Here is a 109907-nt window from a genome sequence, read left to right on the forward strand (position 1 = left end):
AGTCACTCTCTTGCCATTTATCATTTTCACCGGGTTCCCAAAATGCTGTCAAACAAACGATGTGAAAGTGGCGGGGGCATCTTCAATAGTAATTGTAACGCTGCACACGCAGCGGAGCGGAGCGAGGGGACGGACACAATTGCTGAGAAGAGCTAGATTTATTAAAGGATAATCCATAACCGTTGTCAGAGAAGCAGTCCGGGTTCAAAATGGGAGGGCAGTCCGAATAACACAAATACACTGGCATGATGAAAACACAACGGGGAAACACAGAGCAACTTACGATTCAGGTGAACAGCACAGTACAAACTAACAGCATGAACGATAGAGCAAAAGAGACAACATAGACAAATGAACAAAGGAGATAAAATAACCAATGACTAGACTCTGGAAGTGCAGAGACTATAAGGACACGGACTAACAAGGGGCAGGTGACGGCAATGACACAGGGGCGTGGTAACTAACAAGGAATACTCAAAACAAACGAGCAGGGCGGGACAAACGGGCCAGGAACACAGACACGAGGGAACCCAGAGTGACAGCTAGGAGAGGGGGCGTAGCCCCACGTGACAGTAATACCTGTATTTTCACACGTCATTCTGGTTGCTTGCTGGATCACTCCATCTCGCGAGATCTCGTGTCTCGAGATCTTGTCACACCCCTAATAATCACTAATTTGGTTGCTATTTTCTTTATATGCAGATCTTTCATATATATGGTGTGTTAGAAATTCCGAAACCCTTAAATGGTGAATACAATAACAAGTCAGAAGCCGTTGGGTTAGATAATAAAGTACAATGATTTATTTTAACAAAGCATGGATTAACCCCTGAGATCTCAGTTACAAACACACATGGTGTCTGTCGCAGAGAGAGCTAATTCCCCATTCCGAACTCTCATCTTTTATACTTTTAATCATCAATACACACGGTGTCCACGAGGTGAACACGAGGTGATCAACCAAATGTGATTGGACAATACATGAAATAATTAACACTCATTTGACAGATGCATATGACGCATGCCCCCTCCACGCTCAGCATCCTCGTGATGGCGTGACAGACTGAGTGTCGCCGTAGTCCCTTCCAAGTAGAGATTAGGCGTCTCCAGCGAGGTCAGTTTAGGAACACCAGAGGAACATCAGATTAGGCCTCAGCCGAGGCCAGAGAACACACACACACAGGGTTCCCGCGGGGTCTTAAAAAGTCTTAAAATGTCTGAAATTCAAAACTTTAAATTTAAGGCCTTAAAAGACTTAAAAAACAGCCAGATTTTCATCCAAGGTCTTAAATTTAATTTAGTCAGGTCTTAAAATTTTACCTTAGTTAATTTTAGAAAAGTGTAGTTTAATCGAAACGTCCGGAAGTCAGTTCTGTGTTGTCTGTGTTTGTGCGGGGCTACAGGTGTTGGTACGTGTTAATTAATTAAACTACAAAACCCATAATAACCGCAGGCAGGAAACGGCCCTTGTCGCGAAAAGCCTTCACGCAATTTTGTGCCTCATCCCCGCCGTCTTCGCTGTCGTCAGTGCCGGGTCCCGCCGGACTCCACCGCAGTATCACTAGTGCTTCGGCTAATGATATTCGGGCTACATTAGGATAGAGTGACGGCAATGTTCCCTGGTTCGAATATCGCGAAAAAGTTTTCGTGTGGGCTAAACAAATCGCATATATAGCTAGATTTGGCTTGGCAGACTTCATCAAGAGAGAGTTGATACGCTCTTACCGGGCCGTATGTGTTAATGTTCGATGAAAGCTTTAATTCAACCACAAAATCCAAACAGCTGGATCTTCATGTTCGGTTCTGGAGCAATGGATATGTGCAATCGAGGTACATGGGCTCTCATTTCATGGGCCATGAAACAGCGCAGGATCTACCAAAATTTATCAAAGTAAGTGATCCTTACTTATGCTCCAGTCTTCTTTTCAATGTGTTAACCATTTATTATACAATTAGGCTACAATACAAAAACATCTCAGAACCATGTACTGTCCATGGCATTGAGTTAGAGAAATGTTTCAATGCATGCTAAATCCCAGCTAGAGGAAATAAAAATATATTTACTGTGTTAAATCATGTAAAATGTAAAAAAAAAAAACAACTATGCCCTGTAGATGGGTTATGTCATGTTTTGAAACATGTTCCACTGTCCCATGCTCTGTTTCATGGATTGCACATGGTTTTATTTACATTGTACTGATGTATTGCCTTTTAGTGGGCATATATACATAGGGTAAAAACAGGTAGTGTCCCAACGTTTTCAATGTTAACATTCAAATTCATATTCAGCATGGCTAGACAAAGTAAGTTGGTTTCATCGGGATAATAAATAGAAAAGAAGGTAGGGGGTTAAAGTTTTGTGTGTTTTAAGATACAGATGGCCTGGGGAAAGAAAATTCTGAGCCTTTATTTAATTAGTTAATTTTATAATTTCATTTATTTCAGTAATTTAACCAAAATGTAACATTTAATAAATTTTATCAGCTGCAGGGTGTGAGGATTTTGGTCAAACCATGCCTTAGACATACTTGAAGATAGGCTGAGTCTACATGTTGTTAAATGTATAATGTGTGTATGATTATTTAATTTGATGGTGTACGTCTATCTTTTTATTTCTTATTTTCCAACAAGGAGGTGGAGGCAGAAAACATGCAAGAGGACACAACTGGCACACACAGACTCATATGTGACTGTCACAATGCATGGAGGTGTCACAGGTTCCCCTCACCAAGGAACTATTAGCATCTGTGGGTGCAGCACGGTCAAAATACTGACTCTTTCTGGATCAGGAATGAATCAGGAAAGAAAAGGAATCCCAGAGCCAGAAAAGAGAGCTGACTGAGCAGTCTTTAGAGGACCTTAAGAAAAGGAAGAAAAGCTTGGAAGACGTATCCACTTGTCTTGCTAGAGTGGCAGATTCTCTTGCAGAAGAAGCTGAGGGCAAGGCTGGATCCAAGATGGCTCAGCTCCTTTCCAAGTCAAATGCTGAGATTGGTACTGAAAAGGAAGAACTCAGAGATATGTAGGGTGAGGTTGTATGTAGATATGCTAGTGTTGTGTTGGTAAGGTTGCTTGGGTTGAGAATGTTACTATTTTGATTATCTGTTTTAATATTGAATTAATGTAATCCTGTAACTAAATTAATCAAAATAAAATGTTTTAAGAGTATCTGGGATCATTGGATTGTTTGTGGTAATATGTTGTGTTGGTCTTAAATTTCACTGAGAATGGTCTTAAAAGGTCTTAAAAAAGTCTTAAATTTAACTCACTGAAACCTGCAAGAACCCTGACACATCTGAGGCATGAACACACACACGAAGTCACTAGAATGGCTTCAGTGCCATGATCAACACACGTATATGTAAAAAGATCTCTAACACCTACCTCTAATGTGTTTAATGTATACTAAGAAAGCCTGACATAAATGGAAATCATCCAATTTCCACCACAATGGTTTAAAAAATGTGATTGTTAGAAAGATTTCGATTTTTTTATTTCACAGCCCTCCTTTATCTTTTAGAACAAAATATAGCATATTCTACTGAAAGAAGAGAATATTGTAACCAGAAAAATGTTTTGTAAGAAAAATAATTTTTGGAGAAAAATACAGATATAAACTTTATCTGGAAAACATTTGTGTGTGTACGTGCTTTTTAAAATATATATTTTTTGTATTTTTAAGCTATTATACATCAGAAGTGTCATAATAGACCATTACAACTATAAGGTGATTTGCGACTGCAGTGTCACTCAAATATTCGGAACTTGACTTGGACTTGAGAACAAAGACTTGAGACTTGACTTGGACTTGCAAAAAATGACTTGTGAGCATCTCTGGTAAGAACATTAGGTAGTGTACAAGTCATACCATTTTGGACTATGTTTTTATATTTCATCTTAACTTGCTGCCATGTGCGCTTAATCCCACTTGGATTACACCTAGGTTAATAAAAAAAACAAAAGTGTGCAAATCAAGACAAATAAAAATGTTTAAATAATAATAATAACAATTAAACAATTAACTTAAACAACTATTAAAATATTTTTCCATGTCCTTTCACCAAGTGTATTGTAGGTTTTTAATTTTTATTTTAACTCACGCATTGACTCTGCTGACACCCTTTGCTTTGCTGCTGCAGCTGAATTGCTTTTATGCCTGAATATGATTTTATGCTTTTCATATGCAGACATTAATATTTCCTGCTCAGTGGAGGTGAAATATGATGCCTTGTGCTTTCCCTCGTTCCTTTCCATGGTCAATCTCTGTTTCAGCACTCCATTGAGAATGCCTGTTTATAGGTAACCGTGAACGTGTTTCAGCTGGCTTTAACCTACTCAGAGTTGAGTAACCTAACTCTGATCAGCAGCTGTTGAACTGAAAACTCTGAGTATGACGCGGTGAGGTAAGTCAATTCGGAGTTCAGGGTTAGGTTTGGAGTTTGTTAAACCCACTTCCTGGAATAACCCCCAGGTGTGGTCTTTGGGAGGGCTGTGGTGTGTAATATATTTCTATGAGACCTCTAGCATAATTGATCAGAAGGGTCTAATGAATTTATCTGATACACCACAGGAGTGACCTTTAATCAGGAGAGTGTAATGTATTTATCTGAGCGTGACACTACAGGAGTGACCTTTGATCTCAGTGTGTTTCCTCTCACACAGGTACAGGATTATTATGTGCTTGAGGAGTTTACCAGTGCAGATCTGTATGAGTTAAGGTGAAGTATTATTTCCCTTCTAAGTTATACTGCTCAGTTAAACATCAGCTGATAACCCAGTAAACACTTCAACAGTGGAGCAGTGAGAGACGTCCTGCGTCTGGAAACCTGTGAAGTAAAACAATACAGCTCCGTTCTTTAAGGTGAGTGTATGATGGGGTATGTGGTGATGTACAGGTTTTTAGAGTAGATTAAGACAGTACTGCTCTGTTATTTAAGGTGAGAGTGTGATGGGGTATATAGTGATGTATTTATAGTAGATTAAGACATTACAGCTCCGTTCTGAGTGTCTGAAAACATCATTAACTGAATTAGCTGTAGGCTACTACTGCTCATAACAGAGGGATATACGGACTTATATTGTACACTAATGTGAACAAACATCATTATCTGAATTAGGGGTGGCATGATGGTGTGGTGGTTAGCACTGTTGCCTCACAGCAAGGCAGTCTGAGTTCGATTCTCGGTCTGGGCTGCTCTGTGTGGAGTTTGCATGTTCTCCCTGTGCCTGTGTGGGTTTTCTCCAGGTACTCTGGTTTCCTCCCACGGTCCAAAGACATGCATGTTAGTTTGATTGATCACTCTAAATTGGCTGTGTTGGCCATGGGGTGGACTGGTGACCTGCCCATGGTGTACCTGCCTTTGCCCAGAGATGCTGGGATTTTCTCCAGCCCCCTGTGACCCCAACTAGTGGGATTAAGCAGTACAGATAATGGATGGATGGTCATAATCATCAATGATCATAACAGAACAGACATGTTTGCATGTCTGGGTTTATTGTATTGATGTGTGTAGTGTACAAATACCTGGTCCCAACATCCACCACAGCATAAGGGATACACAGACATACATCCACTCATTCACACGCATGCTCCCTCTCTCTCTCTTCCTGCTCCCAATCACCATCTTAATGCATTTCACCTGCACCTCATTTACACTCCATTGTTTCAACCACTATTCAAGCCAACAGGTCCAGGCCTCCTATGCTGGGTGTTACTCAGCCCTCCCTGATCAGAGAAGCCTGTACCTGTGTCTGTACCTGTGCTGCTCCAGCCTTGTTTACACTGAGCTGCTGTCTCAGCGCTCTGAGCTGTTCTTATCTCTATTGTGATATCGCTGCTGTCTCAGCGCTCTGAGCTGTTCTTATCTCTATTATGACATCGCTGCTGTCTCAGTGCTCTGAACTGTTCTTATCTCTATTGTGACATCGCTGCTGTCTCAGTGCTCTGATCTGTTCTTATCTCTATTGTGACATCGCTGCTGTCTCAGTGCTCTGATCTGTTCTTATCTCTATTGTGATATCGCTGTGAATGAAGTGGTGCATTTCCTGATAAAAGAGACCCTGAAGCTATCAAAGGGTTCATGGTCCAGTGTAAACTGTATTGCAGATTGCAGCCACGCCTGCCCGACTGTGATAAAAGTAGAGCTGTTTTTATCGCTATTGTGATATCGCTACTAGCCAGCACTCTGAGTAGGTGTGAGATTCAATGCACACACACACACACACACACACACACACACACACAGGCTTGACTAAGTCAAACAACATAATAGAACTTGCTGTGTACCAGGAAGGGAAGGAACTGCCTTTGCTGCCCTAGAGAGAACAACACGTGTTTCTTCCCCAGTTCCTTTTATTCCTCTCTTTACTCTTGGATCATTTGGGACAGCTGTAATCTAGGGTTAGGGTTAAGGTTAGGGTTAGGAGAGTTTGGGGTAGGGTAAGCTAAGAGGGGGAGAACTAGGTTTAGGGTCAGGGTTAAGGTCATCTAAGCTGGGTGAGATTTAGGATTATGGTTAGTGATAGGTGGGTTAGGGTTAGGGTTAGCAAGGTACCCGCGGGTCCTTAAAAAGTCTTAAAATGTCTTAAATTTAGTTTGACATATTCAAGGTCTAAAAATGTCTTAAAATGTCTGGAATTTTAGAAGGGGAGGCATTAAATAAGTGTGTTGCTCAGTTTTTCTGTTTTATTTTACCGATCTATATCCCACAATAATTATCATTTCCGCAACGGCCGTATACTCCGCCTGCTAAATGGCAGTAGTACGTCACCTAACAGGTGGAAACAGCAGACGAATGTTTTAGCTGCCTTACACGCTGCTTTTCTTATTTGAGGCCTGCGGCGGGAACAATACAAGGCTCCGATGCAGACATGGGTAAATGTCCATTCAGTGAAGTGACTGGAGGATGAAAAATATTGTGGCTGACTGAAACCTTCCAGTGATTCGTATGAGGCGAGATGTGAACTTGCCGAAAAACATTCAAACTTGGTACAATGGGCTGTAAAGTGCTGGATTCTCATATGAAATCTGAAAAACACAAGCGATATGATAGCACTCGTAATAGTAATATGCATATCGAGTCATTCGCTGCTAACTGCAGTTTAACTGTAAGTGCCAAAAATGATTTGTCTACTGTGTAGGGCGACCAAACATCTGTATTTCCCGGGACGTATTTCACGTCCTGTCCCGGGTTTTTTTTTTTAAGTGAGGAAATGTCCTGGTTTTTAAATTACCTTCATTGGACCATTACAATTTAAATGTACAGGCACTGCGCACGGCGCTGCATGTGCCGTAATCCCTGAGCCGCGTCAAACTTGGTTTATACATGAGGTTCTGCGTGCCGACAATGACGTAATCACGGTGGCGATTACTGTGCGGCCCTGCGTGAGGTCCCCGCGTGCTGTCGCTTCGGGAGGTCGTGCCCCCCCTCAACAATTTACACTCGCCACCCGTTCCAGGTTCAAATCTCACTCCAAGCGATCTTGAAAAGTTGGCAACCCTGGTATTGTTTTTTCTTGTGAGAGGTATTAAAAAGGTCTTAAAAGTCATTGAATTTGAGATTTAAAAATGTGCAGATACCCTGGTTAGGGTTAAGGTTGGAGAGTTAGGGGTAGAGTAAGCTGAGAGGGGGAGAACTAGGTTTAGGGTGAGGTTTAAGGTCATCAAAGCTGGGTGAGATCTAGGATTAGCGTTAGAGTTAAGTACATTAGTTCAAGGTGTTACAACTGGTGTGAGAGAGCATGTGTCAAAATGATTTAGTTACAGCATTTCCACTCATGAAGCGCATGTGCAGGGGTTGGTGAATGAGTGAACCTCATGTGTAGGGGTTGGTGAATGAGTGAACCATATGTGTGGTGGTTAGTGAATGAGTGAAGCATATGTGTGGGGGGTTAGTGATTGAATAAACTGTATGTGTGGGGGTTAGTGGATGAGTGAACTGTATGTGTGGGGTTAGTGAATGAGTGAATTATCTGAGCATGAGTTAGTCAAGGAGTAAAAGAACAGACCATTTCAGACACAGCTGGGTTTCTATCTGACTCATCACTGGTATGAGATTGAACATCAATCAATCATAATTTATTTATTTAGCACCTTACACAACCAAAGTTGACCAAAGCGATGTACACAGTGGAATCAATAATACATTAGCATGATCGTAATGATTTTGTATGTGTGCAGTTAGTAATGGTCAGGGCTCTCAAGTCTCACGCATTGAGCGTGTGACACATGCATTTGACCGTCTTCACACGCTCACACGCCACACTTCCAATTTCACACGGCGAGAAAAAAAAATCTAGTTTATTTACCTCCGATCCATATCTATGTCGCCCTCCACTGGCGATCGATCGCGATATACAACCCCCCCCGCTTAACAACTTACGTTCGCCACCCCCCGTCAACAACTCTCACACTCTGACATGAATCCAAAACTTGAGAGCCCTGGTAATGGTACAATTTGCAAGTAATTCGATGTTGAAAGCCATGCCAGAATTGATGTGATTGATTGAACATGTCAGAATTGATGTGGTTGTTCTTTGGGTCTTGTGTATTGGCTCTGCATGGTGTATCTTTGGACTTTCAAATTTTGTGAGCAGCTAGGGTTAGGGTTATAAGACTGTCGTTCACTTTTACAGCCTGTTCAGGGATTAAAGTTAGCTCTGTACTGCCACCTGCAGTTGTGGAGAAGAATGCAAGGATGAATGAGCTAGTATTAATACATGTGTGCAGCAAGACTTTAAATAAAGTAAATCTAAGTTAAGAATTCAATATACATACAATGATGAAATTACATTTGAATTTCTTTGATATTGAGTGTGTTAAATATGAACTGTGGATATTTGGTGTTTTGGCAATAGACAGCCAAGATGCCTGTGCTTTAAAACACATACGGGGCTATTACAGATCACAGTAATACTAGCTTTCACACTGCATAAGTAGTGCTCACTAACATATATGACAGAATGAAATGAGGAGAGACTCTTGACAAAGACAAGCATTACTTTGACGCACACTAAATATCTTAAAATAAATGAGACCCAAGTGTTGACGAAACTAGTCACAGGTGAGATGGATGAACACACGGACATTAGACCACACCCACAGGAAATACATGGACATAACCAGATGTAGACCACGCTCACACATGCCCAAGGGGAGGGGCCTGGGGCTGTAACATGACAGAGAGCTTTAATGGATTAAGTGACATGAATAACAGTCACAGAAACTCATTTTCCACAGAGATGTAGATTATTCGAACAATCACTGAACATCTTTGTGAAATTGATAACCAAATGCAAGTGTAGCAAGGAGGCGCCGTGGTCGCTGGAGCATCTGGGGAATATGGACATGCCCTTGCGCTGCACCTCACACACTGTAGGGCTGGGGGGCAACACAGGAAAACCTAGCCTGGAGGAGTCTAAAAAACCCCTCCACCGTCCAGGCTTCCTCTGTCCTGTGCGTAGGGTTGCAGCGGTAACCGGTTTCACGGTATACCACGGTATTAAAATGCATAGTTACAAACGTGTGCGTTTGCTTATTACCGGTAAAAAAAACAAGCCAGCGGAGAAACTGACCCGCGCATGCGCAACTCCGCTCCGGTTCAGCTACTCAGCACACAGCAGTGAAAATGCTCAGACAAATTTTTTAACAAAAAAAAGCTAAACTATAAAATCAGCGGCGAAAATGACGTAATCGCGGTGGCTCCGCCCGTGCGCGAGGGTCTCGCGCGCTGTCGATTCGCGAGGTCGTGCACCTCTCCAATTTTGTAACTTTGCGCGCGCCGCGCCTCAGCGCAATGAACAAAGTCATGTTTGCAGGGTTCATACATCTTTATAAGGTGGAATTAAAGCACTTGTACATCACTTTCCCAGCACCTTAAACTTAATTAAGTTAAATATTTATACATATACTTGAAATAATTCGCTTTTACATCACATTATTTAATGGTTGTTTATGCCCAATCTTAACGTCTTCACGTTCTCTCATGTTTCGTCCTGGAATTACAAGAGGCTCGTATTTGTTAACATAATACAAAAGAACTGTGCGGAGTCTCGCGCTACGGTCACTAGTGAAAGTATGAACCTAGCTTTTTATCGTCCTTGCTTTCACTGGATGTGAAAGACGCCATTAATTTACATGCGTTCATTTTCAAACTCTAACGTGCCTGTTTTTCATATGTTAAAACCAGACTCGGTGTGAAAGCCTTAAAATAGAAATCTCTATTGTGAGGGTCATGTCAGAAATAAATCCTCTCTTTCTGCAGTATCTGGTTATATTCCAACTTGGCAGTACAACGGACGTTTACAACAGTTGTTTGATCAGACACTGACCCAGTGTCACGTAGGGCTACGCCCCCTCTCGTAGCTGTCACTCTGGGTTCCCTCATGTCTGTATTCCCTGCCTGTTCATCCCGCCCTGCTCGTTGTCTCTGTGATTTTCCCATTGCCTGCCACGCCCCTGTCGTCATTGTTTGCACCTGATCCTTGTTTAGTTCAGTGTATATATAGTCCTTGTATTGCCCTTGTCTGTATCGGTCTTTTTGTCAAACCTGTTCGTTGTGAGTATTGTTTCCGCTGCAAGTATTCCTGCCTGTTCCGTGTTTCCCCGTCGTGTTTGGTTTATCTGTCCGAGTATGTCTGTTGTTATTTCATGTCCTGATTGCCCTCCTGTTATGACCCGTGCCCGTTATATCGACGCTGCTTTTGGAATTCCCTGTAATAAATCTCGCTCTCCTCAGCGTTTGTGTCCGCCTCCCTGTTCTGCGCTACGCAGATTGTTACACCCAGGCTCAGTTTATCAGATATTAAATTATTTAAACTTAAATAATTGTACTGAAATCCATGATTTAGGTTTCACAAATTTTGCAGTATTTATATAAACATGTGTAAAGCTTTTTTTTTTTTAAAGGAGACATTTTGTATACAATTGTTCCAGGTTTCTACAATAAATAGTTAATTGAACAAAAAAAAACTTGTTGTAATTTCTTTAAGGGTCAGTGTATCTTTTAATAATATACAAACTAACTGTGATACCGTGATAACCGTGATACCGCGGTATTTTCTGAGACGGTTATCATACCGTGAAAATCTCATACCGTTGCAACCCTACCTGTGCGTAAGGATGATGTTGGCCCACTCCTTTTCCTGTAGTCTTGCCCTCATCAGCATCACAAAGGCATCAGCATTGTGTTAATATTATGTACAGTTTACAATTAGTTATCAATTTCTCAAAGATGTTCAGTGATGGTTCAAATGTAAATTGTAGGCCTATATAATATTAACAATTGCCGGTATGGCGATTGGTACATGGCGATTTAACTTTAAAAATATTTTTACATATAAAAGACAAAGGTCTTTGTGTGTTTTTAAACTGAATTCTGTATATTACTGTAAGAGAGGAAGGCAGGATGAGGAAATGAACATTCAACAAGTAGGTTTTATTTACTGACAGCTGCGCAGTTAGCAGTTAACACACAGAAGAACACATATAAACTCTCCACATAGCTAAACACAACACAAAACAGACTCAACAAAGATGAGCAACTTGTCAACGCATCGACATACATATACTGTATATACCTTAAAATAAATGAGTCCCAAGTGTATTGCAGGACATTAATGAGACGAGACACAGGTGAGACAGATGAATGCACGTACATTGAACCACACCCAAAGGAAATACATATATGGGCACAACCACATGCAGACTACATGTACACACCTGAAGGAAGGGGCCAGGGGCTGTACTGTTATTACAGTTATTAGGGTTATTATATATTCTGTGGAATTTCTAACCATTATTGAATTCTGCCATTATAACTGTCTCAGTTGTTCACCCACCCTGTTAATATCAGTATTGTGATATCTGTGACGGGCAGGGTGAGCGAAATAAAATGGAAGCGATCAAGCCAAGTCTCAGGGAATAAGGATGGTTTAATTGAAAAACTGCGCAAACCAAAACCCGTGACTTAGATCCAAATGAAGGATATAATGACCAGCAGTCAACTGGTACAAAGACAAGACATATATAGACAAACAACCAACACTCAGGTGAGACGGATCGTTGGCTCCGCCCACCTGAGGGACGAACACAACAACAACAAAAACAACAACGACAACTGCCGCTGTGGACGGAGGTGACCAGCAGGGGGCCCGCCGTACCGTGACAATATCAGTGTTTCAATTGTCCATCCATCCTGTTATTATCAGTCTTTTCTTGTTTGGCATCATGGGACAGATTTTTGTGTGTTTAGTTCTTAATCATATGTTGATGTTTTGTCATTGACTCAGTGTTTCAGTATCCTGCTCCTCCTCTTTATGATGAACTGTTGACAGGGAGCAGAGAGCAGCATCTCCAGTGTCCAGCTGTGTGTGTGAAGAGGAACAACTCCATGATGGAGCTTCATATCTCCAGCAGTGGAGGAGGAACCTCTGACCCAAAGTGAGGAGCTTTACATCAGCACTTAATCTGAGGAAACAGGAAGAGGGAATATTCAGGATAAATGAGATGTAGTGAAGAACACACTCAACACTTTCCTCCTCTTCATCAGGGTGAAGGAAGCAGCATCTTCAGTACCCAGCTGTGTGTCTACGAAGAGTGAATCATCTTCAGTACCCAGCTGTGTGTCTATAAAGAGTGACTGGTCCATGGATGAGCCTCCTGTATTCAGCAGTGGACCTGTGACCTCTGACCCACAGTGAGTGACACATTTACACACATAGAAATTGTTTAATCAGATTTAAAGTCTAAGTCTTCATTCTCCACATTTTCCTCTGTCTCTCCCTCCTGTGTTCTTGCATATGTGTGGAGTGAGTAAATATTTGTGGTTCTTAAGACCCACATTAAAGCCAGTACCACTGAATGATCCTTAAACAAACAAGGAACAGAGTAATAAAAAATAAAGAAGACAGACTCCAAGATCACTGGAAGAGAATAACAGGTCCCACTTTATTGTAGATCAATGTTGGTGTACAGTTGAGTCACTCCCCAACATAAATATCTCCAGGGCTCAGAGGAGCCCTAATGTTTATTCATACTGTATATTCTAATCAGATACACATTTCCCCTCCTGCTCTATTTACATATTTGCTTTAGATACTACCTGTGACGGTGGGTGCGGCGTGAAGGACGAGACACTGAATCCTTCTTTGTAGCAACAGACGTCACTTTAATAAACAGATATTGCGCAATAGCGCACGGAGAACAGAAACATTAACACAGCAACGTGTAGACTGTAGACAACGACGAGCACAGGACACTGCGCGAGCGCACATTAAATAGACAGACCACATTAGCCCTATGTGATTACGAGACGATTCACAGGTGAGACACATTATTCACACAACAAAGCTATCACCACGGAGTTCCGAAAACGCAGACAGAGCACGTGGACAACGTTTACACACACCCAAAAGGGAGGGGCCGGGGTCCTCAACGTGACAGACGCCCCCTCCAAGGGCACTACCCGTCCCGGGGTGCCAACAGGACCGAGTGCCCCGAACCCACGACGCGCTCAGTCCTGCGTCTGGGAGGTGACTGCCCTCGGGGAAGCATCCGCCACGGACCGCCTAGAACACCCTCCCTGGGAACATAGGGGAAAAGACGTTAGACACGTTACACGGGACATTCACAAACACGCACACAGGCACATTGACACATAGAGGAACGAATGGGAAAAATGGGTTAGGAATACACACGGGAAGACTGACAAACACTGGCACAGACAAACACATAACAGGCGCCAGGCTTTGCGCCAGGAGGAGCGCGAGTAGAGGAGAGAGATCCGGCGCTGCTGGTGCTGCGTTGCGCAGTCTCCCTCCTGCCTTCGCTGCGATCCCTCCACTAGGAGCAGCGCGGCTGGCAGACGTGCCAGGTGCAGCGCGGCTGGCGGACGTGCCAGGAGCAGCGCGGCTGGCGGACGTGCCAGGGGCAGCGCGGCGGGCTGACGTGCCAGGGGCAGCGCGGCGGGCTGACGTGCCAGGGGCAGCGCGGTGGGCTGACGTGCCAGGAGCGCCGGGGCTGAGTGGTCCCCTTCGGTCTCCATTTCCTCCTCTTCCTCTTCTCCCCGGCTCCACTCCATGGACTGCTCCGGGCTGCCACCCCGGGAGCAGTCCATAGCACTGTCTCTGGAGCGAGCGGAAGAGGGCGTCCGCTTCCCTCTTACGGTCTCCGCAGACCTCTCTGAGGGGGGAGGGCTCTCTTCTTCCTCCGTAGTATAGGAGCCCTCCTCCTCCTCACCCTTCTCTGCGGTGCGAGAGGGGCACACGGGCGGAGGGAGGTAATCCTCGTCCTCCGATTCCTCCTCCAACTCCGCCTCCTCCCTACCGTAGTCCACGGTGGAGGCGGAGTTCTCCGACGGAGGGTATTCCTCTTCCTCCTCCTCTCCAACGTAGTCCACGGTGGAGGCATCGCATATAGAGGGGGGGTAGTCCTCTACCTCTCCGCCGTAGTCCACCGTGGACGCGTCATCTGGCGACGGGGGGTAGCCCTCTCCTTCCTGCTCCTCCTCGGAGTCCTCCTCCCCGAACTTGCTCTCTGGGGTGGACTCGGTAGCTCCGAGGATGCACGAGCCCACCCTCAGCGGTGAGAGGGCGCGGGGAGGAGACGGGTGTCTGGCCAGCCAGACCTTAACCGCCTCCTGGCGGAGCACCACCGCCCACTCGGGGCTGGACGCCTGTCTAGCCATCCGCAGCAGGTCGGCGCACTGCGGATCCCGCTTCAGCTGCTCCGACGTTGGCGTGGCTTCGTGGTGCGGGGAGGAGTCCTCTTCCAGCTCGCCCTCTGCCCCATATAGCTCGGGGACACTGACCCTTACAGGCGAGAGCTCCCGGGAAGGCGAGGGATGTCTCTCCCGCCACACCCGCACCGCTGTCTTGCGGTACTCCTCAGCCAACTCTGGTATAGCGGTCTCCCGAGCCGCACACAGCAGATAGGAGCACTCGGGATCCCGCTTCAGCTGCTCCGGAGTCGGCGTGGAGTTGCGGCGCGGGGGGGAGGACGACACGTGGTGGTGCCACTTGCTGGGCTTCTTGCCCTTCTTGGGCTTTGGCTTGTAGCCTGGCATGTTCGGGTGTCTCTGGTCGGCTCGTCGTTCTGTGACGGTGGGTGCGGCGTGAAGGACGAGACACTGAATCCTTCTTTGTAGCAACAGACGTCACTTTAATAAACAGATATTGCGCAATAGCGCACGGAGAACAGAAACATTAACACAGCAACGTGTAGACTGTAGACAACGACGAGCACAGGACACTGCGCGAGCGCACATTAAATAGACAGACCACATTAGCCCCATGTGATTACGAGACGATTCACAGGTGAGACACATTATTCACACAACAAAGCTATCACCACGGAGTTCCGAAAACGCAGACAGAGCACGTGGACAACGTTTACACACGCCCAAAAGGGAGGGGCCGGGGTCCTCAACGTGACACTACCACCATTATGTCCAATCATCATTACTCCACACCAGTCATTAATATTCATATATACTGTGCATGCATTATATATGTATTGGATCTAAATGTAAAAGTTATATCTGTTTAAAGAGCCCCTGATCTGGACCTTTATCAAATGAGGCCTTTTACAGTGTCATCCTACACCCACAGTTCATCCAGCAGCATGTAGAGGCCCTTTCATTATCTGTCTGTGTTCATGTTATGTCTAAATTCTCCAGGTCTTTCCACCAGTCTGTACCTTATCAATTGAGTTTTGTGAAGCTCCTCAAGTTTTCATTATTAATAGTTTCATTCATTTTTAATATTCTTGACTGAACTCCAAAATGTTTCCCAACTACATTTGTGTCTCACAGGAACTGATCTTCACCTTTACCCTGTTCTCCTGCATATGATATATTACAATGAATTCTGTTTAACCATGAATGAGAATGTCTTAAACTCCCTCTACAAATGATTAGTTATAGTGATAAAATGTTTTTCTATTAAACATCTTGTGTTCTGGTATAAACGAATATATATCAGTGGTGCTGTGGTCATAAACTGACCGGTGATGAATGGGGTAGGAGGAGGATTATGTCATTACTGTCATCAGTGCCCTCTAGTGTCAAAAGAGTAAACTACATTATAGGTTAGCGACTTAATAAAGTGTAATAAAGTGTGTGGAGATATATGGTGTTTCTATTAAAGTGTCCAGTGTGTACAGGTACAATGTGTTTCTAATAAAGTATCTGGTGAGGCCCCATTCACATAAACATTATTCTACATCACCAGAGTTAAAGTCAGGTGCAGGTTCTCTGTGTTTGTTCTACTGTCACTACAGCATTTGGGTTCAGTGTCCCTCAGTCTGGGAGCCCAGTGAACCGTGACATGTTCAAGTGTGTTGGATTATTTCACATGTATCACATCCACATCATCATCATCATCATGTACAGAAGCCTGAAAATAACATGTATTCATGAATGTATCACTTGTTCATGAGTGTAACATGTATTCATGTCTAAAAAATGTAAAATTCCCATTAAAGTTGTTGTTATGTTTGTCCACAGCACCCAAAATAAACCTGTAAAGGTTTCTAAAGACAAATTGGAGTTAGTATTCAAGGTGTGTATTTGTCTGCATGTGTGTGCATGTGTGTTAGTCTGTCCTATTTAAGCTCTGTGGATTCTCTTATTCTGTGGTGGTTCTTGTATTGGGAGATATTGTATTATGTTCGGTCTTATCATTACAATGTGTTGAGTTCACAGATCATGATGAGACTCTGTGGTTTTACTGCTTCATGCTTTACTTTAATGCCTGTTTGTAATTTAGCTGGTGATGAACAAAACTCAAATGTATAAAGCTGTGTGTTATGCTGTGTTATGGCTTTATAAAACGACCTACAATTGAAACTTAAATATTACAATTATGTACTTATAAATTATAATGTCCACAGGACCACCCAGTCCCTCTCAGTTCAGTCTTCTCTTATGTTTAATGGATTATCCTGTGTTATAATCATCTGTCTGTAACACTGTAGTTTTAATGATACTGTTTATTCAGGAGCTGGAGCACAAAATCATCTCTCTGGTGAAAAATGAGCTGAAGAGATTCAAGAATATACTGAGTCCAGATTACCCAGCATGCACTGAGAGACAGGTGGAGGATGAGGAGGATCTGAGCAGTGTCAGAGGGGGGGCGCTGAAGATCACACTGCACGTCCTGAGGAACATGAACCAGACAGACCTCGCTAACAAACTACAGACCAGTAAGAGCTCTGGGTCATGACATCATAACATCACTTTATTACTTCAGAGGGAGGACACTGTTGGTGAATCTCAGTTCACAATGAGGATCTTAAATCAGTGTTGGTCTGTCCTCAGTTGACCTCCCTTCAGTGTAGTCTGCTCAGGTGCAGACTCAAGACTCAAGGCTCAAGACCTACATTCATCACTGTTGTCATGTGATTGTAGAATGTTGAAGTTTTGAGGATACATTGTTATTCTTTAGAACTGAGATTTGATCAATCAGATCTGACCACAGGTCACTGTCTAATGATGTCATACACAGGTGTGTTTTCTATTTCCTTCCGTTGTCTCTCAGATGTCTAGTCTGCTAGTTGTAGGTCTCCTCAGTCAGGTGACAGTTACCAGTGTGTGTGGTGGAACTTCAGCTGGTGTAATGGCTTCCTCCATGAACCCATGTGTTCTCCATGTCAAACTGCTGATCATTCAGTGTTATTTATACCCAGCCAGTCTAACCTACCTCTAATTAAACTCTTACAGTACTTCAATTTCCTGAATGTATCGTGGCCAATGTATGGAGACTTAACCTATTCATAATTATGCCCTTTTTTGTATTTCCTGTGATGAGTCTGTTATGATTGATCTTAAGTTTTTCCTCTTTATCAGATCTGGCCCCTGCTTGCTACAGAAAACTCAAATCCAAACTGAGGGACAAATGTCTGAAAATTAATGAAGGAATCTCACAGCATGGAACCACAACACTTCTGAATGAGATCTACACAGAGCTCTACATCACAGAGGGAGGGAGTGGAGAGGTCAATAATGAACATGAGGTGAGACAGATTGAGACAGCATTCAGGAGACCAGCAACACAGGAGACACCCATCAAATGCAGTGACATATTTAGACCCTTACCAGGACAAGACACAGCCATCAGAACTGTGCTGACTAAAGGAGTGGCTGGAATTGGTAAAACAGTCTCAGTGCAGAAGTTCATACTGGACTGGTCTGAAGGAAATGTAAATCAGGATGTTCTCTTCATATTTCCACTTCCTTTTAGGGAGCTGAATTTGATGAAGGAGAAAAAGCTCAGTCTGGTGCAGCTTCTTCATTGCTTTTTTCCAGAAACACGTGAATTAAAACCAACTCACTATGCATACTACAAAATTCTGTTCATCTTTGATGGTCTGGATGAGTGTCGTCTTCCTCTAGATTTCCAGAAAAATGAGAGCTTGTGGGATATAACAGATTCAACATCAGTGGATGTGCTGCTGACAAACCTCATCAAGGGGAATCTGCTTCCCTCTGCTCTTCTCTGGATAACCTCTCGACCAGCAGCAACCAATCAGATCCCTCCTGAGTATGTTGACCAGGTAACAGAGGTGAGAGGGTTCAATGGCCCTCAGAAAGAGGAGTACTTCAGGAAGAGAATCAGTGACCAGAGTCTGGCCAACAGAATCATCTCACACATGAAGTCATCAAGAAGCCTCTACATCATGTGCCACATTCCAGTCTTCTGTTGGATTGCAGCCACTGTACTAGAGAGGATGTTGGGTGAAGCAGAGAGTGGAGAGATTCCCAAGACTCTGACTCAGATGTTCACACACTTCCTGATCTTTCACATCAAACACAAGCACCAAAAATATGATCAGAAAAGTTACACTGACACTCAACAAACTAGAAAACATGTTTTGGCACTGGGAAAACTGGCTTTTCAACAGCTGGAAAAAGGCAATCTGATCTTCTACGAGGAAGACCTGAGAAACAGTGGCATTGATGTCAGAGAAATGTCCGTGTATTCAGGAATGTGCACTCAGATCTTCAGAGAGGAATTTGGGCTGCACCTGGGGAAGGTGTTCAGTTTTGTACATCTGAGTGTTCAGGAGTTTCTGGCTGCTTTATATGTGCTTATTACCTTCATCTCCACCAACACCAATGTGCTGGAATGTCAAAATAAATTCCTTAATTATTTTTGCAAGATGTCTAAATCAAAATTGGTGTCTGATTTGCTAACATTTGCAGTGGACAAGGCCTCACAGAGTCAGAATGGACACCTGGACCTTTTCCTCCGCTTCCTTCTGGGTCTCTCACTGGAGTCCAATCAGACTCTCTTACGAAGTCTACTGACACAGTCAGGAAGCAGCTCTCACAGCAAAGAGGAAACTGTCATGTACATCAAGGAGAAGATCAGGGAGAATCCTTCTCCTGAGAAATCCATCAATCTGTTCCACTGTCTGAATGAACTGAATGATCATTCTCTAGTACAAGAAGTCCAAACATACCTGAGCAGAGGAGGTGACACTCGTCTGCGTGGAGCCAGGCTCTCTCCTGCTCAGTGGTCAGCACTGGTGTTTGTGTTGCTGAACTCAGAAGAGGAGCTGGATGAATTTGACCTGAGGAAATATGACCCATCAGAGGAATGTCTACTGAGACTGCTGCCAGTGGTCAAAGCATCCAGAAAAGCCTTGTGAGTATTTTCATTTAGAGATTAACAGTGGGTGTAACACTGGATGTTCTTGACTCAGAAGGTCTATGAATAGCAGAGTGAGAGAACATAAGAGAGAGAGAAAGGTAGAGAGATCTTACATTAAAGAGAGAGAACATGAGAGAGAGAAGGGTAGCAAGACTGTACATAAAAGAACAATTTCACAAGATACTGATTCCACTCACTAGGGTTATTTATTAGGACACTTTTCTTGTGGTAATATCTTTTAATTTCATATACACATATGACAAATACCCCAATAATAAAATGAACATGTTATGAAAAACCCACATTTTCAGTGCTTGTGCACATACATTTGACAACATTATATCAAAGGTCAGAGCTAAGCAAGTTAGGATTATTAGGTTTAATATTGTGGAGGGTGGTTTGTGGTGTAGGATCATAGGTGAGGAATGGATACAAGACCTCACCATGTAATTCGTTTATTATAGCTCACAGGGTGACGCCTCCACAACAGTTACTGGCCTCTCTAGCGCCCCATACTGGCTGCTCTGATACTTTTTAATCTGTTCATGCAATTTATTTCATCCTATTTTTTTTACATACAGAGGATAATTTAATCAGCAGTTCAGGTTCTGGAATCCAGCATCATCTGATTGATCTGCATTTTGTACTGTATTTACTCCTCCTTTACAGACTGTCTGGCTGTGGTCTCACTGAAGAGTCCTGCAAATCTCTCACATCAGTTCTACAAACAGAAAACTCCCTGAAAGAGCTGGAGATTAATAATAATGACCTAAACGATTCAGGAGTGGAGCAGCTCTGTACTGGACTAAAGAGTTCAAACTGTAAACTGGAGATTCTCAGGTGAGTTTATTAGCTGCCAGTGGTCAAAGCATCCAGAAAAGCCATGTGAGTATTTTCATTCAGAGACAGTAGACCTGGGTAAACACTGGGTGTTCTTGGCTCAAAAGACAAATGACAAATGAAAAAGAATGAGAGAACATTAGAGAGAGAAGGGTAGAGAGACCCTACATTAAAAAGAGAAAGAAGATTTGAGTGAAAAGAGTAGAGAACCTACATTAAGTAGAAAGAGAACATTTGAGAAAGAGAAAAGAAGAGATACCCAACATTAAAGAACAACTTCACAAGATACTGACACCACTTGATAAGGTTATTTATCAGGACACTTTCATATACTGTACACATATGTAGGAGTGCTCGGATGTGTTCCTGTGGGGGATACAGGATCTGGTGTTCCTCCATAAAACCATGGGGGGGCAACAAATGGTGGGTTACCTCAAGAGGTTCCCATAGCAATGGGATAAAACTGACCATTTGTATTTTAGTTATATTAGTGTGTTTGTGTGGCATGTTTAGTCTCATTTTGCAGCTTCTTGTGTGCTGGGAAAGGTTATGCTAATAGGGTAAGAGTTCTATCACTCCCTGAGAAGGTTTGTAGACTTCACCCCAAAGGTGGCAGTCCTGTATGGAATGCACGCTGTATGCAAATGCACTCTTTTGTCTTTACCAGCAACCTGATTCCCATTGGTTAACCTGGTTTTTGTGACCGCTGTTCCTTTGAGATGCTGGGGGGGGAGAGTTTGTGGGTGCAGGGGTCTCTTGCTCTTCTTCATCCTCTTTGGGGCTCTTCTTGCTCTTCTAGGTTCTTCTCCGTGAGGCAGCCTGCACCGTTGGTATCTCTGTTTCCATTAGGTATTATTTTTACTTTAATCTAGTATGGTTATGTTCTTGTTTTATATTTTGTTGGATATTGAATAAATCTGGTTAATTGTGTAGCCACAGTCTTCCTTGATTATAGCTATAGCGGGCTAGATGAGCTCATTATTAGTATCAGTTAAAAAGTAAATCAATGCTAATACCAATTCCCTCTAAAGTATCCCATCTGCTACGCATGTTTATGATGAACCTCTGACAAAGCAGGCTATTGTTTATAGCAAGGTACTTTATAAAGTTGGTTAGGTATATTCTATAACCTATCCATACCAAGATGGCGCCACGTACGGGTGCCCTGGCATTCGGGTGCTCTTTGTTTTGTTTGTTTTTGTGCGTTATTCGTGTGTCTTCGTGCTCCTACAGTCACAAGGATCTACTTAACATCAGAACAACAACCCCTACAGGCATTCCACCAGTTTCTAGTGCCTGCTGCAGTATTAGCGCACTTTATTAACAGAAAAGTGAGATGCCGCCGAAGAGGGAAGCGAGCTGGCGTACTTGTACATGGGGGATGCGCACGCCCCTACCCGGGATTTTCCTCTCCAACGTCCACTCACTCTCCAATAAAATGAACGAGATAGTGCTGCTGATGAGAAGAAATAGCGACTTTTCCTCCTCTAGTGTGTTGTGCTTCACCGAGACGTGGCTGAACACACAGACCCCGGACTGTGCGCTCCATCTTGAGGGATTCCAGCTCCTCCGCGCGGACAGACAACGGGAACTTGCCAGAGGTAAAACGAAAGGTGGAGGAGTCTGTTTCTATATCAACAATGCTTGGTGCTCTGATGTGACAGTGATTTCCCAACACTGCTCTCCTTCTCTGGAATACATTTTCATTAACTGTAAACCGTTTTACACTCCACCGAGCGCCGATGTGCGCGAAGCTGAGCGTGCTCTGGCGGACCAGATTATGAACGTGGAGCAGTTTTTACCGGACTCCCTTGTTATAGTCCTCGGAGATTTTAACAAAGGGAAACTTAATCATGAACTACCAAGATACAAAGTTTGTCACATGTCCGACCAGAGAGGGGAACACGTTGGATCAGTGTTACACTACAGTGAGTGGTGCTTACCGTGCTGTGCCCCGTGCGGGTTTAGGACTCTCAGATCATGTCATGGTTCACCTGATCCCTGCGTACAGGCAGAGACTAAAGCTCTCTAAACCTGTCGTGAGGACATATAAAAAGTGGACCAGTGAAGCTATGGAGGAGCTATGCACGTGTTTGGACACCACAGACTGGGACATGTTCAAGGCTTCTTCAGACAGCTTAGATGAATACACAGATACCGTGACATCATATATACATTTCTGTGAAGACACCATCATTCCATCACGCCCCAGAATCACTTTTAATAACGATAAACCCTGGTTCACACCAAAACTCAGACAGCTTTGCCAGCAGAAATAGATTGCTTTCAGAGAGGGAGACAGAACCAGCTAAAGAGGTGCAAAGTATTTAGCAGGGAGGTGTTAAAGGCTAAATCCAAGTACAATGCTTGTCTGAAGCAACGGTTCTGTGCTAACGACTCTGCCACCGTATGGAGGGGGCTGAAAGAGATCACCAACTATAGGCCCAGAGCACCTCATTGTTCAGAAGATTTCAAACTGGCTAACAACCTTAACGACTTCTATTCACGTTTTGAAGTCATGGATTCACACCCCCCATCCTCCACCCCCCACACCACAAATACACTCAATCACTTTGGATTGCCCACCTGTCCCCGCTGCCCTCTCAGTCCAGGAGGGGGATGTGATCAGGCTGTTTAAGACGCTACATTCAGACAAGGCTTCGGGCCCTGGAGTCATGCCATGTCCCAGCCTGTTTTAAGTGCTCCATCATTGTCCCTGTCCCCAAGAAACCACGCGCCACAGGACTTAATAACTACAGGCCTGTGGCCCTGACATCTGTAGTCATGAAGTCCTTTGAATGTCTGGTTTTATCCCACCTCAAGTCTATCACCAGCCCCCTTCTGGACCCCCTGCAGTTTGCCTACAGGGCCAACAGGTCCGTTGATGATGCCATAAACCTGGCCCTCCACTTTATCCATCATCTGGACTCCCCAAGAACCTACGGTAGGATCCTGTTTGTGGATTTCAGCTCTGCATTCAATACTATCCTTCCCACTCTGCTCCAGGACAAGCTCTCTCTGCTTCATTTGCCCGAGTCCACCTGCAGGTGGATCAAAGACTTCCTCACGGACCGCAGTCAGTGAGTACGACTTGGGAAGATTGTCTCGAACACACGGACTTTAAGCACAGGATCTCCCCAGGGCTGTGTACTTTCCCCTCTGCTCTTCTCCCTGTGCACCAACTGCTGCACCTCCATCCATGACTCTGTCACACTGATTAAGTTTGCGGATGACACCACCCTCATTGGACTCATCTCAGACGGTGATGAGTCTGCCTATAGGAAGGAGGTGGACCGGCTGGTGACCTGGTGTAGCAACAGCAACTTAGTGCTCAACGTCCAGAAGACAGTGGAGATGATTGTGGACTTCAGGAAAGCCAAAAACCCCCTGCCCCCCCTTATCTTTATCGATACCCCCATCACCACTGTGGACTATTCCCGGTTCCTTGGTACCACCATCACCCAGGACCTCAAGTGGGAGCTGAACATCAGCTCCCTCATCAAGAAGGCCCAGCAAAGAATGTACTTTCTGTAGCAGCTGAGGAAAGCCAAACTGCCGGCCCAGCTGATGGTACAGTTCTACACGGCCATCATTGAGTCCATCCTCAGCTCCTCCATCACGGTGTGGTATACCGGGGCCGCTGTCAAAGACAGACAAAGGCTGCAGCACATTGTGCGCACCGCTGAGAAGGTGATAGGCTGCAGCCTCCCATCTCTCTAAGAACTGTAAATCTCCAGGACAGTGGGGAGAGCGGATCGGATCATAGCAGATCCTTCTCACCCCGCACACGGACTATTTGATCCACTCCCCTCGGGTAGGAGGCTTCGGTCCATTCGGACCAGAACCTCCCGCCACAGGAACAGTTTCTTTCCCTCTGCCCTTGGAATCAAGAACAGTATATAATCATGTCACCTATCTCTTACAACCTTGCCTCGGTCACTTTACTTGGAATGCACTACTCCACATGTACTGCTGTATACTGTATAGTACTGTTGTTGTACATTGTCCTCTGTATTTTTATTCATTTTATTCATTCTGTTTATATGTTTTTATGTTGCACCTTCGTGCCGAAGCAAATTCCTAGTCTGTGAACCCTGTTCATTGACAATGGCAATAAAACTTTTTCTGATTTTGATTCTAACCTGCACTGATCTATTTTTTTAAGATAAGATAAATCTTTATTGTCATTGCCACTTTTTCAAGAACAACAAAATTGCAGAAGTGAGTTCTTTTAGATTCTTACCAACTATAATTTGGAGTCAGATATTTAAGTTTTATGCACGTCAATCCTTTTTCTGCACCTATTTCCATCCTTGGTTGTAGGCAAGCAGGTAGGTTAGTTAAATCTCATAAATAAAACCCCTACACATATGACGAGACAATTTCACACTTGAAGTTTTCTTCATTAATTCATGCCACACACACACACACACACACACACACACACACTCCTACATAGAGCCTGCAGAAACACACAGCCTGTAAAACAGCTCTGCCCCAAGTGTCTTATTAATGTTCCAAATCCAGACGTCCACATCCACACTACTGTGAAAGAAAATGTGGCAATATATTTTCATTTCTTTTACACTTATGACAAATATTCCAATATTTAAATGACATGTTATGAAAAATCTTTTCAATGCTTGTGCACACACATTTGACTACATTATATCAAAGTTCAGAGCTAAGCAGTTTAGTATTATTAGGTTAATTATTGTGGCGTGTCATGGAAATTTTCTGAAAATGGATGAGGACTCAGACGTGGTTAAAATGATTAATTTATTAAAATATATGAAGATATAAAAACATTAAAAAGGACAAAAGACAGACACAAACATGAGAGTCTCGTCTAGAACAAGAACTCTGAAAGCAAGGGGGCAGTCCCCCTGCTTATATACAATCCTAAACACAATTCAGCAGTTCTAGTAAGCAGATTATGTTAAGCACAGCATGTTCCAAAACACAGGCGCCCAGCAGGCTACTTTGTCTCAAATATGTGTATCTCCTAATATGGACTTCCCTAGGTTTTAGCGCAAGCATTGAACGTAGAGAAAGCTAGGTTTCTCTCTTGTCATGAAGTGCTTTGAGCGACTGGTCCTGGCACAACTGAAGGACTGTCTCCCACCCACACTGGACTCACATCAATTTGCATACCACAGCAACAGGAGCACGGAAGATGCTGTCTCCATTGCACTCCACTCAGTGTTTTCACATCTGGACAGTAGCAATACATATGCACGAATGCTGTTTGTTGATTTTAGCTCAGCATTTAATACAGTTATCCCTGCAAAGTTAGTCACTAAACTTGGCGATCTGGGAATTGACTCTTCCCTCTGTCACTGGATTAAAGACTTTCTGACCAACAGGCCCCAGCATGTTAGATCAGGTCATACTTACTCAACCACCATCTCACTCAACACAGGTGTACCACAAGGTTGTGTGCTGAGTCCATTCCTCTACTCCCTCTTCACTCATGACTGCAGGACTGTTCATGATTCCAACTGCATGATCAAGTTTGCTGATGACACCACAGTGATCGGCCTCATCAGTAACAATGATGAGACAGCCTACAGGGAAGAAGTAGAGCACCTGTCTATGTGGTGTGCTGATAATAACCTGCTCCTTAACACCACCAAAAAAAAGAGATCATTGTGGACTTCAGGAAGGGAAAAGGTGATGCACACGACCCAATCTATATTAGTGGGATGGCTGTTGAACGCGTCACCAATTTTAAATTCCTGGGGATACACATATCTGAGGATTTGTCCTGGACCACCAACACCTCCAGCCTGGTCAAGAAGGCTCACCAGCGACTTTTTTACTTGAGGACTTTAAAGAAAGAGCACCTGTCTTCAGAGATCCTGTGAATTTCTACCGTTGTGCGATAGAGAGCATCCTGTCCAACTGTATCATCGTCTGGTATGGGAATTGCACTGTTGCTGAACGCAAGGCAATACAGCGTGTGGTGAAAACAGCACAAAGGATCACAGGGACTGCACTTCCATCAGCTGAGGATATCCAGAAGAAACGCTGTCAAAAAGTATTCTTAAGGACTCCTCTCACCCTGCTCACACGCTTTTTACTCTCTTGCCCAGCAGGCACTTCAGGAGCCTCCGGACCAGGACAACCAGAATGAGGAACAAATTTTTCCCCAGAGCTGTCTCGTTACTGAACTCTGCTCACAACTAACATACACATACATCAATATTCTATATGGACTATTACACTCCCAAGTAATACATGCACACACATCTGGTTGCTGATTTTGTTTGCACTACTCCTCTGTACTTTGATGCACCTTTTACAACATTGTAAATTGTATTTATTCATAATTCTTATATTCTGTACATACATGTAATATACATATAGATATTCTTGTAATTATTCCATCTGTATATCATGTCTATATTGTTAAATACCCATCTATATTATGTTTATAGAACCTCAACACATTTACACCAAATTCAGTTTTCAAATAGTTTATATAATATATACCAAATTCTATAATTGTAAATCTATGTAGATTGTATATATTGTACATTTTGCACTTGCTACTTTATTGCACTTCTGGTTAGATGCTAAACTACATTTCGTTGCATTGTACTTGTACATATGTTATGACAATAAAGTTGAATCTAATCTAATCTAATCTAAATGACCCAAGTATCGTAGACTAGTGACAACCAGTTAACAAAGTGTTCTTAACCTTTGCACTCTCCCTGACCTGATAATATGAATATAATATGAACTAAACATGGTTACACTGAATCACACTACTTTATTTTTGTAGTCCTTTTGCTTAATCAGAATGACATTTACTAAATCATAAAGTTTATAATGATCTTTTATAATCTAAATGACATGACCTAATCAAGAATGACATAATTTCTGTCACAGGCGGGTGTTTGGTGGTGTAGGATTATAGGTGAGGAATGAATACGAGACCTCACCATGTCAGTAGTTTATTATAAAGCACAGGGTGAAGCCTCCACTACAGTTACTGACCTCTGCTTTGATACTTTTTAATCTGTTCATGAGATTAATTTCATCCTATTTTACAAGATACTGTGATGTGGGGTACATACAGTTGTGATCAAATTTATTCAACCCCCACTGAAATAAAGTGTTTTGGCCAGTTTGACATTGATTTTGATCATTTCAGTCATCTTATTTACAATTATATCAAAGAGGCACTTATAAATTAGACAAACATAACATAATATTTATGATGGAATAACCACAAATGTCTTTACTGTGCTCACATCATTATCAGTTTTATTCAACCCCCTAGTGACATTATTTTTTAGTACTTAGTACAACATCCTTTTCCAGTTATGACAGCTTTCAAGCGTGAAGCATAGCTTGACACAAGTGTCTTGCAGCGACCTATGGGTATCTTAGCCCATTCTTCATGGAGCAAAAGCCTCCAGTTCAGTCACATTCTTACGCTTGCGCACTGCAACTGCCTTCTTTAGGTCCCACCAGAGGTTCTCAATTGGATTTAAGTCTGGTGATTGCGATGGCCACTCTAGAATGTTCCAGCCTTTCATGTTCAACCATGCTCTAGTGGACTTGGATGTGTGCTTCGGATCATTGTCCTGTTGGAAGGTCCAACGTCTTCCAAGCCGCAGGTTTGTGACTGACTCCATCACATTTTCCTCCAAGATCTCCTGGTACTGAAGGGAATTCATGGTACCCTGCACACGTTGAAGCTTTCCTGTACCATTAGAAGCAAAACAGCCCCAAAGCATAATTGACCCCCCGCCATGCTTCACATTAGGCAAGGTGTTCTTTTGTTCATAAGCCTGGTTCTTCCTTCTCCAAACATAGCGCTGGTCCATTGTCCCAAACAGTTCTAATTTAGTTTCATCTGACCACAGTACACTGTTCCAAAACCTTTGTGGCTTGTCCACATGACTTTTGGCATACTGCAGTCGACTTTTCTTGTTCTTTGGAGTCAGCAAGGGGGTGCGTCTGGGCGTTCTGGCATGGAGGTCTTCGTTATGCAGTGCGTGCCTTATTGTCTGAGCTGAAACTTCAGTGCCCACATCTGACAGGTCTTTATTCAGTTCCTTAGCAGTCACGCGGGGATTTTTCTCCACATTACGCTTCAGGTAGCGCACAGCAGTCGCGGTCAGGATCTTCTTTCTGCCACGACCAGGTAACGTTTCCACTGTGCCCTTTAACTTGAACTTGTGAATGATACTTCCGATAGTGTCTCTTGGAATATTTAACAACTTCGCAATCTTTTTATATCCATTGCCATTCTTGTGAAGAGCAATAACCTCTTCTCTTGTCTTCTGGGACCATTCTCTTGCCTTCACCATGCTTGGAAACACACCAGTAGATGTCTAGAAGGAGCTGAGTATCACAGTCCTTTTAAATCTGCCTAATTGGTGCTTATCATGCTTGATTGCTGCTCGTTGACATCCACAGATGTTTTCAATACCTGATGGAAAACACTGGAATGAACCTCTGTTCTTAGGAGTGGTAGTCGTAAAGGGGTTGAATAATTGTGTCAATGAAGAAATCACAAAAAGGCCATTTAATACTTTATGACAAAAAAATTGATGCTATCTTAGTTGCATTTAGTTCTTTAACAAGTCCTTGTAAGATTTCATTATGAACACAATTACAAATGTGCACTGAATTCCATAAAACCCTTCGCAGCATTGGGGGTTGAATAAATTTGATCACAACTGTATTAGTCACAAACGCACACAGACTTAACACTGGGAAGGCCAACGCTACGAAAAAAGTCGCAAGGAAAATCAGCCGCCGAGTAGCCCACTTCCCCGCTGTGAAGAGATTAGTGCCCTTTGTCTTGCTAAAGATATGTGCGTGTTTGAAGCGCCGACCCCCGCTCTCCTTTGCAAGGAAATTCAGCATGGCCAGTGCATCTGTATATCACAGCTCCAAGAAGCAATTCAAAAGTTACAATCTATCTTTCTTTATAGCGCGAAGATAATTATTCATATGCTGAATAGGAGGAGTTTCGCAGGCAAAACGCGCAGACCCCCGCTCTCCTTTCCACAGAAAACCAGCTTATCTGTATATCACAGCTTCAAGAAGCAATTCGAAAGTTACAACCCGTGAAACTATCTTTTTTTTATAGCGCGAAGGTAATTATTCCTATGATGAATAGGAATTAATCTTTTGGTTTGAATCTCGCTAAACATTCTAACTGAAATAAATCTTCGCGATAAAGAATAAACGTTGTATTTGTAGTAGGCGTACGTGCTGTGCAATTTTCTCAAGGCAAACCAGACACAGACTAGCCAGTTTTATATGTTTCATTCGCATTTTATGCTTACTTCATCGCACTAAAGAATAAACTACAATAATGTGCATGTAGTAGGCATACGTGTTGTGCGATTTTCACAAGGCAAAAGCGCCGACCACCGCTCCATTTCCAAGGAAATTCAGCCTGGCCAGTTCATCTGTATATCACAGCTTCAAGAAGAATAAACAATCCATTTGTAGTAAGCATACGTGTTATGTGATTTTGTATGTGTTTCATATGTTTTTTATGCTTACACTAAAGAATAAACAATGCGTTGGCGGTACGTGTAGTGCGATGGCAAATTCACAGAATCGTGCTGCAGAGTAAACATATATACATTTTGAATCCACTACAAACTTGTAAGATACCAGTCAATCTGTGTACCTATATTTTTTGTAATGTAACATACTTGCACATTGTGTTAGAGTTTGAGTATATACGCGATTTACAGAAATAATGCCGGTAATAGAACCGTTGTAAAAGTTTTATACATACACACACACACACACCCCACCCAGTAATAACAACAATAAAGATATTCTTGCCTTAGCAATGACAGGGTAAAACAAATGTGTGATGCAGAACAACAATATTTTTATTAGAAAAATAGAAATCTCATTTGAAATACAGCCAAGTGCGCTTTGAGCATCCCGCAAGCTAACAGTTGCTACATATCCATGGCCCATCCTTTCTACATTTTCGACAGGTGTACTTGGCGCACACAGCACACCGCTCCGAGCTGTGATTCCTGTTGCAGTGTATCTGCACCTGGCACTGCGTCGTCTTTCCAGGAGCAGGTGGAGGTCGTTGCTTTTTCGCCATTGTCTTTTCCTGTAAGAATCGACGCCGAAGTTCCTCAGCAAGAGCATGTAAAAAGTCTCTTCTGCTCTCCGTGGACCTCGTGCATGTCGTATACAAAACATGTGCATTCATCGCTGCCAAGTCCAGCATGTTGTAGAACACTGCAACAGGCCACCTGCGTGTTCCTGCGCGGACCGTATACCCACGCACCTTCTGGTCCATGATCTCCACACCGCACTGCAAAGAAGAAACATAAAAAGGTTATGTTACATTATAAACATTATAATCATTTTGTCTGACATATATGACATAAAAATTCAATAATGTGACATTATTTATCATCATATACGCATACCTTCATGCTGTTGTAGTCCGTGATCGTGTTTGGTTTCCTTTTGCGGCCTTCGGAGATCGTGACTTGTTTGTGCATTGTGCTGAGAATGCAGACTGCCTTGTTTTTTTTTGGAGCATACGCTGTCAGTATGGCACTTCCTGATGTGTACACATGTGTGGAGAATTCCTCACGTCCCTTGGTGTACACGTTCCGCACGGGTGTCCTTGTCATCGAAGCGCAAGTACCGCATGATTTCTTTGTAGCGGTCACGCGACATCGTGTCCTTGATTGCAGGCACAGCGTATTTCTTAGACCAACAATCGGCCACCGCTCCAACCGGGCAGAGTATTGCCCGCAGAAAAAGCACTGCGATGAAAGCCATCAACTCGCTGACAGACAGGTTCCAGCTCTGATCCGCTCTGTGGGCTTCATGGACCGTGCAGTGTGTGATTGTCCTCAGCATCTCTATGTCGATCAAACACAGAAAGCTCTGCAACCTGCTTGTGATTCTGCGCTGTAGAAGTAAAATAAAAATCATATCACTTGTATGTAAAAAAATAGGAAATATAAAATAATTTTTTTTTTTCATCTTTACATCTACAAAAGAGGAAATATAGTTGGCCATCCGTGATAACATTACTTATATGTAAAAAAAGAAGAGGAAATATAATATAAATATATTTATAAAATATAACAAAGAGGAAATATAGCTGGCCAAATTCAGTTCAATGCTTTTTCCTATGTACATCCGTGATAACATTACTTATATGTAAAAAAAAAGAGGAAATATAATATAAATATATTTATAAAATATAACAAAGAGGAAATATAGCTGGCCAAATTCAATTCAATGTTTTTTCCTATGCACTACACTACAACATGCACTACAGTTTCATCTATACAAAAGAGGAAATATAGCTGGCAAAATTCACCTCTGTACTTTTCTTGTATACATCTACGAAAAGAGTTTTTTACATTACCTTGGCATGCTCTGTAGGTCCTGCGGTCTCACTGAACGTAAAAGTGGTGCTGCCGTGTCCAAGACTTCTTACAACATCAGTCTTTTCCCAAGCGGTTCCATCTTTTGCGTTTATGTTCGTTGCAGGCTTACTGACATCCTTAGCAACAGCTTCTTTCGTGGAGGGCTACGGTTTTCTTCATCCGATTGTCCACTCGTATCTGCGCCAGTTGAAAGTGCCAGATCGGAGTCTTCAGCACTAAAACAAAGTTCCTCTCCTCCGTCGGAATCATAGTCATCCATTGCGTTCAGAAGAGCCAAAGCTTGCAAAGGAGTGTAAATCCTCTTGTGTGCCATCGTAGTGTCCGTGTCTTCCTCGCAGAACAAGAAAAATATATGAAATGACTCACCTGTGTTTGTGTATCCGTTTTTATCCCAGCTTGGAGAAGACCACACCCCACCCATCTTCAACAAGTGTAAATTGTGAACCTTCACGGCGGCTGATGCAAAGGCGCTAATGACATGCGTATCGATACCCGCTAATCACTAACCGATACTTGCGCATTTCCATTTCTTTATATCTGATGGATGAATAGATGTATAGATGAATGGATAATCAGTCAGTCTCTGAGTTAAAATTTAATTTAATTGTTCTGTAATTATCTGGAATTAGGTGGAAAAACAAAATTGATATGGCTAGAATTTTTATATAAGTAGTGCTGTTTCATAAAAGCAGAACAACATAAATAACATGTAGGCTACAATGCCTATATTTGACTTTCTCTAAATATCTATATACAGATAGAATATATATAATTTTTATGATATTTCAGAGATTATTTTGTGGCATTTCCTGTCTATGTAGCAGTGCAAATTATATATATTCTCTACCTGTAAATTAGTGCTGTTTCGTAACGGACGAATTGCAGAAATAACATGCATACAATGTTTGATTCTGTCTAAATATCTAGATACGGATAGAATATATATAATTTGTACTGATTGATTTCGATTTTTACTTAATTTTAGATAATACTTGGATAGTATAAAACAAATAACTTCTAGCACATACGCCTACTACAAGTACAACGTTTATTCTTTAGCGCGAAGATTTATTTCAGTTAGAATGTTCAGCGCGGGGTCGGCGCTTCAAAGGAAGCGTAAAATACGTATGAAACACATATAAAATGGGCTAGTCATTGTCTGGTTTGCCTTGTGAAAATCACACAACACGTATGCCTACTACAAATACAACGTTTATTCTTTAGTGCGAAGAAGTAAGCATGAAATGTTTTTGAAACACATAAAATGGGCTAGTCAGTGTCTGGTTTGCCTTGTGAAAATCGCACAACACGTATGCCTACAACGAGCACATTATTGTAGTTTATTCTTTAGTGCGATGAAGTAAGCATACAATGCGTATGAAACACATAAAATTGGCTAGTCAGTGTCTGGTTTGCCTTGTGAAAATCGCACAGCACGTACGCCTACTACAAATACAACGTTTATTCTTTATCGCGAAGATTTATTTCAGTTAGAATGTTTAGCGAGATTCAAACCAAAAGATTAATTCCTATTCATCATAGGAATAATTACCTTCGCGCTATAAAAAAAAGATAGTTTCACGGGTTGTAACTTTCGAATTGCTTCTTGAAGCTGTGATATACAGATAAGCTGGTTTTCTGTGGAAAGGAGAGCGGGGGTCTGCGCGGTTTGCCTGCGAAACTCCTCGTACTTTTAGCCATATTAGTGTTTGACCTGCTGCCTCAGTGCTCCGCATTTGCATAATAAAAGGATGGCTAATTGCTAGCAAGAAGGAGGGGTGATGTCCTGGAGATCCTGAAATTTCAGTCTTGCTAGTGTTAAACACACTTTGTTTATTGAAGTAAATGGAGGCAACAACTGGGCAGAGGGATCCAGAGGTAATCCAAAGACAATGTAAAAAAAAAGCAATCCAGGGGGGGTATTCCATGAAGCGAGCTAACTCAGTAAGCAGGGCTTTTTAAGACAAGCCTGGCTCATTATGCTCAAATTTGGTTCCACGAAAGAGGCTATACTTAGGCCTCGCTCAGTTACTAGAGCAACATATACATTTGTACAAACCCCGTCAGTGATTGAAAAAATAAAATGTGGCCCGTCATCATTTCTTTTTGAGTACCCCTGGTATATACGGTCTCTGGTTCTATCCATTAAATTGCTGTGAATGTAGCATATCATATGTTTATACATTTAATTAAGTACTGTAATTATTAGTTTGGAATTATTGCAGGTTATTATTAAAATTTTATAATTATATTTTCAAATGCAATTTATATTTAGATATTCAGAGTACATATTCAATGTTAATCAGTGAGGTTTCTGCACATTTCAATGTATTGGTTTAATCTTAAATTCAGGTCAGTGTAAAATGGAATACAGTGTCTAATCGCAGTTATGGTCCACAAACATACATAAACTCTATATCACAAAAAATATATTTTTGTACCTGAGTATTAATAATAAATAATGAGTAATTTAGGTAAAGATACTTTTAGGTATATATTTATCCGCAAACTTCCTCGTTTGTCTTCAAATTATTAGCAAATCAAATCACTCCGCAATTCACATATGTTCAGTATAAATAATGTCAATGTGTGGTTAACTTAATGGTGCAAAAAGGAAATGGATACAGACAACTTTACCAAGATTTTCATACAGGTGATACATACAATCCAAAATGTAGGCTATAGAAAGAGCAGCTAACAGTGAAGGCTGATTGACCATGGCATGCCCCTTTGTAGAAAATCCAGAGCATTCATGCTACCAGCTCCAAGGTCATTCCAGGACAGGACAGATCCACTGGGCTTTTGTTGGGAATTTTCTTCTCTGGACCCAGACGGGCCCCAACACCGCCCCGATGAACCGACTGGTTTTTGACTGAGTGGTCCAAGCAAAGTCTTGACAACAAAACTTCTTTTAAAATGATTTATATAGAATATAATTGAATGCAATATAATAGAAGTATACATGGTACAAACTCTTCAGTGCACTGGTGCTAGTTTGCCTAGGAATCTACCTAACCCAAGTGGATCTCAGCAGTGTCCAAGCGAAAAGCCTGTCGTGCTGGGCGATGTCCTCTCTTTCATACTCCCTGTCCATAAGTTTCGATTTGTTAAGTTTCGATAACTCCCCAATCCTGGCTGCTCTCCATGGAAATTCACCTGCTCCTCTTCTCCCAGCCTGTGTGCCTGGTTATCTAAAAACTGCTTGCTACACATCCTGCACTGAATAGGCTCCTTCTGTTCTCCTCAAGGCCACTGAGGCCTCCTTACTCCTGCTTTCCCACAGTCTTCCTGAAAAACACTAAATTGACACATCAAGTTATTAGCCTTTAATTTTCTTTTTCCAACACTTTCCGGAAGACTACTTATTTGAGCGCTGCAGGTTCAGAAGACACAGTATTATATATCTCTGTAAATTATTGGGGCCATATATTGAGAAGACCACTAGACGTAGTAAAGCTCTTACCAAACCCCAAACGGTCTGTATCGCTTTGCGCTTCTTTGCCAGTGGTGCATTTCTGTACAGCGTTGGGGATGCAGAACATCTTAGTAAGGCAAAGATCTGCCGTGAAATTCAAAAGGTTTGCCTTGTGCTTAAGCACTTCCTTAATATATTAATCAAAATCCAGAATGATGGGGCGTCTGCTGTTTTGCTCTAAAGCAGCGTTTCTCAGTGTGGGGCGCGAGCAATTGGAAGAAATGAAATGAAAGAGACCTGTTTTTGCATATGCCCCGAATGTTTAAAATGATTGCGGAACACCGCGAACCATGGCTAGATTCGTCTCTTTAAAGAATCTTTACTGGCCCCGCTCAACAAATTGCACAAATTACGTTCGCCACACCCACCCTCCCCCTCCCGCTCAAAAAATTATGTTCGCCCCCCCCAACAAATTACGTTCGCAATTTAAAACTTGCATTTGTATTTTATTACCATTTTGGTGGTGGGGCATGGAATTTCCCCATCTTCTGAGGTGGGGGATGATTGAAAAAGTTTGAGAACCACTGCTCTAAAGCAAGGTCTTCTGCAGGAGTGAGGGCTGCTACAGGAGGCCCACCACCAGTAGCAGCAGTAGCAGTTTTCTTTCTGGTTGCTAAAATATTTTATACAGTTATTTAATATGGTGTTTTACCTTTTCCTGCACATTAGACTAATCAACTGTACTTACCATTCTGGAGTATATTTTTATATTTCACCTTGACCTGCTGCCACGTTCTCTTTACCCCGCTCATGTTACTTCTAACTCAGGAAATGATTAATTAACATTATTAATTTACTTTTAAAATGGTAATGAATGGATTAAATTATGTCTGCATTATTCTCCCAGGCAGCTTCTCTGACTTTATGAATACAGGACGTGTTGCCTTTCTTCGTAATAATGTCTTTATATTCCTCATACAGACGTATAAGTAGATCCTGTTCAGCAGAAGAAGAAAAAAAGCTGCTCGTTCCTTCAGCTCTTTCGACATTTTCTTGCCTTTTCGAATATTGATTAATGATGCTGTTTAAATACTGTGTGCACGCGCATGATCGTCGATTACAAAAGCCAGGCTTGAATTAGCAGGAACAGGTTGCCTCTGGATTTCGTTAGTAGAACAAAACTAGATGGAAGATAAATGTTTGGCTAACTCAAACGAGGCTCACTCTAATAAGCGCAGCTTTCATGAACGAACCACAAAGCGAATAGAATGCAGGAAATAAAACGCTTGGTATGCTTTCAAAATGTTGGCAATACTTCGCAAAGAGTTTAGTGAGTGTCCTGATATATATAATAGCCTATGATGAGTAATAGTTCACAACCAGGTGTGAACTATTACTGAGGGGAGGAGGAACGGGTCAGACGATGTGGGGAATTCTGGGAGTTGTAGTCTCCAAGGTTGAGCTGCATGACAGATACAGAGGATAATTTAATAAGCAGTTCATATTCTGGAATCCAGCATCATCTGATTGATCTGTATTTTGTACTGTATTTACTCCTCCTTTACAGACTGTCCCACTGTGGTCTCACTGAGGAGTCTTGCAAATCTCTTACATCAGTTCTACAAACAGAAAACTCACTGAAAGAGCTGGAGATTAATAATAATGACCTAAAAGATTCAGGAGTGGAGCAGCTTTGTGCTGGACTGAAGAGTTCAAACTGTAAACTGGAGATTCTCAGGTGAGTTTTCTGTCAATTTATTCTAGAAGGCAAACGGTAAAGTGTGGTGACACTACAATGTTTTAATGAATATTAAGATAAGATAAAGATTTATGTCCTTTTAAAAATTCAATTTCCTTTTTAAAATAATACATTTCCTTTGAGTACAGTATTAAAAATACTAGCACACAAGGCAATGCAAGTGTAACCCTGCGTTGTGTCTCTGCATTGTGTTAGTCTGGCTGAATGGAGATTCAGATCCCGGTCGATTTAAACAGTTCTCTTTATTTTTGCTGGTGACTGATCTGTATAAGCAAACAAATGAAACAAAATCTGACGACTTTAGTAAATGTGTAGCCTGCGTGGCGCTCTCCCTCAGCACATGGGCCACTAGCTCTTTAGGGCGGAGAAACATACATCAAATGAAATGTACAAAAATAACAATTTACAAAGTTCACAGCTATACTACAGCTTACACACACAGGGGTGCAGATGGCACTGGGGACGGGGGGGACATGTCCCCTCCAGATTTATATTGACCCCATCCGAAATCTAGCATCTACAAGCATAAACGTATATATTGTACAGCTTGGTCCCCCTCACTTCAGAATTTCCATCTGCGCCCATGCACACACATCTACGCTCTTACTTATAATTTTTTGATTACACACCGTTTACTTATAACATTTCTAACCAATGAAAAAAATAAGTTAACGTTGGAGCCATGAATTACATACCTTCTCTTTCCTCACTTCTCAAAGACTGAGAGTGACGCAAGAATGCGCACACAAAATGGCGTCTCTTAAAGAAACAATACATAATTACAGTTCATTCAACAAAATAAAATAACTCCCCCACACAAGTAACTAGTGGTGGGACTTTAACGCGTTAATTTCGATTAATTAATTACAGGAAAATTAACGCACTAAAAAAATTAACACACTAAATGTTTCTCAGTGCACGAGTTCCAGACATACAGATTATATGGACGCACAATAAAATCATGATGGAGATCAGAGGCGGTCTTTGCATAGAGGCATTGCTAGGCAATTGCCTTGGGCCCCTCCCACTGCAGCCCACTGTAGGGCCCCCCTGACTAGCGAACTTATTTCTCGCATATTAATGTTGATGGGGCCCCTAGCTAAATTCGCCTTGAGCCCCCAAATTGCTAAGTCCGCCACTTAGCAGGCTACGCTGGTGGATGGGAAATTTAAATATAAGAAACTTCCAAATGGAAGTACAAACACAAATAGTGTTATTTACACTTTATGTAGGAAGGAGTTTATCACAGGAGCACTTCCACCCTTCGTTACCACCTCAACGCAAAACATGTTGGGGCTAACGCGCAGGTCAGTAATGATAACTTAGCTGATAAATGTATTCCTAGTACAATAGGTTGACCAAACGTCCGTATTTCCCAGGACATGTCCGTGTTTTTTTTAAAGTGAGGAACTGTCCTTTTTTAATTACCTTCATTGGACCATTAAGACTGGATTAAACTTTCGCGAGTGACCGTAGCGCGCGACTCCGCACGCGTTTATACATGACGCGTCACATTATTTGCAGTGTTGTTCGCTCTCTGTGGTCGAAGATACAAGACGCGCTGCACATTGCGTCAACTGATGCAAGTTACGAACTACCATCCAGACAGACAATGTCGAAGAAAATCCAGCAGCTGTATGATGAGGAAAGGGAAGTAAAACAGGTTATTGTGAAGAGCGCCACAAATGTGGCTCTGACTGGGGATCACTGGACCTCTGTTAGCAACAAGAATTATCTTGGTGTGACAGCTCATATTATAGATGATGAATCTATAGATGATGAAGATCCAGTCATCATCTAGACCACTTCTAGGCCACCTAAAATGGTATTAAAAACATCTTCTGATTTATTTAAATTCTTCCAATATCCTGAGCAAAACTCCCAAAATTAAACAACATTTTTGGTCAGAATTTCCACTGTTCTGAACTGTATTCTGCACTCATCTATTGGTCTGTGTAGTAGAATAAACTGGTTGAAAAATAAACAAGATGTTGAAGTTTATGATTATGTTCATAATTATGATTATGATTCATTCATCATTCAAACTTAAATTAATATTTCTCATGTTAAATACTGAAATGAGATTAAAATGCGATTAATTTCAATTAATTAATTACAAAGCTTCTGATTAATTTTTTTTATCGCATCCCACCCCTACAAGTAACACAAATATGTACAAAATGCTGGAACGTATTTGTTATACCCAATCAGGATTTGGTGGGATTTTAAACCATCAAAAGGTTTAATTTCACCTCTGTAACACAAGACAATTTCACACTTTTTTATGAAGTTTTCTTCCTTAAACCATTCCAAATATTTTCTATTAAAATTAACTACATGAACTACAATTCATTGACTGACCACATTTTGGAGAGAAATTTGTGATGCATAAGCAGATTTTCAGAATCTCCTAGAGAAATGTAACACTCTAAAAAGATTCAGATGAGTCCTTGTCCACATGTACATGTGCGTATTTATGGAAACACACACACTCCTACACAGAGCTGAACACACACACACACACACACACACACACACACACACTCCTATATAGAGCCTGCAGAAAGACACTACCTGTTTTTACCTGTAAAACAGCACTGCCGTTTAATCTCCAGACACATAATGGAGACAAAGAAAATTTTTTGATGCATAAGCAGATTACCAGAATCTCCTAGAAGAGAAATGTGACACTCTAATGAGACTCAGATGAGTCCTTGTCCACATGTATGTGGGTATTTATGGAAACACACACACTCCTACACAGAGCTGAACACACACACACACACACACACAATCCAACATAGACCCTGCAGAAACAGCCTGTAAAACAGCTCTGCCCCAAGTGTCTTATAAATGTGCCAACTCCAAACGTCCACGTCCACACTAATGTGAATGAAAATGTGGCAATATATTTTAATTTCATTTACACATATGACATAAACCCCAATTTTAAAATGACATGTTATGAAAATTCCACCTTTTCAGTGCTTGTGCACATACATTTGACTACATTATATCACAGTTCAGAGTTAAGCAGTTTAGGATTACTAGGTTTAATATTGTGGAGGGTGTTTGGTGGTGTAGGATCATAGTTGAGGAATGGATATGAGATCTCACCATGTCAGTAGTTTATTATAAAGCACGGGGTGAAGCCTTCACTACAGTTACTGGCCTCTGCTTTGATACTTTTTAATCTGTTAATGCAATTAAATTCATCCTATTTTCCAACATACAGAGGATAATTTTATCAGCAGTTCATATTCTGGAATCCAGCATCAACTGATTGATCTGTATTTTGCACTGAATTTACTCCTTTACAGACTGTCTGGCTGTGGTCTCACTGAGGAGTCTTGCAAATCTCTCACATCAGTTCTACAAACAGAAAACTCAATGAAAGAGCTAGAGATTACCAATAATAATAACCTAAAAGATTCAGGAGTGGAGCAGCTCTGTGCTGGACTGAAGAGTTCAAACTGTAAACTGGAGATTCTCAGGTGAGTTTTCTGTCAATTTAATCTGGAATGGAAACAGTTTATTATTATTATTATTATTATAAGTTTTTATTATGATTATATATATATATATGATTATATAATATGATTATGGTTTTCTTGCTTAAATAATTCCAAATATTTTCTGTTAGAATTAAATACATGAACTACATTTAATTAAATAACCACATTGTGGAGAGAAAGAAAAAATTGTGAAGCATAAGCAGATTTCCTGAAACAGATTTCTACCTAAAGAGATGTAAGAGAAATGTAACACTCCTTGTTCACATGTGTTGGGTATTTATGGAAACACTCACTCCTACACAGAGCTGAACACACACACACTCCTACACAGAGCTGAACACACACACACACACACACACACACACACACACACACACACACACACATTCCTACATAGAACCTGCAGTGAAACACAGCCTGTAAAACAGCACTGCCCCAAGTGTCTTATCATCATCATAGGATCATAGGTGAGGAATGAATACAAGACCTCACCAGGTCAGTAGTTTATTATAAAGCACAGGGTGAAGCCTCCACTACACTTACTGACCTCTCTATCGCCCATACAGGCTGCTTTGGAAATGCATCTCTTTCACTGTGTCTCTCCCTCTTTTTCCCTCCTTTCTACAGATTGTCTGGTTGTTTGGTCACAGAGGAAGGCTGTTCTTCTCTGGCTTCAGCTCTGAGTTCAAACCCCTCACACCTGAAAGAACTGGATCTGACTTACAACCACCCAGGAGACTCAGGAGTGAAGCTGCTCTCTGCTAGACTGGAGGATCCCCACTGCAGACTGGGCACATTCAGGTATGTAGGAACACTGTTGCCAACTCCTCAGTAAGGAAAGTCGCTATTGGTTGTCCTAAAAGTCGCTAGAACTCGCTAAATGATGTCATCACCTAATTTGCATAATTCATGTTTTTGAAGCTGTGTAAAGGAATAACGTTGGGAGAGATAAAAAATGAGTAAAAACACCCTAAATATGTTAGAACTACAAATGAACAACATCTGTTGCATTTGAAATAGGCAGTCACTTCTCAAAAGAACTACATGACTTTAATGCTTTGTATAAATAATTTTTACCTAAATTACATAGTTTTTTTGCTGTTAAATGTTAGTATATGAGTAGCAGTTAGCAGGAACTAGTTGGCATAGAAATCAACCTTACAATACAGGCAGTATGCCCATGTATTATCTCCAATACATTGCTTCAGCCAGTGTCTTAAACACACAGGGGGCACTGGGGTGTCTCCCCCATCAAATTATCCAGAGAAAAAAATGCTACTTATGTAAATTATATATTGCAAAAGTATTATGAATCTAGTAATACTTGCAATTATATATATATATATATATAATATATAAGTGGTGGGCCGTTAACGGCGTTCGTTAATTTTATACTCTTATCGGGCGATATAAAAATTATCGCCGTTAATCTATTCTTAAAGTTGGGTTGGGAACTGGGTCAAAATGGGTAAGCAAACTATGATGACTTTCAACTTGATAGTTTAGCTCGGCTGTATTCCTAACCAAATTGCACAGTAGGGGCGAGAACGAGTTTTCAAACCTGTGAATTACAAATCGTACGTGTGTTTACATGGATGCAGCCACAAAGTCGCCAGGTTTGCTTCATGGAAAATTCATTTTTAGGAACGTAAAGTGTTACCGGAGCAGAGCTCGGAGCGGTCGTTTTCTGCATGGTCCTAGCGCTAGATTCGATTTAAATATTTCTTTTTAACCGTTAAAACTGCAGAGGACCAAAACCGGCTTTTGAAAAATTACGTCCAATTTACTCCTCCAAATTACGTCCGTGAGGTTAAATGTACTAAATGTTGGCTTACATTTGAAATATCATGTTTAGCTGAATAAACATATTATCAACCCCTTTTAATGTACAGTATGTAGGCTTACAAATTCATGTTTAACTGAATAAACCCTTGAACACGAGTAGCCTACATTTTATTGAGCATGTTTTTTTTTTCTTCAAGTATCAAAGTAGAACAGCTTCCTCAAGCAGTCATTGATGCATTTTGGAAACAGGAGATGGCCACCTGGTCTAATGCACCCCCTGTATTAAGAAACCCTATCTCAAAAGCTGGCTTTTAGTCATTACTTGGGTAGCACGCATATGAGCCATTTTAATATAGATTAATCTAGATTAATTTCAAGATTTCAGTGAGATTAATCTAGATTAAAAAAATTAATCTATGCCCACCCCTAATAATTATACTGATAGGCTACCGATAAATGTAGGTGTGTCCGGGGCACAGCTCTCTGTCCCATAGCAAACTTTTAAGGCAAACAATTAGAGCTTCTCCAGATCACATGCTTGCCAAAAATTTAAGGACCTACATAAACACCCATTAGTCCGGCACCCCACACAGGAAGTGTACAGTACACATGTAATGTCACAGACATTCAGCGGATAGAAAAAAAAATAAAAATTATATATATATATTTATATACACACTACCGTTCAAAAGTTTGGGGTCACTTAGAAATGTTCTTATTTTTGAAAGAAAAGCAGTTTTTTTTTTCAATTTAGCTAACATTAAATGCACCAAAAATACACTCTATACATTATTAATGTGGTAAATGACTATTCTAGCTGTAAACATCTGGTTTACAATATCTACATAGATGTATGGAGACCTATTTCCAACAACCATCACTCTAGTGTTCTAATGGTACATTGTGTTTGCTAACTATTGGATATTTAGAAAACCCTTGAAAACCCTTGTGCAAGTAGGTTAGCACAGCTGAAAACAGTTTTGCTGATTAGAGAAGCTATAAAACTGACATTCCTTTAAGCTAGTTGAGAATCTGGAGCATTACAATTGTTGGGTTCGATTAAACTCACAAAATGGCCAGAAAAAAACAACTTTCAATTGAAACTCGACAGTCTATTGGTGATAATTTTTATATCAAATTAACGAACGCCGTTAACGGCCCACCACTAATAATTATGGAAGTTTTTCTGTCAATATTAAAATGAAAACATTAAATGCATTTGCTTTTACATGTTCCACTCATACAAGCTCAAAATTCTAATTTCCATTTATATTTGCAATGTGGTAGACATATATTCATATTTCATTTACACAGACTACTACACTACACAGAGAATAGACAATAACTAACAAACAAACCTTAACTACTACGAAGAACACGCACGATAAACAGAAATACTAAGCTCAAACAATCTAAACAGGACTGAAAAACCGAATGAACATAAAGACTAACTACAACCAAGGCATTAAACACACAAACCTGGAAATACAAAACTAATGATACAACTAAACATGAACATTTCTATTGGGAGGCAGACAGACAGGGAAGACAACGCATACATCAAAGGTGAGAAAACTGAAATCATTAACTAGGATAGAGAATAATATATGAGGGGAATACACACGACTGGAAACAACTAACTGAACCAAGGTAACTAAAATTGAGTTCAGGAGATCAGAGGACAAGATACTTGCAATGTGGAGTAGAACATAGTGATGGGACATCTGAAGCTACGCTTCGAAGCGTGTACCGAGTAAAAAGGGGCGTGTCCGATGAAGCCCCGCTTCGGAGCTTGTGTTAGATTGAGCAAAATCACGTGATCAGCAACAAACGAGGCCTCGCATTACATCGGCCACGTCATTGCTTCATTTTGCGTATCGTTTTTCAAAATAAAAGCGCTATGAACCCTGTTGCTTCGTGTTGTAGAAGGTGGTTAAATTTAAAATCTGGAACGTTCTAAATTCTTTTTGTTTGATCAGGATGTACATCAGATTCACACATCAAAAACAGACTAAAAACCATTGGAAGAGGCAAACCTTATTTGTAATGTTAAAAACATTTTACATTTGGCAGACGCCCTTATCCAGAGCGACTTACATTTTATCTCATTTTTATATAAGTGAACAATTGAGGGTTAAGGGGCGCCTCAGTCATGGCCTCAGGTCTGGGAATCGAACCCACGACCCTCCGGTTACAAGACCAGTTCCATAACCACTTCCCTTCCCTAACCACCAGGCCATGACTACCAAACCAGATCTAGAACCCCCAAGAAGCAATTATTTAAAACACATTTTGTTTTTTTTTTAATCAGTTTCTAACTCAAAATATTCAGTCTGCCTCAACAACCACTCAATTCCCAATATAGTAAAGTACAACATATCTTCATTGTCAAATACGTTCATGACATACAAGAAAACCCAACACAACCACTAATGGTCAAGGATTAGATTGGCTACAAATCATTTTAATAATTAAAACATGACAACTAAGTATGATTTAATTGATTCTCCTGTTACTAAACATGAGTTTGATGGAAACTTTGTGACAATATTGCATTTACAAATTTTTGAAAGTATGATCCAACTGAATGAGGCTGTTACAGTTTCACCAGCAGATGTCACTAGTGAGTGATGAATGAAGCCTCGAGTAATGAACCTTTTTGCAAAGCAAAGGGTTGGAAAGCTTCATTGCTTCAAGAGGCTTCATTTGCCCATCACTAGTAGAACATAAGACATACAACATAGAACCAAGCGGACCTGTAAGGTTTGCACACAGGAAAGGTGGGGGGTGAAGAGCAGGGTCGGTAACATGGAAGGAACAGAGCACAGGAATAAAGAAAACCTTACAAACACAATGACCAGCAACGAGGGATAAAACAGAGGCGATTAAATACACTGAAACAGGTGAGAGAAACAAGACGCAGGTGAAAACAATGAGGACAGAGGCGTGACAGACAGAAGGGAAACCAAGGAAACAAGAAAACAAAGCGGGGCTAGGGCAGATGACACAGGACTGGGGAGGAGGGCGGAGTTGGACTTAACAATTTGTGCCGTTATTGAAATGAAAATGTATTTCCCGATTTGAATTATCAAGTTCATGTAATCATGCAAAGGTTGTATAAAAATTGTAATTAAAATGCTATTCACTTAATATGCTTTGCATTCTGTGATAACGTGTCTGAAATGTAATTTTCAACCTCACCACCAGAGGTGGGTAGAGTATTCAGCAATTTTACTCAAGTAAAAGTACTGTTACTTGAACCAAATGTTACTCAAGTAAAAGTAAAAGTATGCATCCAAAAATTTACTTGAGTAAAAGTTAAAAAGTACTTTGATAAAAAGCTACTCAAGTAGTGAGTTAACTGATGAGACTGTCAGCCAATACGTGTAGCTACAACTTGACGCCAACTGAATCAATTTGTAGCAAACTTTGGTTCAACTAAATCATCATATATTGCTAGTGTGTACACTAGGAGTGTGAATTGGTTTTTAGTATTGCACTGCGTTACATTTAATAATTACATCATACAAACGTACCTCAGAGATATAGCATTACACAAAATTATACATACGGCAAACTTATCGCATCGTGTTTCCTCAAATTTGATGTTGAGTTCTTGTAGGCTGAAATGTCCACACGTTTTGGTAGACACAACTGACAGCGCATTATATAACTGCCCTTTTACACGTTTGTAATGTAAGCATTGGCTGTATGAGGTCAGGGATGCTCGGGAGGTTTTTCTGTCACTTTCTTGCTACGGTTTGCGTATGTGATCACGTGACTGACTGGCTTCATTTGATTGGTCACTCATACTCAGGTGATGAGACGTTGGTCAGTCTTCTCACTGAAAAGATGAATTATTTACAAAACGAAAGTAACGGTAGCGCGCGGTGCAAATCCGATTGTAGCGGAGTAAAAGTCGCGTTTTTCTCAGCACATATTTACTCAAGTAAAAGTAAAAGTCATTCATATTAAAACTACTCTTACAAGTACATTTTTGTCCAAAAAGCTACTTGGGTAAATGTATCGGAGTAAATGTAACGCGTTCCTACCCACCTCTGCTCACCACCATGCAAAAAAGATGTCAATATTCAAATGTTAATGCAGAAATAGAGCCTCTCCTGTTTGCAATAACACTACGATACCAACAGCGCTCAAACTGTGTCAAAATGCATTTTGAAAATGCAATCCGAGCAGAATGCATTTTCGTTTCCATGGTCTTCCACTACATTCAAATTATAGTCAAATTTGATTCCATCAGCCTTCCAATCAGATTCCACAGCCCTCCACTTTGTTCAGCCAATCGGGTTCCACATCTTTCCACGTCAGGCAGCCAATCAGAACAGGACTATAGCACGCTAAGCAGTACAGGCAAGTTTTTTAAAACATGGCCACAGAAGCGCTCATTAGATTAATTCAAAGGGTAGCAGACAAGTCCTTATGGTGAATTTACACTCGATTAGTGTGAAAGATTAATCGAGCAAGTGGCAGACATCTCTGCCTTATCTGGCGCTAATTATTATTGCCAAACTGAGCACTGTGGCAGAGCAACAGAGTGTGCCTTGAACTACGGTGGTAGGACGGCCAACCACAGTTTATTACCATGACGTACTGATATTTCTACCTTGGAAAACTAACATTTTTGTTAGATATTTGCGTATAATTTCAGCGACAACAGCACAACGCTGACAGATTAGATCTTAGTCTATTATACTCTATCTAGCTGCTCTTATGAATAATTCATAACACTGATTATGTCCATCTAGATGATTTTTTAAATTCTGGTCATTAACATTATTAGTTCCAGTTCTATCTTGTCAGCTAGTGGTGGGCAAATGACACAGAAGCTTCAGAGCGTGAGTCAATCTTCCTGAAGTGGAGTGATTTGAAACGCTGTGTGGGAGCTTGTATCAAAACACCAGTGTCATGCTTGTCGTTGCTTCAAAATGTTTCGTAGCTTTTCACTGGCTCATAGTCTTTCAGTGTTTGTGCCGCTGACTCATGGTGTTTCAATGTGTCCTGAGCCAATGACAGCTTGACAGATTTGAGAGGTTTGGTGCCATACCAGTTATATACAGGGTTGCCAACTCTCACGCATTGAACATGAGACACACGCATTTGACTGTCTTCACACGCTCTCACGCCACACATCCGATTTCTCACGCCGAAAAAAAATCTAGTTTATTAACCTCTGATCCATATCTATGATTCAATGAGTTACTAGTTTGCTCTGGTCGATCGATTGATCGCGATATAATAATATAATTTGTGTCCATTTTACACCCCCCTCTCCCCCCCTCAACAACTTGCGTTCGCCACCCCCCCCCCCCCCGTCAACAAATTACGTTCGCCAGCCCCCCCACCCCGTCAACAATTTACACTCGCCACCCACTCCAGGTTCAAATCTCACTCCAAGTGTTCTTGAAAAGTTGGCAACCCTGTATATATATAAGATGTATCATTACTGTAGGTACCATGCCTCCACAGACAAAGGAAGGGGGGTGCTCCCCCTAGGTGCATGGCCCACATCAGGACGGATGTGGAACTACATCATCAGACGAATATCCTTTAAAAGGGGGGATCCCCCTTTGTTCGTTCTCTCTACCTGGCTGCATCAAAGTAGCTACCTAGAGACGAAGAGCGCGCAGACCTTCGAGAACAAAGCGGTACTGGTTCTGCACTCGGGCCCGTGCAGCACGCGAGCGACGCAAGAAGTAACTAGTTCGCTACTTTTATTTCTTTTGCGGAGTTCACTAAAATCCAATCGCTTCAGCTAGCCGACGATTAAGAACTGTTTGAACGTTCGCGCGACGGCCGGACCTCCGCGAGTTCATCTTAACGTCGACAGCGATAACTTCCCCGGGACACCACACAACGGACCACAGAGGGACCGCCGATCGAATGGCCACCGCATCTTCCCCTGGATGGAGCAACGCGATCCAGCGGAACCTTCTCCTCAAAAGCGCACGAAGGAGTCCTCCTCAAGAGGCTACCTGGCCTACTGCGCGGGTCGCGGACTGAACAACTCAAAGTAAGACTGTGCATCTGGGCAGACTTAGAACAATATCTTGTTTTACTCTTTTCTGTGTGCTTAGACCGATATTTTGTGAAGGCTTGTTTGCAGTGGTGTTTATAATCACGTTCATGTTAAACCGTACTCTGTTTAAGGCTTAAAGAGATATTCTGTTCAAAGCTTAAATAGGTATTCTGTTTAACACTAGAAGTCCCAGAGAAGGGTCTTTCAACACTTCTACCATCGGAACCCAGAGAAGGGTCGAGAGAGCTGAAGGATTTTAGCTAACACCCTATTATCAGCTGTAAGCAGGCACTTTTGTTCTGTAAATAAGGCCATTACTGGCGCACCACAGGAGGGGGCATGCTTCAGCTCACAACTAATTGTTGTTTTTCATTGAGTTTAGCCATTTAGTTAGTTCTATTCAGTTTATTGTATTTTATAATGTAAAGGTTATATATATTGTATATAGTTTAGTTTTATCTGAGCAACAAAGCACAAACAATAAATTATTTTTTAATATTTTAAATAGAAAATTAGAAATTTTATAGCCAGGTACATGTGAGTAATGACCAGAAGCATTTGTGTCTAAGTCAGGAGGACTGAAATCTCAGCATGAGAAACATACAAAAGAACAACTGTTATGTTTCCATGCTTTTTTATGTTCCATGCTTTTTATTATTGCCATAAAATTATACAAAAAATACAAGGAATAAAACAATTCCACACATATTTACAATAGGCTGCAGTGCAGGGCTGTGTGTGTGTGTGTGTGTGTGTGTGTGTGTGTGTGTGTGTGTGAGTGGCATGTCCTTCTTGTGTGACTAGCACTTCAGCAGTCACTCAGCAGTCTGTCAGAACATGCCTGGCACTGCCAGGGTATCTCCCTGGTACATTTGCCACACGTGTATCTGTAGCAGTCGACACATCTCACATTTGCACAATTGTTCATGAGTGTTCTCATCAGAGCATTCACATACAACTATCTACCCAGTCTGCCAGTCCCTCATTTGGGGAGAAAGCTACAGTACTGTGGCTATTCCCACTTTAGTGACCCCATTTTGTTTCTCTTTCACTCAGACAATAAAATATTCCAATACAGTGAGGACATGCACCTAAGACGAAAATTTCAGACCCCTCCATGATTAAAAAATTGTCTAAAGTGGGGCATAGCCACAATAGTGTAGCTTTCTCCCCAAATGAGGGAGTGGCAGACTGAGTGGATAATTGTATGTGAGTGCTCTGTTGAGAACATTTCAACTTTATTGTATATATTTCTAAACTTACATCATGTCCTCTGTAGCTTCTGCTCTCAGCCAGGCCCTCTGACTGCCTCTCTCACCTTATGCATGTCCCCTGCACAACAATGCAGCTGGGGGATGGGCAGACACACTCAGGACCAGCTTACAGACTTTTGCATGACCTTTTTTGAGGTGGATCAACACAATTAATTTGGTAATTTTTTTCAAAAATTGTTATTTTTAACCCACTTATCTTTTGTAGAAGAAAAACATTACTAACATTACTACATTTCTACCTGAGCCTGCCAAAAGCCAGTGCTGAGGTATTTTGGATCATGAGGCCATCCTTTGTCATGCAGCCACTTCTAGGTAGACGGGGGGATGGGTGATAGTGTGAGCTATGTTGATCCATTGACTCAGACGGAGAAGAAAATACCCTTTCAGAGAAATCTGAACTTTAGCTATTTTGACCAATAATCATGTCACCTTTTGCAGTGAGAAAAAAATCAAAAAAATTAGTACAAAGGAGGCAGACTTGAGATGTTTTGGAATTATAGTTCAAATAATGTCTGTGTCAGTTTTATAATAAAGAGAAAGATGACTGTAGCCACCTACATGTGAATGAAAATTCATGTCACCACACATTTCACTTACTCTGTTGACTGAGAAGCAAGGATAGCAAAGGTTTCCAGTACACAGCAGGCTTTGGACATGATCCTGGAGGGGCCGTGGGCGGGTGGGGTTCCCTGGTCTTTCTCTGCCTGCCTCTGGCCTCTGGGGCCTTGCTAATAAGTACATTCTGTACATTTATCCTATGTTGCACTTACATAAACACACACATTCACACACACATACATCAGTCATTTGTGCTGTATGTCTTACTTTCTGCTCTTCATTTAGTAGCAGCAGTTGGTGAATCATTTGAGCTGTTTTTTCTGCTCTTCTGTCCTTTCCCTTTTTACTTTCTCTCCCCCTCTTTTCTCTCCTGTCCTGTATGGTTCACCTAACCCCAATTGTTTTTATCACTATTGTACTGTATTATACAGAATTGTTTTCTTTTGATCCTTACATGAAAACAAAGTTGTCCTCCAAAGGTGAAAGGGTGGAGGTGGGCCAAAAAAAAAAGTTTGAAAAGCCCATATGAAGCAATTTTCAAGCCTAGGGTCACAAACATCACACACAACACATTGTTAGTTTTCAGAGAGTAGTGAAAATCTGTAGTAGTGATATCTCTTTTGGTAAGATTTCCTAAATTTCCTATTTTTGTTTGCTGGTTATGGCTGTATTTGGAAGAGACACACTGCAAAATCTTGATCTTGATAAGTTAAAATTGCTCAATAATATTATTCTATTTCAAGTAGCTGAGGGTTTTTTGTATACATTTATGTAAAAACATTTTTACCTATTAGCAGTTTTTCAAAAGACAAAACTACTTAAAATAAGGTTAAAAATATCAGAGCCATTTTGACTAATCAATATGCCACCTATATGCCATTATAATTCAAATATTATGTTTGTGTCAATTTCACATTATTTCAACCTTTCACAAATCAAATCTCAAACATATGGTTCTGTAGATGAGGAGACTTCTTGCAAGAGATCTTGCACAGTCTCATATGGCAGCCAAGGAGGTGCAAGCTTTCAGCAGCAACCACCCATACCTGACACACGCCTCATTTACATAACACTGGAGGCAAGTTCAGCTCTTCTCCCCCCTGCTGATTCCTCAGGCAATGGGCACTTTTGCAAATGAATGGATGTTAATTGGAGCCACCAGAGGTGTCAGTTTGGACTAAGGTTCTTTGGACCCTCTTTTGGGACTTCAGGGGGGTGGTTGAAGTAGATGAAGTAGATGGGTGTTGAGTAGAATTTAATGCTGGTACACATCATTGGAGGTAGCTAGCGCGTGTGCTAACTGTAGTCCCCCCTTGCCATAACTAGAATAGATCCCTTAGCCGCTCCAGTACATTGGGTTTGCAGAAGTTGCTGCTCCTCGCTTGTTGCCCTATTCGACATAGTCAAGGCTTGGTGCTAGCTTCATATTCCCCTTTAATATACTGCTTGTGGTTTCTAGTTGAGGCATATTCAAGGCTTGGTGCTAACGTCATACCCCGTTTGCTTGTCCCTATCTGATATATTCAAGGCTTGCTGCTAGCTTCATATTACTTTAGAGTATGTGCTTGTTGTCATTTGACCTAGTCAAGGCTTAGTGCTGGTTTCATACACGTTGAGTACAGTGCATAGCCTGCCTGCCCCTAGGAGAACTGAGCCATAGTCATAGGCCTGAGAATGAGCACAGCATCAGCATCCGGACACAACTCAGGGGAGCAACCCCCTCACATCTCCCTTCCCAACCTGATCAGCCAACTCATCCGGCTGTCTGAAGAAGAGGAGAACAGCATCCAGCAATATTCCAGGGAGGACTGTGAAAGGAAAATAGGTGAAATGGTGGCTTTTATCCAGCAAGCTTCTGAGGTCAACATTCAGGAGGCCATTGGTCGAATATTCCTGCTCTTCCACAAGAAAACCAGGATGGAGCTAGATGCCCTGCAGGAGGAGGTGGATGACCTGACCAGTGCACGACAGAGGCAGGAGGATGCTGGCTCGGGAGGTGAGAGCGACCTGGAGGTGAGGTCCATAGTGAAGGCAGTCAGCAGGATGGCCATGTCGTGCCTCCCCTGGGCCAATACCATCTCGCTGGGACTCACGAGGTACCAGACAACCCAGCCTACGCCTCAGTCCGCCACGGCCAGCAGTACCAAGGACTGCTCCACGCCACCACACTTCAGGTTATGACTCAGAGGAGGAACACCCTGAAGAGTTCCGCCCAATACGGGCTCCCCGAACCCCCTCCAGGGTTCTCACGTCCCACCACGCGCCTGAGAGACCCCGAACTACGCATCAGCACTACTCCTCCTCCATGTCCCCCTTTTTCTTCTCACCCCCACAACGAGAGTCAACTCACTGCTCCTACCGTTCTGACGCTCAGCACCAGGAACAAGTTCGCTTTGCTGACCAGCAGCGGAAGGGCCTCCTAGAGGTGCGGAGAGCTGCACACTCCAGACCTCCCTACCAGGACTACAGAGACTACGGACCTAATGACTACTCCCCGGAAAGAGAAGAGCCCCCGCACCATGACAGATATGACAGACGCATCCTCCAGTCTCCTCAGCGTGGCAGGTGCGAGCCACATCACTATAGCTTTGCCCGAGAACCAAGACCTAGTGATGCCCCACGCCTGAAGCAGCTGGACGCCCTCGCCAAAGACATTGAGCGCTTTGATCCAGAGAAGCGCGACCACAACATTAACGACTACCTCAGAGAGATAAGGCATTGCCTTCTCGACCTGCCTCACTCCACCCACAGAGAGAGTCAAGTTAATCTGGAAGACGACTTCCAGATCAGTCCACGCATTCATAGAGGCCCAGCCAGCTGACACCCGTGACGACTTTGACCTGCTCTGTGAAGCACTAGCAGAGGAATACTCCCCTTTTGCGGATGAGACGTCTGCGACCATTTCAGCCATCCAAATCAAGCATGGCCGCCACGAACATCCCCGTGACTTCTACACTCGCCTAAGACACGCCTACTTCCAAGGAAGAAACGGCCCAGGACTTGAAGAAGACAGAGCATTCAAGTCACTCTTCCTGCACAACCTGCATCCATGCGTGCGCACCCACTTGACTCTTCTCACCCGGCAAGGTGACCGATCCATGCGTGACATCCGGAAGATGGCACAGATGGCCTGGGAGACTGTTGTCCGATCGGGGGATAAGAGAGAAGAGAATCCCCAAGTACTCGCCATGCAGAACTCCGCAAGCGAACCCATAGAATTGGAGGGCGCGGAAGTACCAAATGGTAACCGTGTCCACCATGGGGCTAGCCTGTCTCACCGCTCCCACTTGGAAAAAAAGCCAAGGGACACAAAGAGAGACGGACACAAACAATCCAAGGGGGGTGATCTACTCCAGTCAAGGGCACCCCAGAAGAGCCGTGGCAACCACTACTCCTCTCATGAGCCTAAGCAATCACCTAGAGAGAACAGATGGGACAACCAGGATCGGACCTCTCGACGCCAAGAACACAGAGACCGAGGCAGAAGTCCAGAGACAAAGTCACAAGACACTGCTGAATTAAGGATGGAGCTTCAGCTTCTCAAGGATGCAATCACAAAGATGTCCCAGGAGAAGGACATGAACACCAACCGGCCAACAAAGGACCGTGAGAAACGCTCTTGTGAAGATGGAGGCCCCTCAGTTGCATGACTAGGCCGAGAACCCTCCTCACCGCTATCCCGGATCCATCTCATTGGCTGGGGAAGGGAACTATCAAGTGAGAAGGCACCGCCACCAGCTGCAGAGCAAACTTCATCCATCCTTTCTACTTCTTCCTCTCCACTCCTGCAGTTCCTGGGAGACCTGGTCTGGAAAGGCAGCGCCCAACGCATCTATACCAGTGTCTTCCGAGAAGATCACCCAAGTGTCAACACGCTACTGGATACCGGATCGGAGATCAGCCTCATCCGCACCGACACATTCTCCACCATGAGAGAGGCCTCATTCACCATGGGGAGATGCCTCAACATTGAGTCCCGTCAGCTTAGCATCAGCTGCTATAGGCAAGACCATGCCCCAACCAACCAGAGAGCTTTGTTGGAGTTCACACTCCCAGAGATGGAGCACGTGGACCCAGTCAACACCTCTAAATTTGATGTGGAACAGCTGCTCATCGGTCAAGCCCTGCTCGATTGGCTGGCTCCTCTGATCAGGTGGTCACGGACCCAAGTCACAGTCTCTAAGACATACAACTGTGACTGGAGAACAATTCCCCAAGCATGTCAGGTGGTAAAAGGGTTGGACTTGATTGTCCCAGCCAGGTCTGCTGGCATTCCATTTCGACTCATGGTCTTGAGAAGACAGAAGTTTGACTGCCCAGGGGCTTTCTTTCATCCCGCACCGTGGTTCCTTGAACTGAACCTTACCACTTGGGGCACTCACCTTGAACTGACCAGTCGGTCAGTTAACTGTACTACACAGGTGCCTGCTTGTACAACATTGGACCACTTAAGCGACAACGCATTCCATGGTTTGGAACTGTCCATCCCCACGATTGGCACGTTGCCAAGGCTGCTTGAAGGACACCAGATTCACAACGATGTGCTCTTCAACCTGCATGCATGAATGATGGCCGTCGTTCCAGACAGGATGCCAGTAGGCTTGGTTTGTCGCATTGATCTCAGCAAGGAGAATGAGATGCCTGTTTATGCAGTCATGAATTGCAGTCCGATCCAACCTGTTGCGAATGAGATGACCGCTGATGTCCCCAAAGAACCTTACCCAGGGTTTGAGGAGGAGATCCTGCAGCAACCCTCTGAAGAAGCCGATGTCCTGACGACAGACCTTCAGCAACAAAAGCTGTGAGGACAGGGAAAATCACTGCAGAGCACGACCACTTTACCCAACACTATTGTCCAGACCCTTAGTCAGCTATCCCATGTAATTGAGTCAGAACTTGTAGAGCAAAGTAGGGTTAAACAATCCCTACAGGATGCACTGAGTGAGGTTAGTTCCTCGATAACTGGCCTGAGCGAGGGAAGGATACCTCCTTACTCTGTCCCCATCGAAATAGTCAAAGGCATCAAAAAGTCAGCGACTGGAGCCACAGATGAAAGGTGCAAGGCCCGTGTGTCAAGTAAGGATGAGGTTACCGAAACTAGAGTAGAAAGGGCAGGTGACTTGTGGCTTGTCAACACCCCCCAGCATGAGGTTGTAATGATATATGAAAGCCATGACATGGCCATGAGGATGAGACTCCCAAACCAGACTGTGTTCATTAGAGTCCCGCCAGGGGTCTTTGGCCTTGTCCTCACTGGTTGGGTCATAACTGCAGGTATCTGTCTGATGCTCCTGAGATACACCCAAGCTCTAAACGCTCTAATTGACTCACTCAATAACACTCCTCAACACCTTCGCCTTCAACCACTTGAGGCACCTCTTCCTTCCCCTCTAAAGGTAACTACCCTGACAAGGCAGTAAACCCTGACCGTTCCTCTCTACATTTGTATAGATATAAAACCCATACCTTTATCTCAATGATAGGAGGCCACACCGACACTACCTAGTGCGGGTGTAGTTAGTTGCTTATAGTTTGTTGTATGTTTTGATTGTTCATTTTCTTTTTCTATCTTTGGTGTGTATTTTCCCCCCAATATTGCATGTGATCTGCACAGACGTTAGAGTAGATATTCTGCCCAGATGATACAGTCTAAATGTTCTGCCCAGATGTCAGTCATCACTTCCTGCCCAGTGTCATGTTTCATGATCTGTCCAGATGCTGTCAGTTTTGAATTATGTAGGTCAGTCGACCCAGGAGTGAAAAGGACACTGCATGGACATTGACAAGGCGCTGGGGACCAAGGTGGACGCTCACTAATCGGCGCCTGCTGTGGATGACAGGTGAACAGCGTGCTCTGAGGGCTCTACAACTTCACCATCAGACCAAGGGGGGAATGTAGGTACCATGCCTCCACAGACAAAGGAAGGGGGGTGCTCCCCCTAGGTGCATGGCCCATATCAGGACGGATGTGGAACTACGTCATCAGACGAATCCCCTTTAAAAGGGGGGATCCCCCTTTGTTCGTTCTCTCTACCTGGCTGCATCAAAGTAGCTACCTAGAGACGAAGAGCGCGCACACCTTCGAGAACAAAGCGGTACTGGTTCTGCACTCGGGCCCGTGCAGCACGCGAGCGACGCAAGAAGTAACTAGTTCGCTACTTTTATTTCTTTTGCGGAGTTCGCTAAAATCCAATCGCTTCAGCTAGCCGACGATTAAGAACTGTTTGAACATTCGCGCGACCCCCGGACCTCCGCAAGTTCATCTTAACGTCGACAGCGATAACTTCCCCGGGACACCACGCAACGGACCACCGAGGGACCGCTGATCGAACGGCCACCGCATCTTCCCCTGGACGAAGCAACGCGATCCAGCGGAACCTTCTCCTCAAAAGCGCACGAAGGAGTCCTCCTCAAGAGGCTACCTGGCCTACTGCGCGGGCCGCTGACTGAACAACTCAAAGTAAGACTGTGCATCTGGGCAGACTTAGAACAATATCTTGTTTTACTCTTTTCTGTGTGCTTAGACCGATATTTTGTGAAGGCTTATTTGCAGTGGTGTTTATAATCACGTTCATGTTAAACCGTACTCTGTTTAAGGCTTAAAGAGATATTCTGTTCAAAGCTTAAATAGGTATTCTGTTTAAACTTGTTCGGTTATTCACACTGATTCCTTTACTTCATAGTTAATATCCAGTTCCTCGTGTACTTGTTAAACGTGTGTCCTACGTTACGCTCGTTGGGGCTGTATAGTGACTGATGAAACCGTGCCTTAGTTAGTTAGAGTAAATTTGCGTTGTGTTCGTGACCGTAGTGAGAGCTCGGTTTGGTTTTCGCGCCATCGAGTTTCTCTTTGTCTAAAGGATCTCCTCCCCTATACGCACGTCCACACGCACGTACCCACGCACGCGCATCCGCGCGCACTTGAATACACATCCATACGCACACGCACGCACACACACACGCACACACACACACGCACACACACACACACACACTAGCCTCCCCTTTTGCCCCCTTTGTTTGTGATGTTTTTAACTATTATGCTTTGTGATTAATAAATGTTTTATGTTTAAATGCTGTCGTTTGAGTCGTTGTTTCTCTGTTACAACCTGAAGCCAGAACTATTATTTGAACTGTAACCTTCAGATTTATAGTTTGTTAATCAAACAATTTGGGCTACGGGAGTTGACCACAATTAGTGGCGACCTTAGTTAAATGAGTTTATATAAAATTTGGGTAAATTTAACACGGTCTGAACTCCCACCATTTCGTAGGTAATTTTATGAGACTACTTAGTATGAGATTACTAAATAAATTTGGCCAGCACCTACATTACACATCACCCTTAACCAACATTTAACCCTTAATAAAATTTGCATTTATTTGCTGGGTTAATCTGGAATGTGTTAGAGTATGGGGGGAGAGCATCTGCATTTTTTATTGTATTGACAATAAAATCATTATTTGGTATAAATGAACAAATCACTTGAATGACCTTCTGAACTTTAATTGCTGTCATAGGATTAAAACAGTGCCATTGCTTCAGTGATGCTTTTTAGACGTTGCTGTGGCTTCAGTTGTCTACCAGAAGTCACCGTCACTGAAGCCTTGAAGATTCTAATCACAATTGTTAGGAAAGTCTCAGAGCTTCATGAGGCTTCACTTGCCCATCACTATTGTCAGCATCTGCACTGACAAACGACATTAGTGAAATATCTAAGTAATGCTACCAAAGCCGAGCCCAGGTGTCTACAAGCAGTGTGGGAACTCAACAGGAAATTCTAGACATTTGCGCAGTTTAGAAGTGTATAGTTTTTGACGGTCTTGCCTAATCTGTAGATACCAGTTGGACCTGCGCACCCTGCACACATTGAATATTGCAATTACATCAAAGTAAAAAACAAGGCATTAGCAAATCAACACCCGGAAACCACTTCCTGTCAGGTGGGCCTTGTGACAGAGTTGTATAGGGATTTGATACCAACGGGGCTCTCGCTACCACAGCTAACTTTACCGCCTGGAGACCTCTTATCAATCTCCACTCCTCCGGTACACCAGGCCTCCTAAATCTCCCTCAGGAAAAATTGGAATTAGCACATGGAACAATTACCCCCCCCACCAATGTCTCAAAGACTGGTCGTATCCCCTTGACCGCTTCAAGGGATACTGTGGTTTACAAGGCCTGAAGTCAGACTTAGGTGTGCTGCACACCGGCTCACACTCCCTGATTAAGCCTACGTCACCCTTTCCTTTTGGACCACAGAGTCTGCGGGACTCCCTCCAGTCCCACACACACACCCTTTATCTTTGGACAATGGAATGTTGGCAACATGCCCAGATACAGCTGTACTCCTCTCCCTACCCTGACTACCCAATTCAGTGGTTTTAGAAAAAACGTCCATTGATGGACTGTACCGCACACAACACTTGCTCCAGCCACTCCCCCAAATCATCCCACTGCATCAGTGGGTTTGGCCAAAGAAACATGTGCCACACTGTTTACCCTTTGAAACATAGCCTGCTCCGCTCAAATTAACCTCCCCGCGCCTATGTGTTGACCCCAAACATCGGTTTTTACATCAACATTTCACCCTGCACACGCTCTCTGAACCAATCAGCAGCAGCATTTGTCTCATAAAACAGCATATGTCCCCCAGATGACAGTTCCCCATTATTTTGCGTTTAAAGGCAAAAGCATTTCTTCATTGCAGGGCATACTTTTTTTTTTTTAAAGATAATAGAATAAAAACAGCCTCAGTATGAGTTAGCGGAAGCATTTCTTCGTTGCAAAGCATAGGAAAAGTTTGTGTCTTACCTGACCCTTCCGGAACATCACCAGTCGACCCCTCCGACTGTCAGTCCCCACCATGACTTTGCTGACCTTGCTTCTCCCGCTTATCCCGCCTTTGCGGACACTCCCTTGACCAGTGCCCTTCTTTTCCACAGATGTAACAAGCGTTGTCGTCATCATCCCTTCTGCGGTTCTTCACCTTTTTAGTCCTCTTCTGCCCTTTCCAGTCTTTGCCTTTTCCATTGCCCCTCACCACTCGAACCATAGAAAGTTGTGTTTGTCGCGGTTCTTTGTCTTGCTTCCAGGGACTCACCTTCTTCTGTCGCTTTTCCGCGTGGATAGCATGTTGCACAATCACCTCCATCTTGGCTGTCTCCCAAGTGATGCAGGTGTCCTTCAGCTTCTCGGATATATCCGGCTTCAGACTATTGATGAAAGCATTCCGCAAATGAGCCTCATAAGGTGTGACTGGCCCATTGTCCATCCTGTCGGGCTTGTCCATGCCGCAGTGAGCATCATGCACCTGGGTGAGCCGACACAGGTACTCCTGCACAGTCTCTCTGTCATCCTGCTTGCAGTTAGCTATCTTGGTTAAATCCATCACAAGGGGAAAAGCATCCCGTATTGCTGAACACAAGTCATGTAACATTGTCCGATACGGTTCGTTACCTTCATGTGACCACTTGCTGTTCACCAGCTGAATGTTCTTGACTGACCAGTCCATCTGGATCCTTGCAACCTCTACTCCCAGTTTCAGGCCCAGGAGTCGGTGCAGCTCATGTGACGTCGGCCTGAACTCACGGCAAAACATGTCCAGTTCATCTGCAAACTTACGCCCCCCAATGTCTCCAGGGTGCTTGAGCTGCTTGATGACTTCCTGTAAATCTGCAACAGTCCATGTTCTCATAACAAGCATAGGTTCATCCTGACCCGCCACTTCCACCATCGGGCACATCACCTGATCGTTGGTCGTTTCCAACAATCAACAACTTTCGTTCGCCACACCCCCCCCCCCCCCCCCCCCCCCCCCCCGCGCTCAACAAAATACACTCGCCACCGGCTCCAGGTTAAAATCTCACTCCAAGCGAACGTCAAAAGTTGGCAACCCTGTAGCCATGGTAATTCGGAGCTAAAATAAGTTAGCCAAAGCTAGTGTCTGCATCTGCCCTTCGAGTGTGCATGGTAAATATTCGAGTTGCCGTGTTTGCGAAAACTGGATAATTTGCTGTTTGCTCCCAACATGAGTCAGCGTGGTTTTTGGGGCCTCACCATCACTGTATTTTGTTTGCTTGAGGGCAAACCCATCATCCTTGAAGATTCTCGGAAAATCCTCAAACAATGACTAGCGAAATGGATGATGTGAATAGCGATTCTCGTGATGGCCGCCAGGGTGCTAACAGCTAAAGGAAGAGAGCAGACTTCATTTTATCACAAACACCAGATGAGGTAAATTGAGCCAATTGACTGCCAATTTCAACGAAATAGAGCAACTTTTGAATATTCGCTATGTGCCAAAGATGTGCAAACCGTATTCAAAGTTCATCAAAATTTATATGCCTGAACTAGTTGAATGCAATGCTGCAGTAGCTTCATGTTTAAGCGACGGTGAAAAGGAGGTTGACCAACGACATTGATTTCAACTAAAGTCTGATCAGTGCAGGCAGTTTATGGTCGGTTAAAAAATGGATTGAAGCCAAGGCATGTGATGAAGACATTACACCGATGGATAATATACCTGAGGTGTCAGAGACTTCAAAGGTGTCGAGTGCAACCACAGCCTGTATGCAAGAAGAAGCAAATAGAGCCACATTAATGGTGCAAGTGGCAGCTTTGTAAAAGAAACAGACATTAGAGTTGAAAGAAGCTGATATTAAAGCTGCAAAGGAAATACTGGAAATAGAGACGGTGCTCATGGCTTCTGCTGCCAGAATGAAAATATATGAAGAGAGTGAAGAACGGCAATCGCAAGCAGATAAAAGAAAACATATTGCAACATTACACAACGTCTCAGATTACGATGAACATGAGGATATGCAAAGCAAAATGGCTACCAGATCAAATCAAGCTGACAAGTCTGCATTGGATCTGGATAGGAACCTGATATGTCATATAACCTTGTTTTTACATAACCATGCTTGTATTGTGAGAAGACACATACAATGCAAGAGAGTTATAAACTTAGGGAAAAACCACATAAAGAAAGAGTAACATTCTTAAAGAAAAATTGATTCTGCTTTGGGTGTCCATTGAAAGGTCACTTGAGCAGGGAATGTAAAAGGAAGATGACATGTGAGATTTGTGCTTTGAGACACCCCAGTATGCTACACATTTCAAGTGAGGAGAGAGCTACAAAGGAAAGGCCTGTTGAAGCTGTGACTAGTGATGCCAGCACATCCAGGGTTCCGTCAGCTCTTCCTCATGAGACAAGTGTCTGTACTGGGGCTGGAGAAGATTGTGTGCTTGCCGTAGTTCCTGTTAGAGTGAAGTCCAGAAAGAGTGACCGAGTTGTAGAAGTCTACGCATTCATAGACCCTGTCAGTTCTGCCACCTTCTGCACTGAATCACTGGTAAGACAACTGAATGTTCAAGACAGACGAACTGAGCTCATGTTGAGTACCATTAACTCTCAGAGTAGAGCAGAGTTACATTATCTCAGATTTGGAAGTCGGCAATCTAGAAAATGATGATTTTATTGCGTTAACCAAAGTCTTCACACAGAAAAACATTCCAGTGTCCAGAAAGAACATACCAGTCCAGAAGGTGCATGTGTGTGTGAGTGAGACAGACAGTCCTGTTATCTTGGTGCATGTGTGTGAGAGACAGACAGTCCTGTTATATAGGTGTATATCTGTGTGAGAAAGACAGTCTTGTCATCTTAGTGTGTATGTGTGTGTGTGTGTGTGTGTGTGTGTGTGTATGTGTGTGTGAGAGAGAGAGAGAGAGAGAGACAGACAGACAATCCTATTTAGGTGCATGTGTGTGAGAGAGAGACAGCCCTGTTATTTAGGTGCATGTATGTGAGAGGGAGACAGTTCTGTTATTTAGGGTTGTGTGTGTGTGTGAGAGAGACAGTCTTGTTATCTAGGTGCGTGTTTGTGAGACACAGTCCTGCTACCTATGTGCATGTGTGTCTTAGTGAGATAGACAGGCCTGTTATCTATCTGCATGTAAGTGTGAACAAGACAGACAGGCATGTTATCTAAGTGCATGTGTGTGTGTGAGAGAGACAGACTGTCCTGTCATCTAGACGCTTGTGTGTGTGTGTCTGAGAGAAAGACAGTCCTGAGACCATCTACCTGCTTATTGGATCCCATACCAACAGTTCTCCTCAAATTAATTGTTCCCACTGTGAGTCCAATCATCACTCAGTTTGTGAATCTCTCATTGCAGACTGGCCAAATCACGTCTTCCCTTAAAACTGCATCTGTCCTACCCTAAAGAAGCCTTCACTAGACCCGGAAGTGCTTGAAAATTACAGGCCTATTTCCAACCTTCCTTTTTTCATATATTCAAAACAGTGCTTGCAGAATCCTAATGAGGGTCAGAAAGTATGAACCCATCACCCCCATTCTAAAATCACTGCACTGGCTTTCTGTCTCATCCCGGATAAATTACAAAATCCTTCTGCTTACATAAAATGTATTATTGGTCAAGCCCCATCATACATACAAGAACTTCTCACCTACCAAACATCAATCCGCACCCTCAGATCATCAGGCAGCTCCTTCAGGTGCCCCCCACTAGGCTTCGAACTATGGGGGACCGAGCCTTTTGCTCAGCGGCGCCACGACTCTGGAACATTCTCCCAGTCCAACTGTTTGTGTGTGTGTGTTTGTGCGTGTGTGTGTGTGTGTGTGTTTTCTTTAAGGTGGACCATGCAGGGAAGATCAGACTCAAATCTGAAAATGTAAGCAGCAGTTTTGTAGTTAATACATGCACACAAATCCATATACTCATACACACACACATACACACACACACACACACACACACACACACACAGATACATATATACACACACACACAGATACACACATACTCACACAGTATTTGTGTGGTCTCCTCTCTTCTTGTGTGCAGATGCGCGTGAGCTCACACTGGACCCAAACACAGCACACACACGTCTCTCTCTGTTTGAGGGGAACAGAAAGGTGACGTGTGTGAAGGAGCAGCAGACGTATCCTGATCATCCAGAGAGATTTGATGACTGGTATCAGGTGATATGTAGAGAGAGTAGAGAGACTGTAGTGGAGATGCTGATATAGCAGTGACATATAAAGGAATCAGCAGGAAAGGAGACCGTGATGACTGTGGGTTTGGCCGTAATATAAAGTCCTGGATGCTGCACTGCATTAATAACAGATACTCTGTCCTGCACAATAATAACTACACTCACATCTCTGCCCCACCCTCCAGCTCCAACAGAGTAGGAGTGTATCTGGACTGGCCGGCCGGCACTCTGTCCTTCTACAGCGTCTCCTCTCACACACACACACTCACACACTTACACACACTCCACTGCACATTCACTGAGCCCCTCTATGCAGGGTTTAGGGTTTATTCTGACTCCTCAGTGTGTGTGTGTGTGAGCTAGAATAACCTCCTGTGTACTGGATCAACATCTGAGTATCTATGGAAACACACACAACTGGAGAACAAAACCTCTCTCTCTCTCTCTCTCTCTCTCTCTCTCTCTCTCTCTCTCTCTCTCACACACACACACACACACACACATGCACACACACACACACACACACACACAAACCTCTCTCTCTCTCTCTCTCTCTCTCTCTCTCTCTCACACACACATCTTTTTCTTGCCTCACAGTTTCTGTCTTCTCTGGATTTCTAGGTTTAGGGGTAAATAAAGTCCTGTGATTACATGCAGATTAGTTAACACTAGAAGCGCCGCGCCTCCTTTACATACTTATACCTAGAAGCGCGGAGGGCCGGTTATCTGACCGCTTTCACCACCTCCTACTAGCGCCGTGTTGTTTTCACCTACTTAAAGCGCGCCTCGGGCGGTCAAAAGACCGCTGAGTCTTTACACAGGGGAGCTGGTACTGACACATAATTAACGCTAGATGGCGTTTTGCACAAAAGGAAGAATGAGCCGCCCAAACAAAATATTCGTAATGGTGATATTTGCACGTAATGTCAATATATTAACAAATTAATGTGACTAAACCTTTTAGAATCAGTGCCTTGTGACCTTGTTCTCAGTAGCTTCCCCATTGCCAGTTTTGTTTAGTTTCATATTGCATTTCCTGGTTTGTGCGAAAACGTAAATGCTAAATATTGTTTCAGTTTTGTTTCTTGGTTAGTGTAATAGTTTGCTTGGTTAGTGTAATAGTTTGCTTGGTTAGTGTAATAGTTTGCTTATTTGTCTGTGTGTTATTCTGTTGGCATATATGTCACTAGATTATCATGTTCGTTCGCCACACCATTAACCCACTGGCCTGCACCCCCACTGTGAAGCGTTCACGTCTTTTGTCTTGCTAATGCTACAGACTGCGCTGCAGCCTTCCACCCCCACATCCACAGAAAGCTTGTTCGATACTCAAGAGTAGCAAAGTGAAGTCCACAGACCAAGCCAAAGCAAGTTTATTTGTATACTCAATTTCAAGTTTTAATGTCTAAAAGTTGTGTATGTTAGTGAATTGCAGGCTATGGTGAACATAACAAATCTACAAATAAATGTCTATAATGTTTTGTGTTAGACAAAGAACAAAAAGCACAAATAGGCAAAATAAATTACAAAAATATCATTATAAAAGGTAGGCTATGTACCTTTGCGTAACAAAATGCAAAATTATTAAAATTATACTTTTGATGGCTTCACGAATATAGTTGCCTCTCTCCTCACGTCCTAACGACCGTGTCACCAGTTGTTTGAAGATAGAGGTTCACAAGCAGCGTTATCACCATTTGGTGATTTACATTTAGCTTATATTGCATACGTTTCGTTCCCTACCTCAAATTAAGTTCCATTTATGTAGTGAATTGTGAACTTGAGAATAAACCTCTGTCCATTGTCCACCATTATTTGCAAATAAATTCTTTAAAAGTCAGACAAAATGATTTTCTCAATTTTTTTTTCACATTTTGTCTCTCATAGTTGAGGACTACCTATGATGTCAATTACCGGCCTCTCTCATCTTTTTAAGTGGGAGAACTTGCACAATTGGTGACTGACTAAATACTTATTTTCCCCACTTATTTTCCCCACTGTATTCGAGATGAACATAGTCAATCACTGCACAATCACTGTAAAAAAACTAACATTTGATGGCAATATCAATCAATCAATCAATCAAATTTTATTTATATAGCGCTTTTTACAACAGTTGTTGTCACAAAGCAGCTTTACAAGTGCCGAGTCCTAGCCCCCAGTGAGCAAGCCAAGGGTGACAGTGGCAAGGAAAAACTCCCTAGTTTTTTTGCATGAGGAAGAAACCTTGAGAGGAACCAAGACTCAGGGGGGGGGGAACCCAACCTCCTCTGCCCGACACCGGTCACCATGACAACAACAACAATTTAGACAGAAAGAAATAAAGAAAAGGAAAAGATGTAGTATTGTCCATCATGGTGTAGGCTTATCCGGTCAGGCAGTAGGTAGCTGGCACTGGATAAATCGCTTGTCTCTCCTCATCTCATTTTTCCTCGAGCAGGCGGGCAGCCATGTGGAGAAAATAAAACAAGGAAAATTAGCTCTGTATGAGGACATATACAGGACAGATGATATTAAACACATTTCTGGAGTGTGGCAGCAACTCCGGCATTAAGTTAAACTATTACAGCCTAGCTAAAAAGGCAAAACCAGGAGGTAACATAGGTTTGGGGGCATTCTGAGACAATGGCATCCGTCCACTGCACTGTCAACAAACTTGAGTGACCACGAGCAGTGACAGGACGACAGCACCAGCACCCCAGTCAACCATAAAACCCTTCATCTATGAACCCCTGGATCTGTACCTTTATCTAAGGGGGGGATGTTAATTATCAAACGCTAAACTAAATACGTGGGTTTTCAAACTAGACTTAAAGATTGTGACTGTGTCAGAGTCCCGTACGCATTTTGGAAGGTTGTTCCAAAGCTGGGGGGCCTTATAAGAAAAGGCTCTTCCCCCTGCTGTTACCTTATTAATTTGTGGAACTAATAAAAGACCAGCACCCTGTGATCTTAGTTGACGTGGGGGTTCATAGTAGGAAATAAGTTCCTGGAGGTATTCAGGAGCAAGCCCGTGTAGTACTTTATATGTTAATAATAGAATTTTAAAATCAATACGAAATTTAACTGGGAGCCAATGCAGGGCTGATAGGACTGGTCTAATATGCTGAAATTTTTTAGTTCTGGTCAGAACTCTGGCTGTGGCATTTTGAACTATACACAAACAGTATTATATGTAGGAATATTTTACTCTCCCAGCAAACAGACATTTTACAGTAACATCTGTTGTTTTCTTAGTCAGTTCATTTTTACTGCAAACCGCTTCATTTGGACTTTTTTTTTCCAAATGTACATTTTTGGCAACATACTGTCTACACAATGAGTGATGTTTACTGTTAGGTACTATATGGAATGTAGATTAGACAAAAAAGGAGTCAGTAACAGTTTTGCAGTAAAGGTTATATTTTACTGTATTAGAGACATTACTGTAAATTGAGGCCTAACCCCAAAAATAATTACTGTAATTATAAAAATAATTAGCCATGGTCCCATATGTGTAATATTCCCAAATACACATCTACAAAAAAAAAAAAAACAGGATATAAAACTGAACAGTCTTCAGCAGTTGGCCACATGTTTTCATCCACATCACATCTGATGTTGGACCTTGTCATGCACCTGGGATAGAAAAGCTTGGTATGCCTTATTCACTCCTGGCAGTCTTCAGCTAAAATGTCTCTGCAGCTGGGATCCATTGCATCCAGGAGGGACTTTTGGTCATGGGGCCGATGATCATACATCTTCCACCTCCAGACTGAAAAAAATTTTTTAGTGGGGTTGAGGAAAGGTGAGTAAGGGAGGGAGGAAAAGGAACATCACTCTTGGACGGTCTATAAAGCAGTTTCTGACATGAGAATGACAGAATCCTACATTGTCCTATCACAAATGTCTCCGTGTTTCCTCCCACCTGTTCCATTTCTGCTTCTGGAACCAGTTTTTGGTAGAGTTCATTCAAAAACGAAAGAAGGAGGTCACTGTTATAGGCACCAATCTGGCATTTGTGAAGGACCAAACCAGCACTTGAGATTGCAGGACAAATTGTTATATTTGCTCCTCTCTGACCCGGTACATTACTGTACTTCATTTTATTTCAATGATCTATATGTGCAAAACATATGTATTATAGTAATAGCTTTTCAGCTGCCTTTGTTTTTGCAGAACTTTGTATTTTATACAATATTTAAGGTTTTGAACCTTAGGTTTTGATTTTTGACATGCTGTGTGCAAGCATTTGTAAATAAGAATAAATGATCCAGAATTTTGTTATTGGATAACCTTGTGTGTATAGAAAATGTAAGCATTATAGAAACATGTAAAATGACTGCATTTTGTGCTAAAACAACATGAATTGTACTAATTGTATAGCCACTGAAGACTAATGTTGTATTTACTGTGTTTAGAGTTTTGAAAGTGGGACTACAGATTGGACAAATGCATGTTAGCAGTCATAAAAAACTGTAATAAAGGATAATCTTATCTTTTCCATTTATTATGAAATTTTCTGGTAGTTCTGATGTATGTCCACTAGATGGCAGCAGACAACCAAATATTGATATATCACAACTGGGCAAAGTATAACATTCTGTGTTGATTTTTGCTTGTTAACTTGCAAATAATGTAAATTGTTTTATGTGTTGGTGTGATGTACATATTCTTCTGTCCATTAAAAAGAAAAACTGAAATTTACCCGTGTCCTACCAGTAAGCAGTGGGTTATAGTAGAGGCTTAAAAAGTTTAAAGGTCAAATGAGGCATATCTCCTCTTAATGTTTTCTGATACTGATGTACATAAACAGTAACGTAGCACAAACGAAAGAGACCAGTTTGGAGTGATTTGGACATGGAGGGGGGGGGGGGGGGGTGGTGACATCACGCGTATGAAAAAGATCCGGTTATATTTAAAAAACCATAAAAGCACAAACGTTCATTTTAACAGCACAAACGGATGATTTTTCGTTTTTATTTTTCACTAGTTTGGAGTGATTTGGACGTGGAGTGGGGTTGGTGACGTTACGCGTGTGAAAAATGAAACGACTGTAAACGACTATAAGCAAGTGATTAATTTTGACGGCACAAATGAGCACAAACTCCGTACATTCGATTGATACTACTTTGGAGAAATTTGGACATGGAGGAGGGGCTGCGTGACATCACAGGTCAGAAAATGTATTTTTTAATTACTCAAAAGTCTTAATAGAACAAATGAAAATATTTAGAGCACAAACGGGCACAAACGAACTGCAGTGTAATTTCAGCATTTTGAGTTTGAGGGGAGGCCAGCTTCACGCAGGTTGATCAGCCATTCATTTGGTTTGAGCTGCACCTAGGTTAGACCTATTTAGTAAGTTAAAGTAAAATTCATTTATATAGCACTTCTCACAGGCACAAGCCACAAAGTGCTTTACAACGGAAAATAAAATAACAAAAAATAAAAACACAAAAACACACTATAAAACAGAAATAAAATACAGTGCACAAGGTCAACGGCTGCAACCTTCACCACTAACTAAACGCCTGCGTAAAAAGGAAAGAAAATTTAAGAGAGGGTCTACCATTTCTCTCTCTCCCCATGATTTTCTTTATTAAGTGAAACCCTTACATACATAAAGTGGAAACAGGTGCATGTCTTAATAATGAGGACGAATGAGGAAGTTGTCGCACAGAGTTCTGGGTATTGTAGTCCTCCTGGTCATGCTGCATGACAGTCCTATATTCCTTTTTTGAGCTTGATATACTCCCGGGAGTTTGAAGTCCCTAGTGGACAAACACGCATTCCCCCACAGCGTCCCTGAGGTTAGATCCTGTAGTAGGCCTGTAGTACCTGTATGGGGCAGTCATGGTCCTGTGGTAGGGAACTGGTCTTGTGGCCGGAGGGTCGGGAGTTTGATTCTCAGGCCTGAGGCCATGACCAGTGATGGCTAAGTTACCTTGAGAAAGTAATCCGATTACTGATTACTGATTACTCCTTTTAAAAGTAACTTAGTTACGTTACATATTACTTGATTTTAAAAGTAACTACGTTAGATTACAAGTTACTTTAGTAGTTACATTCAGCAGCAAAATAAATTTTTCCAATACTCACTTTATTGGAAGTGCATTTTTAACAGTAACAATGTATTGAAGCAGGTTCGGTAACCGAGGCAGAAACTGCTTAATCCAAAAATCCCGAGGAGGGAAACTTTATTGATAATGCAACCCTGGCGCACGCAGGCTCCGCGAAGAAGTACTTAGCGCTACGAACGTTTCGGGAAACCCACCCCAGTTCAGTCAGACAGCTTGTGAAACGAAATACCATTACAATTTCAAGCAATTTAAAGTAGGCGATGTTAGTCAAAATTCCAGCACTTTTCAAACGTGGAACACAGTGCAACATTAAAATTCTTCAGGTAAATGTTCCTTCCCCTGTTTTTGAGGGGTATTTCTTTATACTACCACATATCATTACGGGAGGACACTGCACAGAATTACGTGTAAAACGCGCTCGCGCTCTCACAGGGTCGCGTGCAGCGTGCGGAGTCGAGCGCTACCGTCAGACGCAAAAGTAGAACTGAGCCAAGAAAAAGCAAAAATATATATTTTTACTAGGGAAAATAAAAATAGTAACGCACAGTTATTTGGATAAGTAACTTTAATCTGATTACTGGACTGGAAATAGTAGCGCGTTATATTACTCGTTACCGAAAAAAGTGGTAAGATTAGAGTAACGCGTTACTAAGTAACGCGTTACTGACATCACTGGCCATGACTGAGGTGCCCTTGAGCAAGGCACCTAACCCCAACTCCTCCCCAGGTGCCAGGCTAGGGCTGGCCAGAGCTCTGGGCACGTATGCACCACAGCCCAAGAAATCACTATTGTGTGTTTGTGTGTGTGTTCTAATTGCACAGATGGGTAAATGTGGAGGAGACATTTTGATTGCGCGGTGAACAGTTGACAAATATGGCACATTCCATTCATTTAATTTCATTTCATTCATTCATTTCATTATGATGTGCTGATGTGTCTCCTCCCATACCTGCTCACTTCACTTCATCCACTCCTCCACCGCTGGTACGTCAGAACTGTCAGTGGTCCAGAGAGCCATATTGGGCTGATAACCTAAACAACTCAAATGGAGTTAGGACTGTTGTAGAGCTGATGAGAGTTTTGTACCATCTCTTCCCAGGGAAGGAATGACAGTTATTTGGATTATTGCAGCAGTTCACATGCAGGAATTTTCCCAACTCTTGGTTCACCTGCTCGTATTCCCGTATGATTGGGGATAATAACTTGACTTGAGACTGACAGCCACCCCTAGTCTCTCTAGGAACGAGGACCTGGGAGGTGAACTGAGGACCCCGATCTGAGTAGATCTCCAGAACCCCAACATTTCTAAGTACATGTTGAATCTGCTTCAGCTGTCTGAAAGGCGGTGGGTATGTTAGCAAAGGGGATTAATCTAACTCCACAAGAAAAGTAGTCCGTGACTGTTAGTATCGTTGTGAAACGCTGTGACACCAGTAGGTCAGTATCGAAGTCCAGTGCCATGTGTGTCCATGGGTGTATCGGCACAGGAAGGGTGGAGTTTGCCAGCTGGTTGGGTTTGTGGCGTCTTGCACTGCGAACAGACTGAATATCATGAGACATAATGGTGTACATCACTAAACATGGATCCCCACCAGTAATGTCCAGAGAGCCGTCTCACCAGGATGACCTGCAGTTAGGGATGTATGTGCCCAGGTAAGTAGTCAGTCCTACACTCGGCTGGTACATAGTGCTTATCGAAAGGGCATTCTGATGGTGTCTCCCTATTGCTCATCAGGGCGTCAATCTCTTCGTCCTCCACCTCATCAGTGCTCTGGTCCACCTTGGTGTTGTGTGAACCTGGTCTGTAGGTGAGAGTAAAATTGAAAAGATCAAAGAAATGTGACCATCTCGCTTGCCTCGCTGAGGTCTTGTGGGTATTATGCATGTACTCTAGGTTTAGATGTTCGGTGATAACTTTAAACGGATGGTTGGCCCCCTCCAGCCAATGATGCCACTCCTCTAAAGCAAGTTTGATAGTCAATAACTCCCTTTTCCCAAACCTGTAGTTGTGCTGTGTGTGAGCTAATGGGAATAAAAGGTGACAGGTGTGAACCCTCCAACCTCAGTGACAGCACAGCCTCTACTTGTGAATGTCCACTTCTACTATAAATGGGGCTGACGGGTCTCTGGGTTTAAGTACAGGTGCTGTAGTAAAGGACATTTAAGTTCTATCAAATGATCTACGAGCTTTGTAAGACCATTTAAGTCAGGGGTGCTCCCAATTTTTCAGCTTGCAAGCTACTTATAAGATGACAAGTCAAAATGATCTGCCATCTATAATAATGCAAAACAAAAACATTTTTTAGTGGCATGTGTGTCAAATGTTGGCCAGGGGTTGGGGGGTGATGGGGTGGGGGTTGTTGGCGTGTGTGGATTGTTAATGGAGGGGGGGGGTTGGCGTGTGTCAAACCCTAGACGTCAGATTGGCTACCATGTATGTCAATCAAAATACAACCGTCAGTGCAGATGGACGATAGCCTGTCATCAGTGGCGTGCACAGACATTTTGGGGGGCAAGTTCTTGGAGGGGGGGGGGGGGGGGGGGGGGGGTGAAGGGCACTTTTTAGCGCACGTGGAACACTTCATTATAAAAAACAATTACAAGCACATGTTGAATGAAATTTGACTTTTATTTGTCACATTCTCTAAACGTGAGTTTTCAATGGAGAAAAAGTCACGCATCCAACTGATATAATTCATATCCAATATACAGTCATGTCCTTCAGGTAACTTCTGTTTACCCTCCACTGTCTGCAGGCCTTGTTGCATATATTTTGCAATTGGGTCATTCCAGGATTTTGGTACATTTCAGGGGTGGTAACTTCTGAAAATTTGATCTTCAATTTGATCATTTTAAATCATATATTTATAATCTACAGGTTATAAACTATCAAAAAGTTTGATTCGTCAATCTCAGATATGGAAGAAGTTTTTTCTTTATTAGATTGGTGTGCAGTAAATTGGTATGCAGTAACAGGGTTGCGACTAACAGGGTTGCAAATTTAGGCTAAGTTGTGGTCTACCCCAGGAACAGATGCTCACTGTAAAATTTAACTATGTATACAAGATCAAGGACAAATATGGTTATATAAGTATATAAAGTAAATTTTGACTCTACTTGCAGTGAAGACTAAACTTGAGAGTTAGAGCTGGTCACTGGTCTACCCTCTTTTGCTATATTCAACCCCGGTGTGTCGGCCAGAACACCACTTGAGGCCAGAATGCATTCAACTCTTTATTCTTCAGTTCAAGGCAGGGATATGAATGTGAGGTGTGTGTTACAGGATGGCTGTGTATAGTGCAAATGTGTAGTTGTGTGTGTGGTTCTGAAAATACAAATACAGATATGAGATGTATAATCTCCAATTACAGATAACAAGCACAAATAGAATAAACAGTACAACTGGTGCCTTTGCACCCTCTGGTGGCGAATATATGCAATTGTCTTAATGACTTATTAACGCTGTACAACGAAATATGTAACTACTCATAACAGCGAAATAGTATGCTATGTAAATAGTTATAAGGTAACAAACATACAAACGTAAGGGTCGGACATAACACACATTGTAAAGAAACAAGTCATCATAACTGAACTAACTTAATAATCACGTGCTAACCTCTAACAAGTTAGCTAAACCCGTGCGGTGAACTCAAAGTGCCATGATCACACGAACGCAAACGTGATCATATTACATTACAACTACTACTACATTATATCCTCCGCCATCCAGAACAACAATAAACTTACATTAAGTCATGTACGTACGAACGATGCACTATATACAATCAAAATCCCTCGACGAACATCGCACAACGGGCTCCCCACAAAGACCAACTGAAACGAACTCGTCAACTGCCAGAGTGATGACGTCACGTCCAGCCAGTTAAATGGTTACGCTCCTGTAGGGCCTTTTGTACAGCCGCCCCCAAATGTATAGAATACATTTGCTTAAAACCAGAGGCGGACGAAGTACTCAATTTCATTACTTGAGTCAAAGTACAGATACCACTGGTCAAATGCTACTCCGATACAAGTGAAAGTTGCATGTTCAAAATCTTACTTAAGTGAAAGTACTGAAGTACTTGCTTTTAAAAATACTTAAGTATTAAAGTACACCTTCCTTCACATTTGTAAAAACTTTATAGTCAGGGCTCTCAAGTCTCACGCATTGAGCGTGTGACACACGCATTTGACCGTCTTCACACGCTCACACGCCACACTTCCGATTTCACACGGCGAGAAAAAAAATCTAGTTTATTTACCTCCGATCCATATCTATGTCGCCCTCCACTGGCGATCGATCGCGATATACAAACCCCCACCCCGCTCAACAACTCACGTTCGCCGCTCACACTCTGACATGAATCCAAAACTTGAGAGCCCTGGTTATAGTTTAAAAGTATTATACAACCTACCAAATCCATTTTGGGCATAATAATCATACAGTCTTTGATAATAATCCATAAGGCATATTCCAATGATGTACATCATTCAGGTAGTGGTAGCAGAAAAGTTTTAACCTACATTTTAGTTTAAGGAACAAAAACATTTTCTAAAACCATAATTCACTGATTAGCCTAGCCTAACCTGTTTAAGCAAATTATGTTACCATATTAAAAGTCAATAATAAAATGACGGTTTTCTCTCTTTGCTAGTTAGGTATTCAGTCATCCAATACAACATTATGCTACAGTCAATATTAACAAAGACAAAGTAAAATTAGCAATGCGGCATCTTGGTAGTCTAACCTTGCCACAACCTTTTGCAGTATGGCTAAAGCCCGCCAACTCCATGCCACCCAACATGCTAGCAAACTCTTTTCAAACTAGAAATCACAGCCACATTAGAATTATTGACATTACACTGACATTAGAATGGAAACATTATTTGACAATATTCGATTAACCCACACGTTTTCCCTTATTGATGTTTCCGTAGTTTGCTTGCGTAGTTTTTCGTAGTATTCCGTAGTATTACTTGCCAATATAATGTTAACATTATTTATAGTTATCCTAGCAGACCTAGCAGTGGAGTGAGCAGGCAAAGTCATTTCACTAGCCTTACTGCAAAGCTCCTCTGACTACATAGAAAATGGTCACTTAACAAAACATTTAGGCTGCATATAATATGCTTCCTCAGGTGGGACAGTGAATTTTTGTATGCAGTGATAGCCTATAGTTTGTTTTTGGCAAACAAAGCATGCATTTAAAACGATAGGAATGATTTATCCGTTCAGAAAACTGAACATTTTGTCGAGATACGGCCATGGGTGCAAGTACTCGAAAAAGCATGCCAGGGTTGCCAGCGTGAGACACACGCATTTGACCATTTTCACACACTCTCGCGCCACACTTCCGATATCTCACACCGAAAAAAAATCTAGTTTATTTACCTCTGATCTATATCTATCATCCACCGGCGATCGCGATATAGTACTTAATTTGTGTCCATTTTTCACCGCCCCCCCCCCCCCCCCCCCCCCCCCCGCTCAACAACATACGTTCGCCACCCCCCGATCAACAATTTACACTCGCCACCAAGTCCAGGTTCAAATCTCCCTCCAAGCGATCTTGAAAAGTTGGTAACCCTGGCATGCTCCATCACCGCCGTCTCCGTTCATGTTGCTTGTTATTTAGGAAAAGAACGACTAGCGACACCGAACTTGATTTTACACCTCACAGACACATCCTTGTTTGCTGATAGGCTGTCACCTGTGAAAATACTATCGGGGGAGGGGAGGAGAGTTGTGTGTGGAAGTAACGAGTAACGAGAGCTGGACAGAAATGTAGTGGAGTGATAAGTACTGTATTTGTTATTCAACTGTAGTGAAGTGAAAGTCATAAGTATTTTAAAAAAATCAACTTAAGTAAAGTACAAATACTCAAGAACTGTACTTAAGTACAGTACTTAAGTAAATGTACTTCATTACTGCCCACCTCTGCTTAAAACAAAAGGGCTCTATGGCTGCACACTGGTTGGAGCTGCGGGACTCTTCTCATCTTCATCAGATGGGAGAGCTGGAAGGAGGACCAGCCTGGCGACAGGTCGTGTGTATACTCTATCCTTTACCTGCACATCAGCCGATCTAATTCGTCCATCTGGACTAGGGTGGACCTTGATGACCCGTCCAATTGGCCACAGAGCTCTGGGGAGCTGGGGGTCGACAATCATGACTACAGAGTCCTCTGTTAGATCCGCTAGTGTAGAACGCCACTTCTGGCGTGACTGAAGACCAGGTAAGTATGAGCGGATGAAGCTCGACCAAAAGTAGTCTGCTAGTACCTGGGAGTGCCTCCAAAGTCAGCGGCTCAGGAGCTCATCCTTAGGGTAAACCACCTGCGGGAGAGATCCATCTGGCCGCCCCATCAGGAGGACATTGGGTGTGACTGGATCAGGGTCTCTCGCATCAGAGGAAACGTAGCCCAGTGGCTTGGAGTTGAGGATGCCTTCAACCTCAAGTAGCACAGTCCGTAAGACCTCCTCTGAGACTGCCTGTGCGCCCACTGTGTAACAAGCTCACAATAGGTCTGCTCCGGTTAAGGTTTTATTGTGTTCTTTGTGTTGTGGGTTGGGGGATGTTTTGAACGATACGAAGAGTAACGGTATCGCATCGCTTTATCCCTTACACATCCATTGAGCCCTTGCCACCTCATTCACAACGTCACGGGCAAATCATCGAATGGGAAGTGAGGAACGTGTAAATAAGGACGGCACAGTTGGACGGTGGGAAATACCTGTCGAGAGAGCTAATTTTTCGGAGTCGCCTGGCGTGCACACCGAGAGTTTTGGATTGTTTTACTGAGGGTGATCCGGCGCGGGATAACCAGCTCGGAGCTCCGATCGGACTATGTCGCAGAAGTTGTATCTTCCTTGCTGTGGGTGAGCCGACGGATTTTGGTGAGGCCGCCGTGCCTCCCATTCAATTCCGTTCTCTAGCTCTCTCTCCTCCATCTCCTATGTGTCTGTGGAATCATTGACTGGGTCGCGCGGCGATTAATCAGGCCGCTGGGGGAACGGACTTACGCACTTACACTCATACATAAACACGCACTCACAAACATGTTGAACGGACACACAGGGGACTAAGATCGCCGAGTCTTAGTGGTTTCGTTTGATTTATGGTGTTAATTGCTTGATATGTATATATGTATGTATAGGTGGGGAAACAACGGGAGGGATTAAAATCGGTCGGTTGAAACTGTATTTCGTTGTACGAGCTCCAAGCATTACTCTCCGCCCTAACCTTAAAAGGTGTTTGTAACGTCTCGCTATAAGAGTGGATCCATTAGCAGAGAGTGTTACAGTGGTGGCCCGTATGGGGATATAGGAGTAGTAACGTCTGGGGCAGGCTGTTCAACCTGTTTAGGTTTTTTTTTTTTTTTTTTTTTGCTTTCGTGAGCAGGGTAGTTTCACCCGTTGGGTTTTTGAACTCCTGTTAGAACACACTAACGAACGGACATACATCCTTACCCAGACATGGAGGAAGCCGATAGGCAGGTAGCACCCCCTCAGCATGTAACACATAGGCGGCCCTGAGGGGATGTTACGGAGGTATCCAGCCTACTCGAACAGCTGTACTTGGATGACCCTAAGGCACCCGAAATACAGGGTGGTAATGAGGAAGAAGAAATTGATGTCTTAGGTGCGGTTGAAGAGCGAGTGAACCCTATCATTGAAAGGATGAATGCCTTGGAGACTCGCTTAAAAGACATTGTGGACTCATCCCTTAGTAGAGAGGAGGGGTTGAGAGAATCATTTGATAAGTTATCAGTACACATGAAGGAGTATGTAGAGGAGCGGTTTAACCATTTGGATCAAGCCATTGTGGAATGTTTGCGGCGCCGTGATCGTAAGTGGGACGAACAACTGAGGGAGACCGTTCGCAGGAGTTCCCAGAGGAGGTGGGGTCCCGTAACAACATCTACTCCAGCTTCCAAGTCCTCGCCTAATGAAACCTGTTCAGCAGCCCTAAACGCCCTATCCACCCCCCCCATTCGTCTGGATTTCCCCAGGTTTGGTGAATCCACTAGCTCTGCGGATGTGATAAATTTTATTGAGCAATGTGAGAACTTTTTATCCTTACGGCCCCTGAGCGATGTGGAGTTATTAGGGACACTTAATGCCGTATTGCAAGGTTCCGCCCGGAGTTGGTGGTTGGCTACCAAAAATAAAGTTAAAAATTGGAGCATGTTTAAAGCAGTTTTTATAGAAGCATTTTTGTCAGAAGATTACTCTGTTGAGATAGAAGAACAGCTGCATGCCATGGTTCAAGCTCCTAATCAGCGACTCAGGGATTTTGCATATGACTACCGTGCTCTTTGTCTGAAGTGGCGACCTGAGATGGCTGAGGAGGAGATGGTACGACGGATCCTCAACGCTTGTAATCCTCGTCTAGCCAGCGGCCTGAGAGGCACAGTGACCACCGTAGACCAATTGGTGAAGACGGGCTCTATGGTTGAGAAAGATTGGGCTTCTTCCAAAGATTACTGGACCCGGGTGCAGAATGTTGGCTCCAGCGAGCGCTCTGGGAAAAGACAACAGAAAAAGACTAACGAAAAGGGAACAAGTGATGGAACACTGGCCACAGTAGTGGTAAGACCTACTCTCCTTGCGGTGCCCGTCCGGGTCCGTGGGGCAGAGGGAGACGCTGTAGTGGACACTGGCAGTACTTACACCCTCATCCAGGAAAGCTTATGGAGAGAGCTATCCAGAGAACATGAAGTGTTGTTGCCCTGTGGAAATCAGGCGTTTATTATGGCTGATGGGCAAGAGAGTAGGGCAGTGGGCAAATATCCCCTCATCTTTAATCTCCATGACGTAGCGTATAAAATTGATGCGTACGTGTTGCCAGATGAACGTCTGTATATGCCAGTGTTACTAGGTTTAGATTTCCCCGTATTAAGCAAGATGACCCTTCAACCACATTTAGGCTGTTACACCATGTCTACTGGCAAGAAACACCAGTTCCTGGTAAAAACGAGAGGAGCCCTCCGGTGGACCTGTGAAGGGGGCAGGATTAACACTAGAAGTCCCAGAGAAGGGTCTTTCAACACTTCTACTATCGGAACCCATAGAAGGGTCGAAAGAACTGAAGGATTTTAGCTAACACCCTATTATCAGCTGCGAGCAGGCACTTTTGTTCTGTAAATAAGGCCATTACTGGCGCACCACAGGAGGGGGCATGCTTCAGCTCACAACTAATTGTTGTTTTTCATTGAGTTTGGCCATTTAGTTTCTAGTTAGTTCTATTCAGTTTATTGTATTTTATAATATAAAGGTTATATATATTGTATTTAGTTTAGTTTTATCTGAGCAACAAAGCACAAACAATAAATTATTTTTTTATATTTTAAATAGAAAATTAGAAATTTTATAGCCAGGTACATGTGAGTAATGACCAGAAGCATTTGTGTCTAAGTCAGGAGGACTGAAATTTCAGCATGAGAAACATACAAAAGAACAACTGTTATGTTTCCATGCTTTTTTATGTTCCATGCTTTTTATTATTGCCATAAAATTATACAAAAAATACAAGGAATAAAACAATTCCACACATATTTACAATAGGCTGCAGTGCAGGGCTGTGCGTGTGTGTGTGTGTGTGTGTCTGTGTGTGTGTGTGTGAGTGGCATGTCCTTCTTGTGTGACTAGCACTTTAGCAGTCACTCAGCAGTCTGTCAGAACATGCCTGGCACTGCCAGGGTATCTCCCTGGTACATTTGCCACACGTGTATCTGTAGCAGTCCACACATCTCACATTTGCACAATTGTTCATGAGTGTTCTCATCAGAGCATTCACATACAACTATCTACCCAGTCTGCCAGTCCCTCATTTGGGGAGAAAGCTACAGTATTGTGGCTATTCCCACTTTAGTGACCCCATTTTGTTTCTCTTTCACTCAGACAATAAAATATTCCAATACAGTGAGGACATGCACCTAAGACGAAAATTTCAGACCCCTCCATGATTAAAAATTGTCTAAATTGTCTAAAGTTGGGAATAGCCACAATAGTGTAGGTTTCTCCCCAAATGAGGGAGTGGCAGACTGAGTGGATAATTGTAGGTGAGTGCTCTGTTGAGAACATTTCAACTTTATTGTATATATTTCTAAACTTACATCATGTCCTCTGTAGCTTCTGCTCTCAGCCAGGCCCTCTGACTGCCTCTCTCACCTTATGCATGTCCCCTGCACAACAATGCAGCTGGGGGATGGGCAGACACACTCAGGACCAGCTTACAGACTTTTGCATGACCTTTTTTGAGGTGGATCAACACAATTAATTTGGTAATTTTTTTCAAAATTGTTATTTTGAACCCACTTATCTTTTTTAGAAGAAATACATTACTAACATTACTACATTTCTACCTGAGCCTGCCAAAAGCCAGTGCTGAGGTATTTTGGATCATGAGGCCATGAGGCCATCCTTTGTCATGCAGCCACTTCTAGGTAGACGGGGGGATGGGTGATAGTGTGAGCTATGTTGATCCATTGACTCAGACGGAGAAGAAAAGACCCTTTCAGAGAAATCTGAACTTTAGCTATTTTGACCAATAATCATGTCACCTTTTGCAGTGAGAAAAAAATCCAAAATTAGTACAAAGGAGGCAGACTTGAGATGTTTTGGAATTATAGTTCAAATAATGTCTGTCAGTTTTATAATAAAGAGAAAGATGACTGTAGCCACCTACATGTGGATGGAAATTCATGTCACCACACATTTCACTTACTCTGTTGACTGAGAAGCAAGGATAGCAAAGGTTTCCAGTACACAGCAGGCTTTGGACATGATCCTGGAGGGGCCGTGGGCGGGTGGGGTTCCCTGGTCTTTCTCTGCCTGCCTCTGGCCTCTGGGGCCTTGCTAATAAGTACATTCTGTACATTTATCCTATGTTGCACTTACATAAACACACACACTCACACACACATACATCAGTCATTTGTGCTGTATGTCTTACTTTCTGCTCTTCATTTAGTAGCAGCAGTTGGTGAATCATTTGAGCTGTTTTTTCTGCTCTTCTGTCTTTTCCCTTTTTAGTTTCTCTCCCCCTCTTTTCTCTCCTGTCCTGTATGGTTCACCTAACCCCAATTGTTTTTATCACTATTGTACTGTATTATACAGAATTGTTTTCTTTTGATCCTTACATGAAAACAAAGTTGTCCTCCAAAGGTGAAAGGGTGGAGGTGGGCCAAAAAAAAAGTTTGAAAAGCCCATATGAAGCAATTTTCAAGCCTAGGGTCACAAACGTCACACACAACACATTGTTAGTTTTCAGAGAGTAGTGAAAATCTGTAGTAGTGATATCTCTTTTGGTAAGATTTCCTAAATTTCCTATTTTTGTTTGCTGGTTATGGCTGTATTTGGAAGAGACACACATGCGAAATCTTGATCTTGAAGTTAAAATTGCTCAATAATATTATTCTATTTCAAGTAGCTGAGGGTTTTTTGTATACATTTATGTAAAAACATTTTTACCTATTAGCAGTTTTTCAAAAGACAAAACTACTTAAAATAAGGTTAAAAATATCAGAGCCATTTTGACTAATCAATATGCCACTTATATGCCATTATAATTCAAATATTATGTTTGTGTCAATTTCACATTATTTCAACCTTTCACAAATCAAATCTCAAACATATGGTTCTGTAGATGAGGAGACTTCTTGCAAGAGATCTTGCACAGTCTCATATGGCAGCCAAGGAGGTGCAAGCTTTCAGCAGCAACCACCCATACCTGACACACGCCTCATTTACATAACACTGGAGGCAAGTTCAGCTCTTCTCCCCCCTGCTGATTCCTCAGGCAATGGGCACTTTTGCAAATGAATGGATGTTAATTGGAGCCACCAGAGGTGTCAGTTTGGACTAAGGTTCTTTGGACCCTCTTTTGGGACTTCAGGGGGGTGGTTGAAATTTCAGGGACTTCTAGTGTTAACTTCTATATGGCCTCTGAAAAAAGGGGGATTGGCGAAGATGTTATCACAGACCAACCTGAACATGTGCAGGCTCTCTTAAGGAGGTGGCCCACAGTATGGACCAACAGACTGGGTGCCACTAAGATGGTTGCACATCATATCATCACCACGGATGAAAATCCGGTGAGGAAGAGAGCTTACCGCACTTCAGTCCAGAAACAAGAAATAATAAAAGAACACGTCCAGAAGATGCTAAAAGATGGTATCATTGAGCCTTCCGCTTCCTCGTGGGCAGCGCCTGTCGTCTTGGTCCCTAAGCCAGAGGGCACCTTCCGTTTCTGTGTCGATTACAGGGGTCTGAACGCCAAGACCCTGCATGATGCCTATCCTATGCCTTTGGTGCATGAGATATTGGAGTCCATGCAAGGCGCCGCTTTTTTCAGCACGTTAGACCTTCAGAGCGGCTATTGGCAGGTGATGATGGATGAAAACAGCAAAATGAAGACAGCAGTGATTACCCCAATAGGATTATACCAATTCAAAACTATGCCGTTCGGGTTGCGCAATGCTGGCGCCACCTTTCAACGTCTCATGGAACAAGTGTTAGGAGAATTGAAGGGAAGGATATGCTTCGTCTTTATAGATGACATCATTGTGTTTTCCCGCACGCCAGAGGAACATCTCCAACACTTAGAAGCTGTCTTTGGTAAATTAAAGCAAGCCCAGTTGACGCTGAATGTGAAAAAATGCCGCCTTTTTCAAACTCGGCTTACCTTTCTGGGGCATGTTGTATCTGGTCAAGGGGTGGAAGTGGATCCAGAGAAGGTTGCTGCTATCCAGCAGTACCGAACCCCTACGGACTTGAAGAGTCTGCAAAGGTTTTTAGGTCTAGTGGGGTGGTATCATAAGTTCATTCCCCGTCTGGCTGACGTATCTATCCCATTGAACCACTTAAAAAAGAAAGGTGTTAGTTGGGAGTGGACAGAAGAGTGTCAACAATCTTTCCTGAAATTAAAAGCAGCTCTCCAATCTCCTCCGGTGTTGGCCCAACCCCAGCGGGACATCCCGTTCCAAGTCCAAACTGACGCGAGTGATGCGGGATTGGGAGCTGTGCTTAGCCAGGAGATAAACGGAGAAGAAAAGGTCTTAGCCTATGCCTCAAGAGCACTCAGAGGGGCAGAATTGAGATACTCCACAACTGAGAAAGAATGTCTCGCGGTAGTGTGGGCTGTGGAAAAATGGAGACATTACCTTGAAGGCACAGTGTTTGACGTCTTTACAGACCACAGTGCACTTACGTGGGCCTTCAACTCTCCAAAGCCAGTGTCCAGATTAACAAGGTGGACACTTAGACTGCAGGCTTTTAACTTCCGAGTCCACTACAGGAAGGGGTGTTGCAATGTAGTACCGGATGCGCTGTCGAGGGCCACATCTACCACAGAAAGTAGCGTCTGCATAGCTGCAGCATACTGGTGTGACCTTCCCTGTACTCTCTCAGGTATTGAAGCCGCGCAGAAAGGTAGCGTGGTGTGTGACCAAGTAAAGGACACCTGCACAAGTACCAAGATGGGGCGGGTGCAATATCTAGAGCAACAAGGCGTTCTCTACCGTGTAGTACCTTCCAGGTTTGGGGGAAACAACCATCAATTAGTAGTCCCAGAACAACTGACGAACCAGTTCTTGGACTACTTTCACAGTAGTCCTTTTGGAGGTCACTTGGGGAGAATGAAAACCCTCAGAAGGATCCTGGAGGTGGCTTGGTGGCCTAGTATGCGCAAAGATGTGTGGAAATACGTGAAGGAATGTCAAATATGCCAACGATATAAGAGCCCGAATGTGAAACCTGCGGGTTTTATACAGCAAACCGAAGTCAGTCAACCGGGGGAGATGATCGGGGTGGATTTTATGGGTCCCTTCCCGAGAAGTCGAGCCCGGAACACTATGTTAATGGTTAGTGTAGATTATGGATCCAAATGGGTGGAATTGTTTCCTTTACGAGATGCCAAGACTCCACAAGTTTGCAGAATACTCAAGGATGAAATATTCACCCGCTGGGGTGTCCCTGCGTTCATTGTGACGGACAGAGGACCACAGTGGACCAGTGAAATGATGGCCAAGTTGTGTGAAGCATGGGGCGTTACTCAAAAACTGACCACAGCATATCATCCCCAAACAAACCTGACTGAAAGGGTGAATAGAACCCTGAAAACCATGATTGCCTCCTTTGTGGGTAAACATCACCAGGATTGGGATCAGTGGCTACCTGAGTTTCGTCTATCCATCAATACTGCAGTTCATGAGTCAACTGGTGTGCAGCCTGCGGTGTTAGCTTTGGGGCGCTTCATAAAGGGCCCATTTGAACGCCTCATTGCTGTGGCTCCTACACCATACACTGCAGCCTACAACACTTTACATGACCACACAAGGTTGCGTAGGGAGGTAGAAAGGCATCTGGGTGTAGCTAGAGCCAGACAAGCCAGATACTACAATGATAGACGCAGATGTGTACAGTTTGTAGTTGGCAGTGTTGCCATAGTTACTTTGAAACAGTAATCCGACTACTGACTACTGACTACTTCTTTAAAAAGTAACTCAGTTAAGTTACTGACTACTTGCTTTTAAAAGTAACTAAGTTAGATTACTTTTAGTTACTTTCAGCAGAGGCTGATCCCCCGCCCCCTAACATGAAAATGACTACCAGTTCTGCCAATACTCACTTTATTGACATGTATTTTAACCGGAACATCAAAAATGACACTGGCATTTGTAAACTTTTTCTTGAAATAGGCTTACATGTTTTTTAAATAAATAAATAAGACAGTCTTTCTGTTCAACCCCGCCCACTTACAGGGTTGCCAACTCTCACGCATTGAGACACACGCATTTGACTGTCTTCACACGCTTACACGCCACACTTCCGATATCTCACGCCGAAAAAAATTCTAGTTTATTTACCTCTGATCCACATCTATGATTCAATGAGTTACTAGTTCGATCTGGCGCCAACCACCGGCGATCGATCGATCGCCATATAATACTGAATTTAGTCCATTTTACACCCCGCCCGGTAACAATTTACGTTCGCCGCCAAGCCCCGGTTTTTTTTCAGGTTTGACGTTGTGTTTTTGAAAGTAGACAGCACTCTGTCGCCAGCACAGAGTGTACAACGGACCTTAATGTTGTCTTCCTTATTGTTCACATCTGACTTTGGCGCCGCAGAGCAGAGATGACGTAACCGCGTAAGAAACGTGTAGCCAAAAAATAAGAATGAATAAATATAACCTACGTTCCCCCAAAATGCAGAAATAGTAACGCACGATGTTTTAGATAAGTAACTTTAATCTGACTACTAGTTTTTAAATAGTAGTTGCGTTAGACTACTCGTTACTGAAAAAAGTAGTCCGACTACAGTAACGCGTTACTAAGTAACGCGTTACCGGCATCACTGGTAGTTGGGGATCTGGTTTGGATCAAGACACACCCTCTGTCGAATGCAGCTGCTAAGTTCTCAGCCAAACTTGCGTCCAAGTGGAAGGGACCAGCTCAGGTTGTGAAGCAATTAGGCCCGAATAATTACAGAGTGAGATGGGGTGACGAGAAAGTGAGGACTGATAACATTAACGTGGTTGACCTTAAGCCCTACTATGGCCCTGCTATGCCGCTGGCTGGGGGGGGGGGGGGGGATCTGTAACAAGCTCACAATAGGTCTGCTCCGGTTAAGGTTTTATTGTGTTCTTTGTGTTGTGGGTTGGGGGATGTTTTGAACGATACGAAGAGTAACGGTATCGCATCGCTTTATCCCTTACACATCCATTGAGCCCTTGCCACCTCATTCACAACGTCACGGGCAAATCATCGAATGGGAAGTGAGGAACGTGTAAATAAGGACGGCACGGTTGGACGGTGGGAAATACCTGTCGAGAGAGCTAATTTTTCGGAGTCGCCTGGCGTGCACGCCGAGAGTTTTGGATTGTTTTACTGAGGGTGATCCGGCGCGGGATAACCAGCTCGGAGCTCCGATCGGACTATGTCGCAGAAGTTGTATCTTCCTTGCTGTGGGTGAGCCGACGGATTTTGGTGAGGCCGCCGTGCCTCCCATTCAATTCCGTTCTCTAGCTCTCTCTCCTCCATCTCCTATGTGTCTGTGGAATCATTGACTGGGTCGCGCGGCGATTAATCAGGCCGCTGGGGGAACGGACTTACGCACTTACACTCATACATAAACACGCACTCACAAACATGTTGAACGGACACACAGGGGACTAAGATCGCCGAGTCTTAGTGGTTTCGTTTGATTTATGGTGTTAATTGCTTGATATGTATATATGTATGTATAGGTGGGGAAACAACGGGAGGGATTAAAATCGGTCGGTTGAAACTGTATTTCGTTGTACGAGCTCCAAGCATTACTCTCCGCCCTAACCTTAAAAGGTGTTTGTAACGTCTCGCTATAAGAGTGGATCCATTAGCAGAGAGTGTTACAACTGTAGTATAGAGAGCAGTCTTCACCGAACGTATCTCCCTCTCCCATGCACCCCCAAAGTGAGGTGCAGCTGGGGGGTTGAAATGAAACGAAATCATCTGCTTGGATAGGTGTTGTTGCAAGACTGGAGACAACGTTGTGAATGCTTCTCTAAGCTCCCTCTCACCTCCCCGGAAATTGGTCCCTTGGTCTGAGAACAGCTCCACAGGTCTGCCTCTTCGTGCGATGAATCTCCGAAGAGCCATCAGAAATGAGTCAGTATCAATAGAGGTCAGGATGTCTAGATGCACAGCTCTAGTAGTCAGGCATTTAAAGACAATCCCCCATCTCTTCTCAGCCCGCCGCCCCACTTTGACCCCTAGTAGCCCGAAACAGTCCATTCCAGTGGAATAGAAGGCGGGCTTGAACAGACGAAGGCAGGCTGCAGGGAGGTCAGCCATCTTAGGCACAGCAGGTTTCGACTTCCACCGACGACAATCAGCACAGCTGCTCTGGAGACGGCGGATCGCCTCGCGTCCTCGCAGGATCCAGTAAGAGCGGCGGATCTCAGCGAGCACTCGTTCTGGACCTGGGTGTCGCAGACGTCGGTCAAAATCCTGAATCAGCAGCTTTGTCGTTGGATGTGCTGGCTCTAGGATGATTGGATGTAGGGTATTAAACTCTAGATGCTCCAATCTGCGAAGTCTCCCCCCCACGCGGATAAGCTCTACGCTTCCATCAAACTCGGGAGATAAAGCTATCAGTCGGCTGCTCTTGGGAATAGGTTTACCATCTCTCAGACGGTGGAATTCCTCTAGTTAGCGCAGCAACATCCCAATCCCAATCTATTAAGTGGCCAATTGACGGCCCCAAAGGGGGGCTGCGCGCCGAAGCCCCCAGATTTTTGCCGGGTCGGTGACCTCCAGAAAAGTGTAATTTAAACGAGCCCAACACAGCCTCAGCGGAAGTTGCCCACAGATAACACACAGCAAACTAATGCCGATGACCGGACAGAACGGCGTAGGGCAGCCAGAACGTGCATCTGGCAGTGTCGGCGCCCTGAATTTAAAGCCCAGCCCTACGTAGGATGCCCGAGCAGCGTGATGACGCAACCCATGACGCGGCATGGCTGCAGCACCCGTAGTGGTGCCGAGGCACCCTACACAGACAACACTGCAAATAATGTGACGCGTCAAGTATAAACGAGGTGTGCGGAGTCGTGCTACGGTGACTCGCGAAAGTTTATTCCAGTCTTGATTAAGTTTAACCAGTCTTAATGGTCCAATGAAGGTAATTTAAAAACCAGTACATTTCCTCATATATATATATATATATATATATATATATATATATATATATATATATATATATATATATATACACAATTTTGTATGTGTGTAAATTGTCCTCTTTGTTACGTGTGGAGCAGCCAGGCACCGATGAGTAACATGGTGAACATACACTTTTAATATTGACACTGGTGAAGTCCAGCGCGATAGCGCAAGCACACAAAACGGTCAACTCACGCAGGCATGAACTTAAGACAAAGACGAGCACGAGACATTGCGCGAACGCACATTAAATGAGTGCAGAACACATTCCTCAGTGATCACAAGACAAGGCACAGGTGAGACCAACGAACACGCTCACTAACGACCCACACCCATGGAACTACAAACATGGACATAACTACACGCAGACAACGTAACAACACCGGTGTTCCAGTCCGATCATGTTGTCTATACCAATATAGACTATGTTCCAATGTCTAGGCTACAATCAGCATAGAACAAGTAACACTGCAGTGCACTCCCGTGCAAACGAAGCCCACGAAGAATAAACAAATCAGTAACTTCCGGGGCACACAAATGGGTCAAGTAAAAAAATCTAAATCAAGTTCAGCTCCAAATCTGTTTTTTAATTTTGCAATTTTTGTTTGGATCATAAAATAAAAAACAGAAAAATACAAGCCTTATAGGTCCGTGTACGTTCCGTCCAAAGCATTTTCGTTTTTTAATTAAGTATTTGGAGAGCGCGAGTTGACTGGATTTTATTGTTTCCTTCACTTTGTAGTGTGTTATATTTGGAAAATGACATATTATATTTTCCAGAATTATTTTATGTATGAAAAATGAAATTATAAAATAAAGTCTCAATAGATTATTTAAAAACGAACTGATTCTGAAAATTATTCTGAAAAGTTTTCTCATAAACCGGATGTACTTGCAGAGGGGTATCTTTCAAACATGGATTCTCCAACGTTAGAGCCTTACTATGAGGTTATCCGAAATATGTCCGAAAGCGGAGCAACAGATGCAGAAATAACGCGCCGTTTACTTTCTGAAGGTGTTCGTAACGGAGCGTCGGAAAGGAGTATACGAAGATTTCGTTCAGAGCATGGCTTAATGAAGAGGACGGTCACAGATGAGCATCTTGAGCTGGCTGTAGCATCAGCTGTTAGAGAGGTTAGATTATAATCACGATTCAATTCGTCGGTTCCATACATTTATGACAAAATAGCCATGTTGCTGTCCTCACATCGATATGGTTTCTTGTATTGTTTTACACAGACGGGATCAACTTTTGGCCGCAAATTAATGACAGGATATCTGTCATCTAAAGGTCTTCATGCATCAGAGGGGAGAGTGGGGAGAATACTGCGAGCTACGCATCAGCCTTATCATGAAGCACGGTGCCAAGTGAGCTGCCTGCCATTCTAAACATCTCGTTCAGCATACCCAAATGATACTTCTGCCCTTGATATTTCCTAGAGGCCAGTCTTGGCCATTCGCCATGTTTAAAGTTGTTGGTTGCTACAATTCAACCCTCTAAAGGAGTTTGAGAGAGAGTGAGGATTTGGAACAACAGGTTCTTGAAATGCCTATACTCTTACCTTTCAAGATGTCAGTACATTTGTACTGTTTCTAATGAACATTTTTATATATAATTTTAACCGGGAAGGATCTTCAGAATGCAGTAGCAAAGAACTCCATGCAGCACTTGACAAGCATTAGGAATGTTAAAGGTGCAAAATGTGGCAGTGGGCATGTCCCTGGGGCTGTGATTTTGGATGTTTACTTCATTTGTGCCTCCTGAGAAAAGTAGATATGTCACACTTCCTCTTTCTTTATTACTCAGGGTGCAAGAAACCTCAACCCAGTGCCCTATAATGCTGAATACATGGGACATAAAATCCATTTGGACCAAAATGAAAAGCTTGTGATGTTTGGGGTGACTCATGTGCTTGCAGTTGATGGATACAGCAGCAAAATTGTGGGGTATTCTACAATGCCTGTAAAGAATAACCTAACAATATATGGAGAAGTCTACAGGTAATGAGCATTATGTGGTTAATTATGAACAATGTACTATTAACCAACAGTCTGGAATTTAATTTAAATATATATTTGTCAGCTAAATGTAAGTGTTGTGTTATAGACCAGCGGTTCTCTCCTTTGGGTTATGGGACACAGTAAGAGTTGATTGTGGAAAAGAATTCTACCTCACACTTTTTATGCAAGAACAGCTTGCAAAGTACAGATACAACCAAGCAAGGCTGCCTTATTTGCAAACTCCATCAACACAGGTAATTTTGGGATTGCCCAGCAAATTATTCAAAGTATTTCTTCTACAACACTTAATTCTTACAACTCTTAATTCTTATGTATACATTAATTTATACTAGTACTGTTTTTGTTGTATACACAAACATTTTCTTCCAACAGAACCACACAGTTGAGAGGATGTGGCCCGAAGTAAATAACCGGGTTAATTACCCAATCAAGGAGGCGTTAATTCAGTTAATGGACAAAGACGAATTGAACATGGAAGATAACGTGGTCAGATATTGCGTATCCAACCTGTCTTGCCAAATAGCACATCTTGGACTCACTCGAGTAGTTCAGGCATGGAACGCACACAGGATTCCAGGTGAGTATTTTTTAGCTACAATAAATCTATAAAATACATTACAACCTTGCATATATTTACATTACTATTCAAATCATGCATTTCAGGGAAAGGAATACCAAATGTTTTAGCCAGACATGGCTGCTACACTAAACTTTCAGAAGACCTCTTACCAGATGCCTCAACTGCAGCAAATCAGTACCAACTGGAAGTGGGGTCTTCCCTGACAAGAGTGTCATCATTTGCTGTAGACCCTTTCCCCTCAGACACAGACAAAGAACAAGCAGAGAGGCAGTTTGGGGAGAACTACCCAAACATGTTTTATTTGCTAGAGAGCACTGTGAATCATCAGAATGGACATTTACAAGAAGCTTTGAAACTGTTAATAGACATAACTCGAAGGAATATATAAATATTGAATTGAAAATTAACCCATTGGAACAGTATGTTGAATGTTCAGTACATGCATTTTCTATTCTGTTGCAGTGTCATTGGTCAACCTGCAGATCTTTTTTTTTTATGTATAAAAAAGTGGTTCATAAATCCCCACCAAATAAGGGTAACCTAAGAAACAAGAACTTCCTTTGGTTTAAAAACTGTACAAACTATGCCACACTTTTCACTGTAACTTGTACAAATGTTGGATAGCAAAAACACTTAAATGTAAACAACTGAATACACATAATGTTAAATTTCAGCTATGGGTTTTTTTGGGCTCTTGCTCAATCATCAAACTTGAACAATGTCTTGAATCACACCCAAGACTTCAGTGAGCCCTGCAAGCCTATGCACATTAAAGCTGAAGTGATCTCCTCGGCACCTCATGCACTGGTCAGAGGTTTCCTGCCACTGCTGTACACAGACCTTGCATCCAATGAGGCTATTGCAGCATGTAGCAAACATGGGCTCAGCCATGAGACCTGAATAAAGCAAATGACAAAATGCAGTACAAAATCAGTACATGACAAATCCAGATACATATAACAAGAACACATCATGAACAGTCTCCATATTGACACATTCCAAAATCAAGTACAAGTGTATAAAGAGATTCTCAAATGCACACTGCTGTGCAAAGATGTAGGATGATCCAAGATATGTCATTTATCCAGGCATTTATTTGCTTAGAAAAGACATCTAATACATAATATTGAACTTCCAAGTGGACAGAATTAAAATACGAGTTTTGGAAAGAACACCCAATGAAACTTACTTCACTTACCTTTACACACTACACACATAAAGGCCTCCTTCATGATTTTAGACTGACCATCAGTAACAAATTTGATGGCTTTAGTGCTGTTGGCCACATCTGTAAGGACCTGGATTGATTTGGTCACCTCTCCCAGGTTCTGGGATACAAGTAAAAGCTCCTCAATGTTGTTCTGGACACTCTGGAAACTGGTGCTGTCACTACGGCTAATTAAAAAAGGAAATGTCAATCATAAGTACTTTCTTATGGTGTGTTGTCTATCAACAAGTGTGCCTTTGCGGAAGTACAAAGTTGTCTTACCTCAATCTCTTACGTTTTCCTCGTTCCCTTTCTTGATGTAGGGCCAGAAAGTCCTGCTCCTGAACAGCATAGACTTTTCTAGAGTTTTGCCGCCAGTACAAAGACCCTAATAACAAGAAGAAAAATCACACCAATTCAAAGTTATGGTAATTGTAAAAATATATGCAGGTTTAATCTAATAGCAGAGAGAATACTCTTAAAGCACATAACATACTAAATGTTCTAAACGAGGAGCCTTAAAATCAGGACCTAACGCTCTAGGCCTGTGTTCTTTATGTTATCCCTACCCCACCACCTTATGCAACAAATGAAAAGCTTATTAATTCGTAAATGAGTTGAATTAGGTGTGCTAGATGAAGTAAAGCACTTAGTTTAAACAAAACATACATTCATATACAACTTAGTTTCTAGGACCATTCAGTCCAAGTACAATTTACCTGTTGTACCCTCCGAATCAATTATTTCATTTCCCTGAGAATCAGTAAGATCCAGGGATTCATCACGTCCAATAACATTTTTCACCTTCCCCAGTATCCCGCTGACTGTGGCTTCACTCTCGGTAAAACGAACTATTACCACCCGTGCAGGTATCAATTTACCATCCAACACGTCTGCAATATGTACAGACCTACAAAATTGAAATAAAGAAAGTGTATAACTATTACAGAAAACATAGCACGTAACATCGCTGTAGGATACTCGGAGTTAACACCAACTAGTAAATAATTATTACCAAGGTACCTTTGAAAGGGTCGGGGTGATGCACTCGCTCTTGGTGGACCAACAGCCGCAGAGATAGCAGGTGGTCGCTGAAATGTAAATCGGCTCTGAGTTAAGCTGCTATTGCCGACCACACTACTTGGTCCTGGCTCCACGGTATTGACACCATGTACTTCGTAATGGTGTCCAGGCGTGACACTCAGAGTGCTGAAATAACCGCTGTCTTCCGGAAAGATGGCAATATTATTGTCAGTCGTCAAATAGACGCTTGGCTGAGAAACCTGATAAATAACAAAAACAACATTAGCACGCCACACGAACATGCTACCGGCAAAATATACCTCTTGAATTCGAAGTGTAGCTAGTTACAAAATTATTTTAAATCTAAACATAAGTTGTTCGTGTATATATTAACCTTTAAAATATAGTAATAAGGTAACTGATACCCATCTACATAACCAGATAGTTTAGCAGTCAACTGCCGACTTAAATAGGCTAATCAGGTTTGCCCGAAATCCTCACAAGCTAGACTAAACTTTATGAAGTCTTCATTATAATCTAACCTATAACTTACACACAACTTTAATGGTATTTCACCTGAAATATTAGACTCAATTTGTCTGCTCTCATATCCTCTTCTCTGAGGGAAACTCTCGTTTCCTCTAAATAGAATGTAGCTGTGCTGCTCCATGATGTTGCAGAGGGCACTCGACATCAGCAGCCTCAGAACTCACAAATGGGAAATCTAAAACAGGTATTTAAAAATGAGAAATGAACGCTTTTCTTTTTTTAAATCATTTTATATTCTTACTACCGATTTGCACGAGTTTTCCGTTTTATTAATACGATTAATAATCTTCGATTAAGAAAACGTACTTGTTTTTCCATTTCCACGAAAATGCTTTGGACGGAACGTACACGGACCCTTATACAAGGTTTGTTTTTTTTTGTTTTTATATTCAAAACGAAAAACAAAATAATGAATAGTTTTTTTGATTTTCCGATTTTGATTTTCAGTTGAATATCAAATGAACGAATGATACACGGATTGAAATGCAGCTTCATTACTTGTTTTTTTTTTACTCTTTTATTTATAGAAATTCAGTTATTATACAAAAACTGTTTAAATCCAAACTAACCGTAACCTAGTAAGGTAAGCTTCATTACTTTTTTTTAATTATTTACAGTGTAGGAGACATTGCAGTAAATGAATACAATCAAAAGTAGTTCTAACATTAGGCCCAATTATGTTATTCTGATGTTTGACCTAAAAGGTAAAAATTATACACCACAAAAAATAAAACTAATTAAAACTCATGCTTTCATTTTATTAAGAGTTGAAGCTTTCAAAAATGATATCAAATGTATGATATCAAACATAACAGAGTTAGTGTCAAATTCCCTTCTGCCTCTTTTGGAAAAAGCAAGGCCACTGTGTCAGGTCGTCAAGTGAGCACTGTCCACATTGGGGATTCTTTAATCCCTCGTCTTAGCTGCTTGATCTGTCTTGTGACATGTCAAATTACCTGTTTAGAGTAATAAACAGAAGAGAAAATGAAAAAATAAATTCCTATTACTATTATTATAAAATAAAACTCCAATTAGCCTGTCAGTCGTGGGCATCGAACCAACGCTCATTTTGTCCGAAGCTCTCTTCGCTAACCATTACATTTTTACATTTACATTTCATGGCATTTGACAGACGCACTTAGCCAGAGCGACTTACATTTTTATCTCGTTTTTTTTCTACAAGTGAGCAATTGAGGGTTAAGGGCCTTGCTCAGGGGCAACTCAGTCATGGCCTCAGGTCTGGGAATCGAACCGACGACCCTCCGGTCACAAGACCAGTTCCCTAACCACCAGGCCACGACTGACACAGTTCTAAAACGCGTTGATTACTCTTCTTAATGAAGACAGCTCAGAAGGCAAACAGCTACTCGCCTAGTAAGGAAGTAATAAACTAATGTAATGATTTTATGATAAATATAATATCATAAAGCACAGTGTGGACTGACGGACAGACACACACATACACAGCTACGTTGACTACATAGACTACACTTTCTTGGCGGGTGGAAAACAAGCTGGAGCGAGTTGTGATGGAAATTTGATGATTTCCATTTATGTCAGGCTTTTATGAGGTTGATCACCTCATGTTCACCTCGTGGACACCGGAGTTCGGAATGGGGAATGAGCTCTCTGCAACAGACACCTTGTGTGTGTGTAAATGAGATCTCTGGGTTAATCCATGCTTTGTTAAAATAAATCATTGTACTTTATTATCTAATCCAACTGCTTCTGACTTTTATTGTGCTCACCATTTAAGAGTTTCAGAATTTCTAACAGAGTTTAAAAAAAAAAGATCAGTCCAGCGCAAACCTCTGGTGTGCAACACGTCATTTACTTTCTCTTACTGAATCTTAAAAACACCACAAAAGACAAATAAAAGAGTAAACACACTCACCGAAGAGGAGCCGATCCCATGCGCCGCCATAACGCCGCACAAAACACGTGACCAGTGGAGCGTAATGTGATTGGTTAGATGTTGGTTCGATTGGAGACTTGAATCGATTGCTCATCCTTTGTGTCCCGGATATTTACTCTGAATATATCTGAACTCGTATTTTTGCATGCAAAATATTGCACGCGTATTTTGTGAGCCAAATTTGGCTAATCGAATTTGAGCAACTTGAAAAAAAATCTTTTGAATTTTTTAACGCTTGAATTTTTTTTCATTGTATTTTATTAACCATGAATAATAAAAGTGAAAACGTGTTCTTGAAAATTCAAGCATTAAATTCAAAAGCAACAAAATTCAGATGCATAATTTCAGTGCAAAAAAAATCAGTGCTTCAAATTCAAGGGCAAAAAAATTTCAGTGCTTCATATTCAAATTCAAAATCTGATGAAACAGATTTTCTTCCATACACTTGAGATCTGATTAAGTTGTGTGCTATAAATGAAATGGTTAAAGTAAATGTGTATGAAGTAGACTGTACATTCTGAATTATAAATCATCACTAATATCAACTCCTTACAACCTTTACTGCATCAGGATCAGAGTACACTGGCACCTCGTTAATCATGTTTACACACATATATTATACATTTTAATATACAGTGAAAATGACATTTTTATGGTATTTTTCATTTTGTGTTTACTGGAACCTCTTGCTGCTGAACTGGTTTAGAGGTAAAATCATATCTGAATTCCAATCTCAGTGTGAATTAAAACCAATGAATGTGTTTTCATTGTCTCACCTCCTCTCTGTCTCTCTCTACATTGATCTCTTTCACACAGACACATGACATGTCCACACTGCAGCAAGATACACAATATAATCACCAGTGCAGTAGAGAATAACACCACAGATTAAATGCACTGTGGTTGCTAATGTTGTACATGATGGTATTAAACATAAACCTACTGCAAATATATATACTTGGCACTCACCAATTGTGTTTCTCCACTCACCTATCACACAGATAAATGACACAGCTGATGGGTTAGACCAAGGCTATTCAACTGGCGGCCCAACAAATTACGTTTGCAGCCCGCTCCCCCGTCAACAATTTACGTTCGCTTCAATTTTACATCCACTATGACAGTATTGGTATAGGTCTGAAAATTGTCTGTCCCACAGGTCAGAGCTCTGCCAAATCTGGCCTGCAGAAAAATATAGTTGAATAGCCCTGGGTTAGACTCTAACCCTCTCTCTGTCTGTCTCTCATACAGATATATGACACAGCTGATGGGTTAGACTCTAACCCTCTCTCCGTCTGTCTCTCACACAGATATATGACACAGCTGATGGGTTAGACTCTAACACTCTATCCGTCTGTCTCTCACAGATACATAACACAGCTGATGGGTTAGACTCTAACCCTCTCTCTGTCTCTCACACAGACTCATCCTTGTTGTGAAGTTAGAATGGGCCCATGTCAGGTTATGAATAGAAAGTGCTTTTCATGGGATAACGTTATTTACCTGAGGCTCATTATTCGTTTCACATGTGTGCTATAATAGAACAGACAGGAACAAATAAGACATGAGGTTTCAGTGTGTTTGGAGACATGCAGTATTAGCTATCAGAATGTCAACATATGTGCCAACCATCAGGCTTCCTGCCATGCTAGGCAGCATGCTAAGAGTGTTGGTCATTAGTGTGTCTGTAGCCGGTCTGTGGGTTTAAGCTACTCCCTTCTGCGTTGTGTATGTGAGGAATAAAACTCTGGACACCGGAATCAGCTTCAGTCTGTGTATTCTGTATAAACACCATAAAAAACAAAGCAAAAATATTCAACAGGCATCATCACTAGCTTCAACAGGCATGCCTCTCTCAGTCAGATTCGCCACAGACTCACATGCATGTATACAGAGAAATAAAAAAAATACATATATATATAACCTAATTTCAACATTGATATCCCTAATATTATTATACACCAATTTCAAAATACATTCCCACTTTAATCACTCTTATCTTAATCTGTTTTGTTATCCTGAGATCTCAACTAAAATCACCCGCATTTACCCCTTAATACAAAAAGAAAGAATTGATAAAACGAAAGTCCTCCATTTTGAATACACAGTACATCGACCAAGATCAAACAAACTAAAATGGCAATGAGAGCACTCACCTGTATAAACACCATAAAAAACAAAGCAAAAATATTCAACAGGCATCATCACTAGCTTCAACAGGCATGCCTAACATGGAAAGAAAACCATTTTATCCGTTAGACGATAGAGCTAGGAAGCTACTTTGCCGAACGATTAGCAAAGGGCGCTTACTGCCTGATAAAGAGTGTAACTTTGCTTTTAAAACCGTGTTAAAACTCAGAAATATTACTGGCAACACCGTAGTACATGTCGCTAGGCTTACAGTATCGATGTGTATTAGAAATGCTCACAAAATAACTGTTTTAACACTAGAAGTCCCAGAGAAGGGTCTTTCAACACTTCTACTATCGGAACCCATAGAAGGGTCGAAAGAACTGAAGGATTTTAGCTAACACCCTATTATCAGCTGCGAGCAGGCACTTTTGTTCTGTAAATAAGGCCATTACTGGCGCACCACAGGAGGGGGCATGCTTCAGCTCACAACTAATTGTTGTTTTTCATTGAGTTTGGCCATTTAGTTTCTAGTTAGTTCTATTCAGTTTATTGTATTTTATAATATAAAGGTTATATATATTGTATTTAGTTTAGTTTTATCTGAGCAACAAAGCACAAACAATAAATTATTTTTTTATATTTTAAATAGAAAATTAGAAATTTTATAGCCAGGTACATGTGAGTAATGACCAGAAGCATTTGTGTCTAAGTCAGGAGGACTGAAATTTCAGCATGAGAAACATACAAAAGAACAACTGTTATGTTTCCATGCTTTTTTATGTTCCATGCTTTTTATTATTGCCATAAAATTATACAAAAAATACAAGGAATAAAACAATTCCACACATATTTACAATAGGCTGCAGTGCAGGGCTGTGCGTGTGTGTGTGTGTGTGTCTGTGTGTGTGTGTGTGTGTGAGTGGCATGTCCTTCTTGTGTGACTAGCACTTTAGCAGTCACTCAGCAGTCTGTCAGAACATGCCTGGCACTGCCAGGGTATCTCCCTGGTACATTTGCCACACGTGTATCTGTAGCAGTCCACACATCTCACATTTGCACAATTGTTCATGAGTGTTCTCATCAGAGCATTCACATACAACTATCTACCCAGTCTGCCAGTCCCTCATTTGGGGAGAAAGCTACAGTATTGTGGCTATTCCCACTTTAGTGACCCCATTTTGTTTCTCTTTCACTCAGACAATAAAATATTCCAATACAGTGAGGACATGCACCTAAGACGAAAATTTCAGACCCCTCCATGATTAAAAATTGTCTAAATTGTCTAAAGTTGGGAATAGCCACAATAGTGTAGGTTTCTCCCCAAATGAGGGAGTGGCAGACTGAGTGGATAATTGTATGTGAGTGCTCTGTTGAGAACATTTCAACTTTATTGTATATATTTCTAAACTTACATCATGTCCTCTGTAGCTTCTGCTCTCAGCCAGGCCCTCTGACTGCCTCTCTCACCTTATGCATGTCCCCTGCACAACAATGCAGCTGGGGGATGGGCAGACACACTCAGGACCAGCTTACAGACTTTTGCATGACCTTTTTTGAGGTGGATCAACACAATTAATTTGGTAATTTTTTTCAAAATTGTTATTTTGAACCCACTTATCTTTTTTAGAAGAAATACATTACTAACATTACTACATTTCTACCTGAGCCTGCCAAAAGCCAGTGCTGAGGTATTTTGGATCATGAGGCCATGAGGCCATCCTTTGTCATGCAGCCACTTCTAGGTAGACGGGGGGATGGGTGATAGTGTGAGCTATGTTGATCCATTGACTCAGACGGAGAAGAAAAGACCCTTTCAGAGAAATCTGAACTTTAGCTATTTTGACCAATAATCATGTCACCTTTTGCAGTGAGAAAAAAATCCAAAATTAGTACAAAGGAGGCAGACTTGAGATGTTTTGGAATTATAGTTCAAATAATGTCTGTCAGTTTTATAATAAAGAGAAAGATGACTGTAGCCACCTACATGTGGATGAAAATTCATGTCACCACACATTTCACTTACTCTGTTGACTGAGAAGCAAGGATAGCAAAGGTTTCCAGTACACAGCAGGCTTTGGACATGATCCTGGAGGGGCCGTGGGCGGGTGGGGTTCCCTGGTCTTTCTCTGCCTGCCTCTGGCCTCTGGGGCCTTGCTAATAAGTACATTCTGTACATTTATCCTATGTTGCACTTACATAAACACACACACTCACACACACATACATCAGTCATTTGTGCTGTATGTCTTACTTTCTGCTCTTCATTTAGTAGCAGCAGTTGGTGAATCATTTGAGCTGTTTTTTCTGCTCTTCTGTCTTTTCCCTTTTTAGTTTCTCTCCCCCTCTTTTCTCTCCTGTCCTGTATGGTTCACCTAACCCCAATTGTTTTTATCACTATTGTACTGTATTATACAGAATTGTTTTCTTTTGATCCTTACATGAAAACAAAGTTGTCCTCCAAAGGTGAAAGGGTGGAGGTGGGCCAAAAAAAAAGTTTGAAAAGCCCATATGAAGCAATTTTCAAGCCTAGGGTCACAAACGTCACACACAACACATTGTTAGTTTTCAGAGAGTAGTGAAAATCTGTAGTAGTGATATCTCTTTTGGTAAGATTTCCTAAATTTCCTATTTTTGTTTGCTGGTTATGGCTGTATTTGGAAGAGACACACATGCGAAATCTTGATCTTGAAGTTAAAATTGCTCAATAATATTATTCTATTTCAAGTAGCTGAGGGTTTTTTGTATACATTTATGTAAAAACATTTTTACCTATTAGCAGTTTTTCAAAAGACAAAACTACTTAAAATAAGGTTAAAAATATCAGAGCCATTTTGACTAATCAATATGCCACTTATATGCCATTATAATTCAAATATTATGTTTGTGTCAATTTCACATTATTTCAACCTTTCACAAATCAAATCTCAAACATATGGTTCTGTAGATGAGGAGACTTCTTGCAAGAGATCTTGCACAGTCTCATATGGCAGCCAAGGAGGTGCAAGCTTTCAGCAGCAACCACCCATACCTGACACACGCCTCATTTACATAACACTGGAGGCAAGTTCAGCTCTTCTCCCCCCTGCTGATTCCTCAGGCAATGGGCACTTTTGCAAATGAATGGATGTTAATTGGAGCCACCAGAGGTGTCAGTTTGGACTAAGGTTCTTTGGACCCTCTTTTGGGACTTCAGGGGGGTGGTTGAAATTTCAGGGACTTCTAGTGTTAACTATTAAAATGCACAATTTATGTAGAGCGCTACACAGCATACCTCTCTCAGTCAGATTCGCCACAGACTGAGAGAAAAATTGCGCCAAACGCGACAATAGGGGGAGTAACTACGGGTGCACAGACCGGACAAAAGGAATATACGCACTCCCATTGCCACACAGAACCGTAAAGAACTTTCAAAACAAAATAAAAATAAAGGAGGGATTTCTGTGAAATTAATAAAATAAATCACAAATACAACAAAATATATACATCATTTTTTCCATCTGCTACATTCACCTCTCCTAAATTTCACAGAAACCCAGAATGTATTAACAGTAATGAGAATCAACCACAATACCACATAGGAGCAAACATCTTTCAAAATCCGGTCCAAATTACCTTAAAGGAAATAATCCTAACTTCCAGTATATCAAACTACTTGTAAAACAAGTTCAGATGGAGCAGAAGTTGATCAGGCTTCAGCTCCTTCTTAGGAAATATGATGCCTTTTACACCACATATGACTTGGTACCTTCTTAATCAAATGTTCTTTCCAAAACAAAACTTACTCCAACAAAACCTGTCATTGTGACAACATAAGAATCCCCCTATTGTCCATTTTAAGACAAAGAAAACAAAGACTGTGACCTTCTATGAAGTTTGCCTCTCCGGGTGTTTGTGTGCTGCTTTTGCACCATAGACTCAATTAACCTGCTAACTGCTTTTACTACCCTGCCAGCCCTTGTCCTGACTAAACCTGGTGCTGTGCTAGCATTCTGACTTTCAGCTGCTTCTGCGTCCGTATCCATATCAGGCATTTCTGTCATGTCAGGATCTTGTACACTGTGGTCGTCAGTGTCATTAACAGGTGACTCAGGAATTACATCTAAGTCAGCTAGGTCTGGTGTTCTGTTAGGACTACGATCAACATCAGGCCCTATTCCTCCAGACATTCGTCGCCAATCATCTGGTCGCAAATCATGGGACAGGTCTCTAGTACTTTCACAGCACTCTTCCTCAGAAACGAGCTCCTCTGGAGTCTCTGATAAGGAAGTCCATGATTCTTCAGTGACGTCAGAGCTGTCTTCTCCAGAGCTATCATGGCCAGTAGCCTGAAGTTCATCCACTCTATCTGAATCATCTGAGATCATTTCATCTTGAGTGGCTTCCTGAATAGGCAGAAAACTCACATCGAGGATTAGATTTCGATGAACAACCTTGACTCTCCCGCGGTCGTCTTCGATTTTGTAAATGTGTGTCTTAGGGTTACTGTCAATGATGGTGTATATGGTGGATTCCCACCTATCAGCCAACTTCCTTTTCCCTCGTTCTCCCTTATTTGCAAGGAGGACTCTGTCCCCAATATTCAAAGCAACGCCCTTGGCTCTTTTATTATATTCATGAGCTTGCCTCTGTCTTTCTTTGGCTGCATGCTGTTGTGCAATTTGGGCAGCTTCATGCAGAGTTGACATCAGAGACTTGGCATAGGTGTTGTAGTCAACTATGATTGGGTCCTTTAGCACTTGCTTAAAAACCACGTCTATTGGGAGTCTAGGGACTCGACCAAACATGAGATAAAAGGGGGCATAGCCCGTAGTTTCGTGCACAGTAGCATTATACGCGAACGTCAAAGCTTGTATTTGCTGCGGCCACTGCTGCTTGGACTTCAGGGGCAAAGCACGGAGCATACTTCCCAGGGTTCTATTGAACCTCTCGGTTCCCCCATTCCCCATTGGATGGTACCCGGTTGTACGTGATTTGGTAACCCCTGACAATTTAAGAAGCTCAGCCACGAGCTCACTTTCAAAGTTAGCTCCTTGATCTGAGTGGATGCGCTGTGGGAATCCATAAACACAGAACACATTATCCCATAACTTTTTTGCCACTTGCTTCGCTGTTTGATTGGCACAGGGAAATGCATGAGCTAGTTTGGTATAGTGATCAGTGACCACAAGAACATCCACTGACCTTTGCTTTGCATCCTCTGCACTCCAAAAATCGATACAAACAAGCTCCATAGGGGCAGATGTAACTATACTCTCCAGGGGTGCCCTGGCTGCAGGTTCAGGGGTTTTAGCTAGTATGCACCGCTCACAGCATCTTATATATTGTCTAATGTCCCTTTCCATTCTTGGCCAGAAGAAGCGCTGCCTTGTGAGATGAAGAGTCCTAGCCTGACCTTGATGTCCGGCCATGTCATGCAAACCGGATAAAGCCTGTTGTTTAAGACTTTCTGGAAGTACAAACTGAGACCTTCTTTGCTTACTTGTCACATCTCTTGTCACCCTGAAGAGCACTCCATTCTGGATGCTGAGCTTGTCCCACTGCTTTATTAACATCAGAGCTGCAGAATTCAACATGCTTCTTTCTCGTCGGTTTGGTTGCCTTTTCTGCTCTACAAAGGGGAGAACCTTCGATATTATAGGATCTTGCTCCTGACACTGCCGCAGTTCGTCGAGGGTGAGTGTTTGAAGTGTATCTTGCCCTGGGAATGTAACCTGGGGAGAAGATTGTAGAAACTGGACTGCTCGAGACTCCGCCGCTGCCTCCCACTCAGTGTGAACTTCCAAAAGAGCCTTAACATCACCATGAGTTACTTTATCAAGATCTTCCCCACGTTCGCCGGCCTTCTCTATCATCTGGATACCCTGAACTCTAGTTCGAAAGACATCCTGGATTCCCTCTTCTTCTGTTCCTTCAGCTTCTTTCAAAAGGGTAGTATATGGCTCACTGATTACTCTCCTTCCCACAGTATGAGCAAAGGGGTCCCGGCTGAGTGCATCTGCGATGATGTTCTTTGTTCCTGGTATGTGTTTTAAGTCAAATGTGTAGGGGGCGAGCTTGGCCACCCAGCGTTGTTCGCAGGCATCAAGCTTGGGTTTGGTCATAATATATGTCAACGGATTATTGTCCGTCCAAACTGTAAATGGATGGCCCTTTAACCAATGGCTGAATTTGTCGCAGACACTCCACTTCAGCGCCAAGAACTCTAATCTATGGGCGGGGTATCTCTTTTGGGCATTGCTGAGAGTTTTACTCGCAAATGCGATGGGCCGTGCCTTGGTCTCACCAGCTGAGATCTGTGACAAGACGGCCCCAAGACCATCAAGTGAGGCATCGACTGATAGTATTAGAGGTCTGCTAAAATCAGGATGGGCAAGGACTACACAGTCAAGCAGCTTTTCTTTGAGTGAGAAGAAGGCTGATTCACATGCATTTGTCCAGTCAGAAGCTTTAAGTTTTCTAAAGGTCCCTGCATTTTTGTGTAGCTTTACAGCCTTTCTCTTCCGTTTCTGCCCAGCTGTGAGAGCAAACAAGGGCTTGGCAATAGATGAGCAGTTGGGAATATAATGTTGGTAGTAAAAGACCATTCCTAAGAATGATTTCACCCTGCGCACTGAAGGAGTGCAACCATCATCTTCCATTAGGTCTTTTGTAGTCATCCTGACAATTACATCTACCTTGTCTGGATCAACGGCTACTCCATCCTCGTTCACAATGTGACCAAGGAATTTCACAGATTTCCTCAGGAGATGGCATTTCTTGGGACTTAACTTTAGGTTGTGCTCCCTTAAACGCTTCAGGACTAGCTCTAATCGACTAAGGGCTTCTTCTTCAGATGGAGCATAAATAAGAAGATCATCTAGGTAACATAAAAGGCTGCTGAAATTCAAGTCCCCAAAAATACTCATCATCATCCTCATAAAGGAGGCGGGGCTATTTGAAAGTCCCTGCGGCAATCTGTTATACTCATGAAGGCCTAGAGGTGTAGTGAAGGCAGTATACTTCTTGTCCTCTTCATGCAACGGTAGGTTATAAAACCCGGACGTCAGATCCATTGTGCTGAAAAAGGAATTCCCACCCAACGCTGCCAAACAATCGGACTGATGGGGTAGGGGATGAGCGTCCTTAATGGTTCTTGCATTCAGCCATCTGAAGTCTGTACATATTCTAAGACTTCCATCCTTTTTCCACACCATCACGAGTGGAGAAGCATACTCACTCATTGACTTTCTGATGATCCCCTGTTCCTCCATTTCTGTGAGCACCTGTCGCAGTTTTTGGTAATGCGCTGGTGGCACACGGCGGTATGGCAGGCGAAAGGGACGATCGTCTGTCAGTCGAATGCGGTGTACGAAGTCTTTGGCTTCCCCACAGTCAAGGTGGTGCTTTGAGAATACGTCTTGATATGTTTCGAGCATCTGCACTAACTGAATTTTTGTTGGCAGGGTAGCTTGGCAAGATTCTATGTCGACGTCACCCAAGCCTGCTTTCTGAAGCCTTTCCTTCAAATCAGCTATGCTGGTTTCGTCACTTGTGGGTTCTTTAGAACATGTCTGAATTTGACAAGAGCTCTCAAGAATTGAAAAGTCTTCGGCAGCCAAACAAGGTTGAACATCTGCCAACTTGCAGTTCCTCTTTAAAGTGATGGCCTTTTCTGTGGGGTTGGTGATTTTCATAGGGATCCAACCATCTCCCCAAAGTGGGGTGATAACTCGGCCCACTAAAATATTTCTAGGCACGGACCTTGAGGACGTTGGCTCTACCACCACCGTGCTTCCTGGCGACATAGGCACATCTCTTGGCAGACGACCCCACACCAAATACTCCTGTCTTGGAAGCAGAGTGACAGCTTGGGTCAATTTAGCAGTGCCAACCTTGTCTGGAACCTTCTCGCCTCTCCATCTAGTAAGACATGACATCATTTCAAGGAACTGTTCACATTCATCAGACTTTTGTGTATCTTCTCGTGAAACTAATTTCCAATAGTCACTATCTCTTTTCATTTGATGCATGACATGCTTCAGGACATTGGTGCCAATAATGATGTCATCATTCTGACCGGGCACTACCAGGATTGGTACCATACACTTTACCCCATACAGACTCAATTTGACTTCATACATACATTTGGGCTGCACCTGTTGTCCTCCACAACCAACAAGGATGACTCGCTCTGTTAACTGCCCTTTCTCTGAAATAACATTTCCTCTGAGGAGTTTTCCCTCAGCATCTTCACTCAGTGTACAAGCCATCGAACCTGAGTCAAGCATCCCTTTTAGCTGATACACGTCATTGATAGTGACAGGGGCATGGTATAGTTCGCTGAAAGACTCGATCCTCTGTAAGTTTTGTGCAATTACTTTACAGTCGCTTGGAAGAGACTGACACACGTCCATATATTGTTTCTCTAAATCATTAATGAGGGTTGATTCTGTAACACCCACATGTCCCCTCCCCACATGTAGGTTGTCTAGTTTAACTGCGGCTCCAGGTCCCCACCTTCGGGTGGCTTAGAGACCTCCTTAGATATAGGTCCTGTCTTGCGTTTTGACTTCCAGCACTGTCTTTTCCAGTGGCCAGACTTGAAACACGACAGACACAGACCTTCCTGTCGACAGTGCATGGTTGTTGTGTGCTCATCAGACTCACACACCCTGCATCTCATCTGCTTTTGGGAAGGCTGCACAAAGACTGCTGCCTGAGCCTTCTGTTCGAGAGCACGATCTAGCAGGCCAATCAGAGACTGCACACAGCCACTGTCAATCTGAAATTGTGAGGTCGTAGCCTTCTCAGGAGCCTCGTCAAAAGATTCTTTTGCAACATGGGTCTTCTCACCCTCAGGTAGTGAAGTTTGTAGGTGAGCCCCAACATGGGTTATCTGGGAAGACCTACTCATCTTTGTTTGACATTTGGCCCGTGCTTCCCTCTGATGTTCGGTCAGACGTTCCTGAATTTCACTAGCAGTCCATTTATCAGCTGCCTTGAACTTCAGGATGTTTGAGAGAGCTGGGTCAGGACAATGCTTTACAAACATCATGGTGACCTCTCGACTCGGTTCTTCAATGCTACGGCCCTGCCTTCTAAGGCATTCATCAGCTACGTCCACTGCTTTATTTAGACGAAGCCAGTAGTCCATTACATTTTCAGAAACATGGGGAACGGTATTATAAAAGTCAGCGAGGGGCATGGAAGAATAAGTCACCTCACTATAATGCTGTTTCAGTATGTCCAAGATTATCTTAGGGTTCTCAGACGGGTTTAAAGACGAGTCGTTACGTAACGTCACTCGTACAACATCCTTGGCTCTCCCCATTAACTTAGACATAATCTCCTGAGAATGCTCACTGACTGGAATTCCCCTTTTTCTCAGGTAATGTTCTACAATCTCCTCCCATTCATGTATTGAGTACTTGTCTGACCCATCTCCCCTAAAGAATGGGGGTTCCTTTACATCTGCGGCCATTATTAGTTTGACTCCTGTCATGTTTAGTTCAGCACGTGTTTGGTCTGACTCTGCATTCCGTGTCTGTGCAGTATTATTTTGAGTTGCGTTATTATTTTGCATGCCAGACCCTCCCTGTAGCTGTGAGGCAATGCTGTGTCCAATCTGCTGAGCTAACTGGGTGATGAGGTTCTCTAGGTCTGTTCTGGGTGCAGGCTGACTAGTGGGTGGGGTTTCAGAACATAACTGAGTAGAACAGAAAACAGGAGGACCTGGTGGGCGGATACCCTTAACAGGCGTCTGCTCTACATCTTTCCACAACCTCCCCCTTCCTAACCCAATAGCAAAATCATCCATGACAGGTAAACTATCCCCACTCTTTTCAGTAAAATCTGTCATAATCACAAGGTCTGTTAACACTTGACTTGAGGCAAAAACTTAGTGTTTAGAAAAAAAAACACTTAAACTGTCCATCAAACACACAGATAACAGATACCAGCAACCCTCGGCGATCACACTGGCGATGATCTGGACTGAAGGAGATCCGGGTCACGGCACCAATGTAGCCGGTCTGTGGGTTTAAGCTACTCCCTTCTGCGTTGTGTATGTGAGGAATAAAACTCTGGACACCGGAATCAGCTTCAGTCTGTGTATTCTGTATAAACACCATAAAAAACAAAGCAAAAATATTCAACAGGCATCATCACTAGCTTCAACAGGCATGCCTCTCTCAGTCAGATTCGCCACAGACTCACATGCATGTATACAGAGAAATAAAAAAAATACATATATATATATAACCTAATTTCAACATTGATATCCCTAATATTATTATACACCAATTTCAAAATACATTCCCACTTTAATCACTCTTATCTTAATCTGTTTTGTTATCCTGAGATCTCAACTAAAATCACCCGCATTTACCCCTTAATACAAAAAGAAAGAATTGATAAAACGAAAGTCCTCCATTTTGAATACACAGTACATCGACCAAGATCAAACAAACTAAAATGGCAATGAGAGCACTCACCTGTATAAACACCATAAAAAACAAAGCAAAAATATTCAACAGGCATCATCACTAGCTTCAACAGGCATGCCTAACATGGAAAGAAAACCATTTTATCCGTTAGACGATAGAGCTAGGAAGCTACTTTGCCGAACGATTAGCAAAGGGCGCTTACTGCCTGATAAAGAGTGTAACTTTGCTTTTAAAACCGTGTTAAAACTCAGAAATATTACTGGCAACACCGTAGTACATGTCGCTAGGCTTACAGTATCGATGTGTATTAGAAATGCTCACAAAATAACTGTTTTAACTATTAAAATGCACAATTTATGTAGAGCGCTACACAGCATACCTCTCTCAGTCAGATTCGCCACAGACTGAGAGAAAAATTGCGCCAAACGCGACAATAGGGGGAGTAACTACGGGTGCACAGACCGGACAAAAGGAATATACGCACTCCCATTGCCACACAGAACCGTAAAGAACTTTCAAAACAAAATAAAAATAAAGGAGGGATTTCTGTGAAATTAATAAAATAAATCACAAATACAACAAAATATATACATCATTTTTTCCATCTGCTACATGTCCACACACATCCCAACCACCAGCTTGCAAATCATGCCAACCATATGCTAACCATGTTAGCCACCAGGATGCGGCTTGGGGCATTAACGGTGAAAGGAGATGAAGAACACCTCCATAGCCCAAATCTCTGATGATTAGGGACTCAGTCATCAGAGATGTATGGAGCAACAGTGTTAAAGCCTTTTGCTTTCCTTGTGCTACTATTTGTGAAGCGATACACATGATTCCACACATCACGGACGTAGTTTTGGGGGGAGACGGGGGGGACATGTCCCCCCCACTTTTTCAAAAGCCGGTTTTGGTCCCCCCAGTTTTTACAGTTAAAACCAAATATTTAAGTAGCGATGAAGTCATGTCCCCCCCACTTTTTAACGGTTAAAAAAACAATATCCAAATAGCGACAAATCTAGCACTAGGATCATGCAGCTCTGAGCCCCCCCCCCCCCCCCCCCCCCCGCTCAACAATTTTTGTTCACAGCGCTCAACAATTTTCATTCAACCACCCCCCCCCCCCCCCCCCCCCGCTCAACAGTTCGCCACCCTAGGTTGTGTCCCCCCCACTTATGAAATCAAAACTACGTCCATGCCACACATACTGCATGATCATCCAACCATGGAAAGACTGGTTGTGCATGTCGGCTCTTGCAATGATAACAAACAACAGTCTGTTAGCAATGTTAACAACATTGTTAGCAATGTTAACAAACAACAGTCTGAGATTCTGAAACAAGATTTTAAACACTGCTCGACATTCTGGAGTTTTCCCAGTCTGAAGTGTTCATTTCTGCACCGATACTAACTGCAAGCCTGGGTAGTGGTCACCTTACCAGACTGCTGGCTCTAAACAGCTGGCTTGCTACAGCCAGTGAAAACATTTGAAAAACTGTGAAACATTTGAAATAAGAGAAAACTGAGCAGATTACCCAGATAGTGAGAAGTGGTGGTGCTGCCCTCTGTGGTGACCTGAAGTAAAATCTGACCAGATAAGGTGACGTCTGTGGGACTATCCATGATAACACATACAGACATATGACAGACTGACTAAGATTAAGGTGATGTCTCTGTGCTCTCCATGATGACACATACAGACATACAACAGACTGACTGAGATTAAGGTGATGTCTGTGGGACTATCCATGATACAGACATATGACAGACTGCCTGCGATTAAGGTGACTATTGTCAAACTGTATGAAAAGGGTTAAACAATAGTAAATGGTAACGTTTTATATTTGTATATTCAGTAAATTATCTTAAATAGTTTTGTCTTGTTTGAATTCATTCCATTCCATTGTTCAATTGTTCCATATCTGAAATGTTTTGGTTTGAGTCTTTGTGTATTTGAGAAAGAATTGTTGGTCCCAACAGGTAAGATTTTTTCACATAAAAAAAAAAAAAAACCTTTGAAGACCTCAGCTGAAATCAAACGAGCCACTATCTCATTTTTTTATTTTATTTCATATTTCATGAATGAACTGCATTGTGAACTATCCTGCTGGTTTCACTGGACTTTATGAACCGGGATATATTTCACTTGCTTCCCCATCTTAAAGGAATATTTTGCCCAGCTAAACCCGGAGTCTGGTATACGGACTGTATTTACATTGTTTTATGGACATTGGAAGGTGAGATATTGGGGTTTGGCCGCATCTCTCTTAGAATCCAATGGTGCTCACACCAAACTCAAAGGATGATGGTGTCAGGAATGTTCCTGAAATTGTGACAGAGACTTATATCTGTATGTACTGTAGGTTATACATGTTTGTGTTGGGGATGATGGGGTCGTCAAATTAAACTCTTCTGTGAGTTGGTTATCAACTTGGCATAGTCTCCTCCGTTTGGTCATTCCTGTGGGTTAAAGCCTTGGCAGTAGGATATAGTCACAACACTGTATATGAGAAAGGATAATTGGTCCTAAGTGCAGTATAGGATGTTTCAAACATATTTACGTTTTCTGTGTAGGTGGTTACCACCATCACCTGTTTAACAAAACAACACAAACGGGTAAAACAGGTAAAGTTGAGATGGGCGAGACAAGTTGACCAGATGGGACATGATTAAACCGAAAGTAAACCAGAAGAATCATCGCATGAACGCAGGTCTGTGACATACGACGGTGAGTTTATTAACACTTATACTGAGAAATTATACAAATGTTACATTATGTACAAAATAAATTGTTTAATTGTTCAAACAATAAAGGGGCATAATCCAGTCTGAATACGAATTAATCTGAGTCTTACTGTGAGATGACAAAATGTCTTTAAGATTTTAAAGCCCATAAAGTTTAAAGATCTTCAAGATCATTTCAGTCAGTCCTCTCATATGTGACCTATTATGTCTATAGAATGAAAGAAACCAGAGGAGCTGTAACAGTTTTCGTCATCCTG

General features: G+C 42.5%; 6 protein-coding genes and 1 long non-coding RNA gene across 7 annotated transcripts; 4 read left to right on the forward strand and 3 right to left on the reverse strand.

Annotated features, from left to right (window-relative positions):
* The first annotated feature begins 1002 nt into the window (after positions 1-1002).
* LOC143525526 (uncharacterized) lies at positions 1003-2754 on the forward strand. Its single transcript, XR_013133694.1, has 2 exons — positions 1003-1891; positions 2632-2754. It is a non-coding gene; the product is annotated as an uncharacterized LOC143525526 (long non-coding RNA).
* Positions 2755-4754: 2000 nt separating this feature from the next.
* On the forward strand, positions 4755-17220 carry LOC143510557 (uncharacterized). Its single transcript, XM_077000082.1, has 5 exons — positions 4755-4861; positions 12334-12439; positions 12549-12695; positions 16503-16557; positions 16996-17220. The coding sequence occupies exons 2-5, from the start codon at positions 12390-12392 to the stop codon at positions 17218-17220; spliced, it is 477 nt and encodes a 158-aa protein (XP_076856197.1). The 5' UTR covers positions 4755-4861; positions 12334-12389.
* Positions 11953-60025, reverse strand: LOC143525777 (uncharacterized). The gene is made up of 3 exons (XM_077020091.1): positions 59069-60025; positions 19460-19570; positions 11953-12466 (listed from the first exon to the last, which is right to left on the reverse strand). The coding sequence occupies exon 1, from the start codon at positions 59997-59999 to the stop codon at positions 59109-59111; it is 891 nt and encodes a 296-aa protein (XP_076876206.1). The 5' UTR covers positions 60000-60025; the 3' UTR covers positions 11953-12466; positions 19460-19570; positions 59069-59108.
* On the forward strand, positions 17490-67914 carry LOC143510613 (NACHT, LRR and PYD domains-containing protein 3-like). The gene is made up of 8 exons (XM_077000207.1): positions 17490-17502; positions 17844-19644; positions 20320-20490; positions 36893-37063; positions 40405-40578; positions 41227-41400; positions 62913-62951; positions 63125-67914. The coding sequence occupies exons 1-8, from the start codon at positions 17490-17492 to the stop codon at positions 63132-63134; spliced, it is 2553 nt and encodes an 850-aa protein (XP_076856322.1). The 3' UTR covers positions 63135-67914.
* LOC143525816 (uncharacterized) lies at positions 30307-32259 on the reverse strand. The gene is made up of 3 exons (XM_077020179.1): positions 31889-32259; positions 30930-31422; positions 30307-30811 (listed from the first exon to the last, which is right to left on the reverse strand). Exons 2-3 carry the CDS (start codon positions 31137-31139, stop codon positions 30431-30433), a joined length of 591 nt encoding a protein of 196 aa, XP_076876294.1. The 5' UTR covers positions 31140-31422; positions 31889-32259; the 3' UTR covers positions 30307-30430.
* Positions 67915-87964: 20050 nt separating the features above from the next.
* LOC143525735 (uncharacterized) lies at positions 87965-91704 on the forward strand. Its single transcript, XM_077020008.1, has 6 exons — positions 87965-88183; positions 88289-88417; positions 88857-89050; positions 89157-89304; positions 89444-89648; positions 89735-91704. The coding sequence occupies exons 1-6, from the start codon at positions 87965-87967 to the stop codon at positions 90037-90039; spliced, it is 1200 nt and encodes a 399-aa protein (XP_076876123.1). The 3' UTR covers positions 90040-91704.
* Positions 89813-92552, reverse strand: LOC143525757 (uncharacterized). The gene is made up of 6 exons (XM_077020054.1): positions 92458-92552; positions 91882-92141; positions 91578-91768; positions 91141-91246; positions 90850-91046; positions 89813-90547 (listed from the first exon to the last, which is right to left on the reverse strand). Exons 1-6 carry the CDS (start codon positions 92488-92490, stop codon positions 90357-90359), a joined length of 978 nt encoding a protein of 325 aa, XP_076876169.1. The 5' UTR covers positions 92491-92552; the 3' UTR covers positions 89813-90356.
* Positions 92553-109907: the final 17355 nt, after the last annotated feature.

The sequence above is a fragment of the Brachyhypopomus gauderio genome, chromosome 1 (assembly GCF_052324685.1).
Source record: "Brachyhypopomus gauderio isolate BG-103 chromosome 1, BGAUD_0.2, whole genome shotgun sequence".
Classification (NCBI taxonomy): Eukaryota; Metazoa; Chordata; class Actinopteri; order Gymnotiformes; family Hypopomidae; genus Brachyhypopomus; species Brachyhypopomus gauderio.

What these genes read in the sequence shown, in the direction of transcription:
- LOC143525735 (XM_077020008.1), top strand. Translation starts at nt 87,965, where the DNA reads ATGGATTCTCCAACGTTAGAGCCTTACTATGAGGTTATCCGAAATATG. An exon ending in TAGCATCAGCTGTTAGAGAG is followed by an intron (nt 88,184 to 88,288) that starts GTTAGATTATAA and finishes TGTTTTACACAG; the next exon opens with ACGGGATCAACTTTTGGCCG. An exon ending in ATATATGGAGAAGTCTACAG is followed by an intron (nt 89,051 to 89,156) that starts GTAATGAGCATT and finishes GTTGTGTTATAG; the next exon opens with ACCAGCGGTTCTCTCCTTTG.
- LOC143510557 (XM_077000082.1), top strand. Translation starts at nt 12,390, where the DNA reads ATGATGGAGCTTCATATCTCCAGCAGTGGAGGAGGAACCTCTGACCCA. An exon ending in GGAGGAACCTCTGACCCAAA is followed by an intron (nt 12,440 to 12,548) that starts GTGAGGAGCTTT and finishes CCTCTTCATCAG; the next exon opens with GGTGAAGGAAGCAGCATCTT. An exon ending in CCTGTGACCTCTGACCCACA is followed by an intron (nt 12,696 to 16,502) that starts GTGAGTGACACA and finishes GTTTGTCCACAG; the next exon opens with CACCCAAAATAAACCTGTAA.
- LOC143525816 (XM_077020179.1), bottom strand. Translation starts at nt 31,139, where the DNA reads ATGACAAGGACACCCGTGCGGAACGTGTACACCAAGGGACGTGAGGAA. An exon ending in CGGACTACAACAGCATGAAG is followed by an intron (nt 30,812 to 30,929) that starts GTATGCGTATAT and finishes TCTTCTTTGCAG; the next exon opens with TGCGGTGTGGAGATCATGGA.
- LOC143510613 (XM_077000207.1), top strand. An exon ending in AAAGCATCCAGAAAAGCCTT is followed by an intron (nt 19,645 to 20,319) that starts GTGAGTATTTTC and finishes CCTCCTTTACAG; the next exon opens with ACTGTCTGGCTGTGGTCTCA. An exon ending in TGTAAACTGGAGATTCTCAG is followed by an intron (nt 37,064 to 40,404) that starts GTGAGTTTTCTG and finishes ACTCCTTTACAG; the next exon opens with ACTGTCTGGCTGTGGTCTCA.
- LOC143525757 (XM_077020054.1), bottom strand. Translation starts at nt 92,490, where the DNA reads ATGAGAGCAGACAAATTGAGTCTAATATTTCAG. An exon ending in AATTGAGTCTAATATTTCAG is followed by an intron (nt 92,142 to 92,457) that starts GTGAAATACCAT and finishes GTTATTTATCAG; the next exon opens with GTTTCTCAGCCAAGCGTCTA. An exon ending in TCACCCCGACCCTTTCAAAG is followed by an intron (nt 91,769 to 91,881) that starts GTACCTTGGTAA and finishes TCAATTTTGTAG; the next exon opens with GTCTGTACATATTGCAGACG.
- LOC143525777 (XM_077020091.1), bottom strand. Translation starts at nt 59,999, where the DNA reads ATGTGCCCGATGGTGGAAGTGGCGGGTCAGGATGAACCTATGCTTGTT.